We start from the raw sequence: 144179 nt of genomic DNA, 5'->3' as shown, positions 1-144179 counted from the left end.
TATCATGGCAGAAAGTTACAATGCATGCTTATTAAATTTGTATTAACCTTATAAATTTTGAGATACTATTTATTTTAAAAGGTTTTTAAAAAGAGTCAAAATAAAAACAAAGGATTATGAAATTAGTAGAAATAGAGTAGTCCTTGAATTTTGGTTTTCCTTCTGTCCCATACCAGATGGCTCTACTAACACGAGAAAGATTTTGGATTTTCCTTTAACAAAAATGCTTAGGTTCAAAGAAGGAGAAAGCTATGCTCCAACTCAAAAGGCAGCTTTAGTTTTTAACTGAATTAGAACTTCATAAAGACATTTGCCTTTTATGTCTGTAGAGAACAACAGAAACAAACATTTAGAAAGATTTATGCAATCTTACCCTGTTGTAAATGTGCTATACCATTAGGACAATTTGCTCATTTTCAAGGGACATTTTCTCTGGATGATTTTTCCTTTTTCTTTAGTTGTCTTATTTGTCCAATCTTCAAATTTCTTAGTTAGATGCCTTTATTTTCCAAGAAAGACAGCAGCAAACCCTCCCCCAATTCTAATTTTGGCGAATTTTCCTTTTGGGTGGGTTATATCTGATCATATAAAAGACATTTGTTAGTCTTGTAGGTTAGTTTAGATTGAATGGACTTCTTGTTTGGAGTATTGCCTCTTCTAATCAAGAGGTCTCTCCTGTTCTAATCTAATCTTTATCACTTTTGATGGAAACTCTAGCTTTTCTTCTCCTGTGGAAACAAGCCTCCTTTCCAATGTAACACATATGCTGGCTTCCGTTCTGAGGGGAACATATTTTAAGGTATACAGGCTGATTTAATTCACAGTTTTTTTCTACTCTCCAATGTCTCTCTGCAGATAAACTTCCTTTCTCATTAGCATTGAACAGTTTTAGAGTTAATAAAGCACTGTGTAACCTATCTTTGGGGGGGTTTTACTGCTCCTCTCTGTTATTAAGCATATCTTTTAAAATCATAGAATCATAGCACTACTATTTATAATGTGCACTTCCAACAGACCTGCCCCACCTCAAGATACCCTTGGGAAAAACTACTGGAAGGTAGATATTTTCCTCTATTGTGGTGACAGTGTACTGCATGTTCCCACAGTGTCAATACTACCTCATAAGGGCACACCAGACAGAGGGCTACCTCCATCTTCTGGCACAGTGCCAAAGAAGGCCTTCTAGAAAAGATCTAAACAATATCTAGAGTCTAATAACTTAATACTCCAAATATCCAGGATACAATTAAGATGTACTTATATGAGAGACAACAGGATAGGAGTAAGAATGAGAAATGAGGCCAGCTCCAAAATGACAAAGGTTTTAAATCAGTCATTATAGAAAGGCTTTAAAGAGCAATTCTGAATGTTCACTTGTTTTAAACACTTTGATATATAGAAGATTTCATCCAAGCGACCAAAAATATAAGGTATAAATACACAGAAATAATAGATTAAAATTACAATAGCTAAAACCAAATATAAAAACATCAATAAATGTTTTAAACAGGATGGAAGTATTTGTTAACTTTAAATTAAAATAACAAAAATGTATCTAATATAAGGACTACTGATGGCTTACTTCCTAAGAAGGTTTGCTGTGCTTTCTGGGTATGGGTCTGTATCTATGTTAAAAATTCAGGTGCAGACATTCATGCCTAAAAAGAGAGCTTTGGATGTAAGTGGAGAAAGGAGAATTGATGATTGTTCTAGCTTCCTGGCAAGCCACCATAGCTCATACTGACTAAGAGACCATGTCTCCAAAGAAATAAGGCTGAAAATGGTGGAAGCAGAACACTGTCTTCCTATGGCCTCCCTGAGAAAATGCAACTGCATTGTGCACATAACGTCCAAATAGACACACTCACACAAAAAAGAGAAATACACACAAGCACACACAGAACCACAAACACAGAGACACACAAACACATAGAATAACACATATCACATACAGATATATACATCCAGACACACAAGCTCATAGGCAAAGACACATGCACACATACACAGAGGCACACACACAGACACATATGGATACACAGACACACGTCTAGACACTGCACACAGACCCCCCCCACACACAGACATACAAACACATAAGTTCTAACTGTTGTAGGATATTTTGATCACATTCTGATACTGCAGAGACCGACAATAAAGTTTGCTTTGAGTCAGAGAGTGGAGCTAGTTACTAGCTAGCTCACCTAAATTAGCCACAGAGTTTTTGGAGGACCGAGGACAGATAGAGAGATACAGAAAGTAAGTGGGTTGGGGAGGTTATAGAGAGTCTCGGCCCGTTTTAGACAGAGAAACAACAGAGCTTAACTGTTTGTTTCTCTGCAACTTTTCTGATCATTTAGGTCCTCCTGGATATCTGACTCCTGAATTTTTATTGATAAATAATAATTAGATAAATGTTTCATCTGGCATATAACTCAGGGACCAGATCATGAGGGAGCAGCTTGTTGGCAGCTTTGCAGCTTTTGGAACCGTGCTGTGACTAGCTTTTCCTCCCTCCCACAAGGTCCTCTGTGTGAACCTGGGGATTTCCTGTTGCAGCCTCTCTACAGCAGCCTTGAACTTCTGCCCTTCCCTGGCGCCAACCTCCACAGGCACCATAGTGGGGTTGTCCTTCAGGTGACTCTGTGCCCTCACTTTCCACCATACGGGCTTTTTCCACATGTTCCCCTGTGTCTGCGTTTCAGGGGACTGGCTCCCTCTCACTGTGGGTTTCCGACTTCTTCCAACCCCATTTTTTTTTCATGGTTGTAATTTCATGCATTTGTTTAGCTGTGATGCAAATGTGTTATGGAATTTAAGCATCTGTGAGCTAGTTCAGTGTTTAAGACATCAGCACCTATTCACAATTAGTGACCACACTTGTATCTGCTGCTTAATATTAGCACCAGGGGCTTCTGATCCATTTATGTTATCTTTATCACTATTAGACATCAGTATGTTGAAATAGCACCCAGAAGCTTTTTCTCAAGTCTCCGAGGTAAAGTAATAGCTCCAGAGTGTCCACAACTTATACTTGTTAACAAATGCACACTGTGCATGTTGTTCAATTAATTGACACAAAGTGAACACAGAAATCCCACTGTGCAGAAGATATGCTTATAAAAACTAACTTCCATGTTTGTAACAATACCCTTACACATACAAATTCTGAATAATATAATACAAATTCTGAATAACTGAACTGAATTCCATGAGTTTTATGATTATGCCTTCTACTCATGATTTTGGGCGCAGCTCTTCATTAAGTAAAAGTGTTGAACATACACTATGTAGGAATTAGAATTCATTCTTTCATTTATTTCAACTCTTATCAAATATTAAGTAATGATTGTTCAAGAGTTTTTGGGAATACGGTGTTAGTAAAACACTTTATGGGTCCCCAAAGCTTCAAGACTTTGAACTTCATTCAGAGAGGCAAAGACAATATTTATGAGAACATGTCAAATATATCCTGGAGAACATTGTAAGGACAGTCATCTATAATCTCAGTTTGACGTTACCTCAAGCCTTTTCCTAGAATCATTTATTCCTTCATCACTCCCAGATCAATCCCTTTGAAACTCCTATCCATATGCCAAATGTCAACAGAAAGGTAAGTTTTCACTGAAGATAAACTCTTAGACAAGTATTTGATGAGAATTTTTCTCAGCTTCATATTTCAAAATTATCTAGCTAAAACCATCTTTGAAAAATATTTACGTTTTCAATAAATTGTTAATTTCTCAGACAAACTTTTTTATAATTTATTTGCAAAAAAGTGCTATAAAGACCTGAGGATATTCGATTCCTCTCAGTAGGCACCTGGCAGTTACAGAAGTGGAAAAGAAAGTCTCCCCAGGGCTTAATCTCACGAGGCATCTGGGCTGTTACCTCAGATCCTAAGTGAATTAGAGCCTTGGCTTCAGAGTCTTGTTCCAGCATCAACTTTTTCATGCCTTTCATGACTTTGAATTTAACCTCCTTAATCACTTTCTCTTAGCTCTCTAAATGAATATGTGGAGACTATTAATTCTATTGAAACAGTAAATTTTTTGTTACATTGCCCTTTTGGTCTCTGCCACATTCCAACTAAAAACAATAGACAAAAGATACTGCTGGGAAGGATGGGGCTATAGGGGCTAAATGGCAGGAGGTATTCTCACATTAGATCATAAATAAGAATACTGATCATAGCAAAGAAGGGCACTATTATGTGACTAGCTGTCACATGGTTAGTTATAGGTGAATAAATGGAGTCTGACTTAGGGCTTAAACCTCAGCAATATACCTCCCTTTGCTGAGTGTGTTACAGTAGCCACTCATGATTGAAGTGCATGGCCTTAAAAGCATGAGACTTCTAAGTTAGAGTTTTAAGTTAGAGTACAGCATGGATCTTCAGCATGACTGCGATAATTCTACTTGAAAGATTGTCTAAATCATGGTGCACATGCATCTCTTCTTCCAATAGGCTGTGGATTATATTCATTACTTCCCATCCTTTCTCTTCCTAGTGTAAAAAAATGCTTGTGGTGCTGAGAAAGTTCAAGCACAAAGGTTACATTTTATACTAAGGTCTTTATTTTAAAATGTCTATTAGTCTCTAAGCAAATTGAAAGCATCCTAACTTACTCCAGTAAGGACACATGTCTGCCCGATTACCAGCAATGGCGTTAGTTTGGTGCTGCATTCTTACAGCTGAGTGACAAATCAATGATTTTCTAGGCCAAGTGGGAAGAAATTCATCAAAAATCTCTCAACATGACAAAGAAGTTCATAAAACACATAAGATACATAGCAACAGATAAAAAGAAAAATTTCACCAGACTGTCTCATAATTTCTGTCATTTATCAGAATGAGCATGGTTAAAAAGCAGCTTTGAAAAATTCTACATATGGCAACACTTTAAAAACACGACAACATTCTATTTAGAGTTGGCTATTTCATGCCATTAGCTCTCTTTGGGAATCTGAAACACACACACACACTCACACACACACACACACACACACACACACACACACACACACAAAGACTCAGGTGGCAGCATGTGTAAACATTGGACAAGACTGATATACTAGCAAGTTTCGGTATTATTAGGATATAATCTGATTTCCCAAAACCAGTATACATAACCAATCACCCTGTGTCCACACTGGATGGACAGACTTATTGAAGTGGTGTGACGAGACAGATTCAGTATTACCATTAGAAGCACCACTATACATAGCTCTTAAGCACATTTACTCTGTCCTTTCTCAACCTAGTTGCTACAGGATATTCTTTGGAACATAAAGCCCTTTTCGCTTTTCTCAAGGCTCACATTTTGCCTGATGCTTTTACTCTGTTGCTTTAGAAGGCAAAGTACGTCATGTGAAAATTATCCTGTGTTTAAGTACTTATACAAATAAAGCTACAAAAATGATTCATTTTATAATCTTGACATTTTTGGCCAAAGTCAGGAAGCTAAGAGCAGACACTGCCATGATGCTGAAGAGTGATTAGCAATTAGGATCATTTTAACTGAAAAAAGAATCACAGCTACAGTATCCTGTTTCTCTAAAACAGTTCCTCCATTAAAAGAGTGGCTAGTGACATTCGCTAGTAAGAGTCATTAAAAGAAACTTAATACGTGGTGCAAATAGAAAAGATACTGCCAGAAATAAAATAGTGTGCCTAAGAGCCCTGCCACTGTAGTTAGCAAGGAAGAACAGTGGCATTTTGAACAGTAAATCAAATTTACCCTGATGTTTGAATGGAGAGATTTTTCTCAAACGTTCAACCTCCTCCCATACACCTAATTGGTCACTGGAAATTACTGAGCCAATATTTCTGGCAGAGATGGAAAATGCATTTTAGAAATATTTTATATTATAAATATAAAGTATTACCACATCATTTAGAAAATGTACTTTCTCAAACTTAATTAAGCTCATTATTTTTTCCAAACAGGCTAGAACAAAAGCAAAATTCCGACTTACAAGACTTTCACCGAGCTATGGTACAAAATATATTTCAAGAACCGAGTCCAAGAAACCCCTTTATGGGCTCTCATAGAAGTTCTAGTAAAAGAGACTAAACCCCTAGGTCAGTTTGTCTTATATTACTTAAATATATTTTGAGAGAAAGAAGGTCATTATAACATCTTAGGATCTAGACTCAGAATCAGTTTATGTTGAGGACAAAAATGTGTCCTTTACTAATTTTTATAGGAAAGGATTTCAGATTATGTGCTCAGCATCGAATGATACATTTTATTCTTATTAATGTTTCATAAACATTTGTATGAAAAACAATATGCTTTCCTCTGCTTCTAAGTATTAAGTAGAATTATTGCAGCATCTGCTTCCAATGGTTGAGTGCACAAGCTTTCCGTGCCTCGTCGTAAATTCCACAATGCATTAAGATGTCATTAAGTGTACCTCCTGTGATTGTCTCCTAATTTACATTCTTTGTAAATCATCAGGTAAAATTCAAGTGAACTGGGAATAATCTGCCCTGCTTTCCCTTCTGCCACAAACCAAATGTCATCCACATTCTTCACTCCACGTTCAGCCTTCTCAAATGCTCCTTGGCTGTGCTTTTCCACGGAACATGTATGAACATGATGAATGCATGGTCATTAATTGTTCTTAAATGATCACAGTAATAGCATACATAGGAAGTTATAAAATTGGCTAGAACTGTCTAGACAAAGGTAGAAATCATAGTCAAAGCTACATCTCAGCTGTGAAACAAGGGTGCCCCTCCAAGACTCCAAGAAAGAAGTAGTTTGAAAGAAAGCTGTGGGTTAAAGCATCCCTGGTCCCTCAGTCTCATCCTTGATGTCCTTTTTACGTGGTTCCCACAAGCACAGATTCTCAGTATGAAGCAGGACTTAGAGCTCACCAGGTTTAGTTCCCACCCAGCACAGGATCCCCACAGATTGTTGTCCCTCTGTTGCCTGGGCATTTTTAATAAAGGGAGCCCGCACATTTATTCAGTTTGTCCTTTATATTAACTCACTTTAGAGATCCTGCAGGGAAACCCTCACTTCTTTATAATTCTCTCTGTCTTGCTTTACAAAGAGTAATAGTGACTTTTCTTCTCTCTCGGTGGTCAGACTCATTTTCCATTTTGATTCCCATTGTTTGGTAAATGACAATGTTATTGAGCTATTATAACATCCCTCTGATTTTTGTTACCTGTGTCATTTACCTTGGTAAGAACAGTTGTACAACGTAACATGACTTCCTGCCTGTCTTATCTGGGATTTCCATTGCTGTGAAGAGTCAAGACCATGGCAACTCTTCTGAAGGAAAACATTTAACTGGACAGGCTTACAGTTCAGATTTAGTACATTATCATCATGGTAGAAAGCATGGTGGCTGGTGGCACACAGGCAGATATGATGTTGGAGATGGATCCAATGGTTCTACATCTGACTCACCAAGAACAAAGACCAAGTTGGGCCTGGCTTGAGCTTCTGAAATCCCAAAGCTCACACCCAGCGACACACTTCCTCCAACAAATCCATACCTACTCCATAAAAGCCCCACCTCCTAATCCCTGTCAAGTTGCTTCACTCTCTCATGACCAAGCATTCAAGTAAATGAGCCTATGAGGGCCATTAGTATAGAAACCACCACACTGCCTAAGTTAAAATTACAAGGATACTATTATCAAAGTTAACAAGGACAAAAATCTTTGTGGATGGCTACACATCAACAATAACAGTTGTTGGTCTGTTTTCTTTTTTCTTTTTTTCTCCCCCACCCTCAAGGAGTGTGACCTTGCTACATTGATTATATGGGCAATGCAACTTGACTTGTTTTGTTTTGTTTATTTCTTTTCTTGTTTTTTGGAGGTGTCATAAGGGGGATGGACCTAGGAGCACTGAAAAATGAGTGTGACCAAGATGTGTTACATGAAATTCCTAAATCATCAATAAAAATATTATGTTGGAAAAAAGAAAGAAAATCTTCGCATGTTTTGTAAATTACACTCAGAAAATTTTTGTTACTATTGCCCAAAAATCTGTGAAGTTTAATATTGTCCATTGTGTTTTGGATAAAGTCCCACAGAAATTTAACAGGAAAGATGTTTTCCAACAATGCCCAAATTGATAAATACATATAGTTTCTACACCCAAGCCCTGCCTCAGAAAATAAAACAACCAGGACTAAGGAAGGAAGCAAACAATCACCACAGAAAAACTCAAGAATCCAAAATGTTGTCCACTTTGACAGATTAAATTAATCTGTCATGTTGTATTTCTTTCTTTGTAACAGAAGTTATCTAATAAAAGTAGCTTTTATTTCTAGACCATAATTTATTCCTTGGATGTATGACTTACAGGTTTTATAATTATGAACATTATAAAATTGAACGTTATAAAATCATAGATGCCACTTGCCATAGTTTTATCTTTGAAGCCGTGACTCTTGTTTTGACTTAAAAAGAAGGACATGGTCATTGGGCAATGGGCAGATTTTAAAACACCAAAGATTTGCGACATACAGAAGGTATCAGATTCTCAATTTTTCTCAAGTTTTTGCTTAGAAAACATGCCTTGGTATTTGCAACAGTGAGTGAGCCCCTGAACTGATGTTGAAAGAAGCAAGGTGAGGAATAGGAATCTTGTGATATCCAGCCTATTAAAAGAATCAGAACACCAAAATTTTATTTTCTTTAAACCCCCAAGAAAAATACATGGTCCTCAAGAATCTAGGGAATGGAACATGTTGAGAGAGAAGGGTAGAGAAAGGTGTTCCTTTTAGAAAAAGCATTGTTGCACAATGTTTCCATTTGCCATTTTGCAACATGACTTCTTTTTGAGGAACCAGAGGCAATATATTAAGAAGCAAGTATTAGGAGGAAAGTTTAGTCAGAAACAAAAATGTCTGAGATTCTCTGATGTCTGTCCCTTCTTCCATCTGAGAAGCTTCCATGGCACGTCAGGTCTAGGAAACCAATTTTAAATGTCACTCTCATCAAAACACAATCATATTTTCTATCAAATGCAAATATTCATTTTCAATAATAACTCTATACAAGATTAAACCTGTGCTGTTGGCTTTTCATATAGAATTAAGATCCTGTTAATGTCAAAGAAAACAAGACTCTACTTCCCAAGTGTGATTATTCAGAAATTAAACTCCCCTGTCTCTCATCAGTGATAATTATGTTCAGGTTGGAGATGTATTTATGTATTCAGTGAAAACCTGGTAAGCTGGTAAGAAAAAAATCACATGGAAAAACCATATTCCACTTATTTCATATTCATAGCTCCTAATGCCTGAAGAACTCTACAAAACAAATTAAAGACACTTGTGCACAGACAATTGGTATTTGATCAACCTCAAATTAACTTAAAATATAGAACAGGTAATATCAGTCAGCTTTTCCTTAATCATCAGTAAAGAAAAAAGGAACTACAGTGATTTCACTCTATCCATTGATAACTGAATATTGGTAGTAACACTGGAACCAAAAATGCTTTGTTCCCAGATTCCACTCAGGTTTTTTTTGTTTATTTGTTTGTTTTGTTCTACACCATACTCTGAAATGTGGATCAGAATTGCAGCTTTCTTTCTGTATCTTTAATCATGTGACTTCATAGATCTAGAAATTATATAATGATGTTTATATTTTGCCTTATATGTAATTACCAGGTAATTTATACCCATTCATCCTGGCATGTTTATTCCAGAAGTTAAGGTGAAAACAACTAAATTATTTGTACAATTTCAGTAAATGACAAATGAACTCAAAGTTTGGAGGAAGGTTTACAGAATCTACTTTCAGGAAAAAGAATCATTGGAACATTCTAAGTCTAAAATAGCATTAGTTTGCTCTTTTGGTTTCTTACCTTTCTCTATCATCTATTTTCCCTCATACTGCTCACCTTTCTTGTCACACCCTTCACTGATGTACTGGAGTTTGACTTTCCAGGCAGCACTGAAAATCTTCTATCACCCATCATTATACTGATATCTTCAAAGCCTACCAGTCAAATTCTGAGTAAGCTTGTATCCTTCTCCCTCTGTGGTGGGTTTGATTTAGAATGGCCCCTATCGGCTCATATATCTGCATGTTTAGTCACCAGTTAGTGGAATTTATTAGGAAGGATTAAGGGTATGGCCTTCTTGGAGAAGATATGTCACTGGGAGTGGGATTTAATGTTTCAAAAGCTCATGCCAAGACTTCCCCTCCCATCCTTGCTCAGGGTGTAATGCTTTCAAATACTTCTTCAGCATCATGCCTATCTGCTACCTGCCACTAATGAACATGAACTAATCCTCTGAAACTGCAAGTTCTTAGCTAAACGGTTCTTGTTTTATTTTGTTTGGGTTGCCTTGGTCATGGTATATCTTCACAGCAATAGAAGAATAACTAAGACACACTCCTCCTGTTATGATTATCCTCCTCTTTTCTTCCCCAGCTTCCTCTGCCACTACTACATCCTTTTTGTCTCTTGTTTTGCTCACAAAGAAAAAAGAAAGGCAAGCTTTTTGCAAGAAGTTTGTTGAAATCCTACAGAGTTTCATGGATGTACATTTTATAACCCCTCCCCAACACACACACATGCACACACACACGAGCCTAACAAAACCAACATTTTCATATGGTAAGAAACCGGGTTTCAAGCTTTGTTTACATAGCCTCAAATCTATACCACAATTAATGAGGAATAATTAATATTATGTTTGACAAATTTTTTAGAGTGGTCTTGAAGTTTTGTGCTATTGAGAACTATTTTCCTGAATGATTTTCTCAAAGATAATCCAAAGTCCTTTGTTTTATACTACTGGCATATTTGTATTATGGAGGTTTGAAAAGTCTTGGGGAAACACTATTTTATGTAGATTTCAAAACACATTTATAAATGTATGGATGGACAAACACACTTTTTGTTCCAGTGTGGTTAAACTATTTTCTAACAGAAGTCACATTGGCAAACATGGGAAAACACCATGTTTGGATTGTTAGTCAAGGAAGACCAGCAGATCCGTACACAGTATAAACTATTGTTTTTGCCGTGTCACACAGAGCTTGAAGGTAGGACTCTATTGCTGAGGACGACACATTCTGAATGCAAGATTTGGAGAAATACAATTAAAATGTCCTGTGTGGGGACCAGTTCCAATATCATTTAAAGGAGCCATGCAAACTATCAAGGGAGAAAATCGATGGACCTACCCAGCTGTAATACTTGTAAACCACAAGATACAGCATGGCAAGATACCCTCGAGGTACGGTTTTGGCACTGTGATCTTAATGGAATCAACAGCTGTCTAATTAGACTTAAGTCCCATTGAACAGGAGGGAATTCACACCTGGTACTAGAAACTGATGGAGAGATCATGTATTTCATAATATAAGGAAAACCTATTGCTGCCAATTCCTTAACAAGTACAATTTGACATTTCATTTTAAATACGTAACCCTATACCTACAGATAAGTGCAGATCTCAGCCCATATCAAAGAAGCTTCTTTGTATAGCAGATGGAGATGAGAACTATCACAGAACTCCACAACTGGTCCAAATGCAAAAAAAAAAAAAAAAAAAAAAAAAAAAATAGCTGACTCTGCAGTATCCAGTATCCGTTGAGACATCTAAAACATACACCTGCCATACCTGTGACTTAGGAAATGTTATAGAAGATGGGTGGAGATGTATTAAGGGCCAATGACCAAGTATCTCTTCTACTATAGTGTCTTCTAGACATTATAGAGAATCTGCATCCATGAAATCTCAATAACAAGATCTGCACAAAGACAATACAGTTGACATGACAACCTGGAGGTGGGAAAAGCTGAATTAATTCAAGTTGTTCTCTCTCTCTCTTTCTCTCTCTCTCTCTCTCTCTCTCTCTCTCTGTCTCTCTCTTACATGTGTAATAATAATATTAATAAAGAAAATATATTTGAGAGGCACTAAAGGGAATATTGAATGGCTGGGGAAAGAAAGAGAAGTGGAAATTATATAAATACCGTAACCAAGTTCAAAATTAACAAAATTAAAATATAAACAAAATATATGACACATTCCACCTTTCTTGACTTTGGCAATATTCATATAGGACATAATTCCTTTGGATACATATGTGTGTGAGTGTATGTGTGTGTGTGTGTGTGTGTGTGTGTGTATTTTATATAAGTGAAACATCTCCTATCAGCTAAACTAAAACATGCTCGAGGGTTAGGGAGACAGGACAGTCTCCCTGTAGATTGCAGTAGACACTGAAAACTGAATGGAGAAATTGCAGGCAAATGGATGGATCTTGAAAAAAAATATGTGAGGGAACCCAGGACCAAAAACACAAATATAATATATATTCAGTCATAAGTGGCTTTTAGACATAAAACAAAGAAAACAATCCTACAGTTCACAATCCCAGAGACCTAAACAACAAAGAGGACCCTAAGAGAGACATACATGGTTCTACATAGGAAGGAGAAAAAGACAAGATCTCTGTAAACTGGGAGCATGAGGGACATAGGAGAGGATAGAGAGGGAGAGTGAAGAAAGAGAGGGAAGTGGAGAAAAAATGTAAAGATCAATAAAAACAACGTAAAAAAGAGCTAGTTGAAAACAAACCTAAGCTAAAGGCCAAGCTTTCATTAAAAAAGAAAGAAAGAAAGAAAGAAAGAAAGAAAGAAAGAAAGAAAGAAAGAAAGAGAATGAGAGAGAGTAGTAGCTGAAGCATGAGAACTTGAAATTTACTCCAGGAAACTCTGTAATGAAATCCAAGCATGGGTGGCATACATATCCTTGCAATTCCAGAGTTGGTGATGCACAGCCAGGTTAATCCTTAGGGCTCATTGGTGAGCAAGTTAGCACACTTTATGAGCTTCAGGAACATGAGAGACCCTGATACACAAAATCTAGGTGGACATGAACTGAGAAACAGCAACCAGAGTTAACTTCTGATCCACCTGTACACCTGCACACACTTGTGCACAACGTACCAAACCAACACAAACACACATACCCATGTATGCATGCACACGGATGGACACACAGTGCTAAAAATAGGAGTTGGTTGCTAGAGTACTTGTCCATCAGCAGGTTCTTAACTTCTGACAAGATTACCATGGGAAGGGGGGGACACTCACAAAGTAGAGACAACTGGATTGTTGCATAAAAATGTGGACCTAGTGTTGGAACTTCACACACTGATTCTTAAAACAGAGTCCAAAGTTCATGAACTGGTGGATTCTCTTTTGCTTTCTGGCTTGAGACATGATTTAGTTTTGGAGAGTAATAGTAAGCCCCTACCACAATTGGGGCCACTGGAGGGCAACTGTGTCTAATGTTTGGCACAACACAAACACCTGGTGGTGCTCAATTAGGATAAAATACTAATCACTGAGCAATTTCAATGGCATATATAGTTTTCACTGGGAAAAAGAATGAATACTGGTGATAAATAAAACATACTTAATAAAATAAACAAGGTCTTAATCAGCTTTAGACAATAATTATTAGACTCCTAATTTGGGGTATCTTAATAGATAGTTGAAGCTTTTCTGTCTAGTTTTCTTCTGATTTCTTGTGCTTTCCCCTTATAATAAAAGAAGCTGGGAGAGCAGTGTCTGATGCCAGTTAAACTTAATGATGGAGACCAGAAGACTGTGAGTAGAAAGCAGGTTCTTCTGATCTGGATATAACGTCACCATGGAAACACACCAGGCCTCCATTATATCACTAGCAAGGCCTAGCTGGGGCGGCCTTCTGATTGCTGTGTGACCTGTGGGCTCTGAGGAAACTGGATAATATGGGGACCAAACAGGCAACTTATTCCTTAACTCCCTGGATACAGTTAGTAACACACACTAATTGTAAAACTATTATTTAATTCTATATAAACTATTTAATTCTGCATCAATTGTAGAGCTATTATTTAATTCTTTATGCTAAATGTGGCAGGAAATATTTCCAAAGGGAAGCATCACAGATTTCCAGTGCCTCGAACTGTTAACCTGGAGGAATGTGTCCCCTGTAGTTAAAGAGAGCAGAGAATAGCAAAGCTCTCCGCTATTCAGTTTTCCACCTTGCACTGAGGTTTTCTCCAGGTTCTAATCTTAACTGGACCCTTATAACAGACAGCACAGTCAGAAAAGCTTCTTACCCACCTACCTGATTCTTTGTTCTTCCACCATCTTACTTTGTAGGTCTTGATGAAGTTAACAGAGGCACCATCAGTAATTCTTTAAGGGTATGCTGTTATAAAATGAAATAAAATTACACTGCTATAGCTTTCTCTTTTCTTTCTTATTTTGCATTTTTGGTTTTTCAAAACAGGGTTTCTCTGTAGCTTTGGAGCTGGTCATGCAACTAGTTCTTGTATACCAGCCTGGCCCTGTACTCACAGAGATCCATCTGCCTGTCTCTGCCTCCTGAGTGCTGGAGATAAAGGTGTGTGCCACCACCGCCCAGCTTTTTCAATATAAACATTAACGGGCTATCCAAAGAAAAACTTCTGGAGGAAATGTGAGCCATTTTTAAATCAATACCACTATTTCACTAGTGTGCACATTGTGCCTGACAGACCTGGCATCAAAGTCCACTTTGCAAAAGGAAATTGATGTCTTTTCCCTCTGAGAAGCCTACATTGTACCTTCAAGCACTACGAAAGCTGGACAGTAGACAGATGTTTCCAAGGCAATTTGAGATTGATTCCTCAATGTCTCCTACAGACAGAGTGTTTATTGTTTTCAAAAATCTCATCTTACTCTATAGTTATCAGGGGAAATGCATTAGCCACTTTTCTGTTGCTTAGATAAACTATATGACAAAAGGCAATGCAGGGAAAAAAGTAGATTTTGACTTAAGAATTCCAAAGGGATAGAGTCCATCATGGCTGGAAAAGCATAAGGTAGCAGAAGAAGGTTTGGCTGAACAGGAAGCAGATAGAGAGATCTGGAAGAGGGAAAAAGCCACAAAGCCTCAAAACTGACTCAATGACAAGCTTCCTCCATCAAGGCTGTACCAACTGAGGTTACATCACTTCCACAAACATCACCTACTGGGACAAAGTGCTAAAATTCATGAGTCCATCGAGTATATCTCTCTTCCAAACTACTACATTCTATCCCTGAAGCTAATTGCCTTATGGTCATCTCATTTGGCAAAATCCCTTAGCCCAACTTCAAAACTACTCAGTCCTCAACAGTCTGAATGGTCTTCAAAAGATCAAAGTCACTTCTAAGTCGCAAGACAAACTCTTGATTGCAACTCCATTAAAAAAAAAGCACAAACACAATATTTCCATACTACGGCACAGAATATACATTACAAACCTTCAGCCCATTTCAAAAATGAGGAATGGGGACATAGTAAGCACAGATTGGATCAAAACAGGACTGAAACCCAGTGGGGCCAAAAACAAACCCTATAGCTCCACATTCAGTATCTGGGACTTTCAGTTTCAAGGCTTTGAATATCTGTTCTAACGTTGTTTCCTGAAATATGGCAAGCTAAGTCATATATACATACATATATACATATGTATTTCTCTTTTTCTTTCTGTTGCTGTGAGAAAACACACAATCAAACGCAACTTGGGAAGGAAATGGTTTTATTTAGTTTGCAGGTTACAGTCAGTCCATTACCAGGGAAAGTTAAGCCAGCAAATCAAGACAGGGAGCAAACAAAAACTGAAGCAGCGACCACGAAGGGATACTCTCTGCTGGCTTGTCACCTCTGGCTTTCTCAAGAATGATATACAGCTCAGTGAACTGGGACTTTCTATATCAGTTATTGGTCAATAAAATACTCCCACAAACATGTGTTTTAGAATTCCGTCTTCTTAAGTATGGTGATTTTTGCGTCAAATGATGAACACTGACCAACACACCCTGGATGCACCTCTCCTAGGCAGATGACACACAGCTCTGGAATGTTTAACATCTTGGGGGCTCAACTACAACCCAGGCTTCACCCTCACAGACTCTGAACCTTCTGCATGTTGCTTGACCTCAGCCACTCTCTTTAACAATCACTACCTCGTTTTAGGCACAAGCCTGTGCTGTAACACTTAGCTTGTTAGTGCTCTTGTCCTGTCTCAACTGTACATTTTTCCTTTCTTACTTTTTCCTTTTTTATTGGAGTCCTGCATAGAAGTAATCTGTAATAATCGTGACACTGCCTTTATGTTATGCTTTCTTGAAATTTTTTATCAAATAAATTATTTCCATTGTGTTTTAAGTTAGCCTCCAGGAAGTTATTAAGATAAGGGCAGAATATATCCATATTCTTTACCAAAATATTACTGAAAAATATCTGGCCAAGTTGATTATAGAGTCCATTTCTCCTCCAAAACTTTATGCCAGCCCATGACTTTCAGCATCACTGTCTTCCTAGATACTACCAGAATAACCTGTTATCTCTGCTTGCATCATTCAATAGCTTTCCTATTCCAAAGTTCCAATGCCTTCCTCTTTCCTCCAATAATTAACAGGGTCAAGCTCATTATAACTGTTACCCCACTCCTATTACCAATTTTTTGTTGTTTTCTGTTACTAAGGTAAATTATCATGACCAAAGCAACTTAAGGAATGAAATGTTTATTTCATGTTTATGTATCTAGAGGGATAGAGTCCATCAGACAGCAAAGGCACAGCATGGTTTAGGAACAGAATGCCGGCTGGGTGTCCTTACTCACATATTAAATTACTTATAATAAAAACATCTCAGTCTATTTATCTCATACTATATCATTTGAGAGGATAATGAGGGATGAAAACAAAAATAAGTTCTCCTTTGTTCTGAAAGGGTTATGGCATAAATATTTATATAAGCAAGGATAGACTAGTTAGTTAAGAGCAAACGAATTTATATAAAAACAGATTTAAAGATTCCAATGAGAGCCAATGAGCAGCTACTTTTTCAGATCAGTCACCTTTTCCTGCAAGGGAAGGAAAATTGCTCCTCCAAATTCATTTTATTTCAGAAAACGTCTTTTGAGGAGCTGGAGCCAATTATCCAAATCTACTTTATACATAACATTTGGATGCCTTCACATAATCTTTGCTATGGAAGTACTAAATTCTCAAATCAGAGACATTCTCGTTCCCCATGTTTTATAATACATACTATTTCAAACTGTCTATCAGAAATGTGCCTGCCTTTACATGTGATACTGAGACTTTCCTGGGGACAGAGGCATACATGTGAGATACCGAGTCTTTCCTGCATACACTTTTTGCAGTAAAAGCACCCCCTTGCTTGTTCATCAATATTTTAGGAATTATCCCTAGTGCTCTATTCTAAAATTTTTTAATATTTTAATTAAAATATCATTATATCCCTTTCCTTATCCAGCTCCTTCAAAGTCACCTTCCTACAACTTCTTCCATAACCCCTTCAAATTGATAACGTTTTCTCCCCTGGCTATTATTTGTAAGTGGCGGGGATGGCCCAAGTATGCGAATATTACCTACTAAGTCCATTTTATTGCTGTGTGCACATGATTTCAGGACTGTGTGTACATGGCTTCAGCACTATGTATGGTACAGCCAATAGAGGAGCCCATGCTGGATTCAAATGGTGTAATCCAGTACTAATCAACTGGAGACACTTGGCAAGGACTTTATAATCACCCAGGTGACATGGCTCCATGTGGGTATAGCACAGAACATGTGCACATGAAGAGCGTCCTGGAAGAAAGGGAGGCAAGAGTCTGAGAGTGGCTTTCTTTAGTTTTATGACCAGAGAATTCCTGCTTCTGTGAGTTCCCAGATCCCTTTAAGCACAAAATATTCATTATACCAAGGAGGCACTTTTAAGGACTATGTTCATGAAACCTAACATAATCGTGATGACTTCCACATAGTGGCTGCTTTCATGTGCTGGCCATTGTTCTGAAACACTGGATATGTAGGTTAACAAACTGAGTTCTAACCAAGGCCCATTGTGTGGAAATTATAATTACTTCTCTTTTGGAAATGGACAAACTGTGACCCTGAACAGCTTAAGCATCTGAAGTGGTTCTCAAAACAAATGAGAAGGAAATATTAAAATGCAGGCATGCTGGACCTAGACCCAGGACTTAGAATCACTGCGCTGTGCTGCTAGTCAGTGACCATACATGGTTCTGTGCAAATCAAATCCATGCTTCTCTGTGAGTTGTTCCTTGGAATTACTTTAATTTCTCAAGATACCATACTGATACCAGATACCACACTGGTTTGAATTTACTTAATAATGATTTAGGATTAATTGAGTGTTCACATTTTTTAAAAAAATCATCAATAGAAAGCAAGTGTGTTTCATTATAAGGAGAGAATTAGCATACACTTATATATTACATGAAATTGTACATGAAGTGTCACTTTTAAAATGCAAACAACATTTTATCAATATTCTTCCACATCAGTTCAACAAGGAATTAAAAGAAAGTGTCTAATTCTACTAGGACATGATAACATATTAGTGGTGATTCACATGTATCCTTTAGTCACAGGCATTTGCATATTTAGAATCTTGTTGCCAAATGGATATCGCTTTCCTAATACCTCCCTTTCATGTGTAAAAGTATCTTGGGCCCTCAAAATACTAGTGATTGACCTAGAGAAGAGCAGTCTTTTTATTTATTCAAATTGAATGTGGATTAGACTTCAAATCTGAATCGCTGTTAATTTTAGGAAGGTAACTATCAAAGGGAAACGGGAGATCACAGGTGTTCATCTTCAGAACCAAACAAAAATGACAGCCCTGGTCTCTTTGGAGATTCACTTTTCATGTACCTGGAATGCTTCATTACGCAACATTATTCATTATAAATGTCTCATTGTTCTGTCTAGCAACCAGATGTGCTGATGACAACTCTTTCACTCAAGGTAAATTATGTGATAATGGGAAGAAAGAAAATCATTTCATCTCGCATTCAATAGAATGTAATCTTCACGTGGGTGTGTGCAAAAATAGTCAACAGTGGCTTGAGACTTTAAGACACGTATATTTTCCTGGAAACTGCTGCTTTTTTTGTTTGCTTGAAAGGGGAAAGAGATAGAAAGAAATGAATTTGTAATTAAACATAATAGGATTCGGAAAATGCACATGGCTAATTATATGCACACTAGACAGGGTTCAGCTGGCCTGAAGGAAGAATTTTGTTTACTTTGAGAAGGTTCATTAAGCCTGGGTTTTCAATGTGGCAAACAAACATTGGAAAAAATAAGGTAACAGTTTACAGTGATGGGTTGTGGGAGTCGAATAATCAGGTGGACCGGGTAAGTATTCTAATGCAACGTTGTTCATAACTGTGATATTGTCTGCTTGTTTTAAACGCACTCATACATATGCAGACTGTATTATTATAACTATTATTCTTGGTAAGAGGGAAAGTCATACTTTTATTGCCCAGATTTAATCATAGCTATACAAGGAATGAGATCTTAGTCCATGCCTGTATGTTTAAGAGAAGATGTATACACTCAGGCAGGGAACCAGGCAGAATCATGGGCACAGGATATTGTTCATGTGTTCTTATCTTCAAATTCTACAACTTGAAGAGATAAGTTGCAGTTATAAGAATAAGTCAGAAAACAAGCAGGAAAAGCGCAATAAATTTTTATTGAAAGGATACAGTAGTGTAACAGACTAGAACTTTCTACCCTAAAATCTGACATTTGGATGTACGGTTTATTTTGAGCCAAAGGTAACTGATAAAAAGGAGACATAAGTCCCACAGCACCTTCCACTTGTCTACACATGGGCACTTGCAGGAAGATTCTCTTACCCCCTAGCAAGAACAACAAAGACAAGTTACTGAGGACAAATCAAGACCCTTGCCAGCCTGGATACAACACAAGAAGAAGAATTTATACAACAAATTTCAATCTATTCTTAGCGCCCAATGTAGATAATAAGCAAAACTTCTGGCCTCTGGAAGAGTAGTGTGTGCTACTAGCTGCTAAGCCAGCATCATGGTTCCAACCCCCCCCCCCACCTCACCCTGCTCTACTTTGGGAATCAAGGTCTTTTGTTGTACAGAAATCTCACTGATTCAGTAAATCTGGGTCTTCAGCAAACTCCAGCGAATTTGCCTGCTCCCGTCTACCCTGTGTTGAATTACAGGTGGGCACTACCCTGCCAGTCTTCAAACTGCCATGCTTTCAAGGCAAGCACTAGTAGGCTGAGTTATCTCCCCTTTAATCACTTTAATTTTTTAATAATTATTTCATTATCTGCATTAGGTGTGTATCTTCCTAGTATTTGAAACATACATGTTAAAAAGTATTTTCTTCTGAATGTGAAATTTATACCCAGACTCTGTCTTAGTTAACAGCTATGAAAAGCAGAGAAAGAAATAATTATTTTCCCCTGGTGTTGCAAATGAAATAGAAACAAAATACAAGTTCTGAGACCAACCCAAAATTAGCTCCAAGTCACTCTTCAAAGGATGTTTCTAGCAAATGATACTAACACTTTGATCTGGGGAAACGACTGTGTACAACATAGCCAAACTCAACAGTGAAGTTCCTAAAGCTCCTTTTATTAATTATTTTACAGCTTCCTTAATAGTCTTAGACACTCCAAATTCTTCAGATGAAACCTTCTAGGACGCGGGTGGTTACACAGTAACTGATTAGATATATTAGCACTTATTTATAATGTGCAATGTAATAAGAATATGACCTCAGGAACTACTCTTCATGTCTATTCTCTCCCATATCGACACTCCTCTTCAGTATTTATTCTATGTGTAGCTTTCTATGTATATGAAAAACATATATCAATAAATGTTTTGCTGTTTTCAGGGGCTGTAGCAATGGTTGAGTGGTTTAGAGCACTGGCTGCTCTACCAGAGGACCTGGGTTCAATCCCCTGCACAGACATGGTGACTCACTCGCCTCTATAACTAATTGCTGGGATCCAGTGCTATTTTCTGGCTTCTGGCAAGCAAGTATGTGGCACATAGACATACATGCAGACTAAGGATTCATATGCATAAATAAAATATTATTAATAAGCCAGGAGGCAGAGGCAGGCAGAGCTCTGTGAGTTCAAGGCCAGCCTGGTCTACAAGGGTTAGTTAGCTACAGGGAAAACCTGTCTTGAAATATAAAACCAAAAACAAAACAAACCCCCCCCAATAAATATATTTTAAAAATAAGATCTTTTACAGTTTTCCAATTCCCAGTATTTCCAAGTAAGCCTACATGGTGTAAAGAGTACACAGAATGGACGAACATGCACTGAACTGGGATTTGTGTTTGTTAAACAAAGTTGTGGGAGGTCATTGCTTTGTACAAAGTTCTTGTACTAGACCCAGAGGGACATCCCAAAATGAATCTCAAACTGACACATTGTGAGACTGAAATTTTAAAAAAGTGTAGAGCCATCCTAAATAGGTTTCCCTCCTTTTTCTTTTCTTTTATTTAAAGAAAAAGAGAGGTTTACTACTTAACCAATAAAAATAAAGAGCCAATATTTCTTAAGCAGCATAAGGAGTTAGTTTATGCTTTAACCCTAACAAGAAAGGCTAATCAATCTGCCATTATTATTATTATTATTGTTGTTGTTGTTGTTGTTGTTGTTGTTTTTATTGTTGTTATTACTGTTGTTGTTGTTCTCTTGTTCCCACCTTACACAACTCAATCAGGCTCTCATGTGCAGTGGAGCACAAATTCTGCTTTGTTGAGTGTGGTATCAGCTAATATTAGAATCATAAACTGAAGACAATTATACTTATAAACTAACTGTGTTCTCATTTTGTCTTTTCTTAGATTGGTACTGGGGAGATGACTATTGCCTGGCCCTCTCATTAGAGACTATGAGTACAGTGGGTAACTTTGTTAAGGCAATATTAAATCACTAATTTGATAACTTGGCTGCATACTATAAAAATAAACATTTAGAAAAATGGAATTTTCTTTTTAAAATCAGTACTTCTTTAATAGATAATTGTTTTTCAACAATATCCATTCTAAAAACCACCGTAAAAAATTAGATTTACTGGTAAGGATTGAAACTGTTAATACATTGATAGTAGAATTTAAGTAATGTTAACTACAATGTTTGGATTTTCTATACATTTGAATATATCACGCGATACAAACATAGCTATGAACAACAATAATTTTATGTTTATATTGTTTGAGACATTACTTCGTTTGAGGAAAGAATATCTTTTCCTTCCTATAAAATATCTAACTAAACTCACAAGCAAACAGATAAAGAAAACAAAAAGTCATTTTTAAACCTAGAAGTATCAGCTCTGTAATAGAACGCCTGCAGGGCAATGCCAGGCTGGGAGTTTGATCCTTATAACTATAATTATTAATTAAAATTCAATCATAAATAGTAAAAGAAATAACTTATATATTTTTATAATTGAGAAGTATAGTTTAGTATTACATCTGGTTTCAAGATGCACAAAAATTATTTACATGTTCTGTTGATGTCTAGATCCACACATGCATGCTTACTGTTGCAATGACATACATTTCATTTCTGGTCAGCAAGAAGAGTGTTTGTATCCTCTGGTATCCACACTGTCCAGGTTAGCCACAGCTCCTGGCAGGCTCCTATGCTGATGTTCCCTTCAGTATCCTAGGAGATTAGCATGCACACTACAGCCTGGAACTCCTAGATTCAAACAGCCCTGCTACAGTCTCCTATTAGATGGGAATGTGTACTTGACACTGCTCAGCTCCATTTTCAGGAATTGGAATTTTCTTTATGTAAAACAAGTGTAGGTAGGATATTGAAGATATTTCAGTACAAGACTACAATAGGAAGAACATAAATAAATCGATACCTAATATTTCTGGTCATGTAAAGACAATTATCTGTGGACCAAAGGGAAAGGAAGCTAGTAGCTAGAAACTAGAGGTCCAGGAAGCTTTGTTTGTTAAACAATTTGATCTACTGGAGTTAAAAGATTTTATGTCATTTTAGAAAAGGTGTTTTGAAGGGTATTTTTGTTCATTTGGATTTTAAGTCATTTAAACAGGAAAAACATACCTATAGGCCATACCTATACATACCTATAGTATGTGACTATATATATATATATATATATATATATATATATATATATATGTGTGTGTGTGTGTGTGTGTGTGTGTGTGTGTGTGTTTATATTATGGATCTTTTCTGCATTATTTTACCTGCAGCAATTCACTTTGTGTTGATTCTGTTTTGATCCTTATCTTAATATAATGGAATTAAGCTCAAGAAATGCTCTTGTTGAAAATGTGAAAAAACAAATTGATCACAAGATCATGGCCCCCTTTCCATGTGTGACATGATTACGAGTGACCGTTTAAAGTGTTGTTGATGACTACCGAGTGCATCTAGCAGGTGAGAGGGTGAAGATCTGCAAAGGAGTGATGGGGAAAAGCAGAGCAAAAGTCAATGAATATTCAGCACTTATTTTACACAAAATTTAGTTCATTGTACATAATGATGAAGATATTACTATTATGAATTGTGGTGATTTGAATGAAAATGGCGCCCATAGACTCATGGGCAGTGTTACTATTAGGAGGTGTACCTTTGTTGGAGGAAGTGTGTTACAGGGCTGGGCTTTGAGGTTTCAGAATCTCAATCCAGGCCTTGTGTCATTTTCTCTTTCTGCTGCCTGTCAATCCAGCTGCAGAACTATCATTTCCTCCCCCAGCACCATGTCTACCTGCATGATGATAATGGACTAAGCCTCTGAAATGTAAGTCAACGCTAATTAGACGCTTTCCTTTACAAAATTGTTGTGATCATGGTGTCTCTTCACAGCAATAGAAATCCTAACAAAGAAACTAGTACTACCTTAATTTCCATACAAGTAAATACAATTTTACTTATTCTAAATGCCTTGCTTAGTTTTCACAGTAAGAGACTAATAAAAGGAAGATTTGAACAAGAGCATTTATCATTCTAATTCCAGATGTTCTTATTTCTATAGCAAAGAGAATTACTAAAGCGATACACATTGTTCTTACATAATTGCCCAGTTTTGCACACTACCGGCACCATAGCATTGTATTTGAAAGCTCATTTATTGTCTATGTCCACTCTAAATCGTGTGTTTTATATATGTCCCCAAACTCCTTGTTTCTGATAAAAATAATTAAATATATATATATGTATATATATATATAATTTATGTTATTTAAATAATTAAAAGAACCAGAAAATTAAATCACGTTGTTTTCTTCCATAGAAAACCAAAGTTTCCATCTGGATCACTGAATTATCTCAGACAGACCGTCTCTGGCATGAGAAAAATCTCAATATGACCCTAGCTTGAAAACATTTAGCAGTATCCTATTCGTATCTTACTTCCCTTTATCCAATTCTAATGTGAATAACATATGTATATTGTTATGACGTTTCAACATATGTTTGTGTGGATTCTAGAATCACATGTTGTGCAAGATATAAAAGAGCCACATAAAGCCATGATTGCAGCATTTACATTGAATACTTTGTACATTCAAACCTATATTATTTTAAGAATTCTGAAAAAATGATACTCCTACCAAACGGTCTGTGAATCACCTCTAGAAAGCATTCCTTTCTCTTTCCAAAACTATCATGATAGCGTATGAGATGTGATGAAGTGAGTTACAGAGAGAAACAATTTCAAAAATAAGTTCAATGGTAGTTTAACCTGCTACACTAGTAGGGGGAGGCATATGTCTTTACTGTACACCTTCTTGAAGTATATCATATGTTCACATTGCCACTGGCATCAAGCAGATGAAAACATTAAACTCTTTTAGCTCTTTTAGAGCAAAGATCTAGTTTGACCTAAGTCATTACAGGTAAAATGTGCATATGATTTAGGGGCTCTAATGCAATAGCTAATAGCTTTGCTTGAGGACCACTTTTTATGTCCCCAGTGGATGCTTCCTGTTTCACTCACTTTAATTATCCAACATTTTAGGCATGGTTCTCTTTTTCCAACTTCCCTGTTGTTTTAAAGTTAATCACTGTTCCTAATTGCAGTGCTGGATCATTGAGAAAGAAGAAAGGAGCCATTCTCTGAAGTCATGTATTTCCCTGCTGATGGCAGGAGTGTTCCCTAAAGAATATTCCCAGCACATTGGACACTTCAGTGACACCTGTCTCCAGAGACATGCCTTGTATAATTTCCCCTGAAACACCATTTGACCCATTATTAATTTAATGGACTTTATGATTTTTTCCTTTTATACAAAAACATACATTCCATTTCCTTAATATGATCTCATTTTCAATAGATATGAGAGATCATAATGGAATAACTAATTTCTATGCATTTTCTAACAACTAATTTTTCCATAGGACGGTGGCATAAAATGAATACAGAGTGACTTTATCTATACTCTATAATACTAATTGGGTTTTCACTGATTTTACTAGAACATGAACTATATTTTAAGATGTTTACCCCTCAAAGTACCATTGAGGTGATATAAATTCTGAAAGAAAAATTAACACAATTTTCTTGAATAATTACAACCTTCTAATATATTATCTTTTTTGTTGTTGTTGTTGTTTTTTTTTTTTTTTTGGTTTTTCGAGACAGGGTTTCTCTGCAGCTTTTTTTTAGAGCCTGGCCTGGAACTAGCTCTTGTAGACCAGGCTGGCCTCGAACTCACAAAGATCCGCCTGCCTCTGCCTCCCGAGTGCTGGGATTAAAGGCGTGCGCCACCACCGCCTGGCCTAATATATTATCTTAAAATTTGTAAATTCATTCACTTGATATATATTTGAAATGTATAAGAAGTTAAATAACCAAAATAAGTCTCATACATAGTGTCTCTATGAAACATATTACTCTAATTAATCCAGAATTTGTTCAGCTATAATTTCTTATCTTTGGTCTGTGATGCAAAAATGCATTTACTACTAAAATAAGTTGCTAGATATTGTGAGACATTATGAAATGCAATGATAGCCATGGGTAAAGATTAAGTCATATGTTTACAATTATATTAATGCATAGTATTCACCTTCAGTCCATTTGTTCATGGGACTACCTCATTTTTTGATAACTGATATCAAAATTACAGCCTCAGAAGTGATAAAACAAAATTAAGTTCTGGATCTTTTGAAGATAGACCTGATAAAGCCTTTCTTGGCATCAATGATGACTTAAAGTATTTTAACCCAAACTCGTAGAAAAAAAAGGAGTGGAATTAACTTAGACAGAGATTACTAGCAGGGTATGTTTTGGAAATGATAGAAATTAGATTTGACTCTATTAGCTTTCTGATACACATTAACTCATATAAAAGTTTACTACCATAAATAATATATTATCATTTTGTATATACTTGTATTTTATTGAGTCTCTACCCATTATGAATGTCATGTTACATCAAACATTTGTACTAAAACTACAATAGGATGTAACAATTCTTGATTACTTTAAAGATTTATACACAGCTAGAAATCTGATTATCAGTTCTATATAATCAATACCGTTCTTACACAGAAAATAAATAGAATATTTTCTGAGTGCCTGAGGAAAAAAACTCATAGTATCATGCATAGAAGGTATATTTTACCACTGCACTATTAATGACAGTCTTTTAATTGAACATACACACACACACACACACATACACACACGTATTTCTTTACTGGTTTCTAGTTAGACACTGCAGTCATATTTAATAGCACTATAATCAACTGTAACATAATTTAGTCACTTAAAAGCAATATCTATGAAAAATAAAACAGCAAAAATATTAGGTACATACATGTTTAAAAGCAATATCTATGAAAAATAAAACAGCAAAAATATTAGGTACATACATGAGAACAAAGCAGTTTCAAAGGACTAAGCCCATTCACAAATTAGAAGTGTAGGCTTGGCCTAAGTAGGAACAATTAGCAACAGGATATGTATTCTAGCTTTCTCACTGTAAGGCTGCTTTCTGATGAAGATCCCTTAGCCTTAGAGCATTCTTTATCTATAAACCCTAATTTTGCAACTCATACTTTTTATCTACTAACAACATTTTAAGAAGAACTTCAGATATCTCTTCTTGCTCAGATAATGGAGTCTTGAAACTTGTTTCTCTAATGACTCTAGAATTCCTTTGAAACTTCACATTTTCAGAGTAGGTGATTTCCCATCATTCTTTGTGCCTAATCTGAATCAAGACCTTACTAATGCCACTCAATAAGGCTGCATACTGGCCTTGACCATATTACTCTGTCACTGCTGTCTTCATTTGTACGTCTTGTAACTTTAAATTATGTATTTCTCAATGTCAAGGCCATTCCTAACCTCAGAGTAAGTCACATTAGACATTGAACATTTAAATTAAATGTATGACCATATATATGAACACTTATTGGGAAAGATGTATGTCCCTTTCTATTGGCTAATATTAAATACTGCTTATTAAGTTTCATATACTTCTTGCTTTCATCACTCAGGCCACTATGACGTTTTTTTTTCTTTCCTCCTTCCCTATTTAAGAAGGTAAGAAGGAAGAAAGAAACATAGAAAACAATATTCTGTAGGTTTATTTAGCAAATTAGTGGTTTGGGTTTGGGGGCAATGCTTATTTCATGTTGCTGCTCCAATCAATTACCCCAAGACACAGTAACCTGCAGAACTAAAGAGTTCGTTTCTATCTATAATTCCAGGTTACAGATCATCTCTGTAAGTGATGGAAGTCGGTGCAAGAATTTCTAGTAGCTGGTCACATCACATCCAAAATCAAGAGCAGAGATGAAGGAATGCATGTGCTTGCTTGCTTGCTTGCTTAATTTTTCCATGCTTACATGATTCAGGAACACTTACTAATGAATGGTGCTGACTATAATGCTCTGGGCTCTAAGTTAATATGATTTAATTTAATTATGACAATCACCCACAGATGGGTCCACAAGTCAATCCAACGAAAAAGCCCCCTCAGTGAAACACTCTTCCCAGATGATTTTTGCCTGAGTCGTTTACAAAAGCTAACCAATACAAGAACCTATAACAAATGACATACTAACTGACAAGAAAAATAATTGCAATTTGTTTAACGAGTCATGCAGACTACATGAATGGTCAAAAGACATGGAGAATTTGTGTATTATATTATATTTTTTATGAAAAAGTAGATAGTTGTAGGGATGTATGATGGAGATATAATCGTAAGTAATAAACAGGGGTACAGAAGCTAATGGTTCAAATTTGTCGCCATGTTTCTATGTCTTCAGAGTTAAAGACATTGCTTTCTGCCTTGTAGAAGTTGGTTCTTTCACTGGAATTCATTATGATGTACTTCAGAGAAAGTTGTGACCTGCTTCAAAGTGGAGTAGGAGAAGGCCAGAGATACCTCCCTGTTTCTTTCTGAACCTTCACAAAACTCAACAGGCCATATATCAAAGTTGATGCCATCAATTCCACCATTGTAAGTTATTGGAATAAACTAAGACACATAGAAAACTGCATTGAAAGAGAAAAATCAGCCTACAGTTATTTGCAGGGAATTAAAAATTGATATATAACTAATTGGTCAAGAAACAGGAGGTACATTGCGAGCACAAATCATTATAATTTGTAAAGTATATTCACAAATATGTGTGAGCCCAGTTCTGCTATACAGGCATTATGGTCATACAATTTGAAGTCAGGTTATTATTTGAATTTATTTTTCCTCTACAATCCAGCTTTATTTCCATAGAAAGTCAAAATTTACTATCTCATTGTGTAAACATGAAATAGAAATAAGGTAGGAATATTTAGAAATATATTTATTGATATGAGATGATGTTAGAAATTATTTAGTACATAAAAGTCTATCCTGTGTAGACTAGGTGCATTTTGTGTGCTCTCTCTTTCTGTCTCTCTCTGTCTCTGTCTCTCTCTCTGTTCTCTCTCTGTCTCTCGTCTGTCTCTGTCTCTCTTTCTCTCTCTGTTTGTGTGTGTATGTCTGTCTGTCTCTCTTGTCTTGTTGACCTTCTCTCTTCCTTTCTCATTCTCCCCTCTCTCTCTCTCTCTCTCTCTCTCTCTCTCTCTCTCTCTCTCTCTCTCCTATCAGAGCTAATAAATTAAATTCCTAAACCTGCCAGATCTCTAACAGGAAAATATTAATTAAAAAACAGTTCTGCAATGAAACTGGAAGTCAAAGGTCTAGGTGAATGGCTGTTTAATTTCAAATCCAAGTCCCAAAGCCCAAGAACCAGAATTGCTGATCTTTACCTAAAGTTAAATATTCCATATTAAGTAGGAAAAAATGATCTCTTTTCCCTCTCTTTAGATGTAAACTTCCTAGAAATATGTAAAGAGTCCCTTTCTGTCCCACCAACCAGTTCCCAAATAACAACACAGAGGCTTATTATTAATCGTGAAAGCTCAGCCTAACTTAGGCTTATATTACTCGCTCTTATAACTTACGTTTTGCCTCATGGCTTTTCACCTTTCTTTCATTCTGTATTCAACTCCCTTCAGGCTTCGTGGTCACCCCTACCCCTCTGTGCTTTGTTATCTCCTCCTACTTCCTCTCTTTGTGCCCAGAAGTCCTGTCCAGCTATTGGCCTCTCTGGTTTTATTATACCAATCACAGCAAAACATTTTTACACAGTGTACAAATATTCCATAACAGAAATACACAAGGCACACTACAAGTATTATTTTCTAATGTCTGGACATTGTTTACAAGTCAGTTGATACATAAAATTAGCCATAGTGAAGTTAAAAATTAACAAGCAAGTTAGCAAACTCTCTTCCTCAAGTTTCAAGAGTGAAGCTCAGAATGTTTAGTGGTATGCCAAACACACAGAGGAGAGCAGATTGCAAGCGTGCTCAGTGAAGTTGAGCCTTCATTCAATGGTGGTCACCAATGGTGGTCAGTTATGGTACCACTGTTGACTTAAGCTTGCAGTTTTCCAAGCCGACCATTTTCTTCTTAATTGGTATGCAAATTCTTTTATCTCATGTAATTAAAAAATAATAAAATAGGCAATTTCTATGCTTAAAAGACTTCTGTAAACCAAGACTTTATATAAAATCATTCCCTTATCAGCTACAAGGGAGAATAAAATTCATGATGTAACAAGGAGGAAAGATTTAGAATAATAGAGAAGCAATCCCATAATTACATTCATTGATCTTATTTTCAACTTTGAAGATAAATTGCAAAAAAATATTGCTAAGGTCTAGTTATTACAATTTTTTGTTTCCCTGAAGGCTAAGTCCACATAGAGTCACTCTTCCTTGCTTATAAAAAATTTCTAATACTATACAAATTCTCAATCTTCCTAGTGGTACATAAAAGAGAGATTGGACTATGTAATTATGATCTAACACTGTGGGCATCCACCAGTTGCTTCCTGTGTTCATGTCATTGAGGTTCCAAAGAAACACATCAAGAGCAAAAGCTTCAGCCCCTTTCCAGAAAAACCAGGGCAATTGGGTGTCTATTTTTCCTCCATAAGACTTATGCCTACTCCTAACATGAGAGCCTGTGAACAGAGAACTGTCTAACAAGCCCTGCCATCTCCACGAAGCATGTGCTGGAAAGGAAACCAGAGGAGGAGGATTTCAAAGTGACTCAAACAGGCTTTTTTACTACAAAGCATCTTTTCAATTAGATTGTGGAAATCAGACAGGGAGGAGATGTAAGGTAAGGCGGGCAGGCAAGGTAGGGCTGCCAACCTCTCCCAAGGACCCTTCCTTTCACATATAATTCATCTCCTGGAAGATACTTGGGATGCCACAGATAGCAGTCCTACACCCCCATACACATTTTTCCTTAGAATGTTTGTGTTCATCCTGTTATATCTTAAAGCCTGCCATGAAGCAGCTCTCGGTTTTTAAAAGCTTTTGTTTCCGAAAAGGTAGCCTTTGCCTCTCCCACAAGAAAATATAATTACTCAACATGAGCAGGGACCTGTTTCTAATCACAGAGAGATTAAATGGGGGAATCATTTGACAGTATCTGTATGTTGGAAACATCTACTAATGACCTTTATTACTAATGACCTAAGCCCTCGGGCAATGAACCTAGACAACACTGATTAAGGAAGAAGCCTGCTGGTTTTTACAGCTATATAAAATAGAAGGAGTCTTTGTGTTAATGGAAAGGGGTAGGGCAGAGAAAGAAATGTAAAAATGAATGAGCTATAAAAACAGAAAGGCTTTTTCCTTCCTTTGTGCTACAATGTTAGAAAATAAATCCACAAATGTGACTGTTCAGAAGCAATCATTAACAGATATTGGAGTTTAGCATTTAGAATAAAAGATCCTTTTAATGCCAAAACACAAAAGCAGAAATACACCAAATTGTGAACACAGACTTTTCTTAAGAAAAAAAAAAAGAGGTGTTTTTTTTGACTAAACTCTATCCTCTCAACTCACTACCTGCCACACCATGTGTAGTGAGTGAAGTCATTATTGTGAGAATTTTCCTCAGGGGTTTCTCCAAGAGATCTTTCTGATCCAAAGTACTATGCTATCCCTTTTAGCAGGACATTCTTTACACAGATTACTGCCCCATCACACACACACACACACACACACACACACACAGACACACACACACACACACACACAAACACACATAGACAGAAGTTTCTGTCTTGCCTGGTCCCACCGCCATTCAGCCCCAAATAGGCTTATATTAATTATAAACTGCCTACTCTTCGGGCTTATTATTAACTAGCTCTTACACTTAAATTAACCCATAATTCTTATCTATGTTTAGCCATGTGGCTTGGTACCTTTTCTCAGAAAGGCATTCTTATCTTGCTTCCTCTTCTTCTAGATAGCTCTGCCTTTCCTCTTCCCAGAATTCTCCTAGTCAGGTCGCCCCACCTAACTTCCTGCCTAGCTACTGGCCAATCAGCACTTTAGTAAATGAATATGAGTAGCAGAGCTTTCCAGTATACAACAGCACACACACACACACACACACACACACACACACACACACTCACACACCACTGACCCACTTTGTGAAACACTTCCTTAAGAGTCAAGTCAAAATGTGTCTAACCATTGCCATTCTTTTTTTTCCTTCTCTGTACCCTACATGCTTAGTTAATAGACTGGCTCTCATTTTGTATCACAAGGAAATCAAGACTTGAATGAACATTGTACCCAGCAACTCACTTATTTTCAGCTATTAAGATGTTTATATAGAGATGAGACAAGTTGTTAAGACTGCATTAGCAATATATTCTGTTAAAATTACTTGACATTAAAAGATTGTAAAACTGTATAGAAATAATTCATAAAAACATTTTGAATAAAACTATAATCACCCTTAAGTCAAATATCCCCCAGAAGCTATCCCTTTTGAGATTAGTTTATATTACTAAATATTTTTTAAATTTCTAGTACAAATTATGTATAGAATATGTATTTTTTAGTTTATCTTTATTTAAAATGTATCTTTAAAGACTTCAAAGTGGTTTGGACACAAAGAGCATAGGCTTCTTCTCTGAAGGATCAGGTTAGGTTCCAAACACTCATGTGGTAGCTCACACTAAGAGCATGGGCTTCTCCTCCAGAGGATTTACCCATCCAGGTTAGATTCCCACAAGCCATGTGGTGGCTCACACCATCTATAACTTCATTTCCAGAGGTTCTGATAGATTCTTTAGACTGCTTCAGGTGCCAGGCCCACACATGGTACACAGATACACATGCAGTCAAAATACTGTATACATAAATAATGAAAATGTGGTGGTTTACTCACTTCAGATGAGAGGAAACAGGAGAATATATTGGACTCAGCAAGTTCTGTCGCCTTGTTTGAATTTAAGAGCTAAGAGGATGAGTAAAAGAATTCACATTCTCCATGTCGAAAGCCAGATTCTGTGACTTGATTCTACAAATCAGTCTGTAAGCTGGCTTCTTTCTGTGAAGCAGGGTTCTGGGAACATGTTCTTGAGTATTCATGTTTCAAGTTCAAGCTAGATAAAGAGTTTGTCTCCTTGCTATGTTATCTAAATCTACAGCAGCACTTAGTAGGGCTGCTCCGAGGCCTCTCAATTATGTGAACTCCCTCAAACTCAAGGCAATCTTAAGAAGAGAGCATGATGCTTTTCCTAATTTTAAGAATGGAAATTGAGGAATGAAACACTAACTAATCCAATATCAAATACTCTCCCAGTTAATGGTATTGATTCTAGGTTGGAAGTTTCTGACATTTATGTTTCTAAACAAATAATTGATGCTTCTTCAACTCTACTACATGTTTTCAGTATTTTGTAAGGGAAAACTATAACAATAACTAGGGTACATAGCAGACTCCAAGGTAGTCACAAACTATTTAAGCATTTTTTTTAAATCCTTGTATAATTCTTTAATTTTGTCATGGAAACAATCCACATCTTTTGCAAAAGCTAAACCCCAAAGGTTGCTATATATAGCATCATAGTGCCCAACTAACCTGGAGATAATTTACTGGGTCTCTGCCAAGCTGGTTCTGTGAGTTAGGTAGTTCTGAAGAGGCCAAAGTAACAAGCCACTGGAAGTGTCAAGGCCTGAGGGTTTCAGGCTGATGGTCAACAAAGATCTAAAGCCTACCAATAAGCACTAAGGCTTGATGATGAATCCTTGCCCAACTGACTTCACAGCAGTTCCCCTGTAATGAGAAATTCTTAGACTTCAGTCTGATAAAATCCCTGAAAAGGGACTACCTATGTTCAGGTTCTCAAAACACAGAAGACAAAAATTCTGTGCTCCTTCCAGTCCCCAAACTTCTGGTAATGTATTACGTAACAATCAAAAAATTAATAAAGACAGTAATGATGCAATATATGCAGGCTATACAGATAGAGGCCGTGACATGTTTGATCTTTTCCCTGCTTATCTCTTATCTTCTGTAACTTGAGCATCCCTTACAAAACTGTTCACTGGACCCACATCTGTGCATCTCTGTCCGGTGAAGAAGTCTGGTCTCTTTCATGGCCTCACAACTACCCTGGCCCTGAATACAACTAGAATGAATGCCCCTCAGAAGCAGTCACTTCATGTTTTTGACTCAAGAGAAGACATGTTCACAAAAAGTAGGAACATGACTATCAGCTTAATTTCCCTGGGAATTTTTGTTATTTTTGCTTTGTGTGTGTGTGTGTGTGTGTGTGTGTGTGTGTGTGTGTGTGTGTGTGTGTGTGTGTGTGTGTGTGTGGTTAGTTTAGAAATGTAAATATATGCAAACATGGAAATAGTGCTTGAAAAGTCAATAGCAGGCAAATATCTGGGGCCAGCATGAAGGGGGTGACTCTCTTCTCTTCAGATTCCTTACAGTTCATAAACTACTTTCTCACCCTTTCGTCACTGAATGAATGCTTGTTTAATAAACAAAAGAAATGGAGGAGTCGATTCATTGATTTCCTTTAGAGTGAAGGTTTCTAGGCAGTTGCAAGCATTAAGAAGGAAAACACAGAAGAGAATGGCAATGTAAAACAAAGCAGAGACCTGACAGCAACCTGACCCAGTGTTTAAGGTGACAGCTAAGAGCACGCTTTACTAAGTCTAACATCACTTCAGCATTCTCTACCAGGCCTAAGTCAGAACACCTGCCTAAAGTCCTCTAATCAACTCTGTAGAAACATTAAAAACTGTATCCCATCCCCGTGCCTTCCAGCGGCCAGTGCTATCTGCTCAGTGGTGGGTTAAGAACAAAACAGATGAAAACAAAAATGTCATCCAGGGAAGCAAGATTCTTTATGCATAAAACAGTGATGGCCCTACTTTCCTTATGATTCATACTATAAGGAGTTGTGTTGGCTTCTTTATCTTAATATTAAAAGAGACCATATGAAGATTTCATTCTAGAACACGATGTAGGGCAATCGGACTACTGAAATAAAGCATTGTACAAAACTAATAAATCCTTTTAAAAGTTGAATTTTGCTTAATTTTAAATGCTGCACTTCCAATAACAAAGTATTTATGGATGTGTTGTATTGTAGGCTAAGAGGAAATAATATTAATAATACTTAATGCAGAGGGATGATACCATTTATAACATTGACATGACAACCTGGATTTAATTTAACCTCAAATAGTGAAGATACCCACAATGGATCATGGGGAATATTGTACTTAGTCGATTTGATATTATGTGCTCTATAATTCCTAGTACAGAATTTCATGTATTTATTATAACATTGTAAAAAGTTTTCTTAGCACTAAAAGGATCAAGTTCACATTATTAATCTAGATTGTATTTACACAGTGTTATTATTTTCTCTCCCATAGACTTGCTTCTTTCTTTATTTTCTTTGTGAAGATTCATGCTATAAACAAGTGACCCACAGCAAAGAGAGTTATGTTGGCCAGTTCTCCTCTAGCTACTCCCTGTGCTGGACCTTCAAGTCTGAACCCCTAATTATCACAACACTCCCCCAGCTCTGATATGATTCTCTGTATGACCATCTACATGTCTGAATTGTTCTTCAAAACTGTCACCCTGTTTCTTTCAGGTTTTGAGCAAATATTTTAGTCTCAGGGACCCACAACTAGAATCATTCACTTAAAGCAGAGGACCTTGCCTACGTTAAGACACTCTAAGTACTTTTTTTAAATTTAGTAAGAAGGAAGATGTTTGTGTATTGATTGCTCTTCTTTTGCTTTGATGATACACTGTGATCAAAGTAACCTATATAAGAAAGAGTATATTTGGCTATGGTTCCACAGAGTAAAGCTTGGTCATGGTGGGGAAATCTGGCAGCAGGCAGCAGTCACAGCAGCTGGAGTAGAAGCTGAGGGCTCTTATCTTGAACCTCAAGCACCAAGCAAAATGCTAACTGAAAACGACATGACTCTGAGTTTTCAAAGCCACCCCAACTTCCTCCTGCTAGGCTAAATGCCCTAAGCCTACATAAGTGGCATCACCAACTGGGAACCAAGTATCCAAACATATGAGCCTTTGGGGCACATTCCAATCCAAACAACAATGGTTGGTTATATCTGGAATTAAACTATGTATCTGTTACCCTGGCAGAAATTAAATTGAGATAGAGGAAAGAAAATTCTTGTTAGGTTCACATTCTAATCTGCTTTGAAAGTTTGAGACTGAGTGCCCAGACCCAGGGCTAATTTGTTTATGGCAGGCTCTATATTCTACTTACTTTAATAAAAACAGTTCTCATTGAACGTGGCCTCAGTCGCTTAGGAGATCAGGTCAGCCATGCACATATCTATGATTGACAGGATTCCAATCAAGTAACTTTTGCCAATTAAGTACAAACACATAAGCCTCGCTACCTGGAACTGTTATGCTTACTGGTTTCAACTTCAATTAATTTTTGGCTTGATTTCAAAGTCATCATATTTTTCAGGAGCTGAATATGTGGTTTTACAAGAAAAATCGTTAGAAAGTTCCACCATTCCCTCTGACCCACCTGAGAATGACTGGCCTTCACTTTTCCTAGGTAGAATACTGCCTTTTATCTTTTATTATGGAGATGGAAGTCATTTTATTGTTTCCCACACCTGCCTTGGTAGGATCTCTTTATTTTTGTGTTGAATATTTAAAATCTCTCATAGTATTCAGCTTACTTAAAGGCAGTGGTGTTCAGTAAATATTTATTCAATAAACAAGCAAACAAAGAAAAGTGTTAGTCTATTTACATATGTTCTTATTGTATGAAGTCATAATCACAAATATATAGTAGAACCAAATTCATTAGGATACAAAGAATTTGTTCTTCAGTCAGGAAAGATGTTAATACAGAAAATTATTCCCTCTTAAATATTTCAAATGGAGAAGATTTGGTGATGATACGGTCCCTTGAAAAGACCCGCACCCCATGGGGACTATTTTCAGGCATTTATTAGGGCTTTTGAAAGTTTGAAATGACTTTAGAAATCGCCACCAGCTCTCTCCTTCCTGCAGTGAGGTAGACAGGCCTCCCGAGGGACGCTTTCTCTTTGAGTACCTGTGACTCTGAGTCATGCTCTCTTGAAGAAGGTCTTATGGCGTTATGTAATGCACTGCATTTGGTACCAGCTGCAGTCTCCCTATGCCTCTCTGCTCTGGCTTCAGAAAAACACATTGCAGTAGACACATCGGAGCATGATGAATGTAGGGAGCACTGTGGCAGAGGCCCATGCTCTGTGGGAAAGGATGCAGACAGTCAGTCAGATGGAGAGTTTAAAGGGCATCAGGCTGCCTAAGCAATCTGAAAACCATCAAAAGTGATAAATCTCATGATATTCTTAGGTCATGTTCCAACTTCAAAGTTGGAGTAGAACCAAAGTTCAATTCCTGATCCAATTTCTCCCCGACACACCACCAACATAGGGGTTGCTTGTTGGCAATATCACTTTTGTTCACTGGGGTTCCTAAGAATCGGAGCTCTTTACCAGTTCACAGTTAATTTTTACCTCAAACGTTGGATTTTACCTAATCATTCAATATTCTCTTTTTATAATTCTAGCCAATACTTTCCATTAATTATGGCATGTCCTCTCTTGTTCATATCTTTTACCTTGTCTGCTTAGAACTGCCAGATGTTCAAACTATGTTGACAACATTTGAATAAAATAAGTTTTATTATAAAAATAAAAGTAATTTTATATTATTAAGAACTCACAGTAGATTGTAGCTCTTAAATTTTTTATTTATTAGCACTTTTCATAATTTTTCATGACTATTATCCTGGGCACTGTGCTAGTCACCAGCTGTGCATCTCACTGACTCAAACCGACAAGCTACCAATGGTAAATTGTTACTGAGTCAGAGTGAGAAAATCCATAGTGATAATGCGGAAGGCAGGGAAATGGCAGAATGTTAGTGATATCTGGCAGAATGTAATTCACAATCAGTGGCCAGAAAACAAACAAACAAACAAAAAACAAAAACAGAAAGTGATTTGAAAAGGATTAACAGCATTGCAAATTACACGAGTTTCAAGAAATGTGGCAAAGACCAAAAGAATGGCCACTGTAGGCAAATAGCAATTGTGCACAAAGAAACCTAACAGCACATCCCTGCTCATTCATCAGTTCTGGTATCCCTCACCTCTCCCAGACACACACAGACCAAGTCACAGGCACTTTTGTGAAAGAGGAAAATGTGTCATCCTTTACGACACTATCCAGGATTGACTTCCACAGCTGCTTTGACCCTTCCTGTGGCCTCACATCTCTCTTTATGGGGTAACTCTTCCCTACTTTCATTTCTAGAAATGTGCCTTTTGAAGGAGGGGAAGAGATGTATGCCAGTAAAATCTTGGAGGAGGAGGGTGTAGCTTTGACGAACCCTAGGAATAATCCAATCTGGCCACTGTTGCTTCCTGTTTACTAGCATTGGAGCAGAAGCACCTTGAAGTCGAAATATTCAGAAATAGAAATTTTCTGATTCAAAATTATGAGTGGCAATAGTTGCTCTCTTTAAAAAAAATTACGAAGCCTGAAAGAAGCAGAGCTCAAAACCCAATCTGAAGGAAAGGAGGGCGATACACTAAGAACTGGTGCTTCTTTCCCTAGGAGTTTTCAGACTTTCCCAGGTAAACTTGTAGGATCCTCACAGTCTTGAAAAAACAATGCACTCCAAAACAATGCTGAGAGCCAATCTAAACTAGGTCAGTTTGACGGTTTCAACAGGCAGGGGGACAACTGGGCTCTTAACCTGCTGGATTTGATTCAAAGATGATTTAGCATTGTGTGTTCTACGTGAACCCACAGAATTTGTGACCTTGCTCAGACTTTGATGGGAGAGACTGGTCATTAAAACATATGCCTCAGGGGAAAAAAAAAGTAAGACTGACCATTGTTAAAATAGGCAGTGTACTAGAAAACAAAAACCCTTTTTGGAACCTAGAGAAATGAAAGCCTTTTTGGTGATAATATCATGAATATGTTCTAAGGTTTAATTTCAATTTTATGTCAATGTTCACATGACTACAATTAAGATAATCTCAAAATATTCAGGTAGTCTGGTGCAAGGTCAAATATATTCCTTTCCAAATTGTATAAATAACAGTTGCTGAGGCCAAGGTGTGTAAGAAGTGAGATTAATAAAAAAAAAAAAAAAAAAAAACAAGCCCATGTAGCCATGGAAAAGCCTTCATTTCATTTAAGTTTCTAAAGGGCTCCCAGCACTAGTTTTAGCAATATTAAAGCTGAATAAAGTGTTAGCTTTTCTACTTTTCCTTTGTTGATTGCTTTCCTCTGGTAAGTTACATGTAAGCAACTATATGTGATACAGGTAGGCTCCACACTTACTTTCAAATGGCCTGTCCCTTCTTGGAGTGATGGATTATTCACTATGAATCTTGAGGTACTTTATTCTGAAAATCAAAAACTAGTTCACATTCTCTAAGTGTGAGGAAGCAAGGCCTTGGCAAACCTGAACATGAGATCAAAAGGCTTAAAGTTGATGACTTTGCTCAGTGACTCTTTCAATAAAACTGCATCTCCTGTCCTGGAGCCAAGCAAAACGGTACCAAAACCTGTATTCATTTGCTCCCCGACACTCAACGAACAGAATCACAGCACTATGTACTATGTACACTGTTGCTTCCCAAGTCTTACTGACACCTGGTGGTTGTAACTAAATAGGCTGCAATAAACAAAAATGGACCTTTAAAGCTGTATGATGTTTACTCATTCCTTGAAATTTTTATACATTTCATGTGCATCATATCCATATTCTTCACTATGCCCCCCAAATCTAACCCCAGCTCCCTACTCCCTCTTTTTTGTCTTTAAATATTATTGTTTCATATATACAAACTAATAGAAATAAAACCTGTTTAGTTCATTTAGTGTAGCTCACATGTATATGTGCTAACCACTTGGTACTGGGTAACCTATTAGGGGCTCATATCTGGGGAAGATTGAATCTCTCTCTCTTATTAGTCATTAACTGCCTGTTGTTCCTCGTCTAGGGCAGGGCCTGGCAACATTCCCTACTCCCATCCGTGCTGCTGTGTCAGCTGGTATTGTTATTGCTGAGGTCTTGTCTAGGAAGCTACATTGCCGATACAGAGGGAGAGAGAATGAAGAGACATGCTGTTAAGGATGTTTGAAAACCAGGGTGCTGGCTAGATTTGTGCTCAACTTAACTCAGGCTATAGTCATCTGAGGGGAGGAAACCTCAAGTGAGAAAATGCGTCCGTAAGGTTAGGCTGTGGGCAAGCCTGTAGAACATTTTGCTAATTAGTGATTGATGGGGAGGAACCAGCCCATTGTAGATGGGGTCATCCCTAGGGCTGGTAGTCATGGTTCTGTAAGAAAACAGGCTAAGCAAGCCATGTGGAACAAGCCAGTAAGCAGCGCCCCAATAAACTCCACCTGACTTGTATTTAGGTCACGGTGTTTCATCGCAGCAATAGAAACCCTAACTAAGACAAAAAAGTATAGGGGATCATATTATTTTATGTTTACCTAAAGATGCGGTTTTTTTGTTTAAGCTTAGAAAATCTCAGAATTTACACCATTTCTGATACTGAAAGATACTCCAGTCTAATTAGGTTAACACATTGAAAGCCTTTTTTTAAAGCAAAATTTTTTTGTAGTATTTCATGATCAAAAGAACTCTTTAGCATTTATTTTTAAGTTTTCCCAGTTGTAAATTTTTAAAAAATGCAATTGCAGATTCGTTCTTGTGGTGTGTGGTGTGTGTGTGTGTGTGTGTGTGTGTGTGTGTGTGTGTGTGTTCTGTTCTGTGTATGCAGGTGCCCAGAGAAACAAGAAGGAGATCTCCTGAAGCTAGAATTAGAAGCAATTGTGAGTAAGTAAACCATAGATTGTCTTCTGAGTTAAAAACACAGACATGTGTGCATGTACCTACAAACACATGAACATGGACATACCACACCCATGTGCTTATAAACAAAAAGGACTCAATGCTTTAAGTCAATATGTGAAAAAAAACATGGTCATTTAGGGGGAATCCAAATCCTCAGGTGCCCTACTGATTTCAAGTAGACATTTTGTCTCCTCTTCCTCTGTTGGCAAACTACTAATAAAATTACCAATATTCCTTTTATTTCCATCATTATTGTATAGTTGTAAGAACATGAGTTTTGTTGATCCAGTATTTTTTGGAGAAACACATTCCCACCAATCCTTGAAAGTTAGGACTAAGACCTAGGCTTAGGGAAGCAGGAATTCTAAGGTCCAGGCCATGGGCACACAAGCTTTTTATTCTGGGAATTATTGAAGGAACACAGACTCCTTAAATTAACTTAAGTGGAAGATAAGAGCCCTGCAGATGCTACTAATCACCCCTGTCAGTCCTCATGCAAAAAAAAAAAAATCACAGAGACAGATGTCAAAGATGGTAAGATACAGGACAGAGATGTGAACTCTCCTGAAGGGTTGACTGTTATATCTGCTGACAGAGCTTGACATGAGGAAGAGCCAGAGTTCAGTGATGTGAACATGCTCAGGAGAGCCACAAGAATAAACCGAAAAAGAATCAGATGGGTGATACTTACATACCATTTTCATAAGGGTAGGAGAGCTGGGAACTATAGCTACTTTTCCAGAGGGAATAAATGGTTACAGGGAGATGAATGGACCCAGAGAATAAGAAGTATGCTGGAACACAAGGCACATGGGCCCTAAGTGTGGTATTTGATCTTTCAGTCTCATTCTGTCTGGTATGTGCTTAATCCTTCTTAGTTACTGAAATTACAGGATGAAGATTGAAGGCAACTGTGTTTCTCTGGCATATCCAGGTGTAGGTAGATAAGAGAACTTCAGAGACAGCCCTTCCCCAGGTGCTCTCAGCTTGAACTCTGCAGTTGTGTAATTTTGGTGTCGTTTTCTGAGCCCCAACAATAGCTTTTCACAGTCATTGTCTGAGCATGTGCATCCTGTGGCGTCTGAAGCCAGGATTGTCACTGAGGTTCCATGTACTCCCATCATTTGCAATGGAAGATTTTGGAGCTCCAGTTACCAAGTACATGGTCTTCCTTGCCTTTCAGCTCCTGCGGTTTCCTTGACCCATTTCTTGAATATTTTAGATTCTGGTAATTTACAGCCCTCTATCTGATTTGTGATCTAGTTGTTCAAGACTACAGAAAATGATAATATCTTTTGTACTTTCATAGCATTAGTTAACCTAATTATTATACTGAAAATGTTATGAAAATTTTATAGCTTGGTTCTGGCCTCAATTCATGCTATCAACCTCTTTGTCTACATGAGGCAGCAAAATGCAAGACCATTAGCCACCTGATTTACTATTATTATTTTTAAATATATTCTTCATTTTACTTAAGATATATGCATATATGTATATAAATTAAAAATGATCAACTTTTGACATTCAAAAATGAACAGAGATTTCCCTCTTGGTAATCTCAATCAAAAAGTGATCAAAGCTCTGATGCTAACAGTTAGGAGCTGCCATATATAGCATTGTGTGATATTCATCAAGATTGATTAGCACATTAAAATCTCCAGGTATAACTGAATAGATTAATAATAACTATTATTAATTATGCCCTAATATTGAGAGCAACTGGAGTTTTATTTTTGATTTGGGGAGATGGATATATATCTATATGTGTGTTGTGCATATATATATATATGTATAGTATATATTCATAATATATATATACATACACACATATGCAGTCCTAGTTTAGTGTCTCTGATTTCATACATAGATCAAGGTTAAATTCTGTTAAAGTGGTCTAACTTGGTATTCTGCTTACACAGCTCAGGCCTGGCATTCGTCTTGTCCTTTTTTAAAGAAAAGAACTTATCAAACTCCATGTAAACTTTTTTTTAGCAAACTTTAAAGAATCTCTGTATTAAGATGGAATTCACACTGGGCAGAAGTGGTGCGTACCTTTAATACCAGCACTCGGGAGGCAGAGGCAAGTGGATCTCTGTGAGTTCAACTGAGTTCCCAGACAGGGGAGAACTATACAGAGAAACCCAATCTCTCTCTCTCTTCTCTCTCTCTCTCTCTCTCTCTCTCTCTCTCTCTCTCTCTCTCTCTCTCTCTCTCTCTCTCTCTCTCTCTTCTCTCTCTCTCTCTCTCTCTCTCTCTCTCTCACACACACACACACACACACTCACTCACACAAAGATGGACTTCACATGCTCATTTTCTCCAATATCTGTATTGCTAGCTGGATGCTATTCAACTCCGTTGAAAGTTCTTTTGCTTCTGTCTCAAAGAATTTTCCATGTTTATTTCTACCAACATGCCAAAATTGCCTTTTTATTATTCAGACAGAAGAGAAAGCTAATCTCAGTCCAAGTATCAAGTCACTATGCATGGTATGGAGGCAGTTAGTCTACTTCAGGTCAGGTTCAACTACAGCTGGGCAACATCACCAACCTGAGAAAATCAATGAGGGGAACAGAATGGTACCTCACGCTAAACATGAAACATTTGACCTAGACAAGTTGAAAAGAACTATACAAACAAGTGAGTTGGAAGCTAAAATTCTATAGCTTCCTGAATGTCACTTCAACACGAATTCCATTCTCTCCATTCAATAGTTGTGAAACTATTGACCAACACAAGGTATAGCCACATTTTAAAACTAAAATGTGAATTTTATCTTTGTGACAGTCTTTCCCTGAACCTGAAGACACACAAAAGTGTGATGTTTCTAATGGCTTGAAAAATCTCTACCTATCTTTTCTTCTGCTCTTTAAAAAGCAAAAGCATTGAAAAAAATAAAATCATAATAAAGACACATATAACTGCTACTTCTGTTTTGATGATTAAGTCTTAGGGTTTTTATTGCCTCTATTATTAACAATTTAAATTCTTAATATCCCCTTGAAAATAAAAGCACAAGAAAAAACTTAATATTCAAAATCTCCTCTTCCCATGTTCCCCTGCACACTTTTCTTCCCCTAGTAGACCCTGATGATTTCTTCTAGACTGCTTAGGCTGACTCGAGGAATAGCCTTTGTCTCATTTATCTTTATATCTTCTAACAGGCTTAGCACAATGTCATTCAAAAAATAAAACATTCCATAAAAACAGTGAGGTTTTCTTTCAAAAAGTTATTGATAAACAATCTATGTAAAATGACAGTATCGAGAGGCCATATTAGATGGAAACGCTAAAAAGCACATAATAGCTTAGCGAACACTGAGGAATGTGTTCCTCATTGACTCAGACACAAAGCCAGATGTTGCATTCATTGTCCAGCATCTTTCCTCTAAATATGTCACTGTTTCTATAGTTAGTTTAGCTTTTCTCCTAGGTTTGTTTATCTCTTTGTTTGTTAATTATGTTATTACAGTTAGAATGACTAATTAAAAAATACGTGGAGTTCAAACTTAGGTTTTCATAACTTCCAAAGTACAATAAATTTTAGATGATAAACTTTAAAAAAGACTGAAAATTATGAATTATAATGACATGACAGATAGAGCTTAGCAAATAGAAACAATGAAGAATTTGAAAATATAAAAAGTCCTTAAATAGACATTTCCTCCTGATATTTGTCATTCTAGCCAGTTCATAAAGACTATAGAGAAGAGGTGTGCATCATGCTTGACAATACTGAAACGTTGGGTTGACATTTTAACAGTGCCTTGTCCACAGTAGAAAGTGCCTGGAGGCCTGCAGTAAATGCTCCCCCTGGAATATATAAATTGTCTCATAATTCTATTGTTGCTGAGTTGGACTTTGGGCTATTACCTTGGGGTTTTCTAATAAGTTAAGCATCTAGATTTGTATTAAAATTCATTGTTCAGCCAGATAGATCTTCAGTGTGACAAGTTCCATTACTTTAAGACTCTTTTCTAAGCCAAAAAAAGTTTTCATTTTTCTATATATGAGCACAAGATAGAACGAGCAATATCTTTCCCTCCTTCATCACTGCTGAATTTCTATAATGAAGGACAAACAAACAAGAAAATATTATATATATATATATATATGTTTGATATAATTTTATATGACACAAGAAATTTCAGAAATGAATATACAATGAAATGGAAAACCTATGTTATGGAGTACCAAACAAAAATATGACTGGAGGAGAAGGCACAAGAAACATGATTACCTGGGACTAATTCAGCAGCTGTTTGTTTCCCAGTTCCTTGTTTATCCCTCTCCTGCTAGCATCTGGAACACCAAATAGAATGGGCTTCTTATTGCTCCAAATGAGAACAACAGACAGAAATAAAGTTGGGAACCTTCTCTCACAGCCACTTTGGGGGTAGCAGGTTCTGAACCCTACCAAGAACAATAATTGCTTCAGAAAAATGTTTGATAGAACTGTGTGCTTAATATTTTTAAAAATATAGTTGATTTGAGGGTGTTATGACAGTCTGTGTATTGAATGACCATTGGTATTGGCCAAAGAACTGTGGAGAAATCATGATGAGATAATTAGCTGGGTCTGCAAGAAGTGAAAGCTGAGGAAGGTAAGAGAGAAGCTGGGACAGATGCAGAGAACGTGGATATGCTTTCCTATTCAGTTCTCAACTCCTCTGTCTTCTAAACCAAGATAAGCTGAAACTGTAAATCCAAAGAGCTAATGCATCTCCTGTTGCAGTTTATATCAGTTGACCATAAGATACACCCTTGCCCAAAAGGGGGGATTAAGTTAATTTGCCTGTGAATTTATCCAGTGGTAAAAGGAATAAGAAATTAATTAAGAAAAAGGGGTTAGGAAGGGCTTCTTGAATTAGTTGAAATTACTGGCTTAAATACTTAAGTACTTCAAAACTTGCTCCACCGTGGACTTGAAATATGGCATTGAGTAGCAAATGTCCTAGTTGATCAACCTGTCCCTCAGCTGGACTTGAATATATGTTTGCTTTGCAGATCTTGGGTAAATGTCATAAAGGAGAAACGGAAGGCACCATGTTAACTTCTTCCTCTAACTTCTGTGCCTAGGTTCAGGAGAGGTCCAACTCTTTCTTATAGGGTGGGGATACATTAAAACCTAGAGTAGAAAACTCATAGTATCCTTTTTTTAGATTAAGAAAAATCCTCTAAAATGTTGATACAAGTTGAAAAATTAATATTTTAAAACTTCTTCGCAGCTAGCAAAGTGAATTTTCCTTTAGCTAAATCACAGCTCAGGAATAAAACTTACTAATACAAATAGATTCAGAAATGCAGGTGTGGGAGTATGAAGCCCGGACAGCATCATTCGGATGTCTCCCCACTTCCTCCTTACACTCAGACACAGAATTATGCTCTGCCATGAGCAAGAATGGGGAGATGGTATGGCCAGAGAAGCTGTGCTCAAGGCTGAACATGAATGATACGATCAGGTCAGTGCAAGCTGCAAACACCCTATTCCTGCAAAGGAAGTTATACTGAAAATGCTGCCCCGTGTCTGAGGGCCTTGCTAAAGCAAGATGGCAGGCTTCTTTCAACACCTGATTTTTAAAGAAATAACTGTTCATGATTGGAAAATACTTGATTCAGTGAAGCATGGACTCCAGACTAATTAATTCTTTTTTTGAGAGAGAACCAAGGTACATTTGGGCAATGAATTAAAATTAATTAACTTGGTACCACAGTACAGAGAGATTCTGAAATGCACAAAAATACCCAGTGTCACCTGACTATGAGCCAGAAGCCTGGTTTTCCAGACGTAGAACTCGATGATAGCTGTAATTCATGGCAGTTTATGACATTTCATGGAACATTTGGTCATTATGACATTTATGATGTAATGAAATAGGCCATAAAATGCTGTAAATTGTTGGGAACAAAAGACATTCATATTTTTGATGGGCATCTTCATTTCCACCAAGATGTAAGCAGGTTAAATCGAAGCCCAACCTGCAGTTGAGCAGTAAAGTTTTAGCTTGGGCCTTTCTCTCCAGCTGTCTTTCTCCCTCTTCTTCCTCTTCTTCTTCCAGAACACTCTCCCTCTTTCCTTGCTACCCTTTGCACTTTTTCAAATTAAATCAAAAGCCAGATCTATAAATGTAGAAAGAGAAGACTTTTCTCCATATTTTGTTGAGAAGAAAAGCCCTATGATTCTATGGGTGAGAGATATAAATTCTGAAAGTGCAAAATATGCGACTTCTAGCTCATTTGCATATCTTCTGGTGGGGTAAAATGTGAAACATGCAAAATTTCTAATAGTAAGTGATGACTGCAGCTTGCCTATATCTGATAATATAATTCCCGAAACCATTTTTAGCACCTACTGTCAGGTTTTTTAAATATCAGGACTGACCTTGTTGAATTATGCATGGAAATTAATACTAAAGTGTTTTTCCAGGAAATACATTTAAAATACACAAATGTTCTCTTTAGGAAGATAAAAATAAATGTCTTCAAAAGAGCATTTCATTAACAAAGCCCAGCTATTCTTCAAGATCACCTTGTGTTTTTGCGTGGTTTAGTATTTATAAAGTTAGAAAACTATTATTTGGGTGTTAAAGTGGGACAGTATGTACATAACACAGAAGTGTTCTAAAACTGTAGGCAGGGCTCGAGAGATTGCTCAGTAGGGAACAACACTTGCTGTCATGCCTCGTTCCTAGAGTGTGATACCTTTGACCCCTATGGGGTAAAGAAAACCTATTTCTGCAAGTTGTTCTTGGGCCTCCAAACATGCTACATGATAGGTAAATGCTCACTTACATGCACACATACACACACACACACACACACACACACACACACACACACACCCTTACAAAATAAAAATCTGATAAAAATGCATGAGGACATTGTTTTTATCATATATATTTTATACATAGGGACCTTCAAATTAACGATAATTTTGTGACTTCATTGACAAACCTTATCTTGGCAGGTAGGAATATCCAGGTCAGATTGCTTGCTCCTTTCCTGATACTATTTTATTCTGTTTCATTTTTCTATGTGAACTGAAACTATTTCTAGGGTATTTATGATCAGAGATAAGAGCAAGGGCAGAAATTTGTCATGTACTGAGTGTGTGTGTGTCCACTAGTGTTCATTTGTCAGAGGCCTAATCTCCAGTGTGAAGCATTTGGGTGTGAATTTGGGAAATAATTAGGTTTAGATTAGTTCCTGAAATGACTGTCTCTGACTCTATCCTTCGCTTTCTTTCCCTTTCTCCCTCTCTTTTTTCCTTCCCCTTTCCCTCTCCTTCTTCTCACCTGAAGACTATAGGATCTCACAGAGACAGAGTTGTCCTTTACAACCAGAAAGAGACCCACTGTGAATAGCATCTACCATCACCTTCCGATAGGACACCTCTGCTCCCACAACTATGAGAAAGAATTGTCAGCTATCCCAGTCACCTAGTCTATAGCATTTTGTTACAACAGCATGAGGGAAAACTCACAAAGAATGTATTCCAAGAAATAAATCATCTTTAAGGTAAAAAGTATTTCTATTATATAGAAATTTATTACTTACTATAAGTTCGTAAGGAAATTCTCATAGGCTGTGTCGCCCTGGATGGAGCTAAATCATGCATGAATATTGATTGGTAAAGTAGCTATGTTAGACACTTTCCCTAAATGAAGGCAAGAGCAAGAGATCATATTGTTCCTGTGAAATCTGGAGATTCCATGACCTTATTCTGTAGACTTGACCACCTTGTGCAAAGCCACTTGGAAGTTAAGTTTTAAGGTTGTGCTTCTACTTCTTGATATGTCCAGCCAAGAATTTTATTTTATTTCCACTTTTTATTGACATAATTAATGTATCTAGGAAATGTGAAAGTATAGTTCCAAGAATTCACTCTGTTCCTAAAATTTTGTTGGTTAGCGTGCATTAGCCGTTTCTGTGAGTGGAGTCTATAGAAATTGACTAGGTTTCCTAGAGCAGAAACAATTCTAAGAACATTTGTTGTTAGCAGCAGAATCTTGCCCAGCACTCCTGCCTCATCCCCAGAAATACATGAGTATGTAGTCATCACAATAGTTTTGCATTTTATTTATCTATTTATTATTTTTCTCTGCTCCCCTTCTTTCGTCCTCCCTTCACATCTACCCTACACCATGGTCCCCATGCTCCCAATTTACTCAGGAAATCTTGCCTTTTTCTACTTCTCTTGTATACTAGATCCATGTATGTCTCTCTTAGGGTCCTCAGAATGCTATAGAAATGTAATCCTGTGAAATCTTTGGAAATTTGAGAAATTTCATTAAATGAATTACACCACTTTCATATCATTTCATAAAATAACATTTTGTTTCTTTTATTACAAAGTAAAATTAAGTTGCATGAATTTATCACAGCACAAACATAACCATGTTTGAGTTTGGACTGGGCAACTCTGATTACACTTTTTTTGATAACTAAGAATAAAGTGATATATATATTCAGATATAGTATTTCATTTAATTACATATTTTTACTGATTTTTCTGAAAAATAGCCTAGAAAATGTTAGGTCACATGGTAAATGGGTATTTATTTTATTCCTAGCATCCCAATTGAAGCATTCTTCTTGAAGAAAGGATAAAGAAATTTTGAATGAAGAAAACCACAAACAGGAGCTAAAAGTCATAGGACACAGGATGTACAGAAAATTAAAAGACTTGCAAGGCCTCTCCTAAGCTGACAAAAGAAATAAACAATTGCAATCGAGAGATGAGTCTCTGGTGCTGTTTCCTGAAAACGGTCCAGGGAGCTCTAGGAATGCAGCTTTTGTCAACCATCCTTTAAGCTATGGTTAGGTTCTTTGTGTAACAAGTGCCTGCAAGTCACCCATGCTCCTGTAAATGACAACAGACACACAGGTTCACCAGTTAGACTTGAGTGCCCAGCGGATATAACAGACATTTGTTCGTATTATACAATATTGACCTTCACAGGAAGTTACTACATGGTTTTCTGTCACATTTGGCATCCCATTGGCCAAGAGCGCCAGGTGTTCCTTTTCTCCACAGAATTGGTACTTTCACTCTGTGTTTTTGTTAGTTACTATTAACTATAAACTAGACTTTCCTGTAGGTTTTAGTTGCAATTACCCAATGATTAATTGTGTTGTGTATGTTAGCATATCCTACATTTTTCATGGCACCAAGAACTTTTGCTCATTTCTTTATAAAGGTTTGTTTATTTTATTATTATTATTATTTGATTTTTGGAAATTTAAAATTGAGGATATAAGACCTTTGTCAGAAATGGGATGTCATTTTCTTAATATTTCTTTCCTCTGGTTCAAGATCTAATTTATTAGGGTTTTTTTGTTTTTTTTTTGTTTGTTTGTTTGTTTTTGCATTGTGCTTCTGGTCTCTTCTTTCAGAAGTTAGACTAACTCCAGTATCACAGATTGTCACTTGTTATGGCTTTCACTAGTGTTAGAATTTTATATTTTTCACTTAGTCTTGAAATGAAATATGGTCTAAAGTACATTTCTTTTGCTTGTTTGTATAGTTGCTCAATTCTCCCAGCACCTTTTATTAATGGATTAAGTTATTCCATTGAGCTGCTTTTGAAACTTTGTCAGACATAGGTTTATGATTTTAGGGTCGATAAAGAACTATTCGATTGTCCCATGCTTTTGAGTCTATATTTTAGATCACTGGTAAGTCTTAGAATATGGTAGTTTGCGAATCCAAAACTTAACTGTGAAAGGGGAAAATCTTGCAGGGTAGCATCCACTCGTTCAAAGAAACCAGGGATTTCCAGTTTAGTGGCCACCCAGCTTCAAGGAATGTTGATAGAGATAGGTTTTACTTATCATAGATGAACAAAGTTTAGTCAATAGTCTCTAGAACTGTGATTGTCAAATGTTTTACTTTTGGTGACAATCTGGGCAGGATAACCTCATGATATTTCAATTTTCCTTTCTGCCCTGAGTATTAATCTCATTTTGTTATTCATTATTAAACAGTTTGGCTGAAAAGTGATACATTCCTATATTCTATGATTACATTTTTTTGTCCTGTTGCTTCTCCTTTATTCTACTTCTCAAAGCTTCCATTACACATAGCCTCTCTCCCTGTTCACCTGAAAGGGGAATTTTCTGAACTCCTCTGTAGTGCATGATCTCCTTTGCTGCAGCATCTATAATACCTTTTATTAAGATGTTGCAGCTTTTTTCTTTGTCATTATTTATATCATCTCCTAACTTCTATTATGTTTATGCTCCTGGTTGACAAAGGCCATAACAAATAATTATGTTGAATTCATGTCTATATTCCTAACATAAGAACTCAGTAAACATGTTTTATTGTTGATAGTTCAGCCAAATGGCTCTAGCATTCTTAGTAAATTAAACTGAAATCATCACCAGGCCAAAGCTCAAATGTGAAACCATCAAAATCCATATGGCATTTTGTCCTTATGACATGCATCTATGAGGACCAAAGGATTGCTTTCAGAATTATAACTCCTGAAACTTCCAGGGTCAAGGAGGGCAGCTAGAAGTCAGAATGGCAGGGTAGGGACACCAAATCTTAGACTTGCTAGTGAACCTTGTGGCCAGAAACATAAAAATCACACACCTGCCATTGCCAAGTGAAGCCAAGCATCTCCATTTCTCCAGATGCTTCTTGTCCACAATCAGTTAGGGTTTCTAAAGGTGGCAAGAAGGGAGGAGGAAAAGGCAAGGGATGAAAAGGGACAGACGAGACCCTACGGTGAATTAAAGTATTACTTGGCCTTTCCAGATTATCTGTCAGAGAAATAACAAAGACGGAAACAATTCCTAGCTCAAATCTCATTAGTTAAATGAAGAAGGGCAGTCCCATTGATTAACTTAGACTACAATATTCTCATAGATCCACTGGACATTTCCCAGCAATGTTAGATCTCATTGCTTGCTGTAGTCTCTGCTTGCCAAGGTTCTAATATGTAGCATGATTTCTATTTTATTTAAGGCAAATTATGTGATTAAAAAGTGGTTTAACAATATGTAGCATGAGAATATCTTTTATTGATAAATATTACACATACCATGTAATTTCTAATAAAAATTGATAAAAGGACATAAAGATTGGTGATATTTTGTCCTTCCCCCAAAAAGTATTATATGACTTGAATGTAAGTACTCAGCTTATAAACACAAAATCTAAAGTCCTTTTTCTTTTCTATATCTCCTGAACATAAATTACAAATTCAATTACTTATGTATTCTAGATACATGATCTTTCCCTCCCCTGTCACCATTGCCTTGTTCTCCGTTGTTTATCAAGGTTAGTGTAACATCTTCATTGCCTGCTCCTTTTCCCTTAATAAATTATTGGCACTGAAACTATTGTTAATGAATAACATCGATTCACTATCTTTGAAGTTTTTCTAGGAGCTGACCAATGACTTGTAAGATAAAATTCTAATTCTCTGATACATAAATCCTTCTGTTTTTTTCCATAGGAGTCTGTCAGATGTCGCAGTTGAAAAGAGGAACTTGTCAATAAGCTCAATGACCTGAATGTAAACTCCAGAGCCTACCTAGTGGAAGGAGAGAATGGACTGCCACAAGCTGCTCTCTGACCTCCATTCATGCTCCATTGCAGGTGCACAACAGGCACATACACACACATTTAGTAAATATAATAAAATCACTTTCCAAAGACTTGTTCCACTACAGGGTTTTTCAGTTTTGTTTTTAAATTGCAGCCACAGATATCCTTGGAAAAACAGCAAGTTTTATGTTAATGTACAATTTTCTTGTCAGAAAAATATCATTATTTTTCAGAACCCAAGCCTATAATGAACATTCTGTCCAAAATTTAAGGTCTGGTTGTGTTTTTCAATTTTCTTTCTTTTATTTTTTATTACTTTATAAATAATACCATTCAAAATTTCCACTTCCTCCCCTCCTCTCATTTCCCTCCAGCTCCCCCACTCACTCCTCCCTCTCCAGTTCTAAGAGAGGGCAGGGTACCCTGCCCTGTGGGAAGTCCAAGGCCCTCCCCACTCCATCCAGGCTTAGGAAGGTATGCATCCAAATAGAATAGGATCCCAAATAGTCAGTACATGCAGTAGAGACAAATCCCAGTGCCATTATTCATTGGCTTCTCAGTCTGCCCCAATTTTCAGCCACATTCAGAGGGTCCAGTTTGATGCCATGCTAGTTCAGTCCCAGTCCAGCTGGCTTTGGTGAGCTCCCATTAGATCAGGCACACTGTCTCAGTGGGTGGACCAAACCCTCGCAGTCCTGACGCATGCTCTACAACCCAGTGACTCAACATACTTAGTTTGTTGTAGGCTTCAGGGATGATTTGACCCCTTTATTGATTAAGTGTATGCCTTACATTAAAAAAAGAATCCACAAGATAAAACAACTTTGTAATCACTATGAAATACTTAGCCTACAGTTCTAGTTCCAATAACTTTCCTTTAGTTTACTGAGCGCTTACAGATTGCACTGGCTTCTTATTTGAATTATTACAGCACTTTGTACGTGCATCGAGGTAGACTTTTCATACAATCTCCCTAAAGCAACCCCAACTCCTAGCATCTCTGCTGTCATGTAATACCCTTCCTTTGAGTGTGAAATGAATTCCCTTGCTTGCTTTTACTGAGTACAACACAGACAAAGTAATGGGATTTCACACCCACCCTTAGAGAGGAAAGACTACAGCTTGTAACTTGTTAACCTTCAAAGGCTGAACACTGCCATTCTCTCATGCTGATGAAAAAAAAATACAGAAAAATACAGAAGACTAAGAAATAACTCAAGCGTCTGGTCAGCACCTGGCGGGGCACTCATTGTCTCTATCTAACAACCTGGCAGGAGTTGAATTCTCTTAGCACCCATGAGTGAGTCACCAGAGGTCTTTCCTACATTTGTGCCCAAGATAACTGCAGCTGCAGTTGACACCTGGCTGCAGAGGTAGAGGACCCAGCAGCACATTCACAGAGTCCTCATCCACAGAAACTCATGAGAGTAAATGTTGCTGTTTTAATCCCAGTGGATCTTTTGTTATACATTTGTTAAGAGGAATGTGGATTCACAAAAAGAATGTAGGATTGGAATCTAATTGATCAGATTAGAGTTCCATCCTATTGTTAACAGTGTATTTGGACACATCGTTTAGACAGTTTTCTGACAAGTTAAATGACATACTCATGCTGATTCTTATTGTGGAAATTATACCTCACAGATGACAGATACTCAGTATTATTGCTCCTACAGGACCTATTAAGATCATGGATTTGGCTGCTTATGGATCAGTCTTCATCTACAGTTTGATCTACAGGTTTGTGGTATTCAGTAATACATTTTGAACTGAATTAATGGAACAATGAATCCTTTTTGTAAATGGAAACATTTAAAAATACTCGGTGATTTAAATATATAATTTTGGAGTAGGCACTGAAGAATTAAAACATGGGATCTATTGCTTTATATAAGAAAAAATATTTTTATTTTTCACTGTAGCAATTAATTTCTTTTTATTTTAAGCTTTATGTTAGCTTCAGTGTCAAAATATGTTCATCATTAATTACTTTATGTAACTTCAATAAGAAATGGAAACAAAACCTTTGAAGTGTGTTCATGCAAGTAAAGACAAACCAAGTCGGAGGATCATTTATCATTGCTGAAATGAAACCCCATTGTTCTTTTTAATCCCCACTCCCTTAGAGTTCATCATTTGTTAAAATAAAACAAGTAATATTTGGGAGCACACTAATCTTCAATTCCCAAGAACAAAACTTTGTATTGTTGACTAATTAAAAGCAGATTTTCACATAGGGCTTTGAAATTCTACCATTTAACCATCTCTTCCCATGCCCCATCTCTCCATGTTCCGTGAGGAAAACCACAGATGCCCATTCACAGCTGGCATTTATGGCAAAGTGACAAAACTCCAGGTGCTTTTACTTTGACACGATGACCTTCCCTTTTTTATATCTTTATAAGACAGTCAACTGATCCCATTCAGCTGCATCCTGGGATAGGTTTATACTCTTGTATAATAACCAGGAAATGGCCAGGCACTGTTCAGGAGGAACACACACACCTGTGTATTGACAACTCCACATCTACTAAAAGACATCTTAATACAAAGACATCCCTTTTGCGACTCACTGCCCCCATCATCTGATTCCAGTCTCTTCTTCACTACACTTTACTTCAAAAGTTTCCCTATTTAACCTCCTCTGATTTCTTCTCTCTAATTCTTGCTTGTACACATTTCATTTAATATTCTATCCCATACACTCCACAGAAACTACTCTTTCCAAACACTAGTGGTAGCATTGATGCTGTTGTTAATCCAGCTGCCCAATGACAGTCCTTTGAGGCACCACAGGCAATTAAATGTGTGACATGGTAGACCACTCCTTCCCTCTTCAGCTGTTTTCCAATTTGAATGTCTGGAGGTAATTGTCTCTGGGTATAGTACCCTCATCACTAACAGCCCTGTTTTATTTATTTTGGAGAGAGAGTGTGCCTTGAATATTTTGAATAATTTTGGCTTGGTCATTTTCAACATATGGTCCTTGGCAAGTTATTTAATCTTTCAATTACGTATTTTCTTCACATACAAAATAAATATATTAGTATCTTCCATATAGCATTATAGCAAATTGAATTAATCCAAGATACATGGAAAAGTTCCAATAATACTTATACAGCAATATCTGTTCAATGGATGAATTAATATCATTATCATATAGTATGTTATGTCTACAACTTAATTTATCTATACTAATAAAATATACATCCATGCCCTACAGCAATACATCTGCAAAACTTTAATTTATGCTATAATGTTGTCTATATCATCCATACCCCAAATGTGTCAACACCTATCTCTGAGAATGATATCAAAATGTATTTTAGACAAGATCTACTAGGCCCTGCTCAATATTTTCCTTTGTTTTTCCAAGTTTGTTTCACACCCCTCTACTGGCTGCCATGCCCTGTTCTGATGCCACTTCCTCTGTCCATATGACTCGTTCTAATACTTTCCCTCTACTCTCCTTTGTAATGGTTTAAATAAATTGGCACTGTTCCCCAAGTGGCAGCAGTGGGCAGCAGGCCACAAGACCACAGCGGGCCGCAAAGGCGGATGATCCCAGGCAGGGGGCTGTGTGACAGAGATGAATAGTCAAGCCATGCAGAGAAAGTGGGTATTTATTTAGTGGGTTTTAGAAGAGAAGTGGAAATAGGGAAAAAGGAGAAGGGGGATGTGGAGGGGAGAGAGAGAGAGAGAGAGAGAGAGAGAGAGAGAGAGAGAGAGAGAGAGAGAGAGAGAGAGAGAGGAGGAGGACAGAAGAGCTGGAAAGGAAGGAGCTCAAGCTGGACACAGAAGGAAGATCCACCTGCCTCGGGGAACAGGGAAGGAAAATTGATGGAGCATGTCTCTTGAAGAGACAGGACAGACTATTACATTCCCATCTCTCTTTTTTTTATAACTAAAAGGTGGCAGGTTAGACACAACAGGTTAAAGGAATTGGGGCAGTGGATTTTTAAGACAGCTTCCTGCTTTTTTGTCGGTGTTGCTTTGGAGGGTAACCTGAGGAAGCTGTGTACTTGTCACATCCTGGAATAGTTGGTCTCTTTGCTCCTGTCCGGACTTTGGAAATGTCTGGTGTCTCTTACACCTGTTTAAGGTATTGGCAGAACAGAGGATTAAGTTGAGTTAAGGAAAAGAATATTTAGGACCAGGGAATTGAGACAGGTGTATCTGACCTCTTAAGGTGGATCCTTTAATTTGGCTCTCTGGAACTCACAAGAATTTTTGGGGTTTCTGAAAACATAAGATTTAACATATTTATGTCAAAATGAGTGTGACATATTTTTGCACAATGAAAAGTATTTTTAAGACTATGAAAGGCAGCGTGAGAGAGAAATTTGATAGCATTACTTGTCCTCACACTTTTATAACTTTCTGATACATGCCTTAATAACTTATATTTTGTTGAAATTTGTTTGGTGAGTTTGTCCTTTTAAACTGACAAATAGTCTTAGTTGTCAAACTGCATCAGAAATCTTTGAGAAGGCTAAAATTTTACTTGATTTTATTGATTAAAAAGCAACAAAGAACTTACTTTATTAGCACCTAGAGCTACTCCTCTGGGTCTTTAATGGTCACTGAGAGTCATATTTTTCTTTTGCTGTTTAGCACAGGGCTGGCCAGGCTTGAGAAGATTTTGTGGGCTAAGAAATCTATAGGAAGACAAACCTACCTTGGCCCAAGCAGCTAGGCCTTGGATTCCACTGATTCTGCTCACTGTCTGGTGATCTTCAGTTTAAATAAAAGGCAGTTTTCCCCAGTGGTCAGCACTTGACAGTTAAGACAAATTGCAGATGGACGGTGTTTTGTCTTCTGTCTTCTTTGGAGAAAATAGAGTACTGCTGCTAGGACCCAACCTGTCTCTTTTTGTTATGAAAAGTTATTTTTAATAATTAAATATTTAAATTTAATAATTAAATATTTAAATGCCATATTTCCCAGATCTCTGCGCAGTTGTGGTCTGTTTACTGGGTATATATGGATAAGTTATAACTATAGTATAGAATCTGCCTGGAGAGCTGGGTCCAGTTTTGACTATACTGGTTCTCAACTTAGCAGGTTAGAATTATACTTGTAAAAGACAGATAGAAGAAAAAACTGCTTGTAGTAGAAGCTTAACAGTAGAACTAACAATAGTAGAGAACAGCTCAATATATTTTAAAGCAGGGTTGAATTAAATATACCGTATTTTTGTAAGAGATTTAAAAGTACATATCAGTTTAAAACTTGAGACTATTTGTTTTGTAGTCTGGAATGAGATACAATAAATATACAATTATAACATTTAACAGCAAACACAGGTGCATTTAAGTTACATGTATGCACACACATACACAGAGTGAGTAGGAATTGGGCCAAGTGGTTGGAATTCAGGGTGGCAGTTTCTCAACAAACTTGGAGTCAAACTACCCAGTTATACCATTCTTGGGCATATATGTAAAGAATGGTCAATCCCATCACAAGGATACTTGCTCACCTATGTTCACTGTAGCTGTATTCATAATAGCCAGAATCTGAAAAAAACCTAAATGTCCCCCAACTAAGGAATGGGAGTCAAGTCAAAGCAGGAACTCAGTTTATTACTGTGAGCATCAGCTTATGTAGGTTAAGTGTCATCATGTGATGCAGGGGTACCTCCAGCCACTGAGACAGCCAAGCCCCTTCTCTGGCTGGAGGAGTGTCTACCTAGATTTTGATGTCTCTTCCTCACCAGTAGCTTTGAGACTATCCTTCAAACTCAAGCCAGGCTTTTCTCTGCCCTACATGCCTTGAGGTACAGGCCCTGACATAATTTGGGCTCAACATTTATTCTTTTACCTTCTGTATCTAAGGTTAAGTGTTTGTCCTTAGATGACGGTTTGCTTGACTTCCCTCTTTGTGCGTCAGTTAATCTCCTTAGTAATTTTAAATTTATCTTAAAGTGTCATTATTTTTACTCCAAAAATATTTTAATCTTTCTGCCAATTCATGCGGTTCCAATCTAATCTCTTCTATAATCTCCTGATTATTAAAAAAGTGAATCCTTTAATTTTTATGCAATTCAGAGCAGTTGTCTTTTTGGCAACAGTTTCCTTTGATATAATGATTTCCATCTGGCTTTGGCTTGCCTTGATAATTAAAGTTATTGGTTCTAGATAGATGTACATGTTTACTCATATTAAAGCTGAAACGTCACTCTTTGGCTTCTTAGTGATCCCCACAATCACATATGTTGATTTTATTTTAACCTCTTCTTCTTTTTTCCCTCTGAGTTCAATTTAAAACTCCTTATGAAAAAAATCAGTTATTGACAAAGGATTCTGTGGATTTACCCAAAGCACTCTGTATTCCAGCTGCCTTAAGGAAATGAATAATACAAAGGACAGTGAATGATAATATTTGGGATTGTTCGAGTTTTGCTATCTGTCAAATCTGCTTTATGGGAGAAAGTACTGTTATGCTGTTACAATGCATCTTCCCAATCTATTTGATTATATTTCATCTGACACTCACTCCAGGTATATGGTTGTTTTGGTGAGATGAGAGCAAAGCTATTTTAATGATGGCCCACATCCTCTGCCTATAAAGTTGACTTTATTTTTGCTAGTGTTGAGTCGCAATTGCAGAGAACGGTTCTTAAGAGACACATTCCTAAAGATGAAAAATTCTAAAGTTTGTATTTTCTAACTTGAGCTAAAAACATAACATCAACAGTTCTTGTATAATGCTGAACTCAGCACGAAAGCTTTTAAAAAATTGTATTTCAGTAGGTATTGTGCCATTATGTGAAATTTATGAGAATAAAAAGAAGTCTTTCAACATTGATGGCATGTCACTAATAGAAAAAAATGTAATTTTTTTGATAAAGCTTAGAAATACAAATTATTTGGTTACATCTGGGAGAGTAATAAAAGGATACTCATACAAAGTTAACCACATACCATGTGTCATTTCGTGGAGAAAAACACTTGTCACCATTATCTTTGGAGTTAGTTATTGATTTAACACAACAGCAATCATTTAATAGTGTCATTGACAGCCTTGATTTCTTACTGCAGAAGACTCAAGGGAAGTTGTATTTTGAAAAAACCTCCATGGATACTTATTTGGCAGGTTTTCCCTTTTTCAATGTGTTTCTGAAACAGTAGATTTCTTGCACAATATAATATTTATAAAACTATACATTTCAAAGAGCACATCAAGGAAATTTTGCAGGTCCTCATCTGAGTAATCATTACGAGAAAGATAACAGACACAGTGAGAGACGTCTCCTACTCTCAGTACTATCATGTTGCCTTTGGTTCTTTATCTACCGTTGAGATCCCATGAGAATTTCTCCCTCCATGTTAGCATGTCTATTGGTGTATTCTTTGTTCATGTCTTAGCATAATAGTGTAGACTACCCTCAAAAAGGTTTTGTTTTTGAACATTTCAAATCTGTTCTATACACATAGAACTTTTTCAATTTTAAGCATATCTGAAGGTAGCCATAATGTGAAACAAAAGATAAATTAAAAAAAATATATATATGTTAAAAGATTTGTTTGTTTAGTGCTATAATGAGAACAGTAAACATTTATTTGTTCTGTGTGATGTCTAGTTTTTGTCTATGTGATACAAACTAGTTACCCGGGAGGAGGGAAGGTCAGCTAAGGGAGCATCTTCATCAGATGGATTGTGCCTATGTATGTGGAGCTCTTTCTGGATTGTGTATTGGTATCAGAGGGCCCAGTCTCTTGTGGGAAGTGTGACACTTGATCAGTATTTTTCGGAGGATATAAAAAAGGTACATGGACATGAGCCTACAAGAAAGGCAGTAAACAATGTTCTTATATAGCCTTTGCTTCCATTTTTGCATACAGCCTCCCACCTTGAGCGCCAGCCATGGCTTTCCTAGATAATGCACTTTAACCTGTAAGACACTGTAAACTCTTTCCCACCAAGTTACTTTAGGTCATGGTGCTTTATCTTAGCAACCAAAATCAAACTAGGACTATAGGATTTTGCAGAGTCTCATATATTATGATGGCATCTTTTGTTTTTTATTTGCCCTTCAGCCTAGGATTTATTATATAGTTTAGTATGTCCTAGAACTCAGCATGTATTTAATCTATCCTCAAACCAAAGTTTTAGAGATATAGTTTGCATGTTTTATTAACATTATTTATATGTCACTATAACTAAGCATAAGTGTTGTATACCTAAAAGGACCAAATTATAGTTAAAAATTATATTATATTTAAAAATTTCAAATGTCAGACTTCGTAATTTATATGAGTTACATTTTCTCCACTCTCACAAAAATGTTGTTAATTAAATATGCATAGAACTTTTTTCTGTGTATCTATCATGGTGGATTGTACCCTGAACTTGTGAGGCAAAATCAGGACTTCCTTATGTTGATTTTGTCAGGAAATTTTATCATAGCAACAAGAAATTTAGCCAACATGCTTATGGAAGGTAGAACTTCCTGAAAATGAACTCACACTCCTCAAAGCAACAACAACAATTTTTAGAACTGATTTGTGTGGTGGCTGTATTTTTTTCAGAATTTCTTAAATTTCCTTAAAACATAAGACTCAGGAACAATGGTATAATTTGTAATTTGTTTTCATATTTCATAAAAATACAGAGAACTATTAAAACGGTATCGTCTGAAACACATTTAGTAGCATATGTAAAGCTACTTTGAAATATGGATTTTCAATGTAACTGCAAATATCCAATGCAGTAGATGACCTGTTGAATTGTGGAGACTACATGATCTTTTCAGATTGTCCTAACAGCTCCTGTGACTAGGGAAAGTCAACTTCCCCATTTATAACTCAGGGTATCTAACTGAAGAACACAAGCAATTCTAGATGTTGGGATTTACAGGACTCACTCAACTCAAATAATCTCAGTCCTTTGGATTGTAGCCAAACCCCTAAGAGAAGGCAGCCAAAATAGACAAACATAAATCTCTTGAGCTGACTCTCAGGAATTCAGTCAGAGCCAATTCACTGTTATTGCAGGCAGCATTCCTTCAAGCTAGATTAGTGCTCTCCAAGAGTAACAGTGAAGAACACCTTCACCAGAGTGACAAATGTGGAAGGAGAGGACATTTATGAATGCTTGCATATACATGCAACCCTGGTGCATGTGTGGCAGATGTTAGTTCATTTGCAGCAGGTTCTCATTTTGCAGGGGAAGGTAGTAAGCCTCATATAGCCAGAGTTATGATTCCACAATACATGATCTTAGAGATAGCTCAGGTCTGATGTGTTGTTTACTTTTTATTGTCAACTTGACATAAACCAGAGTAGTTTTAGAAAAAGCAATCTCGACTGAGGAATTGATCAAATCAGATTGGCTTGTGGGCATTTCTGTATCTTGATTGGTGTGGGAGAGCCCAGTCCACTGTGAGAGGTACCATGGTGTGGAAGGGCTCAGTCAACTGGGTGATGCACCATATGTAGGCAGGTAGTCCTTGATTGTATTATAATGTCACCTGCGCATGTCCCTCAGTGGTGGATTATGAACTGGAAGTGTAAACTGAAACAAATGCATGCCAATTTGCTGTTAGTCATGTTATTTTATCTTAGCCACAGAAAGGAAACCAGGACAACCACCAGCTCTGTAGTTATAATTACATTGTTTCTTTCCCTCTAAGGATAAAAAGTAGATGTTACAGTGGATCTACAGCCACAGGATGATTCCTGAAAGCTTGACAGATAGAAAGAAGCAAATACTGCAGGACTCAACCCTTGGGACTTGTCAACAAAAGTTCAAGTTCATTTATGTGTAAAGCAAAAATATCCAACAAGGGTCAACTATCACAGGAAGAACGGTGGTAATTTTCCTCAAAGTAGAAATTGAATTCAGAGAAAGAGGGATGGGGTGAGGAGAGAGAAGAGAAAGACAAAGAGAAAGAGTAACTGTGTCTAGAACTAGAATACAAACTTTGATTAGATGAAAGGTGTGTTAGCCCCAGGTTAGTAAGCTCCAGGTCCTGAGCTTTTGCCAGTACTACAACTGTTGGTGAATTCTAACTTTCTCTCTCATGCCATCACTATTTTTTACATTAAAATGCTGAATATAATCATTATTCCTTTTAGGCCTTAAATTTCAGAATGGGCATTTCAAGTGTTCATCTTTAAAGTTACTTCTATTTTTTTTACAGGAGTACAATTATATCACATATCCAAAGCAATACAATCAAACAATATAAAATAAATTGAAAGTGAACCAGGTGATGCCTCCATGTTGAGGGCATTGAACAGGCATATAAATATCCCCCAATTACAGTTATGTACAGGGACTCCAAAGGCAATTCTGTTTCTATATCCAGAAATAAGTAATATGAGTCACATTTCTATCACCATTTTATATAATATTGTTGCAAATTAAGTCATTTTACATTCTTTCATTTAATAATTAATTACATTTCTTACATCTTTCCCAAGATAGTATATATATATATTTTTTTTCCAAGATAAGTATATATATATACATATATATATATACATATACATATATATACACATATATATCTATATACACACAAAGATTTTTCAAGAGGCATGATGCTTTACTGAAATGTATAAATAATTGTTACATGCTTTAAATAAAAACAACAGCACTAATTTGATATTTAAAATGTCCCTTACTTATTTATCCAAGTAAGGCCTATGAGAAACAAGACTAACAAAAAACCTTTTTATTCATTTTGTATTAAATGTTAACATCCTCACCAAAAATAGCATTCATTTTATTTATACTAAAACAAAATCTCCACTCCTGCACTACAAGAATTCGAGGGATGTACAATAAACATGCTTGAAGTTCTTGAAAATCAATAATCATATCTAAAGAGGAGGAAAAGCAGTCTCAGAAAGCTCTGAGAATTTCAGAAACATACCCAAAACTGCCTAGTTAGGAAACAGTACTAGGGATTTCAATCGATACCTGCCTGGTTTAAGGGAAATATTCTTCCTCTGATGCTCTGTTGCTGTGATTTAATTTAGCACAAATCATCAAATATCATCTCCTGTTTTAAAGAATTAAGAAGAAATGGGAGTTTTAAAGTTCTATGAATTAGATACCAGATGATACAAATCAATCGTATAAAATGTGATATTATATAGATGTTCTATACAATTTTTAAGTAGAATCAATGAAAACCTATGTTTGTTAAGTAGTCAAGTATTATACATAAAATAGATTTTAAAACAAGTACACTTAACAATATACTTATTGTTAGGAAAAAGCATTATGCTGGCCTGCCACCTGTCACCTGGTGGTGCATTTCTGCACCAATGTTTTGATCCTAGTCATAACACCAGTGTTATGATACAGGGTGAGATTGGACCTTGGTGAGTGGGTTCAAAACACAGGAGGTGAGAGTCAGAGTCAGTTGGCAGTTGAGAGATAGACATGCCATGCAGACTTTGCTCATGTGGAGAGTTTTATTGGGGGAACCAAAGTGGAGTGCAGAGTGGCTTTGTGGGAAGACAGAGAGACACAGAGGGAGGGAGAGGAAGAGGAAAGGGAGGAAGAAGGAGAGGGAGAAAGAAGGAGAGAGGAGGGCAGTGCAAAGAACTGCCTGCTTCTTCGGAGTGGCAGGGAAAAAAGCTGGAATGTGTGGAGTTTGTCTCTTAAAGGGAGCTTAATCCATGTACACAGACTACATAGTGATGCACAGACTACATACTGACGTAGCAGCCATAGGACCCTAGGCTGGCCAGAGTACTGCCTGAGTGCATCCTGCAAGGTGACAGGGGCCAGGCCAGCAAAATGCTGAATACTAACATTCGTGAATTTTTCTTCTACTTTTTTTTAATTACTGCAAAACAATTTTCATGATGCTTTGGTCACAAAATGTCCTAAATCCTTTAAATATATTTGTAATTCATAACGACTAAAATTATATAAAAGTCTAATCACTTTACAGTCATAGAATTGTTTCAAGAGCAGAATAATTTTCATATTTTAAACTGCTGAATATGATAAACGCAAAAGGAAATGGTTATTTTTGGAGGGGTTTGACAAACTCTCTTTTGAACCAGAAGAAACCTGCTATGCTTATTTTTTTTCTCAATTTTCCACTCCTTAATCACTCAGTTGATGCTTAACATTGTCACACAGTTCACTGCACAGATTTCTCATTAGCCTCATTGAAATGATAAATTATGCCCTGATTGTTTGAGCATTTGGTCTTCCTTTTAAACCACACCCTTTGGAATGAGCTTTACTGTTTTCTCTTGACATAGCATGCTCTTATAACCATCATGTACCAATATACGTCCCACATCACGTAGTTTTTTTTCCTGTGCTTTGTTAACGGAAAACAAATTGCTTGCCACTGCAAGGGAGGGATTCATCATTTGTAATTAGAATGAACCATGACATAGGAAATGCCTGTGCACTGAGCAGTTTGTGCTCAGCTTATTTCACCATTGGCCATTGTAGACTGTCAGGGAAACGCTGAGTAGTAGTACCATTTGTGCAACCTGGACAGATAATGATAAAGTCAACATGCAGACTTTGATATAGAGAATTAATAGAAATTTGGCAGCTGATATTGAAAATACAAGATGATACAAAGATTGGAATTGCCTCTGATCTTGGAAGACTCTTGGAAGTACCTTTTCTGGTATGTTTTGTTCCTATGAGGCCAGTCATTCAGAACCTGAATTTCTTCCTGTCAAATGTCTTTGACCACTGATTCCCTTCAACCAATTGAAAATATATACCACTAATCAAGAATAAGCAATGTAAGAGTCATAGGGGTCAGTAGTTGAGTAGGTTCTTAGAAAGGTTAAAGGGCTCTAGGAGTAGCACCAAACTCATTAAATGTTTTACTCCTAAGACAGTAAGGACAATGGCTTTAAGGAAATAAGCTCATTTCAACTGTTCTTCAAGCATTCATTATTATATATGATATAATATAGATGATATGTAATATATTTACATATTATATATTACTATACTTCTATCTGTGCAATCTTATACATTTATATATCTGGTTCACTCAGTAGTTCTTAGAGAATTTATATCAAAACAGATAGGTTTTGCTTATTCTCCTCTTTTTTTATAGAATATAAACTTAGTAAAGACTCATTGAAGATGTATTGAACCATCAAGGTGAGTGTTCAAATGTGGCCTAGCAGAAAAGATTCCAGGGTAGTTTATCCTGAGCCAGAAGAGCAAAGGTGTGTCTCTTGAACTCTGGTCTCTTCCTTGGGATTACTACAGAGTATCATGTGCCTGAGCAAAATCTTCTTTTATTTACAATTTATTATACCTTCAATCTTAAGGATCTAGTAAGATGTCTATAATATAATGAGTGTTTCTGTTTATTTTATTTTTCAAACTATAATGGATATGTAGCCAAAATTAATGTCTTACTTCAAATGGATGCTTGAAGAATTGGGAAAGACATGCTTTATTCCACTTTACTGTTTTGGTCCAGAGCACTTTTGAAAATAACAATTCCTTTTAAGCATGGGGCTTCTCGGTTGGCTGTGGAGCAGATTGACAGTCATAGGACAACTGTCTCACTCTGTGCCTTTATCCTTTATTCTTTTTCTCGTCCCTGATCCTAGGTCAGAGGTCCTCAGCCTTCCCAATGCCACAACCCTGTAATTCAGTCCTTCATCTTGTGATGACCCTCCACCATAAAATTATCTCATTGCTACTTCATAATTGTAATTGTGGTATTGTTACAAATTGTAACGTAGATATATTGGGAGATAGAGGGTTGCCTGAGGGTCACAACCCACAGGTTGAGAACCACTTTTCTAATGTAATTTTTTCAGTGTTTCGCTCTACAACTTTTGTTGTACTTTCAATGGATTGGAACAATAGCCTCCTTGAAGAATAGAGATTGTCGGCTTAAAAAATCATTTAAACAGATTTAAAGCATAGAGTTTAATTAGAAATGTTAACATTTGGAGCAATTGATTCATTAATGGCACTGATAAGAATATTAAATGAATTAACTTATCTGTTCCCCTTAAGAATAGACAGCAGGCACCGTGATGAGCTGTAATAAATGAGAGACGCTGCTTCTCTGAATTCATGTAGCTTGCTAGGTGCTAAAATAGCTCCTGAGCATTGATAAACTTCTCAGACGAAGGTGATTTCAGGTTAATTAACAAAAAGGCAGGGATTTCTGTGACTTGACTGACTTGCACTCGGAATGATAGTGAACTGATCTGGAAGTTCCTCCTGTCCTTTCTTCGAACCATGTTGCCACCCAGAGAAGGCCTGAGTGTTTTCACCCTTCTCTTAGCCCACATATAGGACAGTGTCTACATTATACTAGCTATTTTACTATTGGATAGATATAGAACACAAAGTGTGCCATTTCAGTATTGAAGCGATTAGTCCCTTTAGAAAGACATTCTGATGATGTGAAACTGGATTTTATACTTTCCAAAAATAATTTTATGCCCAATAGATGAAAGAGAATGGCATGTACGTGTGTGTGTGTGTGTGTGTGTGTGTGTGTGTGTGTGTGTGTGTTGAGAATGAAAGAGAGAGTTAATTTGGGTAAACTAATCCTCTTTTAAAAAGAAATATGATGTGAGATTTTTATTCTTGGTTAATATAAATAACTCTGGGGTGAATATTTGAATCATATAAAAATAGTGATGTATTAAAAAGTCAATGACAGGATAGGAGGATCATTATGGCAGAGGGCGCAGAAAGATTATAGTAGCTGGAAGTGACAGATGGCTACAACATGGAAACCCTATCTTCTTGACACAGCAGATGCACAGTAGATGTGACATCATGGCAAGACCTATCAAGCACAAACTAGACCAAATTCTAGCATGCAGGAAAGCTGGGCACAAAGGTCCACCCATAACCAAAGAGCTATACACAATTACTAGTCACTGAGAGAGGAAAGGTCATTTTTTTCCCAGGATGTAGTTTCTGATAAGCCAATAACGCTCCAGTTGAAAACACACAAATCCAATAATACATGGGCAGTGCAAATTGACCTTAATGCAGGAAAAAAGATACAGAAAGGGTGGTGAGACAACGGGGAGTGGACTTGAGGAGATTTGGGGGTGAGAGGAGAGGGTCAATATGATAAAAAACTAACTTTATGAAATTCTCAAAGGACTAATAAAGATAAAATAATTGAATAAAATATTAAGTAAATAAAACCAAGTCTTGCCATAAAGAGATGAGAGGAAATAAGAAAAACAAAAACAAAATCCCAAAACTATGGTGATTTTCAAATGAAGCCAAGCTCCTCTGATATAATGCAAGCACAACTGATGGGAACGATAAGGAAAGGATTAAGAATGACTTCTCTAATAGAAACTGTCCAGAGGAAGAGTTCTCTGTGGTATTGACTGCAGTAATGAAGATTCCGTAATGGGGAATGTTCAGAAATGGAGCATGGAGGAGAAGCAGAAAGTTATTTTGGAATGGCTATTAAAAATAATTAGACATAGAAACGCTGTTAATTTTGTGGTAGCAGGATGGATAAAGAATGACAACATGGGAATGAAACAGAATAAGAGGCTTGCCAGGTGTTAAAGAAGTCAGGAGGGAGCTTTGGATCATCATGAAGAGAGTGTAGATAAGGTAGAGATGAGACCATGGAAAACTAGGATTTAGCCAACATCCACAAGAATGCAGAGGACTGATCATCACCTCAGAAGGAAAGCTAATTGTGTTATTAAAACAAAGTCAGGTGTCAATCAGACTACTTCTGAAATAGCTAACATGATGAGCCCTTAGAACCAAATGTAGCAGCATTTGAACAAACAAGGGAAAGTTTCGTAAGCCTCCATGAAGTGATGGTAGGAGAGCCATCACTAGTGAGGGGAGGAGGCAGGAGAGCCCAGCTTGTGGTCCTGGGGACCCTTTGGAAGAACTCTCATTGATGTTGCCACTGTTGTTTTCCTGTAAAGGAGAGGGAGAAAGGAGAAGGTAGTTTGGCTGGAATACAAAACAAAGGAAGTTTTCTGTTGCAATTTAATGAGAAAGGCTCAAATATAAAATGACCACCAATAAGGGGAAAATACTATGATTTAGGAGAAACAGAAACAATGTGTTAAAGTCTTTGAAACTTGGCATTATGAAAAGTATAGGGATAAAGGAAAGGTTTGGCATTTCTTAAGATGGGGTGGCATTCCTCACAGCAATCAATTTCACAATTTATCGTAAGTGTTTGACCTTGCCTGTACTTCTTTCTGATTTTTTTAGCCACATACTAGCTAATTACTTATCTGAGTATCACTAATAGTGGGATAATTAATAATAATTATATTATTACATATTGCATTATTTAGAATATATTATATATTATATTCCATTTTAATTAATAATTGAATAATTAATAAAATTAATATGTGTTATTGTATAGATATATGCTAATACATAACACATGCATACTTACATACTAATACATCTGTATAGCATAGACTAGCTGTCTGACTGTAAGAAACTCTTACACATGACATCTAATTGTCTGATGAAAGAGCTTCATTCTTCATTGTCACCACTCTAGGCAGGGTATCTGGGAGAAGGAACTGGTAAGGGAAGCAGAGTAAAGTCTCATTCAATATGCAATTTATGCTCCAAGGGTTAAGAAATGTCACCTGAGTAAAGTTCTCATGAGTTCAAGCTGTGTACAATCACAAGAACAAGCCACACGTGGCAAAAAAAGTCGATTTTTTTCATAGAGACATACAAATAAGAAACAGACAATTGTAATGAACAACCTAAAGTAAACTTACTTTTATCCACTCTACCTTGAAGGAGCAGAAAAGCTCATTTCAAGAAGTATTCTGTGTTTTGAAGAAACAGAGGTCATGAGACTCTCGACTTGTTTCCTTAAAAGAACTCAGAATTCTCCTCACATGACTTAATTCTTGGACTGTTCTGACACTTTAATAAAATTAGTATAGGCTAATTATTTTAGGTTGACATAAAGATAGAGAAATTACTTGTTAAAAAAAGAACCTTATTAAAAACATAATACAAAATTGTTTGGTTGCTGCTTTTCTTCCTTGATAATATAATTTGAAAACTGTTCTAGATTTGTGTTGTGAGCATATTGAGTCCAATGGTTATCTATTGCCAAGTGGTCAGACCAGAAAACATACTTACAGGTAGCATTACACAGACTAAACAAGTTATAGTTAAGAATTTATGGTATTTATGTATGTATGTTATGTATGTATGTGAAAAACATAATGATTCATGAAAAAAGAGACCATGAATTTGAAGAAGAAAGTATGTGACAGGATTTGAATAGAGGAAGGCAAAAAAAAAAGAAAAATCTTGTAACTAAATTATAATCTTATTTTTTAACATTTAAAAAATTAAAAAATTTGAACCCCACCCTTTTGCCTTTGAACAATATATAGGAAGGTAACTGATTTGCATAGTGGACTGACAGATATTTGAAGATCAGTTAATGAGTTTTATTGTATTTAAGGCAAATTTATTTACTGAGTTTTTATTATTTAGCTACAAGGCTAAGTAATTTTTCCTCAGTTGCTTCTGGTTGTGGATAATGCTCAAAGGCAATTCCTGAAATTGATGTTCCTCATGGTGTGGTCATCCCCTGGGGCTCCTACGCACAGCTCGTGACCACAGAGGAGCACGTGTGAGTGAGAGGAGGAAAGAGTGAGCACTGAATAGGAACCCAGGGCCAACCATACCTTTGCTCTTGTCGTTCGTTACATGGCCCTGTCTTAGAAGCATAATGAAACACAATGCTTAAAATGCCCTGGAAACAAGGGAGTTCGTTCCAGATGAGTCCTCGGCAGTTAATTCTCATATACAACCTCTGAGGTCAACGAGTAAGACTTACTACTAACAGCTGTCCTGGCAGATGACACAGAGGTACCGTGACTTTGGAGAGAGGACGGGGGCATATGCATAGGAAGAAAAATAAAAGAGAAAGGCCCCAATTCTTTTTATGCACTTATAATAGACAACTCCCATGATTTATAAAGCCAAAGGGATGAGAGTCAAAGGCTAGGCCTGCTGCCAGTGGTTCAAAAGCAGCAGGAGAGTAAGACTAGAAAATGCCGAGCAACAACAGCAAATCAAAGAAAGAAAGATGGCACTCCAGGACACTGACATCCGGCCCTAGTTAGTCGGTGAAGAGTCAATATTAGATGCTAGTACAGGAAGCTTGTTAGCCAGAAAACAGACACATGTTTAAAAGACTCTAGAGGAAGGCAACAGTTACAACAACAAACATGCCCTCACTGCCTCTTTTCACCTCTCTATGCTCCATTAGCAACAGTTAAGCTAGAAAGTAAAGCCGCTGTAGCTATGACTTACATTCTCCAGGTGTCTCCCCCAGAATGCTCGAGACTCTACGACTGGTGGTTGGCTTGCACCTTCCACATCGATTCAAATCCTCACTACAAATCTGAAAGGCTTAATTAAATTTAATTACACTTACAGAATATCTTGTATTCAATCCATTTATAGATCTCATTTCGTTATGTGAAAACTTTTATATTGAGATTTAAGTATATGCACATTATTAGGGAGCAGACATCTGATAGCTAATACAATAGAAACCGTAGTCACAAATCCCCCATTGTTTGATTCAGCTCTCACCATAGAGAACACTCCTTGTAGCTGATAGTCAAGGTGACAACTTCAACACCTGCTGTGCCATTAACACGCCAGAAAACAGCAGGCAATAAGAGAGAGAGAAAGGTGCACTGATTCTTTTCAGTGAATGAGTTTGATGCAAGAAGTGCATTGTAGCCCAATATCTAGATAATTTCCATGGTTACAACTTATAATTTTCATGAGAATAAACTATAAATTTTATTCCAGCCGTGGATGTATTGAAGTGAGGCTCTGAAAGAACGATGATGAAGATATTGAGACACAACTAGCAATTTAAATGCTACAGAGCTATTTAGGTATTTGTGCGCAGATACAGACAGACAAGTGTATAGTCATCCAGATGGACTTTGCTGATGACTAAAGGAAAGAAACTCAGATATGAACAGTCAGCAGTATTTGCTACAAAACTGTCTGGGTATGTATATGCATGAGTGTGGCATTGTGCAAGTATAAAATGTTGATCCTCTGCTAACATCTTTGGTACTATTTTAAGTTTCATCTTATTTAGCCATAAAGCTTATTCATGTTTCAGATGAGAACACTGGGGCCCTAAATTTTTTGAATTCAAAGTCTGACAACATTTTATTGATGTAATGTTTATGTTATTATGATAAAAATGAATTTACTGAGTTTCAATATATAGAAAATGATAATTTTATAATGAAAATGAAGATAGATATCTAGATAGACAGATTGAAGAATGATAGATGGAAAGGTGATAGATGAGTGGTATATAGATTAGTACTTAATACCTGTAAAAATATTTCTATTTCCCAGAATTGTCATAACAAAGTATAATAATCCAGGAGGTTTAAAAAATAATTTATTGTTTCATACTTCTAGAGCTACAAATCTAAAATTTGAGTGGTGGGAGGATATGACTTTCTAGAACATTCCGAAGAAGAACTTTAGCATTCTTCTCTCTTTCTGAAATTTGTTTAAAACTCATTTAACTCGTTCCATTTACAAATACTCAATTCCAAAACATACCCTATGAATCTGGAACATCCCCACACAGTTTCAGGTTTGGGCTCCTGTTTCTCAGCTGAATGGAGCCAATTGGTGAGGACTGTGGCACCTTAATGACTAGTTGAAATAGGCCTCTTTGGGCAGGACTTTGAAGGTCACATTTGGGCCTTTAGTTCCAGCTATATTTTGCCTCCTGCTTTATATAATGTGTAAAGAGCTACTGCCACCTCTTCCCAACACCACGAAGAACTAGACTCCTCTGCCATTCTATTCTTTACAATAGATTACTGGTAGGGCTTTCTGTCAACTTCACACAAGCTATGGTCATCTAGAAAGAGAAAAACATGGCTGATAAATGCCTCCATCAGATTGCTCTGTAGGGAAGCCAGTGGGGGCACTTTTTGATTAATATTTGATGTGGGAGGACCTATTCCACTGCAGGCAAGGCCATCCTGGGCAGGTCATCCTCGGTTGTATAGAAAAATAGACTGAGTAAGCTGTGGGGACAAGTCAGTAAGCAGTTTCTCCATGTTCTGTTCTAGTCCTTTCTCCAGGTTCCTGCCCCGACTTCCCTTCATGATGGACTGCAGCCTGTAAGCTGAAATAAATCCTTTCCTTTCCATGGGACTTTTGATCATCATCTTTATTACAGCAATAAATAGCAAAGTAGGATGGAATACAATATTCAGAAACCAAGAAACACAATAAATATGTCCTCCCATAAGGTGTTTCCCTGCATCTCTTTGTCCCAGAAACTCAAAAGAAACATTCCAAATAACATTACATTGCTGGGTCTTGAGTAATAATTCAATACATTCTGTGGTATACACAAGTCCATCTTAAATGGAAAGACATTTGCTGACTCTATTTTCTTTCCAATTCATCTCTATCCATAAGGCTTCTTGATTAAAGTTCCAATATAAGAAAAAATACCCATCAGGACTTGTTTAAGTATAAAACAGTTAAATCTACTTGGATTTAATTCCTCTTGCAAACCTAAAAATACAGGTTATAGGGGGAAAAAAAGTACTTCCATTGGCTTAAAATGTCAAATAACCTCTAAAAAAAAGTTTTACATTTTGATAACCTTTGGGGAGATCCTATCTAAACTAATTTTTGATCAGCTCACCAGTTCCAGTGTTTTTACAACAGAGTCTAAAACACATCTATATCCTGAAAGTTACTGAATGAGAGATAAATGAGTAAGTTATTAGTGTTAGAACATAATTGTGGGAACAATCAATGAACCTCCTCTGTCTCTTACAAGAAAGTCAATTTGAAGAAAATCTCATCATTTTCTAGCAATAGATTCTGTCTTGAAAGCTTACTTCCAACATCAAATCCAAATAAGATTCAATATTCAGGAAACTCCTAATGTGTCAAATCTTGTCTAACTCCAACTAAAATTACATTAGGGAATACATAATAGATATTTTTTTTTGCTTGGCAGCAAACATGATGATACATGCTGCTGATATTAGCTCTGAAGAAGTAAATAATGATTCTGTTTGCGGTTGTTTTTAAAAGGATTCTGCTGTTGGTTACACAAAGATTGAATAACATTACTACAAGAATTAGAGACAACACCTGGGTAGGCTGGTAGTTGATGTCTTATGAGGCAATGAAATTGTGGCTTAGGATGCCGGTTTGAAATTAAAATGAATGATTTTTGATAAGAGATATCATGAAAGAAAATTTGATAAAATGAGGCAACTCATAAGGCTGAAAATCGAAGGGTATGCATGACTTATGTATCTTTTTAAATTTTGGGGATTGGAGAAGAGTTGAAGAGCTGGAATACAGACTAGGAGATTTACAAATGTTTACTTATACATGTAATGAAAACAGGTTGGTATTGGCATAAAAACAGACAAGAGGATTAATGGAACCGAATTGAGATTAAAAAATTTTTATTCAGTTGAAACACACTATATGTAAAACTATGTAAGATTGATTGTACCAAGGAAAGTATTGATTTAAAATATTTTCACACTAAACACAGTAGATCAGTGCTTAAAGGATCTGTACTTACTCAGGTTATTCCTACATTATAGAGTAAATTGTAAAAGAATTATATTTTTAATTATATATACAGGTAGAAGTCACTATTTAGTAGGGCTTCATAATTTCATGTTTCCTTATATTTGCCTGGAAATGTGTGCAGTATACTAGGTAACTTGTAAAAAAAATAAAATGCTGTATTTTAATATTGATGCCCAGAATGTAGTACTGATTAGACTCTGACAGACTACTAAATACATAATCAGTGTTTAAGTTAATGAATACTTGCTTGAAACCCAAATCAAAGAATGCTAATTTACCTTATTGATTATCTGGCGCATGTTCATTGTGTTTGGAAAAACAATTTGTCCTTCTTACTAATTCCATAAACTGTGTTCCTCACACAGTAGTCACCTAATACTTTTCCATGGAGAAAGACAGAATTGCTTAGGAAACCATTTTCTTTCTCATCTGTCTTGTTAGGACACAAATAAGTGAGGCTTACAGAGATCATCATTTCTAGATACCTACACAGTGTTTTTAGTCAATGTCTATATGTAGTTGTAGGACATGAAAACCTACATTTATGTCAATAGGTTTACCTAAAAGTGCCATAAGTTCTCTTAAGGAAATCTCTTTAGTATTTGGATCAAAACTTAGCTTGAAAGCACCCATCTATATATAAAATGATGCCTTGAAAGTTTAAAACCTCCCTTGAAGAATGGCTTTGGGTACACTGTGATTTCCTAATGATGAAGAACAGATGGGATTGATTGCAATCTCAGTGTGAAGCAGGAGGAAAATGCCTGCAGATATCCAAGCTTGGTAGGGATCAGACATAAAAGCCCCACTAGCCCAGGCTTATCGGGGTGAAAGATCCAGGCTGATGAACGCAAGGCAAAGTTTGTGCAAAAGAAGTGAAATCGGCCTAGTAATGACTTGATTACCGCAAGGAAAATATCACTTATGGAAGAGGATGCTCTAAGTGAGCTAACTAAAAAAGAGGAACATTCTGTTCTCATTAGGCTTCAAATAAAAAGTTGCAAGATTTGCTTTATCGGCAGTAGGAGATGCCCAGTAGTAATTTATGTTCTGGGAAGGCTTTCTTATACATAGTTAGCTCAGACCCCCTAAGTCTCCAAGAAAAAAAAAAGATTGCAGTCAAATGGCAAATGAGAAACAAATATCCAGATAAGCCACAGTGGGGTGAATTATGTAAACACCGAGGACTGTGGGAAATGGGCTTCTTGGATGGCTCATTCTGCTCCACTTAACATCTGAGGAAGATAAAAAAGTAAATTGCAATTATGAAATAATAAAGGGCAAAAAGATCTTAATTGCCATCTGAGGATGGATAGAAGAATGGACTGTGGATTCATTTTGATGTGCATTTTTTATAGTTCTTCAGGTACTTAGAAATGCATGGTGTGTATAAGCCATTATTCAGTTAATGAGATGCTAAACTACAATTTGCGTTGAAATTGTCCAGTGCTGCTTCTCATTAAAGAGATAATGACTCAAAAGATATTTTAGGTGTTGCTACAAGCTGCTGTTTTCATTCAATTTTTATTTGGCAAATTGGGTCACATTGTATTACAAGACGATCATCTGTCCTGTAACATGTTCATATCCTGTGGTTGGGAAACAGGGAGATGATGGAAGGTGATCACCCCCTGTGCACCTGGCATGTGGCCCCAGAAAAACGCCTTGGTGAAGCAAGTCAGCAGACCTTCATGCAACGACCTCAATTTTGGTCTAAAGCACTTTTGTGTATATCGAAATGTGCTCTTGGAGGGCAAAATATCTGCAACCATGCAGTATCCTCCAACAGATCATGTTGCACAGGGCGATGAGCAGAGTTATGCTTTTCTCAGATTTCCTGGCATTGCAAAGGAGCTGATGGTGTGATCACCACAGAACTCATTAACGTAAGGAAGGAGTCACCTGGCAGGCACTAACAGGTTTTGGGGAGCAAAGCATAGCCAAGCTCCAGCGCAGCTTTTTAAGCTGCCAGTCCTCTTGTGGCAGAGTTATGTATCTAGAGTTTCCATCTGATGACATTTCTGCTGCAAGAGGACTAGCTAGAAAACGAAAAATGTCTGAGTCGTCCTGATTCCAATCACTGTTGAGAATGTGGGGAAACTGTCCTATACATATCTTTTGAAATTGAAAACTATAGCACAGAATTATGTTTCTTTGAAGGATCTGGTGATTTCTTCTCTGAAAGACTAGGGGGGAAATTCTCACAGCTTGTAGGCTTCGCTATTTAACACTGCTCTTTAAAGGCAGCCACACAGGGTATCAGAATGAATGAGGCTGGCTGTTCAATTCAAACTTTATTAACAAAAACAGCAGCAGCCTCCAGCTTATTCTGTGTATGCTCTTCTGTAAAGCCTAATTCATTAATTATTGCTATGTTGTGCCCAAGGCAAGGCATTTGCAATATTTTTTAAGTATTTGCCTGTACTATGGAGATTTTTCCCTAGACATGGCACTCAAAACCTAAAAGCAGCAAGAGCCAAGCTTGCAGAAATAACCTGCTTAACCAGTGATAGAGGAAGACATTCAAGGTCAACTTCAAACCTCCACAGATTCCCTCCCTCCCTCCCTCCCTCCCTCCCTCCCTCCCTCCCTCCCTCCCTCCTCCCTCCCGTCCCTCTCCCTTCTCTCTCTCTCTCTCTCAGTCTCTCTCTCTCCTCTCTCTCTCTATCAGTCTCTCTCTTCTCATCCATCTCTCTCTCATCCTCTCTCTCTCTCTCTCTCTCTCTCTCTCCTCCTTCACACAGAACCACACACCCGTACCTGAACACATTTGTGCACACCCAAACTGATATGCGAAATATAAATAAATATACCCTCCATGAACTAAGTGGGTAACTGAGTCAGTTAAGAGTTTGTCCCAGAAGCATAAGAACTTGATTTCAAATCCAGCACCCATGTAACAATCTGGGCATAGAAACAGGTACTTGCAACCGCAGTGCTGGGAAGAAGAAACAGGAAGGTTTCATGGACATTCTAACCAACAAGCCTAGACAGCCAATAATCCTCAAGTTCAAAGAGAGACTCTGTCTCAAAAAACAAAGGTGAGAGTGATAGACACTTGATGTCAACATCTTTCTTCCACATGTGCACAGATAGATACATGCACTTGCCACAGACATACATGCCACACACATGCAAATACTACACATTAAAATATCTTCCTCCTAATGTTCATTACAGCATTATTCATAATAGAATGCTATGCTTTTCTTTAACAAGTATTCAAAATGCTAACAAGAAGCATTCTACAGTCCCCTAAATAAATTGCAGAAAATGCATAATAATGTTGAAAAACTCAGTTGATAAAAATATGAATAATTAAAGACAGACAAAACTAAAAATACAGAAACCACAGTATTTCAAAAGTTCAGAATAAAACTGGGTATTAAAATTTTCAAACTTCATACGTTCAAAGCAAAGGGAAATCACTCATCATATCGACACATTAGGAGAACAGCCCATCATTGAACTTCTCATGTGAAAGCCACTGTGCTTAGCTTTGGGTTCCGAGAGATATGTGGGAGCTCTGTCCTGAAAGAATCATACAAACCAAAAGAGTAATTCAGCAGAGCTGATGAACTTATGATATATTTTGTAGGCAGTAAAGGAGGACTTTCTAGGGAGCTGCAACAGTGTAAATGTTAGCGGAATGACTCCACCATAAGGTAATGTAGTAGTTTAAGGATGGAGTTGTTTAGTGGGGTTAAGGGTGAGATGAGGTCCACAGATCCATCGAGAGCTTACTCTGACACAATACAGAACATAGCCTTTATTCAGAAGGCCTTATGGATGATAGAAATAGGCTGCAATGAAAGGATTTAAATTCCAAGTCAAGTAATCACCCTTACATATATTCTTGTGATAATATGAAGGGTCTATTATAAAACACAAGGAAAACAGAAAAAGAATGGGACACAACACATTAAATCATTAAAGTTTTATAACCTGGATGCTACTTTTGCTAACTGTATGTTAGCCTTTCTATCTTCTGCATTTTGTTTGTAAAAATAAGTATTGTAATGCTTTCCCAGATAAAGCATTGTAAAAGTTATAGAAAATAATGTTGGCAAAATTACTTCCTCAATGCATGCTTTATGAACTACACATATAATTGGAAGTTGGTATTGCCAATTATAATAATGCTGGTTAGACATATTAGGTAATTTAACAAATTAATTCGAGAATAATGAGGAGAAATGAAGTATGGAGAAATTAAATAGATCCAGAGAATAGAAGGTAAAGGAGGTATCTGAAGGACCCTTCTATGGAATGATATCATTAATCCATACTGGAATTGCAAGACAAAGAACTAAACATGGAGTTGCATGCTTCAGAACATTCCTCACAAGTCCTGTCTGTGCTATGTAATGGTTACCAAGGCATTGGATTGATACCACTATTTCACCACAACTTCCCCCAAACAGAATATCCCTAGCATTGGCAACAACAAAAATTCTAAGTATAAAATAATTAGAAGGTGATCAAGTACTTAGAGGGAAAATGCAACCTCAGTAGAGTTAGCTGTCAAAGAATGTGCAGGACACAATGTTGGCCTAGGCTGGACTCTGAAGGAGAAAAAGGAGAAAACATCTATGGATCCATGACAGAAACATGAAAGCATAAGCACACAACTCTCCAGTCAAGTACAGGACATGCAGCGCGACTTGATTACACCTTTCCACGGAATGTTACATTTCCTTCTGTATCAACACTTGGCACAATCTGAACAAATCTATTAGTGTGAAATCCAGTTTAGTATGAAAAATCTGTCTATTATTGATATAAAACTTAAATGTTTCTGAAGAAGTCAAAGTCAGTGGGAAAAGAGAAATAAATGACTGAGAACCAATTTTACTGTAATTTCCTCGGTAAGACGTTTGTTTGGCAATGGCAGTTTCCTCACAAGCTTCAGTTGTGCTCTTTAATGGATATCTGAGCACAAGTCACACAGCCCACCTGAATTCCCCCCCCCCCTTCTCTGTCTATTCTAGGTCAATCTGCTCTGAAGTGTCTGACCATGTGCTTACCCACAATGCACTTCTTTGTTGAATAAGTGTCTATATATAACTTGCTAACTTCATGCTTCTGGCTATGATGTGGTATCACATCAAAATACATGTATGTATGCAAATTAATTATACCTTTTGCTCTACCAGTGTCAAGACCTCATTGATGCTCTTGACTCATGAAACTTACTTGGTTATGAAGGCAGACGCCATCTTAATATCATACTGTATCTTCCACACTCTTCTGTCTTTGCTGAGTGCTTTTCATGTTGGTTTTAATAATCACCTCATATATTTAGCCTGACCACTGTTATAACTTTTTCTTTGTGAACATAGTATCTATTGATTATGCATACGAAGAAGGTATTTTCCAGAAACTGTCTCAGCTTCATACTTATATAATATCATAGCAAATGAATTGACTCAAAGTGGAAAGAAACACAGTGATTTCATACAGTTTTTCTGTCAAAATCTCTTGGTTCCAAGTGTAAAAAGTTCATGAGAAATTAAAAGATGCAATTAGGTAGTTATACACCTATTTGCAAGGCAACGAAGACAGAAAGATTCTAGAAAAATCAATTTCTTATTATATCTGCCTGTGGGTCATGTCATTTTCTACTAAATCACAAGCTTTGACAGTGACATCACTTTAATATGGAATGCTTATAGAGAGATCAACTACTTGAAAAGTGTGACTTTTAGATATATGTTATCTTAGTTATTTTAGATACTAAAATTATAACTTTTAGCAACCATAATTTTATTAGGCTCTCATTCTAACTTGGTGAAATAGGGCACAATATACCATTAATCCAAAAATATGACATTATGAAGTAATCAAATGTTGAAAAGCTATATTAAGCTTTCTATCTAGTATGAAATATATCTGTAAAATGATATTGTATCCATTTAGAAGCAGCAAGCAGGACTCATAAATTATGCCTAAAATGGGCAATTTTGAACAATGGAGTAAAATGGAGCAATAAAATATGAATTTAATGATTGACAAGAAATCAATGAAGAACTGACTTGGTCATTTGGCCTCATGCTCAAGAATTAATAAATTTCGGTAGAACTGGTACAATGTTAATTTTATGTACTGCACAGATTATACATAATTTACTTAATCAAATTGATTACACATGCATTTTCAAAAACACTGTTTTATATGTTGTGTGAAAGAAGAAATACTATCTCTACTTTAGGAAGAGGTGGGATGTGTACAAATGGTACCAAGTGATGACCCAAAGGCAACAAGAGATGCACATGTCATCTAGATGTGATCAGGTTTCCACTTCAGGAATGAGGCATACTCTCGTTAGAGCTGAAATCTCAGTTCAGCAAGAATAGATCCCAGAGGCAATGTGCTCCAGTCTGGGGCCCCAATTCTATTGTATAATCGAGCTGTTTGTTAAGTAAGGGATTGTAAATTATTTGTCAAATGCCAGGATATTCCTCAGGTAACTTAAATTTTCACTTTAACACATGCACTAAAGTCTAACCACAAAGCTAATAAAAATGAGGTGTCTAGATGAAAATTTTAAAAAAATTACAAAAGAAAAAATACACACAGATAGTCTTTGTTAATATTCTCTTGCTTTAAGTACCTAACCATAGATAGAAAATAAAGTGACAGCCATTACATGTTACACATTTTAGTGTTTGAATTGGCACTTCACAACTTATAGTGTGACAAATTAAAAGAATAAGTTAGTGTCCATAACTTTAGTGCCAAGGCTTGGCCAATTTTAAAATAAATACTGGAAAATTTTCACTAAAATAATGTTTGATTCTTTCCACAATTAACTTAAGGAAGACTATTATCTATTCTTATTTCAGCCAAAAAAAAAAAAACACCCATAATTGTTAGTAAAGATGATATGCCAGAAATGTTTCTGTTAAGAAGAATAAGTCAATGTTGTGAATTTTATGATAGGGAATATAACAAAAAATTTACCAAAAAATGACATTGTTTGGAAGGTGAACGGTGGCTTGGCGCAAAGAAGAAATTGTGAATTGGCTAAGTATAAGAAGTATCCCCTTGCAGGAAGATTATTGAATATAGAAATGTCAAACAAGCAATTGATTAAATTAACTCCAGTATGTAGATAAACTCTATGGTGTCTAAGCAAGTTAAAAATCACCCAAATACATAGAGAGATACGGATGTGTTGCATGCAGCCTGAGTAGAGACAGATGGAATAGTTCATTCTAGGGCAAACTACTTAATAAAGTATTTGCATCAATCAATTCCAAAGTGCTCTCTGGAAGATACATAAAGTGGTGAAGATACTTTATACTTTGTATCTAAGGGCTATCCCCTAGAGTTGTAGAAGACACCAGCCACTACAGAAGGGAGTGATAAAGGTTCTCTAGAAGCACAAACATTCTCCACACTTAGTAAAGTTTGATAATTGTAGTTATGATAAGGGCATGTGATGAATTCCAGTCTCACAGGGCTTCAGCCCATTCTCTGATCTGGCTCCCAAAGCACAAAATCGAAAATTACTTTAACAGCATTCAGAGTGCCTCCCAGTGATACATTAGTCCAATGAGAAAGGAGTCCTGTAGAAGCTGTTGGGCCCAGGGAACCACTGTGTTATCCTGATAGATCATACTTGAGAGATTCTATTGGAAAACAGATGTTGTTTATTTGTTGTTTCTCTGAGTTGCAGTAAAGGACTTTTAGAACAGAACATCATTGTGACTATGTAGCTACATCTGTGCTAACAAGGTTCTGCTGCCCAGAATCAGCTTGGGTCTCTACTCAATAGTAGCACTCAACTTCTCAATCCAAACCATTTCAATTCACGTATCAACCTGAGACCAAAAGCATTGTTTCCCTGGTCATTGTATTTTAATTCCAATCTTGAACTTCTCCAGCATTGTCTGCACCTAAAACAATCCTTTGGTCTCTAAGTGGTACAAAATTCTGTGCAAATTATGCCTGCAATCTCAAACTTGTAACTCCCTGTCATTAAAAGGCACACAGTAATTTGCAACCAGACTGCCTTGTTGACACCTGCGGGCTGTATCTTTGGTGATATTATAACAAGGTTTAGTTTACTTCCCATGTTTCTGAAGATGCGTGTGAAAAAGCCCATGTTACTTTTGTATAAACATGTAAATGAAGATCACACTTTTCTTCTGTGTCTTTAAAGAAATCATAAGACCATAAAGCTTCTAATCTCCTTCTCTGTCTTCAAACATGACCAACTCTATCATTTCAGACAAATGTAAATATACTTTTACAAAGCCCTGCAGTAAGCCTTTCAATCCCAAGCAAGTACAGTCTTACATACTAGAAATGCAATAAATATTGAATGATGAACTGAAGTCATTCATAATCAACGATCTTTGACATCAGGAAATGTTTCCTCATTGCTACTCTAGGTCCTTCCTATTTTATTTCCCCTTGCCATGATCTCAGTAAGAGTAGAGAGTATCTAGCAATCAATCTCTGTACTGTATCTGTTCCTTACACGAAGACTATTATTAAATTTCCTTCATGATCCTCAAAGCCACTTAGCCTTCTCTTCTGCAAGCTAAATAATTCATCTCCCTTTTCTACTTTAGTCATGTCTGAGATTTTTGCATTAAACAGAAGGAGAATTGCTGAAGCCACAAGCCATTTTTTAAAAATCCAACATTACTGAATTGTGTTAAAAGTAATAAGTAAACAGCAATGGTGTGTGCAGATACCATCAGAATATGGATAAGTAATGGAAATTGTCTAAGAAATCACTAACATTGGGATCATTTTATAATTTGATTTTTATTAGATACAGTGTGTAACCACCAATGATATTTAAAGAGAAAAAATAAAAAGTTGTAATCTTATACTATGTTCCTTAATTTTATATATATATACATATATATATAAAACTGGCTCACAGTTCCTCTGAACAACTTAAAAATTGTTCTTCATATTACCCACTAACTTCATTCTACAAAATGAAAAGTTTGGAGTCTTCCCCATACTCCTGGTTGAATGCTAGAAAGAAGAAAAATGGTCCATATATCTCCGGTGGTTTCAAACCAACACAACAGGAAGCCTTGAATTCCATTTAGAAAAGCTAAATGCAGAAAGTGTAAGCTATTTATCAGCCTGGCCCTCACGTTCAAAGAAGCAAGACATACGAAGTTGTAAAAAAAAAACATAAAAATAAAAAACTCATGGCAGAAGTTTGCCCATCATTTGCATCCCAAGTAATATAACAAAGGAACATCCTAAATTGGTCTCTGTCATCACACCATGGACTTAAGAGAAATTAAATTTCATCCTACTAGGAGAGAATAAACTGTTAGGCATTGCTGGACAGACTCCAAGGTTAGTGTGAAAGACTGGACAGCTACAATTTGACTTTCCTTGTGTATGTGAATGAGTGACAATGAGTGACATGCAAATGATAGAACTTCAATAGACAATTCCTCAAATTCTATGGCTTTGAATCTTTAATGCTCCCAAGAGATTGATGCACTTCGAAATATTTCATTTCCATGCAGTGTACTAGAAATGGCAGTGCCCATCCCTCCCAGATGTATAACAAATTTTTACCCTCAATCCAGGAGAGATCATTGAGAAAAGCTGCCACCTCCTCGTGACAGGCTTGTGATAGAACTCTGTCATCTCCTTGACCTATGCTTAATGGTATTCTGCTGACCCAAGTGGAGGGTATACACCTCAATTTTATTTTGCCACCACTTTAGCTTTTTAAGAGTTCAATTCTACAAAAGGTTTGAGGAAATAAGGCAGGGTGTGGCTCAAATTTTGCAATGTTGTTATTAGTGAGACAAAGTGGATAACTGGATTTCTGCAGAGAATGTTTTCTCCGGGGAATGTACTCACTCTGCTTAATCAACTGGCAAACAAGACACCTAGGGTTATCTCTTTACCATGCTATTGCCCCATCAATAATGTAGACTGTCATTAAGAAGTCATTTCTCCCTTCTGGGCTGAATTTTGAGAGGTCCATCATATGGGGGAAATGGGAATTATGGTGTGGGGACTATGCATCACATCATAATCTCAGAAATATGCCGTGCTATTCACCAGACAGTCCATGAAGATACACTCCAAGGCATGCACCAGTGCATCACAAAATATATAGGCTGAGACCACCAAACTCAATTCATTAGGACCTCTCAGTGTTGAGATTATAATCATGCTTCAGGGCATACGCTGCTCACCAGCTGAGCTCAGGAAGACATTTTGCTCCCATAACAAGACTTCCCAGAGGTCAAATGCACTGCTGGAAGGTTTCAATTTTGCAAATATGTCTTTACTAACCCCAAATGTCTTTTATTATCTCTTTTTTCATGTTATATATTTCTCAGATCATCAAGCAATCCTATAAGCAATTATAACTGTAAACAATTACAGTCTGAACTTTGTGTTTTTTCTTCTTAAATTATTGCAGCATCTCTTTCCAAATAGTAATCTTTCTGCTTTACTAAAAATTCATGTGAGAAGTACATATTAAGATGAATTGTTTTTTAATAATAAAACACTTATTTAAAGTAGACACCAAAAATGCTGCTGGTAACAGTATTATAATAAATAGACTTTATTTTCAGAAAATACTACCTGCAAGATCATGCAGTAGTTTTCTGATGGCCATGGTCACTCACTTGATTAGCAGCTCAAAGGAACACCTGCACTAGCTCTTGTTAAGGGCACATCCCTCAGAGTAGCAGATGAGATGTCCTTGAAACGACACCTGCCCAACACCCTATCCTCCTGTATCACAGAAGCAAAAATGCAGAGGAAAAGAAATGGAACTTTCTATTCCATAACAAGTAGACAGTGAGGACAGAAATGTGGTATACTGGTTAGGTTTTTGCCAGCTTGAAACAAACAGGGTTATCTGGAAAAAGGGAACCACAAGTAGGAAAATAGATCTGTAGGATTGGCCTAGAGGAAAGTCTGTGTGTCATTTTCTAAAGTAATGATTGATGTGGGAGACTCAGACCTATGTGGGCCATGTCACCCCTTGACAGGTGGCCTTACACTGTACACAGGACAGGTGGAGTAAGCCATTTAAAACAACCCAGTAAGCGGTATTTCTCAGTGGGCTGTTTCAGTTCCTGCTTCTAGGTCCCTGCTTGATTTTCTGTCTCAGCTTTACTCAGTAATGGACTGCGACAGGAAGTGTAAGTGAAATAATCCCTTTCCTTCCCAAATTTCTTTTAGTCGTGGTCTGTATCACAGCAATAGAAAGCAAACTAAGAGACATAAATATTATAGGCATATCTTACTGCTGCTCTGTTAACAGGCTGCATCTGGGAATTTTGCCAATCACTTCATCTTTTTCCACAGTGGTTTATATTATCTCAGTCAATAGATTCTTAAAGATCTTAAAGATTCTTAAAGAAAGTGGGAAACAATCCTAAGAAGTGATTTCTGATCCCTCTCCATTGATACTCTTAGTGAAAAAGTCATATTTTTTAGATTTTTTACTTTTGCTATGTAGGGTATATAATCTACACCATCACAATCTGCCTTTGAGTCTTGATCAGCTTAAAAAAATTCCCTAGAGTGGCAGAGCTAATGATTTATCAACAGAGTCGATCTTCTAAGGGCACCAAAGCAGATACCTCAATTCAAAAATCTACCTCTACCACTTAATTAGACAATTATTTAATTTTTTCCTGTTTCACTTCTAAGATCTGTGTCCAGTTGCACTACAAGTGATCTGCAGGGTGGATGTGAGAATTACATCCTGTAGCATAGAGTAGATATTAAATAAGTATTGAATAAAGAGGTGTGATGTACAGAGGTATAAGCCTGGCCAAAATACACGCTAATTCACTTGCATTACCAATGCTTAAGAATGGAAATATTGGCCTCATTTGGTAATAGTATCAAAGAAAACTAACTCTCAGCAAATACTACCTTAGGCAGGAGCTTTGCTATGCATCTCAGAAATCCAAGAATTTCAGAATAGGAAGTCACTTTTTAGGAAGAAGCTTTCAAATTGCATAAGGTTAATTTACTTAAAAAATCCATTGGCATATTTATCAATTTGCCTAATGACATATTCATCTCAAATTCTCATTTATTGAATATGCTTTTCATCTGTGCTAAGATAGTATTAAGCAATTTTAGTAAACTTTCATAGTGTCTGTTTCACCTACGTTTGTCCACGACATTCCCACCCAACTAAGATTTCACTGTTTTAACAGTTGTAAAGCGAATTTTAAGTTCTGACACAACTTACACTAAAAAAATTCTTAAGAGGGCCATCATAGTAATAAGAAATGATATATCTATGATAAATATTATTAGCAATATGACGATTTATTAGGCTAATGGACATCTCAGGGCATTGGTTATAGAATGAATTCATTGTAGATGAGCTGACTCCCAAACCTCTTAAAGAACTGAGTGTGAAAGAACCACCATCAGTGTGGAGTGGCGTCACTTTGAGGAGCTGTCTTGTGATGAAATTCAGTTGCAGCTCAACCTACTCTTCCATTCTCTGTGATGACTGTCAGCTTCAAATATGTGACAGATTTCCAGACGTGGAGCCTGCATGCCCGCACTGGCTGACCCTAGAGCCATGTGGCAAGTCTTTTATTCTGCACCGCCTTGACTAGACCAGAGAAATCTGTTTCAAGCTGGCTTTGGACTCAAACTGCTATGCTCTATTTAATATTCTGGCTTCTTTCCATTTTATCTGTTTTAGTAATGCACATTTCAAACATCTCCTATGGTAAGAAAGACTTTTAGCATCTATTGTTCAGAATATATGAGATATAATTAAGAGGTGAAGGTGTGAAAATTTGCCTGTGAAAAGAAAATAAAAGCGAATTCACAGATATTGGAACATACAATTTCAACATAAAGAAATATTCTAATTTATGGGAGCGAATCAACAGTCTCTTTTTAAAATGGTGGCAAACACATGAGAACTTTCTTTTAAAACATTAGTTTTATTCTCATTGATTCTTGCTCTTACACGGAAAGAGCCACTTCTCTCCTACCTATTTTTACTCAATAAAATTAATCTCCAATTCTACAAAGTTGGGGGATTTTTGTTTTAATAAGCCTGTTTGGCTTTCCTGGCATTCAGGAGGGGTGGAACTGCTAGGCATCCGGAGTTTGTTTAAAGTTCCGTCTGACTAAGTGATGATGTGAGCACATTGGTCCCATCGTGGTGTAACTAGCAGCGTGGAAACTGTCATCTGCCAACAAGTAATGGTGGTCATAGCTCACTGCCACTCCAACTGCTCACGGTCCGGTTCAGCCTGCCACCCTGAGCTCCAGCCAGCTGTCAGGACTGTCACAGCTGCCATCTTATTTACTGCCATAAGCTTTCTTGGCGTTGTGGACCCAGACACTGCTGAGATGGCGCCTGTCATTGGCTGTAAAAGGTACAGGGACAAGAGACTCGGAGGAACCCTGGGAAGGTGCAACATGTTCCAGCCACCTGACTGTAGAACCAGCCGGTCCAGAGTCTCTGAGGTTGTTCTTTGTTGACTGATAAGATTGGACAAGGCACAGTAGGCTCTCCAGAACTCCTATTCAGAGCTGTTTTAATTGAATATGTCACTGACAAGACACAATCACTTGGGCTGTGGCATCTATTCCAAATAAAACAATTGTTTTAAAGTAATTGGTCTGACAAGAAGGCTGGCAGCCATGGAGGGGAAGATGCATGTGTTGCTAGGAGAAGAGACAGAAAACATGTTCCCTGTAATTGCCATGGCTGAGCTTTTAAACTTCTCCCTTTATTCCACATGAAATGCGTCCTTTACCAACCTCTGATTTGAATAAACATTGAGCGGTTCTGGAGACAACACTCTGCTTTTCACGTCTTTTCTGCACATAAGAGGCTCTTTTTCCTCTTGCTTGCATTATCTAGCCACAACAATTTACAATAATTTCAACAGGGGAAAAAAAAGGAAGTGAGGCTGACTAGCTTGTTTCTGAATTTCAGCATCAGCATGGCTAGCAGGAGCTGATCTGAGGGTTGCAATTATGGCAAACATAAGACAGAAGGTCAATTACATCACCTAGTTAGCATATCCAGACCCAACCTTCTACAGTATGGAAGTGGCTTCTCAGGAGAGTCACTGTGCCCACAAGAGCCAAAGGCTCCATCTATCACACCTGCACAAAGGACCGCACGGTAAACAATCCACTCTGCTTCACAGTCTCTATATACCTATATGCCAGCATGTCCCCTTTAATGTGAAAAATAACTATCCTTATAATAATGCTTTATAAGTGATGGGATAAGCAAAATATCATAGTGTTGCATTTTATATCATAATTTTAATGTAAGAATTAATGGCATATGTGTACGAATATGTGTGTTTCTGATTAATATAAAAGCAACATTTTTACTCTAAGTCATTATTGACTCTGTCTTCAACTTCTATCCTGTTCTACCACACAGAATATAATTTTCCTATGAAATTGCAGCTGGTATGAAAGTCCTAATTAATTCCCCAATTCTCTCTTTTATGAACTAGAATTTTTCCTATGAGTTACCAGGTACATCAAGCTACTATAAAGGTTAAACATGTGAGTTTAATAGTGATAGATCTGGTTTTAAAACCTAGATTGTGACATCTAACAGCTGAAAATTGAGGAGCATTACTTGTTTCTTTGTACCTCAGTTTCTTTCCCTAGGTAAGGGTTCTATCTATTCATTTCTGCATCCACTCTGTAAGTATTCCATGTCCATATATATGGGATAAGTGTTCTCGGACACTGAAATATAACAAGGAACAAGCCAATTATAATACTAAGGAAAACTCAGTTAACAAATAAACAGCATGTATTTTGGGTGGAAATATTTGCAATGAACAAGGATAGAATGATGGGGAAGGTGGAGGTAATGGTGTGTTAGATGGAACCTTCTAGAAAACTTTCTTTTCACGTTGGCATTTAGTCCTTGGAAGCTGATTATGAAAACAAATCCTGTGAAGAGAATTCCAAGTGAGGAGAGAAAAATGCATAGCTCTTGATTAACTAACTAAATACACTGTGTCTGTCTCTGTGCATTTGAAGAAGAGCAGAAAGATACAGGACAAACTGTGACGAGACTCAGGAAACTGAGTAAGCAATGGTTAGCTCTAGCTTTGATGGTCTCATAAAAAAAAAAAAGCTCCATATAAAGTGCGAGATGGGAATCTACTCCCTCCTGTGGGTCCTGGACATCATCTCTCCAAACACTGTCAAAATAGCAAAAAACAAGGCAAGAAAGGGCAGGCAGTTCTCTTGCAGCCATAAGCACCCCTGGAGAGGACATCAGCTTTGACAAGGGCTCTTGCTGTGGAGGTGGTGAGTGGTGAGCACGTTATTTGATGATGAATTTGACGCAGGATGGAAGGAAAGGACTTTTCAAAAGAAAATATGTGATGACACTTGCCCACAACTTTTAGGATAATAGTGAAGCTGACCGTCAAGAGAGGACACATTCGGGGACGGGATAATCTGAGGGCTTAAAAATCAGGTTTTTATGTTACAGGTGATTATGCAGCAAGCCATCAATGTCTGTTCTTCAATAAACTGTTCACATTCTTGTGGTTATTGCCATTACCATTATAACTAATGACCAAGTCCTGGAATTTTTATTTCCTAAATGAGCACCATAAGCATATTTTCCTTTTCATACATACGGCAGCAACCTCCTCTGTCTTTTATTTGGATTCTTGGAAGGGCGGCCTAGCTCTCCACTGGAGCATATTTAGTGTTCTATTCACTGCCTGCAGAATCCTCTTCCTGACGTGCAAACATGTCAGCTCCTCCCAAGCTTGAGTTTGAACCTCAGAGACTCTCTGTACTCAGAAGAATGAGCTCTGACTCTGTGGTGATCCAATCCACTACTCCTTCTCAACGCAACCCTTTTATTATTTCCCAAGTTCCCAAATTTGAATCCCTCTAAATTTATAAATAATGTCAATTTCTCTGCATTTTCACAAACTATTTCCCTTGCCTAGAATATCATTTTACTTCACACCATATAACTTATAAATTGTGCTCCTTAATTTAAGTCCTAATCAGAATTCATCTTTTCCATTGAAGCATTTACTAAATCCTGCTTAGCAGTAGGCGGCATATTGTTTCAAGCTTCATACTTAGCTATATTACTGTAAGCAGCACATTTTCTTATATACGGAGATACTGCAATATTGTGTACTCCCTAAGGATTATCTTCTTTATCTCTGAATGAATATCAAACTTACAGTCAAGGGCATATATATTATATTATATTATATTCTTTTTGTTGTGGGATTCCCCTCTGTATGCTGTGAATATGTTTTATTATCATTTGTTAATAAAGAAATTGTTTCAATCAATGACTTAGCAGAGTAAAGCCAGTTATGAAATCAGAACAGAGACAGAGAGAGAGTGTGTAGGTGAAGTAAAAGAGATGCCATGTAGCTGCTGAAGAAGAAAAACACCAGACACCAGACAGAACCTTACCAGTAGGCCACATCCTCATGGTGATTCACAGATCAATATAAATGGGTTAATTTAATATGTAAGAGTTAGACAGAAATATGCTTAAGTTATTGGTCAAACACTTCTGTGTTATTATTCGGGTCTGGGATGCAATAAAACAAATAGGCAGCCTCCGCCTACAAAATGGCACACCAACATGAGCAACTACATCCACATAAAATCTGAGAGACTTTGGGAAGGAATTCTTGACAAAAAAGAACACAGTTAAGCACCATTTTTTGGTAACCATATTTTTTTCAGATTTTCTGTTTGCTAGAAAAAGCAAAGGAATGATCCCTTTAAGAGAAAGCTTCCTGACTCAGCAGTAGCAGCAAAAACTGTGCAGCTTCTTTAAGAAGGCATTCTGGTTCATGCTAGTTGCAGGAACAGCTCTGGCTCTTTTAGGAGACAGAGCACTTGAATATGGTTTGTGGGCATTGTGCTGCAAGTTACTTGGTGGCAGTATGAGCCAACTACTTTCCAGATTTGAGGTGTTATTGACTGGTTTATTTCATTATATACCATGCTTAATTTTTACTCCTAACACCATATAGTTTAAGACAGAAATTTTAAAAGAATCTCTTCATGTGGCAAGGATTAAGAAGCATGCAAAGCCACTTCCAGCTCTCATATGAAGTTGAATGCCCAGTGTCCTCTTCAGACACTGCTTGGGCAGACCTCATCTATTATTTTTTTTTGTCAATTAAATTTTAAAAATAAAATCCCAGGACAAAGGACATTTTAAACAAATTAAAAACTGTCACAACTGCTCTGAGCAACCTGGGAGATATATAGGAAATTTACAGCCCATCATATTATATTCCCTTAGCATAGCCATTGGCAAATGGTCAGCCTGTCATAAGAGTCCAATTAAATTATATAGCATTGCAAGCTTTCACTTCTCCAATGTCAATAATGGGGCTCCTTCAGATGGCCCTTGATAGCCACTCCTGGGTATTTTAATTTCCTGACAAATCTATCATCTAAACTTTACCATTAAGAATAGTCAGCCTCAGAGCTGTGATAAAACAGCACAACTTCTGGTACTTCTCTTAACTATGTAACAAAAGGACAGTCTTTCTGGGTATTATTATGGCTAAATACTGCTATAGCCTTCCCCATGTCTCTGTATCTACATACACATATGTATTGAAATTCAGCCACCAATTTGATAAACTTGCAATGTATAGATATACAATATTTTAAAACAATATTTCCAAATATCTCAAATTCCCATGCTTTCTCCAACCCTCATTATGTTGTTAGTAATATCTTATATTTAGTCTGATAATCTACCCAAGCTATTCATTCCCACTATAAAAATCTTAGAGTATGTTCCAATTATGAATGAGGACAGCTTAAAGTGGAAAACATTTTAAATAGATGAGGTCAAAAGTACAAATGTAGATTGTCGCTGACTTTGAGACATTTTATAAACTGTATAGATATGCATAGAATTTGAAAGGGTTGAACTGAATGGAGGATCCAAGAGGAACGAGGAATTATGATTTTGAATTAACAATTTGTTTTCGATAGATATAATAGAGGCTAGAAATTTAAATATATCATTTCCAAAAAACACGCTGGGCTAAAAATAACAATGCCTTCCGTGTATTAGAGGAAGTTGCTTCCTTTGTTTTCCAATAGTGATAAACTGCTTTGTGGGAGATCAGATGATCTCTGGAATAGCTGTCTAGTAGAAATTGCTAGGTAGCACAAAGGGCAGTGCACATGTCGCAGGCTGAATTGTGTCCCTTCCAAAGATGTGTTGATGAAAACAGATCAGGGTGCTATTGTACAAGAGAAAGGAGAAGAGAAAACTTGGGGCAATCAGAATTAGGGAGGGCTGTGGCCGAGATTGATAATTATGAAAGAGAAAACTATTATATACTGGGACACTCACACCAGTGTCTCAGAATGTGAGTGTGTCTCGAAGGAGTTTAGAGGAAGTTAAAAGGAAACAAAATAAGTATTTATCTAAGCTGAAATTCCATTTAAGGAAAGGAGAATTATACACATATTTACACACACACACACACACACACACACAGAGAGAGAGAGAGAGAGAGAGAGAGAGAGAGAGAGAGAGAGAGAGAGAGAGCACAGAAGAAAGATTACTGTTAAGAAGTTCTGCTAATTAGGTGTTGCAGTCTACCATAGCCTTGCAGCTTTCTCTAAGCTCAGCAACAAGGAGAATTCCCTCATCTCACCCACCAAGGGCTTCCTGCTCCCTACCTGCCCTTATCAGAAGAATGTGTCTAGGCCTGGAGGACTGACCTTATCTAAAGGCTGTCTTTAAGCCTGGACTCCTGATTTATCTCTAGCATGACCCTTGGCTCAGTTTCCCCCAGAAGCCTCCCCTGCTGCACAGATGGTAACTAAGACTTGTACTAGGAGCTTTGGTATAGAACACTGCTGGCATATACTAAGACTTATGGTAGGAGAATGCCACTTAAGGAAAATCAGGGTTTGTCCCCAGGCTTCTCAAATATTTCCTAGACTCTGGAATAAAGTTGAACTCACTGAACACATTCCTGGAGGGCTATCTCCATCATACCCATAGCCATCCAAATCCTGGTCCATGCTCCTGCCCCTTTCACTCTCATGTACAAATGTACCAATGATCCTGAGGAACGAGGAGAACCACAGACTGCAGGACAAAGTTAGCTGACTGCAAGCCAAGGAGAGAGACCTCTAAAGAAGCTAACAAGCCTAAACCTTCATGCTAGACTTTTAAGTCCTAGAATTGTAAGAAATTATTTGGTATCCTTAATCATCTAATATAGTAACAGCAAAACACAAACTCATTATAAATCAGTGCCATCCGGAATTGAAGTGACAAACTTAACAAACACCTTGCTCAAAGTCCATCTACCTTATATCTTTAACAAGGGAGAAAGAGAACTAGAGTTTTCAAGAAGTCATTAGTCAAAGAGCATATAGATTTGGACAATGTGCAAGACATTTGTCCCAATTGGTACCTGTAGAACTCAAGAAAGGTTAGTCAGCAAATGGATTCAAAATAAGCAAGAGTGCTATACTGTGGTAGGGATGTTTGTTCATAAAATGAAAGTAACTCCTCAACATAAGCTGAACAAGGAAGATGCGGTGTGGGAAAGCATATAAGGCCTCAGTCTTACACAAAGAACAACTGGAACTAAGGAATGTTGAAAGTGGGAGAAACACTCTTCCTCAGCAAAGTGTATTTATATTATATAATTATTTTATAAGTATTATATAGCACACCTATTTGTTATCCAATACCAAATGGTCAATTCTGAAAATATACATAATCACACAATGTTACATTATATTAATTGAGCTGCTTATACTTATTAATAAGAAAATATATATGTATATGCATATACATGTCCATATGTAAACAAAAAAATCATGAAAAAAGGATCCAACAATTTGAAAGACATCAAGGACAATATTTTGGATAGTTTTTGTCAACTTGGCACATGCAAGAGTTATATGAATGGAGGAAACCTCAATTGAGAAAACGCTTCCATAAGATCTGACTATACGGCATTTTCTTAATTAGTGATTGATGGAGGAGGGCAGAGTCCACTATGGGGGCACCATCCCATTAAGAGGAAATAGTGGTTTGTGGGCATGGGGAATAATTGGAGAGAAAGGAATGGTTGTGGACTTGATGATTAAAATACACCATATGAAATACTTAATACAAATTATAAATCTAGAAAAGTTTTTTAAAATAAATAAAAATGTTCGCTGTGAAATATAGGCAGTGACTACACATTAGTCACCCAGACCCGAATAATCACAAATAAACTACATTATTTACAACTCTGCTTGGGTTAGGCATAGTTCTATACAGCTCTCATATCTTAAATTAACCTATTTCTATTAATCTATCACCATGAGGCTGTGGCTTACCAGGTAAGGTTCTGTGTAGTGTGGAGCTGCGGGCGGCTTCCTGCCACCCTGCTCTCGGCCACCGGCTAGCTTATGCCCCAAAATAACAACACACAAGCTGTATTCTTTTAAATACTGCCTGGCCCAATATTTTCAGCCTCTTACTCACATCTTGCTTTAACCCATTTCTAATAATCTGTGTAGCATGAAGTGGTGTCTTACCGGAAAGATTCTAGCGTACATCCATCTTGGGCTGGAGCTTCATCGCGCCTGGCTCAGAGAGCAGAGGCAGGGCAATTGTCTGAGCCATCTACCTCACTTCCTTCTTCCTGTTCTGTCTACTCCACCCAACTATTTTCTAACCTATTAGTCCAAGCAGTTTTCTTTATTAATTAACCAATGAAATCAACAGATTGATAGAAGACCCACCTCCATCATTTCCCCTTTTTCTGTTTAAACAAAAAGGAAAGGCTTTAACTTTAACATAGTAAAATTACATATAACAAAACAGTTATCAAGTAAGAATTACAGTTACAATATTTATATCTATTTTATCTTTTATCATAACAAAGGAAAACTATAACTATCTATCTATTCTTCAACTCCATCAAAGACTCCAGAAGAACACAATATTACCTAGATGAACAAGAAACAAACAACTTCCAAACTCTAGAAATAACAGAGACAACTTGCTGCCTGGACAGTCACCCAAAGTTCCTCTGTACCGTTGGGGCATCCATCTTCAGCCTACAGGCCCATAGTTTCCAGCAGACGTTTCCATGAAGCAGGAAATTTCAAAGGCAGTTCAGTCAGTATCTGCTGTGTCCTGCAGAATGTCTCGCAGACTCTTTCATGAGTCAGGAACCCCAAAGAATCATCTCACATTTAGGCAAGTTCATCAGTCCTCTCTGTGGGTTCTCTGTGTCCAGTTTATGCAACAGTCCAAGCAAGAGCAGTTTCTTGCCCAATGGCTATCAAACTCCATAAGTAGCCTCTTCGATGCCCATCTTTCTCTTGAAGTAGCTTGTGCTGCCAGGAGCAGATGTGTCTCATTGTCATGAAAAGTCCTAAGTTATTAAGACATTTAAGTGGAATATTCTGTAGTCTTTGAAAGATATGAAGAATGTCTATCTTACTGAAATATATCTCTATATATCTAGAAAATCTAACTAACATGACTATAAGCTTTACTATTATCGATGATTATCCATTAACAACCTATATTTCTTAATTATACATTACATTTTTAAAATGAACTACACAATCACAGTACCTTAATCAAGATCAGAAATACATATACACATAACAAAATTGACCTTAAATTTAAATCACTAAAGCAAAATCCATATAAATGCAAATTATTCATATCTATATCATATCCCCCTTTAAATGTAAAAGAACACTTATAAACAATATTTGGGAACATGGGCGCAGTTATTTCTCTCCAAACTGCTTCCTGCTGAATGGGGACGCTGTTAATCAGATCTTTCATGGTGTAGCCTGTGTGCCAGGTTCATCTCAGTCATCAGTTGAGCGAAGGAATTTTTTGAGGGTGTTCACAGCAACCTTTCAGGAGGGCGTGGTCTATCATACCATATTGGGATATAAGCAATCCAATGGGTCTCATTTTCTGTAAAAATAAAAGAAGAATCTCTTTTCCAAAGTATCATATCCTTAGGTCCAAATTCTGAAGTCAAGGTATTTTCAAGATATCTTTCTTGGATTAGTTCAGCAGCTTTAATAAACAAATATTCTTTAGCAGCTGTTGCTCCTTCCTCAGCATTCAAACAATTCAAAGAGAGCATAATAGTATACAGCATCAAGATTCTTTGTGTATTTTCCATCTTTGTATGGCTTTATTTTAACCTCTATTTTGTTTATTCTTACTTTTATTTTTTTGACAAGTTCTCTGTATATCTTTGACCTTGAATAACTCTTTAGACCAGGCTGTCCTTGAACTCACAGTGCTGGGATTAAAGGTGTGTGCTACAACACCTGGAACTCACAGAGATCTTTCTGTCTCTGCCTCCCAGGCATTCGGATTAAAGGTGTGTCCTGCCACAGTTTGAAGTCACAGAGGTCAATCTACCTCTGCCTCCCAAGTGTTGGGATTAAAGGTGTGTACCACCACAACAAACTACTTCCTTTTTTTTCTTTTTCTTTTTTACTTTTAAGAACTTTAACCTTTAGCCTGCATATATTTTTAACACATTGTAAACCATTTAGATGTTTTCTTCGACTTTGACTCTTTCTTTTACTGTATATCTCTCTTTTTGTGACCACACGAGTCTTTAATTTACCAAGCAATAAAGGTAGGACTAAAGCTGTGACTTTGACAGCTAGATCCAGCCCATTCCCTAGCTTTCCAGCCTCATGGCAGAGGTACCACAACTCTTTGGCGGTTCAAGGTCCCTGCCAGCAAGCAAGCTGCAACAGTGTTAAACAACACTCAAAAGCTCCATAGTCAGGACCGCCTGCTTGAAAGAGTCAGAGTTTGCCCTGGCAGAACGGCCCAGAAAGCTGGCATTTTAAAACGACACAGCTTTTTTCCTGCTACAGCTGAAAACCGAAAGCATGCAGTTAATTTTCATCAACAGCATTTAAGTGTTTCGTAGCCGAACCTCTTAAAAGAGCTGCAATGTTTTGCAGCTGAAGCTGAGTCAGGAAGCCTCTCTTAGATGAGAGTGCTTGCTTGCCAGACCCGAAAAATAGAGCTTTACTCTATTCTTTCCCAAGCTTTCTCAAGCTTTCTGCGGATTCAGTTATCCACGTGGGCGCCATTCTGTATTGTGGAGCTGCGGGTCGCTTCCCGCCGCCCTGCTCTCGGCCACTGGCTAGCTTATGCCCCAAAATAACAACACACAAACTGTATTCTTTTAAATACTGCCTGGCCCATTATTTTCAGCCTCTTACTCACATCTTGCTTTAACCCATTTCTAATAATCTGTGTAGCATGAAGTGGTGTCTTACCGGAAAGATTCTAGCGTACGTCCATCTTGGGCTGGAGCTTCATCGCGCCTGGCTCATAGAGCAGAGGCAGGGCAATTGTCTGAGCCATCTACCTCACTTCCTTCTTCCTGTTCTGTCTACTCCACCCAACTATTTTCTAACCTATTAGTCCAAGCAGTTTTCTTTATTAATTAACCAATGAAATCAACAGATTGATAGAAGACCCACCTCCATCAGTTCTGGCATCTTTTTCTTTCAGCAGCTACATGGCATCTCTCTGACTCCACCTACTCTCTCCATATATCTCTGTTGGGATTTCCCACCTGGCTATACTCTGCCATACCATAGACCAAAACAGCTTCTTTATTAATCAATGGTAATAAACCATACTCACAGTATATAGAGGAGAATTCCACAGTGAAATAATCCTTCTGTATGCTGTGTAATATATGTTGCTATGACTAGTTTAATAAACAAGCTGACTGGCCAATAGCTGAACAGGATAAAGTTAAGCAGGAAAGGGAAACCGATAGTGATGGAATGGGGAAGCGCATGGTCAGAGGAGTCACCAGTCAGACACAGTGGGAACAGAAGATAAACTTGCCATGCAATAAAGATGGCAGAGCATAAGGAATATAGGCTAACTTAAATTATAAGAGCGAGTCAGTAATAGCCTGAGCTATTGGCCAAGAATTCATAATTTATATTAAGTCTCTGAGTCAGTTACTTGGGAATCGGGTGATACTTATTTGGGAGCAGGTGGTCTGGGCAGGTTATGAATCTGGAGATTGGTGAAAATATTTAACCTGAATGTGTGAAACATTTTGAGAATACAGATAATCTGAAGGCAACTTCTTACCAAGGAAAAAAAACTGTGAAGAAGAGATGTGCATTAGGACATTAGCATTCAGAAAGTACAGGATGGGGTACACTTGGGGATTGGAGTCTGTGGAAAAAAAATAAAAGGAGGGAACCAAGATGGAATAGAAGCTACAAGCTTTTGACAATAAAGCCTGGCTTGACCCTAACTGAAACTCAGAAACTTAGATGAACCTTCAGTTCTTCAGCAACAGCCCCAAGTCTTTGTAGCTTTGTACAATTGAGAGAAAATTCCCTGTCAGGATGGAGGGCAATTTTCTTAGACCTGACATCTGACTGGTTGCTGGAAGATTGACCCTTTGGGTCCTGAAAATATATAGCCACCACGATACCATTTCCTTGAGCACATTCTTTGTATCCGAAATCCAGGGTTTTGGTTTGGCTTGGTTTAGTTTGGGTTTTTGTTTGTTTGGTTGTTTTTGCTTTCTAATATTTTTGAACAGATCTTCCAAGATTTGTACTTTCAATTGGTCTTAAGAGAATGCAGAAGATGAGGAGGAGTGTGCCACACTGTAACCCCACTGGTTTCAGGAAGTATAAACAATGCTTGGGGCCCACCCACCATATCGCGCTGCACAGCTTTCTTTCCTCGACTAGCACTTCAGGTGGAAAACACCACGTACCCAGTAATAAGACAATGACTCTGACCCACATGCAGTCTGAGCATAACTTCTCAGGTCATTAATTATGTCTGTGAGATTCCAACCACTGTTAAAATCTGGGCAAAGGTATAACAATAGGTACCAAACAAAATCACAGGTGATAATTTCCTTTCAAACTTTTTGTGTGGAAAAACCCAGTCTGATTAACAGAGTCAGCTGCACCTGTCTGGATGATGACTTCTCCCTTGGCCTGTGGCTTAGGAAGACCCCAACTCTCACACAATAGTCATGACTTATGCAGTGGAGATTTCACTGTCTGTTATTCTTGTGAAAGTTTTTAATGCTGTGATAAAAAACCATGACCAAAAGCATCTTGATGGAGTAATTTAATTTTATAGCCCGCTGTCCATCATCTAGGAAAGTCAAGGCAGAATGATGTGGGAGGGTCTTCTGTTTTAATAAAGAAACTGCCTTGGCCAGCCCTTAGGTGGGTGGAGTAGACAGAACAGGAAGAAGGAAGTGAGATAGATGGCTCAGTCAGATGCCACACCTCTCCTAAGTTAGTAGACTGCAGTGCCTCTCCTCAGGGAGAGAGATGCGATGAAGCCAGCCGCCAGGTCAGACATGCTGAATCTTTCTCGGTAAGACACCGCTAGTGGTGTTACGCAGATAATTCGATATGGGTTAGTCAAGATGTGAGTAAGAGGCTGAAAATAATGGGCCAGGCAATATTTAAAAGAATACAATTTGTGTGTTGTTATTTCTGGGGCTAAGCTAGCCAGGCAGCCAAGAGCTGGGCAGCAGAACGCAGATCACAGCTCATCACTACAGCAGAAAACCAAGGAAAGATGGAGAGACAGGAGCTAATCTAGAGGAGGCCATAAAATAATGCAATGAACTGGCATGCTCCCATGGCTTAATCAGTTTACTTTCCTACCCCGTCTCAGACCACTGCTCACACTGAGCTGGGTTTCCCATACCAATCAGCAATTAAGAGTCCCTCTTACCAAATAACTCTAACTTGCATCAAGTTCACACACACACACACACACACACACACACACACACACAGTAGCAAAGTTGTGGGCCTTGGTGGAAATGATATCCTTTTGAAAATCAAAAATATTACTCTAAAAAGTTGATTGAATAAGTAAATTTTATTTCCAAAGTGGAGGGAACATCTATTTTATTTCTGGGTCCATACATCTACCTAGTGGAGATTCAACACTTTTGGTGTTTGAGGAATCCTGAGGGTTGACTGACCATGATTTTAAGGTTTAATCTGGCTGTTGATCCTTTAAACATGATCAAGAGACAAGTCTAAGTCTCTCATGATAGTCTTTCAAGGTCTTCCAGGAAGCTGCTGGACCTGGTGCTGTGTGATGTAAAAAGGACACACTTTCGCGTTCTGAAACTTCATTGCATAATGAAATTTTATCGCAACAACCTCCCTTACTGTTTTTGTTTATTCATATTAATTCTCACTCTTGGCTATTGTCTATCTTGCTCCTAGGAGAAACACAAGTTCTATTAACTATCTTTGCTATCCACTATGTCTGAAACCCTCCCTTTGCTCTCCACCAATGACCCTACATCTGATTACAGTTGTATACAGCTGGATTCTCTAAATTAATCCTCCACAGATCTCCATATTTTTCTAAATTCTATAATCTACCTTTGCTCCCAGAGATTACAGTTCTCCAATGGAAGAGTGTACCATAAACCTAGTCCGAAGGAAAAGTAGAACTGAGCTTCTTAATGATATGGTCCCCTTACCCGATTGCTTTGGTAAACAATGAATCATCTGGGAACACAGAGGAACATAACCTCTAGCGATATGTTAGAAGACACATGGGTGTAATCCCTCTAAAATGGAATGCTGTGTATGGATTTGCATCACTCTTTGTAGGCCATGAGAGTTGTGGTATTTATACTCTTTAATGATCTGTTCTTGGTGTTTTTTTTTTCACTGTGTAAACCACCTTCTAGATGTGTATTCTTAAAATATGTTTCAGTGTCAGCTCTCACATCTCATAAAACACAACCACATTTATATCTTGTCTAGCATAAGCTGAAAGACAGAAGGCATTTCTTTAGAGACTCTTGACACATTCTTTGTGGATGTCAACAGAAGTAGGAATTGTCAATAAAGGAACTGATAATATAATATACGAAATAATGAGTTTATGATCTTGGTTCAGTTGATTAATGTTATAAAACAAACCAGGTTGAACCTTAACAACCCAGACCGTGCTTAATCTTCTCTAGAATATGCAATTTCTTTAGGATCCTATAGGAATAACTTGTATTTTTTCTATTGAGCAACAATCAGAATAGCTAAGAGCCTGAACCTTCAATCCTATGAAGAGTTGACAGATTATATGATTGGAAATAAATGGTGCTAATCACTAGAAACCTTAGCTATAGATATTAGTGAAGACATCTAAATGAAGCCTAAAACTAGTGGGTTGAGTGTATAAGATGAGAGATGAAGGAAGGGAGTAAGGGGGAATAAGAGGTAGTGGGGGGGGTATCATTTGTCTGGCTTGGACTTAAAATTCACCTGTGCTTCATCCACTGCATATCAGTTGCCACAACATTCTTAAAATTCCGATTTAATTTTAACTAGAGGGCAATAGTTCCCACCTCAGGTGTGGGGTGGTGGCAAACAAAAGAGCACATTGAGAGTGGACATGGTTCCATACCATCTCTGAAAACGGAAAATCCCTAGACTGTTACACTAAAAATGCACAGCAGAAAAGGAATCTTATCAGTTTGACAAACAATTACTTAGACTTAACTCCCGTGCCTACTTATCTTGTTCTAGCACTGCTATCTGAGAAAACAGGAAATTCATGGCCAACTTTGCTCAGTATTTTTTTAAAAGGTAAACCAATTTTTGAACTACAAGTCTTGTTAGGCTTCCTAAAACTTATTATCTCAAGTAATTAACTACTATCACAAGCAGTATTTTATTCCCTGATATGTGGAAGGAGTTGAATAATTGCAGTCTGAATAGGAGAGGGAACATGGCTTACCTTGTAATTGCTTTTCATGTTTTTTTTTTTAAATTCTGAAAAATATTTACATATTTAATGCTCAATGGGGTAATAAAGAAAGTATTATTTTGATCAGAAACTATTTTTTTACTAAACATCAATGCACAATTACATTAAATTTTTATTAGCAATTATTCTGCAAAAAAGATAGTGTTTTGCTTGTTCATTCATTTCTGCCTTGCTCTCTTTCAGGTGACAACATTCAAGGATGTTTTTCCACAATTTGATTCATTCATATATATTGTTTTATTTAATGGAAATATACACACACACTCACATATCATGAGCTGAGACTATGTAGGTTTACTGGAAAAGAATAGCAAGAAAATAACTCTTACTAAAGCCAATTCTGCACTTATCCACCACCTAAATGAAACATACTCGACAATGTTAAAACTAGAAAAACAATTAGTTTTATATTATGCTTTATAACTCATGTTCATCACCTGTGTCAGTCCTTTCTTTCCCCTGACAACTCATATTACACTCTTTTCTACATTTTATAATGTACTCACAAGTACATTTGCTTTTCTATGAGGTTATTTGACCTCATTTAATATTATAAGTTCTAAGTCCATCCATTTATGCAGATTTTAAGACTTCATTTTTCCTCAGGGTTCAATAATATGAAATTTTCATTATTGATTCATCTGTAGTTATAAAATATGTTGAATACAATTCTTTGATATAGTTGATAAAGCACCAAAAACCACAGGGGTAAAAATATCTGCTTGTTTACATAGCGTTAGGGGTATATGCTTCATCGTGAAAGAGTTGTCATAATAGTATTTTTATTTTTAAATATTTGAGTAATCTTTCAACTAATGTCAACAATGACTGTATTAGTTTGCATCTCCACCAACAGTAAATTGGGGTTCCTTTTTTTCTACATCCTCTTCAATGCATGATGTCAGATATGTTGATAGCAGTCATGCTAAATGAGCTACTATCTCAAAGTAGTTTTAAATGGCATTACCTGTGGCTAAGGATATTCAAGAAATTTAAAGATAATTACTGGCCATTTGTGTTTCTTTTACGAAAACTAAATATGAAGATAATTTGCCCACTAGCTGATTGAAAGACTTACTTGGTATTTAATTTCCATAATTCTTATTAATATCATAGTGTTAGTCCCTTGTCTGCAGTGTAGTTGGCAAATATTTTATCACATTTTGTGGGATAACTTTTTAATGTGCAGATCATACCCTTCCCCTATGACCCATCTGTCAGCACTTAGGGTTAGTTTATGTCTTATTAATTTTCTATACAAAAGTTTTTTTTTCCTATCTGAAGTCTTGATGTACATAAGAAATATATTCAATTGGGAAAGTGGGGCATTTACTGGGAAGCTCAGAATGACTGTTCTAGCAGTACAGAAGTTCATGGAGATATATAGGCTAAAGTTCTTATTAATTTTGGTGTGTGGTGTTTATTTTATTTGCAGTGGTTTTCTGATAGAGTTTAGAATTTCTTTAAATGTTCAGTACTAACATTCTTACCAGATAATGAGCATTGTTCTGAAGATCTCGGTTCAAATAATTGTACAGGTGATATGTACTCTAGCCAGTTTTTAGCCTTTGCCTGTCTTGGTCAAAAAATATTACCAGTGTGAATTCTACACTACAGCATTAGCCTCTCTAAATAGATTCAGTGGAGATAACAGTTCACGCCTAGGAATAGACTCCTGTAAATCAGACTGTCACTATGTGAAAATCCTCCTGTAGTAGAAAAGTCAAATAATATTAAGAAATTTTACTTTAGTAGCTACTCCACCACCATATCTGTAATGTTTTTCTTGCTTTGCCTACATTCCATGCCATGAACATCCACAGCAGTTTAACTACTTTCTTCCTGATAATATTCTATGCAAGGATCTGAGATTCAAAAAACTCAACACAGTGATCAGTGCTAAAAATAACAAAAATTAAATAGCTATATAGCAAATTGTGTAGGTCTCTTTAAATAAGAAGAGCATGATCTTACACTGATGCTAACATAATCACTCATGTTCCTGGCAGCTGTGGGGTGATGACAAGGGGCACTAGATGACAGTGTGGAATGAAGGAAGGTGTTCCAGGGTGACATCCTTGATGGTGACAGCATGGGACTCGTGGTGAAACTGTGTGAAGTGGTCAGATTTCCTTCCTATCAACGAGAACTCAGTCCTCTGAAAATACCTGAAACCAAATCCAGCAGCAGCACCAAAGGATGATTCCCTATGGTCAAGAGAAGTAAGAGATGTAAGAATGAATCAGTGTACACAAATAAAATATGTTGCATGTTACATTAGCAGAATAAAGGGGAAAACTCGATTGTCACCATTAAATGTAGAAAACTATTTGACAAAATTCTCCATATTTACATGATAAAGCTATCAATAAAACACTGACAGAAGGAAGGTGCTTCAACACAAGGAAGGGCACATGAGGCAGAGCCACAACTAATAGAAGTAATAATACTAATACTAATAATACTAATAATACTAATAATACTAATAATAATAATTTGAAAGCTTTGCTTTAAGAGTAGAGACAAGAGAAGGATGTCCATTTCCAAAATTTCAATTTAATATAGTACTATAATTCCTTTCCAGAGTAATTAAGGTAAAAATCATATAATAAATACAATAAGAAATGAATATGTGAATTGACATTTTAACATGATGTTAGATTTTTAAAAATACCTAAAATTACTAGAACCAAGACCTGAATATACATGTTAAAATATAGAGTCAGCACATAAAAGCTGGTAGCAGTTTTGCATCCTAGCAAAAAAACAATATAAAATACTCAAGACAATAATCTCATTTACAACAATTAAAATTCCTTAGGAAAAATGCAACAAAGGAGGTAAAATAAATATCTGAACACTGGAAACCCATACCACATTAGCAAAATAAATGGAATAAATGCAAACAAGTGGAAAGATATTCTCCTTATGTTTTGGAGGAATTAATATTATTAAAGTTTCTAATCTAACACAGGTTAATGCAGATTAAGTACAATATAGATTATTTCAATGCCAAAAATATCACGAAATTCATATTGGATTACAAAAGTAATTCCTAGTAGTTAAGGTACTCTTCCATCTAGAAGAATAAAATTAGAGGCACCATATCACCTGACAAACTATATCAAAAAGCTGTAGTAATTAAAATAGCACACTAATGGGAGACAATGGACAGATTGTACCATGGAATAAACTCTATACAAAATTTAGAAAAAAAGGTCATGAATTTATTCCCTGTTCATTTTCAACAAATGTTCTAGAAGTACAAAATAAAAACACAGTATATTCAATAATAGATTTTGGTTAAACTAGATATACATGTGCAAAAGTTATTGGACTCATCCCACATTATCTACAAAAAACTCCAAATGGATTGATGGTGTCAATGAAGATATGAATGCATAAATCTACTAGAAAAAAAGGCTGAAAACTACACAGCATAGATGTATTCAATGAATTTTGGATTTGACTGCAAATCCATAAGCAACAAGAGCAAATAGAGATAAATAGAGTCATATCAAACCAGAGTAAGATTCTGCATGGAAAAAGAAATCATTACCTCAGAGAGCTGACAAGAGTCAGCTACAGAGTCAAGCTACAGAGTGGGATAAATAGTTGAAGAGCACACGTATTTCATATGGAGTAAATATCTAAACTATACAAGGAGCACAGTAACAAGAAACCATCCCAATTAAATACATACAAAGAATGTTAATAGGTATTTCTCAAAAAAGACAGTAAGCAGCTATCTAGAAAATATGTGACAGTATTAATTATCAGGTAAATGTAAATTACAACCATAATGAGCGAAGACTTCACAACTTTCAGAATGAGTATGATACAAAAGGACACCCTTAAAAATGGAGGGGAGAAAGGATGAGGAAGATAGGATGCTCTGTGCATTGTGGATGAGAATGGAAATTAGCATTTTTTGGTAGAAAACCATATAATAAAATATTTTCAGTTCATCGAAATCAAAAGTAGAATGGACATATGATGGGAAAGCCTCACTTCTATGGGACATGTAATATAAAATCAAAGGATTTGTGATCAGAAATAGGAGATCAGCATAGGACTCATTAGGCTTAAGACAGCCGGGAGAGGAGATTGGCGGTACCAGATTCTGGAAAGGGAACAGAGAGGAAAATGTTTGCCAGAAGGTCAGAATTTCAAGTATTTCAAAAAAAGGTAAGATAGTAAATTTCATTTCCCACCAAAAATAGAGATGATAGTCATGCCAATCAGCCTGATTTAACAATGAAAAATTTGATATACAGTTTTTAACTGCATGTGTATCCTACATATATGCAAGTATGGCTTGCCATTCTACATTAAAATAAGGAAAATTAGGAGATCAAGAGGCCTGGGTTAGAGATGAGATACCAAAGCAGGAGTCAGAGGTGACTCCCAATCCCTCAGTCTGGTTACTTAAAAATGAAGCCAAGCTTTTAAACAGATCAGTGCAGATCAGTTTGGGTCATCCTCAAAGTCTGGATCAGCAGCTGTCACCTGAGTGTACAGGACATCCTGGAGGCCTGACAGAGCAGGTGCAGGCCCAGTTCATTGGCATGAGTTTGCAGAGTCTAGAGCTTCAGCAGGTTCCAGATGATTTCAGCAGATGCTGTAGTTTAGGAACCACTGTTTGAGATAAATCATTTTAAGGATATTGATTATTAGCAAAGATAATTATTCAAAGGAAATCAGAAACTGTTACTCTATGACTATGGGCTATTTCTCTTTTAATGTGATTAAGCACTTACTGGGTTATAAGCAATCACTTATTAAATAAATGGCCAGGCAATGGAATGATTATTTATTTTAATTTCTGATGTTTGTTTTTGTTTTTTTTTTTTTGCTTTGATTGAACTCTTCGACTAAATAAACCCTGCAGTTTTCCCTATTGTATTAGATGACTGCATTAAGCCGTGCCTGTTGCCTGTAACCAGTCAGGTGAGTATATAATTTCCTTGCTGTTCCCCAACTCACAGGAAGCAATACTTGCTAGCATAATGGAACACCAGGCCCATATTTTCTGCTTTGTTACACACACCCTCTTGCTCTTTGGGGTTTTAAATTTCCCATTGTGCCCTCATTCTTCCAGCAGAGGAAATTACACCACCCACAGAATGCACACTGTGTTTTCCCATCCTGGTGGAAATGCAACAACGGTCATTCTGGAAGTGGCAAAGCACAGAGCAGAAACAGCCGTCCCTGGATCTGGGTCATCCAGCTGCTGGCTGGAAAGCAGGCCTAGCAAGTTCCAAACTCCCCAGAACCAGTGTTTTGTATGCAACTCATTTTCACACAGCATGTTCCTTCCGTGTGACTGAGATGGTGCCCGATGAGATGCACTGGAGTGATGGAGGCTTCCAAGGGGAGCAAGGACCTGGGGAGAGGCCTGGGCTAGGATGGAAATGAGGCAAAGGTAATGGTAAAGGCCAGCGCTACCAGGCTTCGCTGCTTTCAATAACACAAATGCTTTCAACAAGATGGATTTCTAGGACACGAAGAAGACAGAAGAACCACGAAGCGATTGGCAGACTGTTACAGGCAACTGATTCTATTACACTCAATAGGCAGAATCAGAGAACCTGACCAAACTCATCATACCTTGCAATGATATTCAAAATAGACAGATGCACAGAGGCAACACTGAATTTAACTTTTCTTGGTTTAACTTTGTCATATTCCTTCACATAAGAGCCAAGGATACAAAATTTCAGAATGTCCAAGGTTAAAAACCTTGGTAGATGAATGGTACCCATCTCTCATTAAGGCATTTAATTAGCATAATTGAAACATAAATCAAAACCCCCTCATCCTAAAAGCTATGCAAATAAAATCTCTTCTAAATCCTTACATTATCTGCATCTATGGGCTTATACAAAGACAGTAGATAATTAGTAAACCCTATTTTAGTAGATTACCATAGCTACTGCATGCATTCCAATAGGTATCGATACATTTAGTCAACTTTACTGGCTCACATTTAAAATATGTTTTTGATTTCTTTTCATTTAAGATTAATTTTCTAATTTTGAAACTAGAAATTAAGATCCATTCTATGAGATGTTTTCACAAATGATTTCCTAAAAGCTATAAATACGTATGCGTAATATATTTTTCTATGTTTGGTATTGTAGAAGTAGCCAGCTAAATAAAACTTCAGGGTTAACGTTTTTATTGCTTTTCCTCTCATGGCTTTAATGGCCATGAGAAAAATCTCTGTGTAATATCTATGCTTTGGCTCCTCTGTTGCATAAGTGCAGAGAGTAATAGCCTTGTTTTATATTAGGTTGTCTATTAAAATGCTCAGGAGAAATGTGCTTCATAAATGCAAGGCTGCTAACATTTTTAAGAGATAATTGTGCTACACACCATGGGGACCAAGACACATACTGTCCTAGGGAAATCTTGAAAATAGCACTGGCACTCCTGTTCCCGAGGAGGGGTGACTCAGGAGTCTACCGGGATGAACTCAGAATGGTTCAAATGAGAAGGCACTTTGTAAACTACAAAGAGTTTAAGAAAGTGCGGATTGGGGTGTTGTTATTAAAAATATACATCTGTGTCACAACTGTATGCTGAGTAGGAGAGTGTCTAGCTCTGGGGGTAATCTTTGAGCAATTTAAGAGTCCTTTTTTTTTTAATCTAGAAAAGCCTAGTACATTTTGTAAGCCCCATGTACAACTTGACCTAACTCGACAAGAGAGAAAATGTATATTGCTTTCTCCCCAAATTTTTTGTTTGTTAATTATCAGAAGACGCTTTTCTATCCACCATAGCAGTTCGGGAACTCTTGGGAATCCCAGATTAGGTTCCTTTTGGGGAATCAAATCAAACCCAAGGATCCTCGCTGTTCTCAGTGGCTCCAGCTGACGGAGTTTTAAATTTTAAGAGGCCTTCATCCATGTGAAATCTCCACCCACAAATCTGCCTCCTTCTCCGAAGGAAACAAGGGCAATTCTTTCGAAAGTCATTCACCAAGCATTTGTTTGTGCTCAGAAATGTGCTCTGGAAACTGAGGACGGTGGAGAAAGAGTCACTGCTCCACCCTAGCGGGCAAAGCAAAATGTCGCATAAGGCATCCTTATCATCCCCTCACAAGAACGATGTCTTCTGGCTGTGTGACTACGAGTGAGAAATGACTCTAACGATGACAATTTTGAGTGGAGCACAAACATTGAGCAAGCAAAGCAGATAGAAATAGCTCTTTTTTCTTCTTTACTTCCTTTCCTGCTTTTTACTATCAGACAACATAAGAAAATGTGAAATTTAAGTTTTGCTTTAAGAAATATGTTGCGCTTACAGTAGAGTTAAGCATTTTTTGAGTGACGAAGATGTGAGAGGCGCTATCCCACGTGATGTAGATGCATGTATCGGGGTATTTCAAAGCCCTCTTTTATTCCCATCCATTTCTATGCTTTGATAATCATATGTTCTCACTCAGTGAGCACTTACCTTTGAAAAAATGGTATTTTAACACTCGACTGTCTCTTCAGCAAAAGTCATTTTATTGAAATAATAAAACAGACTGTATCCTGCTGAGCGTGATATTCTGCACAGAGATGAAGAGGATTGCCTCAGGTTGATGGGTTTAAGGACACCCAAAGTGCCTAGAGAGAAGAAAAAATCATCCCAAACCACACACTGATGTGTGTCCTTTATAGTGAGGTACTAAACGAAGAAGCTGTCAGTAATATTCAGACAAGGAAGCATGACACCAAAGCATCCCTCCATTCGGATTGGATCATTTCTCATTTGGGAGTCAGGTCTTAGCACCACGATTAGATAGATGGGTGGGCAAATAAGAGTCAAAGGGATGGGAACGGAGCCTTGGATTCGCTTTTAGAATGTGTCACAAAGTGGATGTGTTCGTATTAGAAAAAGAAACAAATAAAACCCTTCCACCTCTGCAGGTATTTTTTTTCACCTGGAAAAGAAAGCAGAAAGCCCAAATAATAATAATAATAAAGAGAGGCCAGCAGAATAACAAATAGCCACACACAGTCACTTTGGATCTGTTCTGAAACAACAGAATAGACTTTAAAGAGCAGGAAAGACAATAAGCATGCAGCCATTGTGAAAGAAGTGATGCCTGGGCTGCAATAAAGGCAGTCAATAAAGAAGCACTCTCATTTAAACATCAAATGCACATTGTTTTCCAACACCTGTTATTCAGCCATAATAGCTTTCTTAACCTGTCAAAGTGTTTAAGCTGAGGAAAAGAAATGGGCCTCCAGCTGTGCAGCTCTGTGGAGAAAGCCTGTGCTGAGCGATATTAGTTTAATGAAATGTGTACAGATTGTAATTGTGGTAATAAGAGGGCAATTCCCCGAGGTGCCATAGGAAGGCGGTGAGCTCAGTCAGGCAGAAACCAGAAGCGCTCAGGCTGAGGAGGGGAAATATGGCCCCGCTTGGGAGAAAACGCAGGACTGAGTAGAGGGCAATCCCTGGAAGTGGTTTTACCTCAGACCCAGTCTATAAAGGGTTAAAGTCCCTTCCTGGAAGCACAAGTGACCCAGAGCTAATGTGAATCAGTGCTCAGGCAACACTGCAGGTGCTTCAGACCCAATGCCATCAGCCCCTCCGTTCTCAACACGATGACCCGGACCTTTCAGGAACTCAGTTGGAGTGAGAGACAAGCACAATCACAAGCAAGTAAGGATAAGGGTGCTGTTACCCAAGAAGAAATAAAAATAAGCTGAGAACGAAAGAATCCCTGCTCGCTCTTTGTGTTTGTCTGGGCATCGGTTCAGGGCGGTTAGACAAGCTTCAGGAGCACTGCTGACATAAGGAGCTACTCCTGTCTCTCACTCCATAGACAATGTGCCGGTCATTTAAAGTCCACAGAGCAGAAGTCCAAAAGCTGAACCCTCAGTGAGAACCAGCGACGCCAGTTAGGAAAGCTGAAGCAGTAAGTAAGGTCTGGTGTGGCAGAAGCCTTGAGCTCAGCACTCTAGGGAGACCCAGACAAGGCGCCATTCAACCCTTGTGAGCTTTACTCTGAGGCTCCACAGGGTCTCACGATGCATTTCAGAGAAAGACTCTCTTGTTCTTCGATCAAGGAATGAAGTATGAAACGTTTTGAAACAAGCCAGGACATCCTGTTTTCCTTAACGAGGTCTGCCCTCAAGAGAAACGTTTTGCAGAAAGTCTCATGCCCTGGGTGTATTTTATCTGAGTGAGTAAAGGAAATACCGAACTAACCAGCAAACGTCACATCCCAAGTAAGGCAGGCAAGAGCACTGAGTGCTTGTGGAGTTCACATCCTTCTGGTGCACAGCCTTAATCAGAAATAAAGAACCAATCCTGGGACTTTGGAATGCTTGCCTTCTCTCCATGTCATAAAACCCTGCCTACAGCAGCTCCATTAATTCAGTACATTATGTCTGACTGTTCACAAAGGATCACTAGGTTGTCTGACCCACCTAGAATCCCAGCTATTGAAAGGGTATGCAGGAAGGTCTGGAGTCTGTGGTTAGCCTGAACTATGCTCTGAGACCTGTCTCAAATAAAATGAAATAAAAATACTCTAACAAGAAATTTTTTACACTGTAATTATTACCTCAAAGATATTAAAGTTTAAGGAAAAGTCCACGAAGGAAGAGTCAGACAATGGAAGGAGAGAGACAGAAATTTCAAGGAGGACAAGAAAGGAAGTATTGGAAATCAATAGCACTCTATTGGAAGTAGAAAATGCCTTGATAGGTTCAATAGCAGAGAGGACACAGCCTGGAAAGGAACACTGAGATTGAGGAAACTTCAAGGCTCAAAAACCAAGAAGTAAAAAATAACTGAAAATAATTATAGGGAATATGAAGCAACTGTAACATATAACAAATGAAACTTAAGAATTTTCTAGAAAGACAAAAGAACAAGTTCTAACAATCATAACAAAATTCCCAAGGACAACGGCAATGAACATGACCTCTACAGCATGGACGGGCTCACTGTGAGCCTTGTCAGTTTGGTTGCTCAGCTTCCTGGACTTAGGGGGAGCGGGGAGGACCTTGGACTTAACATAGTGAAGGGAACCCTGATGGCTCTTTGTCTTGGAGAGGGGTGGAGTGGTGGGGGTATGGGTGGAAGGGAGGGGAGGGAAGGGGGAGGAGATGGAAATCTTTAATAAAAAAAAAGCAAAAAAAAGCAAAAAAAAAAAAAAATTTCCCCCAAATTAATGTCACAGAGTAAATGACAAATCTAATGATCTCATAAAATATCAAGTAGAATAAAGGTATGAATGGTGTACAGCAGCATATCTATTTCAAAATACAGAAATGTGAAAAGAAGCTGGGTAGTGGTGGCACATGCCTTTAATCCCAACACTCAGGAAGGCAGAGGCAGGCAGAGCGATGTGAGTTCGAGGCCAGCCTGGTCTAAAAGAGCTAGTTCCAGGATATATCTGAATATCACTAGAGATGGCAAATAAAGCAAATGCTGTCAAAAAAACACAAAAAACAAAAACAAAAAAAAAAAACAGGAAATTTGATATAAAAGCCCATGTAATAGAAACATAACCCCACCGTTAGACCATTGCTGTCATGGACTTTCACACATCTCCCTGCATTCGCATCAAGCATGCTCCTTTATCTACCTTACATGACCACTGCACTGCCCTGCTTTCATTTCTGCTGCTGTAACAGACACCCTGATGGAAAACTACTCAGGGGAGAAAAGGGTTTATTTCAGTGTACAGCTCCAGACCACAACCCTTCATTGTGGGAAGTCAACACGGGAACCCAAGGCAGGATCTTGAAGGCTTGCTGTTCCACAGGGCATTATTTCTGACCAAGAAACACATTTCCCAGTAAGATAAGAATGGCAGGAAGCAGGGGAAAGTGGCTTGCTAGCTGGCTCTAAAGCCGCCTTATATCCAGCTAGCTTGCTGTGCAGCTCAGTACTACTTGCCTAGTGATGGTAGCAGGTAGCAGCCACAGTGGGCTGGGCCCTCCTGCATCAGTTAACGATGAGAACGGTCCTGAGCAGACACAGCTGTAGATCATCAGGTCCAGGCAATCCCTCGGGTGATGCGCTCCTCTCAAATAAGTAACTCTAGGGTGCGTCAACAATTAAGGTTTACCAGCACGATAGTCTGACATCACTTTTAAAATTATACTTGCAATGGCTGAATAACATTTATGTTTATAGTTTAATTTTAGCTGAACCTTTATCATAAAAGGCATGAAACACCTACTTGGTGTATTGAGGTTAGCTGAATCTATAGATATATTTGGGGAGACTGCTACATTTCTAATCTATAAAGTATATCTTTCCATTTCTCTATTTTTTTAAAAAAAACTTTTATTAGATTCTATTCCTAGAAATACAATGTATTGTATCCATTCTCATTATTTTAGCCACTTTGAAAATTCATTTAATATTTCTCCTGATTCATCTCTAGACTATTTTGAACATTTTAAATTAAGTCTGTATTTTCTAGTTTCTTTTAATGGGTCATAGATGTTGTTACTTCTAGTTTTCTTTGTTCAAGAGCTTTGGGCCAAACTATTTGATTTTTGTAGCAATTTGTGTTATTGCCAAAATCTGGTTATGGGACGTTAATCAAAATTATATTTCTCATATATAGTCCTTATCTTTAGATCTTTACCCAGGATCATTTTGGACCAAAGCTTTTGAAAGTACCAGACAGTTATTTGGTATGTGTGGGAGTTCTCAACAGTTTCTTCCCAAAATTATAGCCCAGGCGTCTCTGAGACATAATTATCTCCCATTAGTTGGGCACACCCACACTGTCCTGTTCCTTCTGCCCCAATCTTGGCACCAGTTACCCTTCTCGAAGCCTGGGGTGTTTGGCCTTGGTACTGCTGACCCCAGGTGGTTATGCAGATGTGGGCAGGGAGACCATCGCGACTCAGAGGGGCTCAGTGACTAGCAGCTGGAAACACAGCTGGAACACAGCTGGAACACAGCTGGAACACAGCTGGAACCACAGCTGGAACCACAGCTGGATCCACAGCTGGAACACAGCTGGAACCACAGCTGGAACACAGCTGGAACCACAGCTGGAACACAGCTGGAACCACAGCTGGAACCACAGCTGGAACACAGCTGGAAACACAGCTGGAACACATCTGGAACACAGCTGGAACACAGCTGGAACCACAGCTGGAACCACAGCTGGAACACAGCTGGAACCACAGCTGGAACACAGCTGGAAACACAACTGGAAACACAGCTGGAGAGGATCAGGCTCAGCTGGAGCACAGCTGGAGGTATGCACAGCGTACACACATAGCAATGCAGACGAAATGCCCATGCATATAAAATTAATTGACATATTTTAAAAGATTAATCAATTCCAGAACTCAGCATGGAGAGTGTAAATGCAAGCAACAGTACACTATACTGTTTGCTTGAAATGTGGGGGGAAAGTAGGACCCAAGTGCCCTTACATTACAGCCTGGCCTCAACACATTAAGTGTAGTAATTGCATAATGATGGGTGTGTTAATTAATGTTACTGTGACAACAACTTCATGCTATATATCAAACCAGTCTTATTGAGGTATAATTGATAAAAGCTGTATCCACTCAATGGTGACTAGGATGATAAGCACAGGTGCTAATTTGCCGTGCAGTTGCTATCAATGTGCTTGCCATTTTAAAACTCGTAAAATTAATGTACACATTTAAAAAGTATGTATTTGTAATGGGTCACTTATATAGAGTAAGTGTGAGTGTGTGTGTCTGTGTGTGTGTGTGTGTGTGTAACTCACGTGTGTTTTTAATCGTAAGTGATGATGGTTTGGAGGGGTCACTTTGGTTTGGGGAAACACAGCAATGTCGGTTTCACCCCAGTTCCACTCTGAGCAGCTTTTGTTTACACTTAAGTACCCTGGTAACTTACTGAGGTGCATCGCAGATCTGCTGGTAGAGTCTTGTACTCACAGAGAACCCCATAGGTAAGAACTGCGGCATGGGAAGCAGACAGCATGGCACCAAATCAAACCCATTTCCACAAAGCACAGCGAGAACTGCCAGTTGCCCTGCAGGTCACGGATCCTTTAACTTTCTTTAACTTTCTTTAGAAAGAAAACACAATACATCCTTTAACTTTCTTTAGAAAGAAAACACAATACATCCTACAATTCCACAGCTAGGATTGTAGCCCTTGCTGTGTACTCGCCTTCCATACACAAGACCCTGGGCTTGATCCATGCACCAGAAAGGAAAGGAAAGGATGACAGTATGGAAAAAAAGTCATATCCACATAAGGACTGCTAGAGTGTTCAAGAACAAATACATGGGGACAGAGGAAAAAATAATTTTTATTATTTTAGCTGATCTTAACAGCTAACAATTTATTGAAAACATCACAACACATTTAAGTATGCACACAAATATTATGTGTATGATGAGTGACAGCAGTGATCCCCAGGATAAGAAGAGGAGATGCTGATTATCCCGCTATAAGGAAATCCACTGCACAGAGTTTTCTGAAAATGGGATTTGACTAATTGTAGATACATTGGAAACACTATGACAACTGGTACATGAAGAAATAAACAACTGATTTGTTAATAAAAGAAAGAAAATATGCCCCTATTAAGTGCTTATTGTTATCCATAATAGGCAGGGCAGTAGAGACTCACCAAAAATAGGAACAAATAAAAAATATGGCAGCTATGCATTTATAGTTATATGTAGTAATACCTACTAGGAATGGAGTTGGTAAAGCCATCAATTAAAAGATTTCCACAGTACACACACACACACACACACACACACACAAACACCCTAAATGCATGTTGTCCACAGTAAATTAACTTTAAATATAAAGACATGTAAATGAAAAGGCTAGAGAAAGGAAAACCATGGCAGCCACAGCCAAAAGAAAGTAAAAGTACCTCTATTAACTTCAGAACAAGATAACTCCAGAGCAAGGAAATTTATCAGCTTAAAAAGTAGTCAATATAAAATGATAACGAAGTCAAGTCTCCAACAGATACAATTTCCTCATAAGCACTAGCAAACGCTCCTAACATGTCCAGTGAGAGTGGCAAAATTCACTTTAAGAAGGAACATTTATACGATGGAGTACTAGACAGCAGGGAAAATTACATCATCTTGATATTTGCAGGCAAATGGATGGAGCTAGAAAACATCATATTGAGTGAGGGAACCCAGACCCAGAAAGACAATTATCATATGTAATCACTCACAAGTGGTTTTTAAATATAAAGCAAAGAAAACCAGCCTACAAATCACAACCCCAGAGAATCTAGAAAATAATGCGTACCCTAAGAGAGGCATGCATGGATCTAATCTACATGGGAAGTAGAAAAAGACAAGATCTCCTGAGTAAATTGGGAGCATGGGAGAGGGTTGAAGTGGAGGGCAGAGGCAGGGAGGGGAGCAAAGGAAAATGTAGAGCTCAATAAAATCAATTAAAAAATGATGCAGCAACAGACGGTGTGACTGCAGCAGAGTCCAGTGTGTACAGTGGCAGTGATGAGCTGAGGCTCGGAAAAGTTGGATGGAACTTGAAAGTTTGCACCATGAACAATGAAACAGGCTTGTGATCTAAGGTGTGCTGCTAACTTACACATGATTCCATGTTATACGTGTCTCAGACTGTCTCATTACCACATCACTGTGTAATCCTGCTTGTGTCTCAGTTAATACAAGCTTAAGTTTCTTTTGTTTTGTTTCGTTTTTCATGGTAGATATTTGAGAGGAAAATAGGACAGCCCACTAATGTAGTTGGAGATGTCAATAGTCATCTATCAAAAGTAGACAGCCTACAGCGGGAAGTGGTGAGACACGGGTGCAGAGAGTCAGCCTTCATCAGCTGCAGGTAACTGACACCTAATGAGCCTCACCCAACATCAGTAGCGCACACATCCTGCCAGAGCTCTTGTCAGAGCTCACATTCTATCTTTCAAACTCTAGGAAAATAGAGCACAACTTAAGAATTTTAAAGACCAGGACTCACATAGCGATTGCTACCAGACAACAGCTGTGTTTAGTGACAAGTCAAAACTGAGGAAAAGAAAATACTCAGAGAAGCCAAACAGAAGCACAGCTAAGAGTGGCGACATCCGCTCCGGAGCCTGGCACAGGATGATCAAGGGTTTCATACCATAGGTCAAAGAAAAAACATCGTGAGAAAAAATTTCTCGAAGTATTTGTAAATAAGTGCCAAGAACACACAGCCTCCAGATTTGGACTTATACTACAGGAGTGCTCAGGGCAATGTTGCAGCATCGAATGCAAACATTAGAAAATAATACAATTTTAACAGTCCCTACCTCATGAAACCAGAATAATAAAAGCAAATTAAATCAAATGTAAACAGAACAAAAATAATAAAAATCAGGTCAGCTCCAATGAAATTTAAAGCAGAATATCAATAAAGAAAATCAAATCCAGATCTGGCTCTTTGAAGGATGATTAAAATCAATAAGCCTCTAACCAGGCTAACAAAGTAAAAAAGGAAGATACAAATTACCAAAATTGGAAGTGAAAATGAAACTTTACTTCAGTTCCCAAGGATATTAAAATGAAAATTTTATGAAAATCTCTGTGTGCTTGTCTTGGTCCATTCAGGTTACTATAAAAAATTTCATAAACAATATGTTTATTGGAAAGAAAATATTATTTTGGCAGATTTGATGTCAAGTAGAGAGTTGTTTCCTTTTTTTTTTTTGAATTGTACCTACTCAAGGCTTTTTTTGCAGCTTAGATAGTCTTACTATCTCTCAAGTCTTAATGCAGCATGAATCTTAGCCATGACTCTACTCTTGAGTTCTAATAATGGCTAAGGGGACCCACCATGATATTGTCAAAAAAGGATCAGGGTTTCAAGAGAAGAATTCATTAGAGAAACAAAAAGCAAGCCATAGCACCAAAATATGACATCAATGAAATCGGCCCATGCCTTGAAAGTACACAAGAAGAAATACATAAGCAGTGCTTCAGGATGTAAGAATAGCATCGATGACAACTGCTTACATACACACTCTGATCAACATGTGGAACTTTAAAAACGCATTTCCAGCTGGTGATATGGTCCAGTGGTAGCCTGCAGCAGGCCCTGAGTTAAATCACCAGCATCACATACAGGGAAATTCCATCACTATCAGTGCTGAAAAACACTAAAATGTAGGAGCCATCCTGATATATTTTAGCAGGTAAATGAATAAATGAACAGCAACATACTCAGACAGTCAGCGAGCTGTTATTCACCAATATAAGAAAATGCTTTATCAAGAAACAAACATAATATAAAAGCATAATAAGTGGAAAGCAATACATATTGTATTATTCTATAGCGGTCTTGCTTATACAGGCTATGAAATCCATGAAGAGAGAAGTGGTCTTCCAGAATGTGGAGAGGATGAGATGACAAACCTAATCTGTCTGAATCTATAATGATGGATGCATGTCATTATGCATGTGTCCAACCTGGTAGAAGCTATGGGCACTGTGCACCTTAGTGATGATGTGTCAACATAACCAGAGACCGCTGTACCAAGTCACCCCTGTGCTACATGGCGATGAGAATGAGGGAAGATTAGGGATGTGTGCAGGTGCCGAGCAAATAAAAAAAATCTCTCTACTTTCTTCTTAGTTTTGCTGTGAACCTACACTAATTTAAATGATAAATTTTTGGACCTATGGGCATGGTTTATTTATTAAGATGCTGGCATTTTAAGCATAAAGATGTGAGTCAGAGCCCCAGAATCACTTATAAAAGCCAGAACATGGAGGACCACTTGAAAGCCCAGGGCTGGAGATTGGGGGAGACAGGTATATTCCTAGAATTCCATGGCCATCCAGCTTAGTCTACTATATGAATTCCAGGTCAATATCAAGCCTTATCTCAAAAACGTGGGCATGGCAGCTGAGGAACAACCCTTGAGTTTCTCCTCTGGCCTCCACATGCACACAAAGAAACAGTATCTACATCAGCATGAATAGCACAAACACAAAAGAAGGTTGAAAAAATGAATAAATGTTTTTAAGTTTTGCTTCACATTTGAATAAATATTTAATAGATTCACATTCTATCATCTCCAAAAATGCACAGCCTTGGCAGAGTTGGCCTTGGTAACCTATCTTACAAATCTAAAGTAATAAATTTGCATGAAACATTTTAAATTGTATTTACATTTTTGATTATATGTCCAGAGGTTGCTTTCTAAAAGCCAATCAGTATAAATCTTAAAAATACTAGCCAGCCAGGTGGAAGTGGTGCATACCTTTAATCCCAGCACTCAGGAAGCAGAGACAGGCAGATCTCTGGGAGTTTAAGGTCAGTCTGGTCTACAGAGCTAGTGCCAGGACAGGTACCAAAGCTACACAGAGAAACCCTGTCTTGAAAAAAATAAGATAAATAAATACAGATCCAATAGTTCACTTTCTATAAATTATCTATTAAATTTTCTCCTACAAAAACAAAAGTAATATAATAGTATATTAAATGGGAATTTGTTAGATTGCCTTACAATAGAGTCAGAGAGTTTTCCTTATAGTTCAGTCCAAACTGATTCAAGTTTGTAACCATGATTAGCCACCATACTTCACACATATTTATACCCAAACATACTAGGAGATTACTTATAACAAGAAACTTAAAGCTTAATTCATGACCTGACTTTGCATATCCCTTCAATTTTTTTATCTGAAAGTCAGAGTCAATACTTAAAAATGATGATACACATTCTAATTCCTATTGGGCCCATCCACACTATTTTACTATATCCAGACAGACCTAGACCAACAATTGTGGAGAGGTATGTGCTCTGAATATTTATACTAGGGGGAGTGGGGGATGCTACTCCAGCAAAGCAGCTGGATTGATGGGTTGCTTAGAATTTGGTATTAAGGACATATTTTTCAACCTTTATAAGAATTAAAATTATTTAGCACTGAATGTGTTTACTTTTTTAACCACATACTTATTAAACACTAAAGGCACACAAATGTTTAATTAAGTACTCAAAATCCACAACACGGTGCATTATCTGAGACGACTATTATCAACGTGGCTTACAGCTTTTCCATGAACAACATTCACTGTGATGTATTGAAAGACTTTGAAATATAAGCAGAATCTGCTGAGTCCTTTGTTAACAATACTGCTGGTAGTTTTACTTGTCTCAAAATCCCCAAAGACAAAGAGAAATAATACTCCAATATTTACAACGCACAACTTAAATTTTGAAGTTACTCGCTGAAGCATGAGCCCTTAGAAATGGTACCTCAGAAGCCAAACCTAACTGGCGTAATTCCAAATTGTTTATCCTTAACATCACTCTGCAACCTAATCCACATCTCACGGAACAACGACCAAACAATGAGCAACAAAGGGCAAAGTTTAAGGGCAAAAGATTTAACTTTGAGTCTCACCGATGCCATTAAATTTCACTATGGCTTTTCATTTCCCTCCCACATTAAGTACTGTCGTCTACACCCACAGAAACTATGGTTGCACCACAGAAATGGGAAATTTTCATCAGGTAAACTGTTGGAAAGTGAAACTTTTCGCAGATCACAGTATTATTGAAGCCCTATTGTGTCAGAGGCTCCTCTGTCTTTCTCCACCAGCCCCCACATTTAGCCCCCACCTATAACCTTTCATGAGAAATATTAGCATCCTTCACTTAAGGAATAATTGACAAGAATATTGAAGATTAGAGCTGCTAATTCATTGTCCAGGTGAAATAGTTGAATAATAAATGTAATTCAGAGCTAAATTCCTTCAATGTATCATCTCACTAGAGTTCTAGTGAAAAATAAAACAACAAACAAACCAGCTTTAAAATTTTTTAGAGAAAGTGTAAAACTGTTTCTGAGACCGTGCCACAGACCAGCACGATGAACCTGTCCCGTTGAAAATGCAGAGAACAACATTTCTTATTTTCTTGATTAGGAACGGATTCATCTAGAGCATATTGTGGGAAATGTATCCAAATCTGTGAACATTAGAAAGTAGATGGTTTCTAAAGAAAACTTCAAATTCTAATATTTTAAATATTATGGTCAAAACCTTGCTAATTGAGTCTCTTTCTCTTAAGATCACGGCGTCTTTCTCAGACTCAGTTTCTCTTAGGGATGTCATATTAGCACAGCCAGGATGGAGATCACGGGAACATCTGGCAACAACGTTGGAGCAAACTGTAAACTCTGAAGCCAGTTTCTGAATGCATTCAGTCTGTGCTTATCTAAACAATAACAAAACAGACCATCCCATCACTTGGAAAATCTACTTGGGATACATTTTAAAAGTAGCATTCAATTGAGTTCACAGGTGTAACAAATGGTTTCTGAAATAAAAACTGAGCCGTTACAGGGAGAAAACTCTGTAAGCTAGCACCAAACTCAGTTATCTTGACTCAACTTTGTAATCTCTGTTTGTTCCCGTGTGCCCTCGGTTTTTCTGAGATAAAATTTTAAACAATAAGTTCAAGGAGTCTAGTAAACTGAGCATCCACCTCCGTTGTAACAGTTAACAATAGGAGGGAGGATTTTCTCAGTTGAGAGCCTGTATCATGCACTGACGCTATGGTCCTTTTCTCATCCATGGAATCATGTGTAGCAGTGTGACTGATCCTTGTAACATGCTCTGTCATGGAGCCAGATGCACCAAGGGGAAGCCTACAGAATAAATTGCTCCTGCAAATGGCAACTTAGGAGTTAAATTTTTCATATTATTTTTGGAGAACCATTGTATCTGACTTATAGGTAATCTCTCAACAAGTAAGTGTGGTGAATTATCTAGCACAAAAACAAAGTTCTCTTTTTAATGTGGCATGTTTCTATACCATTCCTACATATAAACGCTCATGTGACTGCTTTTAAAAGGTCTCCTTTAACCTCCTTGAGAGCAAAGCCAAAATTAAATTATTAGTAACATCTAAGGAAAGCTCAAATTGCTTGCTCAAGTAGAACTAACAAATTTCTCAAGGCATGGCAAAACTATTATTTTCCGTTGTATCTTAAAACACTACTGGGGAGAAATGATCCTTTTCTTAGGTGACCAATGCAAGAACTTGTGTTTGGGGAATGGGAAGTGTCCCTTCTCTCCTTTCTTCCACCATGGGAAGAAGTCACCTTAGGGCAGAGGCTGATACAAGTTTAACTCTACAATTTTGATATTGTAGCATAATTAATAAAAACCCAGAGACAGATATTGGGGTTCAACCTGAAGGTCAGAATAGTAAAACAGCCAGCCACTAGTTCTTACCTCTACCTCACTCTGAAAATGTCAATTCTGCTTTTAGGAATCTCAGAATGAGACTGTGTCTGAGAACTGTCTCCTCCCATTTTATATTGCTCTCTAGGACTAGAATTAAAGGCGTGCACCATTACCACCTGGTTTCTATGGCAAAATAGTCTTGAGACGAGCTCTCTCACTGAACCCAACATTTGTGGGTATCCTTAGGCTGGTTAGCCAGCTGTTATCTATGCATCCAGGTATTTTCATCCCCTCAGTGCAGGGTTGACAGATGCATGCCACCACATTCGACTTTTCTACATGGGTGCTGGTGAACCATCCCAGGTACTTATGGCTTCCATTGCAAGCACTTTGTGGACTGAGCCATCTCCCAGCTCCTGATATTCTCTTTCCTGAATACTTTCCCTACTCACTATCTTTTCTGTTCCTTCTCAAAGGCCCCAAAATGTTCTGATTTTAAGTCATCACTTTCAATCTGCAAAGTAAAGGGACTCAATATTAAGTTAATATGAATATTAATTCTATTGATATCCAAGCAATTTCTTTAATTGTGAAAACAAGCCTTCCTGGTTCTTCCTTTTTTTTAAAAAAGCATACAACTGTATTGAACAGAATGCAAGTTGAAAATCACATCATGGTCCATGTAAGAAAATTCTCTTACAAAACCCACCTGATTGAAACTGTCCTATCAAAGTTACTAAGTGTTAGCTTTTGCTCTGTGTGTTATTTAATATACTCTCTTCTACAAAGTCTTTCCAGTTAAGATTTACAGTTTTTTTTTTCTGATACTTCATGAAATGAGGTGCACCATATCAATTTGTTTTGTTTTGGTTTAGTTTTGTTTGGCTTTTTTGCTGTGACTGAGCTAAACATTATTTTTATTCTGTTTCAGCCTTTAGCTTCAGCAGCCTACTGAATATAATACATACAGTTTTCTGCATTGAATGGCCTGCTCATTATTAAGCCTTCTGTTTGTGCTTCCTAGCCTCCCAGGAGCTCTGCCATGCTTCCTTCAAGCTGGCCAAGGTTGGCTGTCTATTCACCCTGCTTTGAATCTGAAGCAGTCATAGGTTTTCCAGGACAAGCAGCCTATTTAGGTCCAGGCCTTTCCACCCTCATCTCAGGAAAACTAATGACCACGGATCACTTTTCTCTTCTGTTGAACTTTATTATGTGTTTCAAGGTTGAAAAAGAAAAGGATCAATGTGTTTCCTTTAAAATATGACAGAGCTATTTCTTGCTTGCAGAATAGATACCAGAGATTTTTCCCAGGGCCACTTGTGATTCCAGATGGGGTAGTTTTACCACGTCGATCCAGCCTGATTGACTTCTCTACCCTTCATGATTGTAATTTACTCACCATCTTTTCAGACACCTCTGGTGACATTTTAAGGCAGCCTGTTTGTTTTCTTTAAGTACAATACACAAAACCAATTTCTCCTGCACTTGTATTCACCCAGAGGCTGAGATCATATTTTAAAAAGTAAAAGTAGAAGAATTTTTTAAAAAGTAAAAAGATCATTGCAAGATGTAAAGTCTTAGCTCTGGCTTTGCGCAGGGTACTCATCAAACATGAGGAATGATGTTATCACCACCAGAGGACCAAAGTTGAAAGTCTTTGTATTAAATTGTCAATCAGCTGAATACTGGGACTCTAAAGTAGGCAATTCTTATCATTAAGTTTCATTTTATTTCCTTATAATTATATTTCATCCATCATTAATATTATTTCTCTTAGTTCTCTCTGCTTCTTTCACATTTTGTTCTCTACTGGTAGTTTGAGGAAATATGCATTACAAAATTCTTTTGATAGGAACAAGTTTATTTTTATTTGCTTAGTAAAGAAATAGGAAGAAGGTACAACAAGCCAGATGTTGTGGGGCATGCCTACACACTCAGGTAATCAGAAGGCAGACAGGAGGGAATTAAAAGTTCAGTACCAGACTAAACAACTTAGGGAGACCCTGACTCAAACGCTTCTCAGCTTGGTCGATCACCATCCTGGTCCAGGGGGGAGTTGGGAGGACCCTGATCTTAGCATGGAGTGGGGAACCCTGATGGCTCCTTGGCCTTGGGAGGGAGGGAGGGGAGGTTGGGGTGGAGGGGAGGGGAGGGAAGGGAGAGAAGGAGGGGAGGGAAGGGGGAGGAGGAGGGAAGGAGATGGAAATTTTTTAAATATAAAAAAAAATAAACCATGAGGAAAAAAAAATAAACTTCTCTTTGAAATATGTTTCCCAGAAAAAAAAAAAGAATTTAAGGATTTTAAATAAACTTATAATCAAAATAAAAAAAAAAAAAAAAAAGGGCGGAAGCGATAACTCAGTAGTGGATAATTTGTCTGGCATGCATAAGGTTCAGCTCCCCGTACCCAAATAAAAGATAACTACAAGACACAAAGAAATGTGCTAAGGATGACAAGCATGGGACACTCAAGATAAAATTATTGTCCCTATCTTATATTCTTTTTTTTTTTTTTTTTTTTTTTTTTGGTTTTTCGAGACAGGGTTTCCCTGTAGTTTCTAGAGCCTGTCCTGGAACTAGCTCTTGTAGACCAGGCTGGCCTCGAACTCACAGAGATCCGCCTGCCTCTGCCTCCCGAGTGCTGGGATTAAAGGCGTGTGCCACCACCGCCCGGCAGGATCTTATATTCTTATATTAATAAAAAGAACAAAGCGCTCACACCAAAGAATGCTATGGGGCAGATTCTGTTAATTCCCTAAAGTAATCAACGTAGTGACTAATGGGCACCTGTTTCATGGCCTCCACCCTTCCCTGATCCTATGTTTATCTCACCCTGAAGTCATAATGATGTTCAAACTGCAATTCAGATCCCTGCTTTCTTCAAAACCATTCCACAGCTTCCATGTGTGTTGATCTGTTTACCGTTCCAGCCTTGTAGCTATCCCTTCACCTTCTCTTTACGTGTATCTACCACAGAAACATTCCTGTTGACTACTTCATCCTTAGAACCCAGCTGTGCCTACCTTATTGTAGTGTACTGATAGACATTTTCATTAAAGAGAAATGTTTGTTTGAAAATGCTGAATTCCAAGTTCAGACCTGATAAGAAAAACACACCCATAAAAATGTAGCTGAAGCTTGAAATAGAAATGGGTTCGTGCACTCTGAGTCATGACACCTTGGTTCATTGCTTATTGAGCAAACACAAAGAGTAGAGTTTGTCTCCCCAAATCCCATGTGAAGGCAAGGCAGGTATGGTCACAACCTTTAATCCCAGCATTCTCTTAGCAGAGTCATGAGATCCCAAGGGCCAAGCTATCTAGACTAATCAGAACAAAGGAGCTTCTGGTTTAGCAGAACACCCTGCCTCAACAAACCAAGTGAGACATCAAAAACAACAACCTATACACACACATACACATGTACACCTGTACATATAGGTGTGTCCACACAAACAAATACATGTACAAATATAATTCACAAAAATAAAATAAATGGGTTTATGATGTAGATATTGGAGATGCCTGTGAATACATGATGCTTAGATAAAGTTTCAGGCAAGAAAATAAAGATTAATTTAAAAATAGTTCTATAAGAAAAAACAAACATATTTATGAAGATTTGATTACTAAACTTGAAAATAATGAAATTTTACAATGAAGTTTCAAGATGGTGAAATTTGCCACATTTTCTAGATGTATTTGATAAAAACATCTTTCTCACTAGTCATCACTTAAGAAGGGGAACAAAGAGAAATTAAATAAAAAGTGATCAAAGAGGTAAAAAGTGGATTGTATAAAAAGCATATTGAAAACAAAAAGATCAGTTTTAAAATCAAATAGACAAGTATTTGTGGAAGTTCAAAAACGTTTGTATAATGTCATTATTTCTTAAGAAAGCAATGTAAACAGTTCAGGAAGCAGAGCTGACTAGGAGAGATGGTGTCGTGGCTGAGAACAGTCACATGGTGTGAACAAATGCATTCAGGACTGTTTTAAGGCTAAGTTAGGTGAGATTACCTAACTTAACTGGAGCCATGAACGGAGCCTAGGGCTCTGCTGTCTTAATCCAGTACATTCAGTACAAGCAAACAGGGCCCCAAATAGCACAGCTGATGCTTGTGCCTGCTGAAATTATAAAATTGGTGGACTGTAGCCCGCAAATCGAACTTATTTATTTATTCTTGACAGTCTAATTTATTTGATCAAAACGTTGACTTCTACATTCTTCAATCACTTGCTAAAGGAGGGATAGGAGAGACTGCCCACAGCATAGACCTGAGCTCAGTTCACGTTCCCTGACCACCCCTTAGTGACGTCCTATTGGTGTTAAGTGCCATTCCTCTGTTTTCCTTTACTTTTGTCCTTGGAAAGCAAGCTCTCTGTGAGTCTCATTTTCTGCTTATTTTCTGCCTCCTTCCTTCCCCTTCTCCCAGACCAACAAATGCCATGTAGCAGACAGACTCATTCATCTCCAAAGCCTTATCTGGGGGAGCATATGTTTCCTTTCTTTGAGGTCAGATTAACTATTCCTATATGCAACACAAAGAAGAAATATGCATTGGCAGCAGATTCTCCTAGGGCAAGCCATCTTTTCTGTCCACTGTGTTAAGCCAATTTAACATGCTTAAACATGCCTTTTGTCATTCACAACAAAAGCAAAAGGCAGTGGAACTCTGGTTAATAAATCATTTTCCAAGGCAGAAAGACTGCTCAGGAAATATGATGCCAAACATTTACGGCTGAACTCTAAGAAGTTTCAGTCACAAGTTCAACCAGTCTCCCCACGATTACAACTATTTTAACGAAGACATTTTGAAGAGCAGAAGGAATTTCTAAATTTAAAACAAGCTCACAAAGTAATTGAGGCAGACTTTATTTTTACAGAGGGGTTTACTAGATGAAATAGTTTTCTACAGAGAAGGATGTGTAATTGTAAAGATATATTTTAAAAGGGTATGAATTCTAGTACGTGTTAGCCTCTCTCTGTCTCCCTCCCTCCCTCCTGCTTGCTCTCTTGTTCTCTCTCTCTCTCTCTCTCTCTCTCTCTCTCTCTCTCTCTCTCTCTCTCTCTCTCTCTCTCTCCCTCTCCCTCTCCCTCTCCCTCTCCCTCTCCCTCTCCCTCTCCCTCTCTCACCCTCTCTTTCTCTCTCTGTATGTGTGTGTGCTTAAGTCTTGACAACTTTGACGTAGTTGTGCTTTTTACATTGTTATTAATTCAAATTGAATGCAATCATTTCCTACTTGTAGTTATCCACCCATGCTTTGTAAAAACTTTACCACGAAGAGAAAAAATACTTCAGCACCACAAAAGGGAAAAGAGTCAACTAGGAATAACAGAAAAATGATACTCTGACCAACAAACCCACATTTTCAACTGATGGGGGCTTACAGCTGGTCACAGATACCACATGCACATGCTGTGAAGTATGAGTACACCTGCATACACATGCATAGAAATTTGATGAACTTCCCAAGTGCCAGCTTCTAGCAGGGACCAACTATAACTATCACTGCTAAATGTTTGGGCATGCCTGACTGTCCGTGTACTCACATTCAATTCTGTTCTCTTACAGAAGAATGAGTTGTGCTGCACACCCGTTCATGCTAGGCAGTGCCTGCTTTCATTTCAGGTAAAACATTTTCAGGGCAAGCGAGTGGGATGAATTTTTCTGGTTTGGCTCTTATTGCCTCCTCCTACCCAGCTGCTATATGGCATTTAAAGCTTGAGCAGGCTTCCAAATTCTGGCTGAAGGGGACTCAAAGCTTTTGGACGCACAGGTGCCACAGCATGCAGACTCCCCTATTGCTACGCTCACTGATGGATGAAGGGGAGCTACAAATAATGCTGGCCAGATAACACAGCCTTCTTCCAATTTCTGAAAACGACATTGTTTCTCGGTCAGGTGGGTAATATTGCAAAATACCATCATCCATATGGACGCCGAGAGGAGAACTGGGTTGCATGGTTTTCAGGCTTTTAGCAAGCTGTGCTTTGACAAGAACTGTCTAGAGCTAGTAGAGATGAGCGTTTCTTCCCTGGCTAGTAGGCGCCTTAGTGTGGCTGCTCCAATAGTCTTCTGTATTTAAATGAACATGTAGCCTTAAAATAATGAGGGCCTTAATTTACCTAAATGCACTTATAATAACCGTAGCGCTTACAGTCCAGTTACTGAGCAAAGTGATAAACATTCATTGCCTCTTTTACATGAGAGTGTTGAGCTGATAGAGTAAGTTATTTAGTACATCATTTGTAATTGTGTTTTAACAGCTCACTGCGAGGAAAATAATGCTACTATGGGGCAGCCTCTAAGTAGGAGCAAATTCTACACCGTGCAGCTAATAATAGCCATACCGTCTTTGGAAGCAAATGTTTATTAAACTCCCATTCTATCACAAGAAATAGTCTGCCTGTCGTACTCCATTAACATTCCCAGTGGAACCAAGGCATATCAATTCATTTTAAGAAGTTGAGTGCGCCTTCACTCCTATGTTTTAATCTCTTTGATGTGGGATGGTACTGCAGGCTAAGGAAAGAGAAAACTGGGCACAAATCCAGCCACAGATCCCTTGACTTACAAGCTGTCCATCTTGCAAGATGTGCTAGGGCAATGGTGATGCAGAACTTGAAGGAGTAGTCAATCAATCTCTCGTTTAACTTGATACCCATGCCTCCAGGGGGAGCCCATGCCTGACATGGATGACCAGAAACTGGAGACTGGATGGAAAGCCCAGAGACATTGGGTAGTGGAACCAAGCCCAATTGGCCAGAAAAAAAGAAGAAATGATTTCTAATGATGTTCTGCTGCCTCATAGATGGGTGCCTTGTTCAGTCTTCATCAGCGAAGCTTCCTCTGGCTTTAGATGGGAGCAGATGCAGAGACCCACAGGCAGACATTATTTGGAGAGAGAGTCTAAGTTGGAGGTCTCCATTAGGCCCCTCCCCTTGGAGGAGGGGGAAAGACTGTAGGAGTCAGAACATGAAGGACACCGAGAGAACATGGCCACTGTGGTAGTTTGAATGTAATTGTCCCACATAATCTCATAGGGAGTGACACTATTAGGAGGTGTGGTTTTGCTGGATGGGTATGACCTTGCTGGAGGAAGTATGTCACTGTGGAAGTGGGCTTTAAGGTTTCCTATGATCAGGATCCCACCCAGTGTCTCAGTCAACTTCCTATTACCTGTAATGTATAAGACTGTCAGCTACTCCTACACCATGTTTGCCTGAATGTTACCTGACCCCAGTCATGATGATAATGAACCAACCTCGGAAACTGTAACCAAGTCACTCCCATTATATGTTTTCTTTATAAGAGTTGCCATGGTTATAGTATCTCTTCATAGCAATAGAAAACCAAACTAAGACACCCACTGAATCAACTAAGCAGGGCTCATATGGGCTCTCATAGTCCGGTACAGCAACAGGGCAAGGGTCTGCACTAGGGCCTCTACGTATATGTTACAGCTATTAGTTTGGTGCTTTGTGGGACTCCTAATAGTGGGTGTGTCTCTCCTCTTTTTCCTGATCTTGGGACTCTATTTCTCCTGTTGGGTTGCCTTGTCCATCTTCAGTTTTAGGGGTTTTGCCTTGTCTTGTTGTATTTTGTTTCATCCTGTTAAGTGGTGATCTCTTGGAGACCTGCTCTTTTCTGAAGAAAAAGAGAAGAGGAGTGGATCTCAGAGAAAGGGAGGGGGTAGGGGTGCACTGTGGGGAGTGGAGGAATGGGAACCTGTGGTTGAGATATATCATATGACAGAAGAATATTTTCATAAACAAAAAGAAAGATAAATGGAGTAGTTAATATATCAGAAATTGTAATATGATAATAGGTAAAGATGAGATTTAAATATGACTTTCTTGATGTTCTAGGCTACTTCAGTGTATTAACTATTAAGACATCATGGAATACTTTCCAGGACAAAAGTTGTCCTAATAATATAATGCTGGTAGTGATTCTTTATATTCTAAATCATAAACAACAAATGTGGTAGATATACCATCCCTCTAGAGATCCACTCATTCACTTTTGGTTCTGTTCTGCTAAGGAATGACTCCTCTAGGGCCTAGAGAGGTAGCTCAGTAGTTAAGAGAACTTTGTCCTCTTACAGAGTCCAGATCCTGGCAACTACTCCATGTGGCTCACAACTACCTATAAATCCAGGCCTTGAGCACTGGATATTCTCTTCTGGTCTCCATAGGCACCAGAAAACATGTGCTGTACAGTGATTCATGATGTACACACACACACATAAAAATGAAAACCAATAAATATTTATTTTAAAAGAATCAGCCCATACACTGAGTAACATGCTGTTTTGTCAAGTTGTCTCACATATCAGAGGTTATAACCATATCCCTACCCTTCCTATTTGCCAGAAAAGGGTGAATAATACTGTCTTAAACTGAATCAGTTTTAAAATGCCTTGCTAATCCAAATGTAGATTTATATACATAACATTTTTTTCTGACCACTTTCATGCTGCATTTCAAATCAAAATAGTTCAGACAAGTTACAACTCTCTTTTTTATTTTTCCAAATTAAAACAACGTCCCTCTTCATTTTCTCATTCTAATCCTTCCCCTTGCTCTCTCACCTTGCTCTCTCTCAAATTCATATCCTTTATTTTCAATATTGTTTATATATATTAAAATTATAAATAAAGTACTGATATATATTTAAATTTGACTATATGTAGATACATACGTGTACATTATGCTAAAAACATAAATACAAGCTGCTCAGTGGGTCCATGTAAAAGTACTTTTATGCATGTGATTTCAGACCTTACCACTTGCTATATTAAATAACCAATTTCAAATACTTATTAATAGGATTAAGAGTTCAAATTGTGTTATAATTTGGAAGCATCTGTTTCAATTTTCTTCCAACTTCCTGATGGTGCTCAGAAAAGAAACTCATTCATTAACATAAATGTAAATATCTCAGAGAATAACTTAAAATCAATTTCACATGAGACTTTACATATCGAATTATACTCTACTCTATGCATACTAAAACAGTTTAATGCATTTCAGGTAAAAATGTCTGCTTTACTGGAATTTATACAGTAAATCACTTTGTAGTGTAAAAATTAAAAATCCAAAGATAAAACCCTAAGGAGCAAAAAAATGAACATTTATAGTGTATCCTAAACATCATTAAAACATAAAGTACATGATCTTTCTACCTTTCTCAAAATGTTGAAATAGTTTCCTATATACTTAGAATACATTTCAAGCCTCTACAAGACTCCACAATATCTTTTTAACTCAACTCTTTTATTTTCAGGGTTTTTATATTTAAAAAAATGTTTAAGTAGATATAGTCTGGTTATGGTTTTCCATCCCTCAACTATCCCAAGATGCTCCCATGTCTCCACCCACTCAAACCTACACCTTTTTTCTCTCTTTAATTAGGATACAAACAGGCATATAATAATGATATTATTATTATTAATAAGAAGGAGGAGAAGAAGAAATAAAACAGATAAACCAGAATAGAACAACACAAACAAACAGAATAAAAGTCAAAGAAAAAGTTCAAGAAACATATATAGATGAAGAGACACACACATTTGCACAAACAGAAATTCCATAAAAAACACATAACAAAAACCATAATATATATGAAAAGGATTTATAAAGTTAAAATAAATCCCGACAAAGTGACTCAACTCTTAACCCCTTTCCTTCTTATTTCGAGCTGATCCTGAAATCATGTGTCCAGGTAAGGCTATGTGCTTGTCATTTTCCTGAGGGAAAAGCATTCCCTTTATATTTGTGTGCCTTCTTGCCTCTTTTCTTTCCTATTTCTGCTCCAGTGACTCCTCTTAACTGTTTCCTAATCCCCCATGGGAATGGAGTTAATATGCTTTCTCATGTTAAGGGGAGACAAACATATCAATGGAAATCATGTTTATGCTTTTTAATATTTATCTGTTACCCTACTAGTACAGAGTCTGAAGTATGTAGATGCCCAATAAATGAAAGTCTAATGAGGAATGAAAAATGAACTCTTTACATTGTTGTTGCAGGATTATGCCTTTGACATCATCAAGAGCAAGTGAGGGAAATTGTTGCCAGACCACATATTTCATAAAAAATTACAGATGCATTTAAAATACTACTTAGAGTACATAATACTAACTTTAGAGAGTAAAGAAATCAAACAAAGATTCACAGACTTTTAGCAGCAGAATCGTAAAAGAACTTATTTTGTTTCCTCTTCTGCACCTTTTGTCATTTTTTTTATTTTCAGTATCACCTCCAGTGAATTAGTGATATCTTTCTATATTTACATGGAGATTATTTTTCTGTATTTATATAGTGATGCAGAATATTTATTGAGTGAGAAAATATTTGGCTATCTTCATATTTGGCTAATACCCCCAAATATTTATGTTGAATTTCTACTTACTATTAAGACTTAAAATGGAAAAATAAGGCTAAATATGGCCATAAAGTGATGTCATGATCCAGTAAAATTAGTGTCGTCATAAGAAAAGACACCAAAAATCCTTGCTCTTCAAAAGTGTGTTTGTGTGTTTTTTGTGTGCATGTGCATATATATATGTGTGTTACACATCAAGATAAGTTAGATGAGCAACCTGTCAAAATACTGTTTGTTCACAAGTTAATCTACCTTTTAAGAGAACTTGGCCAACCTCCAGAACAATGAGAGAGCTAATTTCTCATACTTATACTTCCTGGCTTATTGAATACCAGAAAAAACAATCAAATAGTAATAAAAAGTGCTCCTTGTCTTATTGAATTAATAGACAAATGCCATATATCATTTTGAATTTGTATGATATATAAATTAAGAAAATACAATGCTTTCTTTTAAACTTAATACAAGCTTTCTTATAAGCCCTGTAAGTATTTAAACCTGCCCAGCTCCATGACAGCATGTTTTGTATGACTAAATGATAGTGAACATCTGCTATTTGAAAATTGCCCTAGAGTCAGGCAGCTACTGCTTCTTATCTCCTGGGTAAAACATTTTTCAAATCTTGAGCTACCTTTTATTTCACCAACACTTTACACAACTTACTAGTAGACTGAGTATCTTTTATGAGGGGTACTTTTATTGAAAATAGATTTTATTTTCCTCATATACTATATCTTGATTTCAGTTTCCCCTTCCTCTACTCCACCCAGTTCCTCCTCACCTCCACCATCTGGATCGACCCCCTTTCTGTCTCTCATTAGAAAACAGACAGGTACACATGCAATGGTGGCATATGCCTTTAATCTCAACACTCAGGAGAAAAGGCAGGTGGATCTCTAACTTTGAGGCCACCTGTTCTACAGATCAAGTTTCAGGACAGCCAGTTCTACACAGAGAAACCCTGCCTTAAAAAGGTAATATAAGCAGATGGTTGTGTACCACCATGTGGTTGCTGGGAATTGAACTCAGGACCTTTGGAAGAGCAGGCAGTGCTCTTAACCTCTGAGCCATCTCTCCAGCCCATACTGGAAGTAGACAAGATTGCCGGACAAAAAAATGGGAACATAGGGGTGGGGTGGGATGGGGGAGGGGGGATGGGGCGAGAAAAGTGTGAAGTGGAGGATGGGAAGAGCTTGGGGGAATAGGATGGTTGGGATATAGGAAGGGTGGATATGAGAACAAGGAATTATATATCTTACTTAAGGGAGCCATTCTAGGGTTGGCAGAGACTTGACTCTAGAGGGGTTCCCAGGTGTCCAGAGGACGCCCCCAGCTAGGTCCTTGGGCAGCTGAGGAGAGGGTGCCAGAAATGTCCAGATCCTATTGCCATACTCATGAATATCTTGCATATCACCATAGAACCTTCAACTGGCATTGGATGGAGAAAATGACAGAGCCCCACATAGGAGCACCGGACTGAGCTCCCAAGGTCCCGATGAGGAGCAAAAGGAGGGAGATCATGAGCAAGGAAGTCAGGACCGTGAGGAGTGCGTTTACCCATTGAGACGGTGGGACAGATCTAACGGGAGACCACCAAGTCCAGTTGGAATGGAACTGATGGAACAGGGGACCAAACCGGGCTCTCTGAATGTGGCTGACAGTGGAGGAGGACTGAGAAACCAAGGACAACGGCAATGAATGTGAACTCTACAGCATGGACGGGCTCACTGTGAGCCTTAACCTTTACCTGGCGATGGATGGAGATAGAGACAGAGCCCCACATTGGAGCACCGGACTGAGCTCCCAAAGTTCTGATGAGGAGCAGAAGGAGAGAGATCATGAGAAAGAAAGTCAGAACCATGAGGGATGCGTTCACCCACTGAGACGGCAGGACAGAACTAATGGGAGACCACCAAGTCCACTTGGAATGGGACTGATGGAACATGCGACCAAATCGGACTCTCTGAAAGTGGCTGATGGTGGAGGCTGACCGAGGAGCCAAGGACAATGGCGATGGGCTTGGTCTCTACAACATGGACGGGCTCTGTGTGAGCCTTGTCAGTTTGGTTGCTCACCTTCCTGGACCTGGAGGGAGTTGGGAGGACCTTGGACTCAACATAGTGTAGAGAACCCTGATGGCTCTTTGGCCTGGAGAGGGAGGGAGTGGGGGTATGGGTGGAGGGGAGAGGAGGGAAGGGGGAGGAGGAGGGGAGGAGATGGCAATTTTTAATAAAAAATAAATAAACTGGAAAAAAGGTAATATAAAATGCTAAGAGAAGAAGAAAGAAGAAAGAAGAAAGAAGAAGAAGAAGAAGAAGAAGAAGAAGAAGAAGAAGAAGAAGAAGAAGAAGAAGAAGAAGAAGAAGAAGAAGAAGAAGGGAAGAGGAAGAGAAGCAGAAGGAAAAGTAGGAAGAGAAGAAGGAAGGAAGGGAAGGAGGGATGGAGGGAGGGAGGGAGGGAGGGAGGGAAAGAGAGGGAGAGAGAGAAAGAGAGAGAGAAAGAAAGAGAGAAAGAGTCTTCATGGAATAACAATAAAATAAAATACCATAAGATAAAACAAAAGCAAACACATTAGAATACAACAAAGCAAACAAACAAAAAAAATAGCCCAAGTAAAGGCACAGTAACAGATACAGTTATAGAGCTCTTACTTGTTTGCACACTCAAGAAGCACATAGAAACTAAACAGGAAGCCATAATATGTACACAGCGGACCTGTAAACATAAAGTGTTAAAATATAGCCATCTACTGCAGGGCATGAAGCCTATCCTTAAAAGTAGGTGGTTTTCTTAGTGAGACTCCCTTGGAGTAAAAGAAATTTTCATTTCCAATTGGTTTTTAGTTGTAGATTGCTTCTGTGTTAGAGATCCGGGCTTGTGCTCTCTTCAGCTTTCAACTGTTGGATGACATCTGGTACAGATCCATTCAAGTCTTTTGCATCCTGCCTTGGTCTCTGAGTTGGTATGTGTGTTGATCTTGTTGATTTATTGGTGTCCTCCATTCCCTCAGACTTAGACCTGAGTGTTCTAAGGTCTTTCACTATGAATAGTGTCTGGCTGTGAGTCTCTGTATTTGTTTCTATCTCCTGCAGGAGGAAGCTTCTCAGATGATGGCTAAGTAAGGCACTGATCTATGAATATAGCAGATGCCATTAGGAGTTATTTTATAGTATATTTTAACAGTAGTATTTGGTTTTTCCCTAGGTCCCTAGGCTATATAGTCTCAAGTTCTTGATTACTCAATCAGTGTTGTATGGGTTCAATCTTGTTGAGTATGCCTTAAGTCAAATTAGATATTGGCTGGTTATTCCCACAAGCTTTATGCCCATATTGCACTAGCATATCTGTAGGGCTCAATGTCAGTCTACAGATAGACATTGCATGAAGTTGGTTTCATCTTGGAATGGCTTATTTTCCCCATCTACTGTGACTGGAAGTTTTGCTAGGCATAGCAGTCTGGGCTGGCATCTGTGGTCTTTCATAGTCTGCAGCACATCTGTCCAGGCCCTCCTGGCTTGTAGAGTCTCCATTGAGAAACCATATGTTATTCTAATAGGGCTGCCTTTATATTTTACCTGGTATTTGTCCCTTGCAGCTTTTATTACTATTTTTTTGTTCAGTACATTTAGTGTTTTTATTATTATGTGTTGGGGAGACTTTCTTTTATGATCCCATATATTTGGTGTTTTGTATCCTTCTTGTACTTTGATAGGCATATCCAGGTAAGGAAATTTTTCTTTGCCTTTGACCTGGGTTTATCCTCCTACTTACTATTATTAGTATTAGTATTAGTATTAGTATTAGTATTATACCTATTATTCTTAGGTTTTAGTCTTTTTATTATGTCCAAGATTTCCTGGATGTTTTAAGTCAGGAGTCCTTTTAGATTCAGCATATTCTTTGACCAATGTATTCTTGACCTATCATTTCCTCTCTCATGACTTCTATGCCTGAGATTCTTTTCCATCTCTTGCACCCTTTTTGTGGGTCTTGCTTCTGTGGTTCGTGTTTGAGTTCCTACATTTCCATGTCCAGATTTGTCTTAGTTTGAGTTTTCTTTATTTACTCGTGCATGTCTTGAACTGTTTTATTCATTTCCTTCACTGCTTTTTAGTGGTTTTATATATTTCTTTAAGAGATTTATTTATTTCCTCTTTAAGGAGGTCTATCATAAACACGAAGGCTCTTTTAGGGTTTTTTTCTTGTGCTTCAGTTATTTTGGAACACCCAGGACCTGTGGTGGTAGGGTTGCTGGGTTCTAATGGAGACATTGTCTTAGCTGTTATTGTATTTTTATGTTGACATCTGGGTATCAGGGTTTGGAAAGACTAATTCTAGGTACTGATATCTCATCTTGACTCTTGACATTGATAGTTTGGTGTTCTGTTCCTTGGTTTTTGTTCCCTCTATGATCCTTAGGAGAGTATGGTGACTGTGTGTGCCTAGTAAGACAGTCTTCTGTGGCCATGACAGGCAAGGCCATGTGGTGTTCCAGGTAAATGTATTTCTGGGAATTGGGAGCTGACAGTAATAGGGATAGACTGGGAGGGAGCCGAGGGGCTCCACAGTAGGGAGGGAAGAAGGATGTTTCAGCAGGAACTTAGTACCCTGGGAATGGTCTACTAAGATAAGAACAAGCCACAGCAGGAAGTCTGTTACAGAGCTGGGTATGAGCCTGGGGGACTCAATTTGGAGGAGCCGAGATAGAGGTGGAGATCTTCAGTTAGACTACCTGTTGCTATGGTTGCAGTGGCCTGTGGGTTCCTAGGGAATACCTGATAGAGTTGGGGGACAAACCAAGGAGTGGGGGAAGTGGGGTTAGGAGGGGAAGATCTGTGTTATACACAGGTGCTGCTGCTATGGAGGGGATCACAGTTGTTCTGCTGTAGAGCTGGGGAGGAGATAGAGGTTTGGACTTAGAGGGATGGAGTATAAGGGGAAAATCTGCAGCCGCCTACCTGCTTCTCTGGCAGGAGTGGCCTGTGGGTTCCCAGACAGTGACTGCTGGAGTTTAGGGCTGTGACCGAGCAAAGAGTCGGGTGGGGTGGGAAATGAAGGTCAGGAGCAGAAGAAATGCGGCATCCATAAGAGATGTGGGCAGGTTAGGGAAGGGAGGCTGCAGGAGGTGCTCTGTTGCAGAGATGAGGATATGACTGATGGATTAGATTTGGAGGAGCAAAGGGAGAGATGAGAGTCTGCAATCCGATCTGCTTCCCTGGCAGAAATGGTCTGCAGGTTCTCAGCGAATGCTTTCTGACGTTGGGTCATCTTACAGTCCCATCCAAAGGCCACATTCATGCTTCCCTAGAATAAAGCTAAATTTCAGAATTAACACACCAACTGGCTTAGGTTTCATCAGAAAATTCATCAAGGAGCCTAGTATTTCAGAGATACAGTGGAGGATCTTGTTTGAAAAGCAATTGGTAGGGGAATCACTCCCCGTGGAGTTTTGAGAATGAAGGTCTATCAGTGTCAACCCTAATTGCCCTCAGAGTTTCCCACAATTGATGGAACTGAAGCCAAGAAATCTATAACATATCTCATCATTATGGTTCTCTCACTGTGGGGTTGATGGGCACACCTGGCCACAGCTGATCAAAGGCCGCTCGGATTTGGTGTTATCTTATTGCTCTTGCAGACCAGAGCTGTCCTCAGACTCAAACACCTGTCATGGCAATGAAGCATGGATCCATTAAAAAATAATAAAGAAGCCAATACAAAAATTTAAATCTAATACAAATAGAAGAGGAGTAAAGTACTATAATCACAGGAAATATTCTAATGCCCAAATAGACAGTATTAAACTATAAAGTGGCTAGAAATATAAACTAACAGGGACCTGTGAAGACAACAGCTTATGATGAAATGACATTCAGGAACACAAAGTGTCTCTGGTGACAACTGTGCAGGCCAAGTGTCATCTGACTATAACCCGAGGAATACACGAAGACGGTTGTTATTGGTATCAATGACAATGACGGTCTGAGTCCCATGCCGCATCCCTGGTGCTTTGGCAGTTCTGACAACTGATCCTCCGGCAGACAACTACTTGGGAAGACTACACAGGTGTGCATTAACGGCCGTAGTTAAAGAGGCCATTTTCTCGCCGTAGAGGAGTAATTGCCTATTGTTAAGAGCTCTCCAAACGTTCAAATAAGTCAACTGATACCACGTACTCATATCAGTGTTTGTATGTAATGTTCAGAAAACCACAGAATTAGCATTCTATCTCAAAACCTGGCAGTATGCAGCAATAATTTCACAATTTTTATTTATTAGTCACAAGTATCTATAATAGAGGCACTTTACTGCAAGTGCAATCTAAAAGTAGAATATAGAATACCTTAACAGATAATAAATTATTTTCAGCACAAAATTCAGAATGTGACAAATTCTAAATAAACAAGATTTCTATACTGATTTCTATGTCTGGTGTAGGGGGTGGGGGTGGAGGTTGCATATTGGTTGTAACAGCAGTAATTAATCAACTTAACTTATCATGGTCAATTAGATTTCCATCCCAAAGCCATTATATGCAGGCAGCGTGTTTTCTCATGAAGGTTGTGGAGCAGATGGCAAGTCAACCGGATTTAGGGGAATAGTCTAGATAATGTCATCCTAAGTGACATCTTTCAGCTGGAAGCCAGTTTCATTGGAGGCTGGTGTCCCTCTCCCATGCTACCAGGCTATGTGTGACAATCTATCAGACCTGTTACTACTGGTACCTGAAAGCAGAATTATAGGCATCGAGAAACAATCAAACAGTGTGCCCTGGCTATCCCAAACACCCAAACTACTAGCACTTTGGCTACATCAACAGGGGACTGAAGTGCAACTTTGCTGTCTGGAAGAACTGTTAGATTAATGGACAGCAAGTATGTTCTTTGCTGTTATCAGCAATACATAATTATGACTTTTGGTCAAGGCTGAAAAACAAGACTGGCACATTATTGCCATTTGTTCATCGAATATTTTTCCTTAAAATAGCTGAATAAAATAAAGAATACACACACACAAACACACACACACACACACACACACACACACATATTCTTACCTAGTGAAAATAGGTCTGATTCCTTAATTAGTTTAAGCTCAGAGTAAATATGAGATGAACTCAGGCTTAGCATGAGTTGGGAGCAGAATTCTTTTCTTCCAATATCCCTGAAACTCTGGCTTGAGTTTAGCCCACAGAGTCATTTTCATACCAGAACATGAACCTCACTGGTATTTAATCCTTTGAATTGAATCAGTGCTTCAGCCAATTCCAATAGGCATCATGTAACTGGAATGGCCATGGCAGACACAAGGCCGCTCACTGCCAGCACTGCTTCATCTTTCCTGGGCAGCTTCAGTACTGTGCATATGTTTATGAACATGAATTTCCTTGTCTAAAGCCTTCAGTACAAAGGAAAAAGGTCTCTGCCTTTGAGAGTAAAACCAAAGCTTTAGAATGCACTACATTTGATGGCAAAATGCTTAGCTAGGCCATTGTTATGCTAAAGAAAGTGTTGTTACCTTTGGCCAGATTGTAATCAGGTTCAAATTGGCTTGTTTTGTTGGCTGGAAAAAATGTGCAGACTGTTTTTCATTGGCATATTTAAACCTTGTTTTAATGCCTACTTATTTTATTATTTCTAGAATCAATGAGTGTCATTGAGGAATGCTTATAACCACTCAATTTGATGTGCCTGAGTTCACACGATAAATCACGTTTAGACAGAAAGGAAACAAAAGTCCTCCACTGGAATCTTAATCTTTGGACTTAGCATAAATTCCATGTCATGTGCACTTGACAAAATGAGGCATAACCAACATATTCTGTTCACATTTGAGTCCTCTAGAGACTTGTCTCATAAGGTTAGGGCAGGTTGCAAAATTGAAATCCAAATTCCCAAACGATCAACATTTCACCCAGGTGTGCCCAGGTGCTCATGGTTTGCCAACATTCCACCAGCTCGGTTCCACCATCTCGGTTCCACCAGCTCGGGCGGTCTTCTTACACAGGGCACAGTTAGCCATGCCCTGTGAAACAGTAGCTGCTTTGGCTTCTGTTCTCTGGCAAGCTTCTGTCCCTCTCTACCCTGTCTAAGGCTCCAGCAAGTTTCATGCTTTTGATTATTGGTCAAAGGAATGTTGAAAACATTTTTTTTCTTTAAGATTGTTTTATGTGTGTCTGTATGTGTTGTGTCTGTGTGAATGGATGCCATGCAAGTACAGGCTCCCAGAGAGATCAGAAGAGGGCAGGCATCAGGTCCCCTGTAGCTTGAACTGAAGGTAGTTGTGAGCCAAGGGACATGAGTGCTGGTTCTGAACCTCAGTCTTCTGGAAGAACAAGTGCTTTTAACTTCTGAGCCCCTCACCCACTATAGACATTAAAAAAAAAAAAAAAAAAACAGAGAGATACAGAGATTATATGTAGTTGATTATATGTAGTTCTCTACTTTTGTGGTTTGCTCCAGTCTCACAACCCCCATGTCAAGTGGCCAGGATGGCCTACTACCTTTCCATCCCAATGTCATCTAAAGGAGCAGCATTAATTCGGTATTACAGTTGAGAGAACATAGATCCAGAGTTTAGGTAACTTTCATCCAAGCAAGAGGCAAGATTTAAACCCAAGTCTAAGTGACTTTAGAACTACTCTTTCTGTACTAATGATAATGGTAAAACCATTCCCATATCTTGATACCAATTCTGAGTTATTGGTAGAGAGTTTTAGGGTGTTTGTCTTTTAAAAGAAATGTATGTCAAGTTAAGGCCTAATAAATGAAAGTATAGAGATCTTCAATAGAGAAGGGGCAGTTTTGTCAGGATGCTGTGGTATTGCCATGTTGTCATTTGATCTCCTAGTGCTGACCTGGTCTCTAATCTTATGTTGAAAAATAAGGTTGTATGTATCTCCATGTAGCCACTCAGAGTTGAAGTGATTTAGCAGTGGGCTTGACCACAATGCTTTGCAAGCAAGATTTTTTTTTCCCAGACAGATGGGCTAAGGAACGATTTGAGCATGACGTAAGTGCACAGCTGTTCCTGTCTCGTTCATCAGTGAGCATGGCCAGGTAAAGGCAGAGAATGTTATGCTCCCCAAAGTGAGACACATAGGCACATAGAACACACACGGTGACTCCTGGAATCAGTCATCTCCATTCCCAACAGGCCTGGGAAGCCACGCCTTCGCAAAAGACACCGGTGCTCTCTGACAGATTTAAATAATCAATTTGCACAGCATTCAGATTAGCCTTTTATCAAAATAAAGTGTCCTATTATACCATCCTAAGTCATCTATGTGTGTAAGGGCTGCTACCATGGTTCATGGAGCCTTAAATTTTTTAATAAGGAACTGAAATGATTTTTTGAGGATTGGGCCACTCAAAACTAGTCTCATTTTTCTCCCCCAAACACTAAGGATTTTGAACATAGGGATTTGAACAATGATTTAGAAATCCAAGTATCTCTTCAAGGCAGCATTTTCTGAGCATAGAAGAGCCGGATAAGATGTTGCCATCATGAAGTTTTAGATTTTTACCCAGAAAGAATGCATTAGACTTAATAGCATACCGGAGTGAGACAGTAAAAGTTGTTCAGAACATGGAGACTTAGCCGTACATCAGCAGCACCGAGGACTCTAAGTAATGATGTAAGAAATCACTATTCCATGAAAAATGACCTTTGATAGTTTGAATTTTAAACAATTGTTACAGCTACTGCCATTTTCCTCATCTACAAATGAGATTAGAATTGTCACATGTCACATTGTTTAATGCCTGTTCTATGACAAAATATTTTTCTGCATGAAAGTGGTTTCAGACAAAATCTACTTATGAAATTTGAATTGACTGATACTATACAGATAGATGATAGATATATAGATAGATGTGTGTATATAGATATGCATATACAGTGTCTATATAATAGTGTAAATTCATAGCAGTTCAGAACTGGATATTTTGACACAGTTAATCTTTTTAATGCCTGAGAATCTCTTCTGTTTAATTAGATTGAAAATAAACACATTCTTGAATGTAATTTGTTGTACTAGAAATGAACAAATAGAGAGCAACAATTATGAAGTCAAAGCAGTAAAACTCGGGCTCACTCAACTTTGTTTATTTGTAGGAGTAATTGAAGTTTTTATTTGTGCATAAAATAACAAGTAGTGATACCAGGGGAGAAATACAATTACAACCCTTTGGTTTGAAATAATAAGGGGATGATGATTCCCCTCTTACAATAAGTCATACACAAATATCACCCTAAATCCCAGAAGCTGTGACTCTCACCTAACAGAGCACAATACAGTCCATAGGTGTCTTTAAGTTAATGACCTTGAAACATCCACGTGACTCCACGTCCACACAAGTACTTTGAGGATTGAGAGAGGTTCAAGAGAGGGTGGTGAGAAAGAACCAGACAACAAAGGTTGGGGTCATTAAGTTGCTGGGTTTGGAGGAGTCAGGAACCACCTCAAGAAACAGCCAAGGAAGAGAAAGGGGTTTTCTTCCAGAGGTTCCAGAAGAACTCATCTCTGAGCAGCTCGGTATTAGCCCCAGGAGATTTGTTTTAGAAAACAAGTAGGCTCTGCTTTCTAAACTGTATGACAATAGATTCGTGCCGTGTGAAGCAGGTTAGTGTGCAGTGGTCTATTGCAACAGCAATGGAGAGAAGCCGAGAGAAACCAAGAGAACAGGAAGTGAACATCCTGTGGGGTGACCAAAAGTGAAAGCAGCTCTCCTGCTAAAGTGGCAATTGCTTGAGTAGCAAAAAGAAAATCAATAGAGTTATTATTAACAAATATTTGTCACAAGTCAGGCGTGTTTATAAAAGTGTGATGTATACTTCATCTACATTGCTAGGACTAAGTTTCAAGAGCTCTGCTGGCAGCCAGAAATTGCCATCCACACCCTGCCCAACACATATCCTCTCCCAGCTCTACCTTCCCCTTGCTAACATAACCATTATAATGCTAAATATTATTATCGGTTAATTATTTTAATTGTGCCTATATAAATACACTATCATTCTGTAAGAGAAAAGCAAGAGGATAAATTACTTTAGTAACACGGTTACTCTTACTTCAGGACTGAAATTGTATTTAATTATCCTCAGCACTGAAACAATCATTGGTCATCAAGTAGAGAAATGAAGAAAATGTTATTAATAAATTAACATTGAAAATATGACATCAATATTTTATTATTTCTTTTACTTTTTAATTTTTTAATTACAAATTCACCCCTTGTATTTACTCTCCAAATCCTCCCACGTGCCCTTTCCTTGCATTCTGTTCAATTAACTGTCATTAATTATGATTCATATCTTTTATATAACTCATTGGCCTCTTTTCATTTTTCATTTAGATTTATTTATTTTATTTTTGTGTATGAATGATTTGTATGCATGTATGTAATGCAACACTTGTATGCTGAGTGCCTTCAGAGATCAGAAGAAGGCTTCGAACCCCATGGAACTGTAGTTACAGACGGCTGTGAGCCACCATGCAGGTGCAGGGAGTCACACCTGGGTCCACTGCAAAGCACCATGTGCACTAACCCACTGAGCCACCCCTCCCTCATCTTATAGGGCTTTTTCAATATTCCATTTCAAAGCCAGATGTTAACCAATATTTTCCTAGCTGCCCTCTTTCCAACAATAGAAGTTGTTCCCCAGATTCTGATAGCCTGTCTGTTCTACTGCACAGTTCATGTCACGCACAGCAAAACCAGTTCTGCGAGCTTTTTGTGTCTCCTGACAAACCATAAGTTCTTGATAGTTATAAGAGTGCAATGCATTGGAACCAGTGGTCACTGTTCTACCTCGAGATTGAGTAATTTGAATCTGTTACATAATAATTACTCTTCAATTTAATTAGAAATTGGCATATTTCCCACCTTAATTCTATCAAATGTCTTAAAAGGTATATAAATATTTCTCCATGCTTTTATACCTCTTCACATAAATCACACCATT

Source organism: Arvicola amphibius, chromosome 14, assembly GCF_903992535.2.
Source record: "Arvicola amphibius chromosome 14, mArvAmp1.2, whole genome shotgun sequence".
Taxonomy (NCBI): Eukaryota; Metazoa; Chordata; class Mammalia; order Rodentia; family Cricetidae; genus Arvicola; species Arvicola amphibius.
Note: the sequence above shows the minus strand (reverse complement) of the source record.